The 144179-nt window shown below is 43.9% G+C and overlaps 4 protein-coding genes and 1 pseudogene across 4 annotated transcripts; 2 read left to right on the top strand and 3 right to left on the bottom strand.

Moving 5' to 3' along the window:
- The first annotated feature begins 41417 nt into the window (after positions 1-41417).
- On the top strand, positions 41418-56222 carry ism2a (isthmin 2a). Its single transcript, XM_069662168.1, has 6 exons — positions 41418-41610; positions 48334-48570; positions 52572-52866; positions 54232-54366; positions 54493-54561; positions 55123-56222. Exons 1-6 carry the CDS (start codon positions 41485-41487, stop codon positions 55638-55640), a joined length of 1380 nt encoding a protein of 459 aa, XP_069518269.1. The 5' UTR covers positions 41418-41484; the 3' UTR covers positions 55641-56222.
- A 23538-nt stretch (positions 56223-79760) lies between these two features.
- Positions 79761-85755, bottom strand: LOC138590784 (uncharacterized; annotated as a pseudogene).
- Positions 85756-86171: 416 nt separating this feature from the next.
- hhipl1 (HHIP-like 1) lies at positions 86172-99860 on the bottom strand. Its single transcript, XM_069661291.1, has 9 exons — positions 99405-99860; positions 97899-98545; positions 97614-97757; positions 96341-96669; positions 95657-95783; positions 87929-88071; positions 87754-87835; positions 87491-87573; positions 86172-87283 (listed from the first exon to the last, which is right to left on the bottom strand). The coding sequence occupies exons 1-9, from the start codon at positions 99699-99701 to the stop codon at positions 86721-86723; spliced, it is 2415 nt and encodes an 804-aa protein (XP_069517392.1). The 5' UTR covers positions 99702-99860; the 3' UTR covers positions 86172-86720.
- Positions 99861-103794: 3934 nt separating this feature from the next.
- On the bottom strand, positions 103795-109508 carry LOC138590783 (cyclin-K-like). The gene is made up of 10 exons (XM_069661140.1): positions 109028-109508; positions 108513-108594; positions 107958-108089; positions 107417-107522; positions 106954-107011; positions 105506-105675; positions 105231-105403; positions 104579-104609; positions 104423-104476; positions 103795-103964 (listed from the first exon to the last, which is right to left on the bottom strand). Exons 1-10 carry the CDS (start codon positions 109312-109314, stop codon positions 103795-103797), a joined length of 1263 nt encoding a protein of 420 aa, XP_069517241.1. The 5' UTR covers positions 109315-109508.
- A 310-nt stretch (positions 109509-109818) lies between these two features.
- setd3 (SET domain containing 3, actin histidine methyltransferase) lies at positions 109819-131442 on the top strand. The gene is made up of 13 exons (XM_069661963.1): positions 109819-109866; positions 113459-113583; positions 113876-113968; positions 114080-114228; positions 115018-115090; positions 115214-115470; positions 118830-118888; positions 119244-119358; positions 119651-119725; positions 119814-119980; positions 124889-124974; positions 125184-125344; positions 125575-131442. The coding sequence occupies exons 2-13, from the start codon at positions 113478-113480 to the stop codon at positions 126025-126027; spliced, it is 1794 nt and encodes a 597-aa protein (XP_069518064.1). The 5' UTR covers positions 109819-109866; positions 113459-113477; the 3' UTR covers positions 126028-131442.
- The last annotated feature ends 12737 nt before the right edge of the window (positions 131443-144179 follow it).

The following is a 144179-nucleotide window of genomic DNA, read 5'->3' as shown; positions in this document are numbered from 1 at the left end:
CCACCACATACAAAGGCCCTGATTTTAACCGCACTAACACATTAGACACAAAGGTTTATTTCAAAGATACTGACACACATTCATTACTACACAAAAACAGCTTCCACCCAAAACACACATTCAGAGGACTTGTTAAATCCCAACTCTTAAGATTCCACAGAATCTGCAGCCAGTCCACGGAATTTGAAAAGGCCACTCAGACTCTATATGGGTCGTTGAGGAAAAGAGGCTACGCCCGGAGCTTCCTGAGGAAAATCCGAAAGTCGTTTCTGGAAACAAAGGAGAAGAACCTCAAAACTCCCATCCCCCTGATAACAACTTACTCGAGCCTAAGTATCCACATTAACAACAGAATCAAAAGGAACTTTGAAGACACTCAAAGGAACAATTCTGTGATGCAGGAATTTAGGATCATATCAGCATATAGGAAAAACAAAAACTTACAGGACATCTTAGTCAAAAGTAAACTAAAACCAAAACCGGGACAACCACACAAAAACAAACCGCAGTTCTTTAAAGAGAAAAAATCTGTAAAGAACAGGGGAACCAAACAGGTATTTCCCATCCTCCAGAAAATCAATCTGGACACAAGAAACTGCGTGTACATCATCACATGCAACAAATGCGGGAGCCAGTACATAGGAGAAACAGGGAATTCCATCCGAATCCGACTGGCACAACACAGATATAACATTAAGAACCAGAAAGAAATGCACACTAAATTAGTCCCACATTTTCTGGAACACGGCCTTCAATCACTAGAAGTGAGCGGACTCGAACACAACATTAATTGGACAGCTGCACAACGGCAGCAGACAGAGAGATACTGGATTCGTCAACTCGACACCAGATATCCCACTGGACTGAACATTAAATAAATTTGACATGCTTTCTCAGCCCGACCTGCCAAGTATCAGAGTGAGGTTTGAATCAGGGAATCCACAGATGGCCTATGCATTCCCTGTCTTTTTTAGAAGCACAAGTCAGTTAAAACTGACAGCTCTAGAAAGCAGGATCCGTTGTCCCGAACCTAACCCTAACCCTAACCCTCTCCTAAATCCTAATCTTAACCTTCCCCCTTCCTTAACCCTAACCTTAACCTTCCCCCCCCCTTTTTTTTGGCCCCAATCTGAGTGGAAAATCCCCCCTGGGCCCTAACCTGAACTACAGTCAGCCATGGCCTGGCTCCTCTCTGCTCTCCTCAAACAACTACAAGAACATTATGGTCATCAGCTTTGCCACCATCTGCTGGACAAAGCAGCACCCTACAACCAGCACAACCTCCCTACTCCTCAGCCACAGCTCCACCAATGAGCCCTCAGGAGGACATCCCCCTCTTTCCCTCTGAACCTTATCATAGGTCCCTCACCCCTCACCCCCCACCTGCCCCCACCTGTTATCCCTCACTCAGGATAGGCACATTTTTCTTTACAGGACCACACCCACTTTTCTGGACCAATCTGGGGGAGAGAGGCCTGAACTGGAGGGAAAATCTACCATTTTAAGTGAGCCTCTCTCCTCCAGACTTCATCTCTCCTCGACTCCCCTCTGAGGAAGCAGCACCTGCTGCGAAACGTCAGGGACTCCTGTCTGCGCTGGAGCGAGACACCCTGTTTTTTCTTTCTTTCTAAGTTTTATTGTTAAAAAAATGAAAAAATACGGGCACTGTTTTTATCCCACACCATTGTTTTAATCTAAGATTATTAAAAGTTAAGTTTTAGAAACTACCAGAGTGGCACCCCCTGCGGACTCCTAACCTTCCCCCCAGCTGGGGGAGACCTAATCATCCTGAACCGTCCACAAAAAAGTGAACTTTATTCACCTGCCTGGAATCTCTAAGTCTCCTCAACAGGACCAAAATGGCCGCCATTCAGCATGGGAAGAGGACAGCCAGAGACTACAGGCCTCAACATCGGCTCCACACTCAAGACCAGTCGACGCAGGATACTCAGGTGGGTGCACGCAATGGTTTTATGGTGACAGGGACAGGGCACCAGCGCAGTCAGGGGCAGAGGAGGGATGAAGGGTCCAGAATACACCACACAACAGACATTAGCACCCAACACCACACTACAAGGCATATACATGCACCCATCAGACAGAAACACAGAGACAGGCACCTTTACAGTCACTCACTCTCACCACCCAGACAGCCACTTGATGAGTACACACACACAACAGCTAAAGAATATTTTAAGCTCATTCAGGCAGTACACCATTCCCACATCATCAAAGATGCAATAGCTACAGGTCATTTTCCCACAGGCATGATGAGACAGGTCACCAAAGTCAGTCAGTTCATTAAACCATCATCACCAAACTCAACAATCAGAGATTTTATTTATGGAAACACACTGAAATGGATGAACACTAACCTACATTTATTACTGGACCATTATAAAAACGTCATTCCCACTTACACTGAGGTCTGGGGGGAAAGCCTAGCCCTGGAGGTAGCAAAAGGTTGGGCTAACCGACGCTACGGGGCTAGGCTACACCCTCAGGCCTTCACCACCGCACATGAACATATATTTTATGACTCAGAACAGGATTCACTTTCACCCCCTCCTTCACCCCCTCCCTCTCCCTCCCCTCCCCCCTCCCCCCCTCTCCATGTCTCTCCCCAGCACTTTTCTCTCCCCCCTTGTCCCCAACTCCCTCAACCCACAGAGCGTGGAGAACTGGACAATCCCCCAGAGGAGCAGTATTGGGAGGAGTCGGACCCGAGTGAGGGGGAACAGCCTCTCGCCCTGCCCGAAGCCGGGGGGAACCCAGGTAACTCCCAGTATTTGGAACCCACAATAACAGTACAAAAAATAATAACCTCTGCTACTCCTAGTCCGGAGCCCTCAGTGAGGCCTAAAATGGTCCACCGAGCTACAGAGTCATCAGATCTACACCCCCAAAAAAGCATCCCACCATCAACCCCCCGGACAGCTCGGGCAGAGGCGGAGAAACGACAGCTTCGATCGCCAGCACCTCCTCCTCACTCTTCTCCTGGCTCCTCCCTACAGAAAAATCCATTCATTCAACCTCTCCATCCCATCTCTCACCTCCCTCTTACCTGCAGGTCCCCCACACAGAAAATATGGGAAACAACACCATCCACCGGGAGCTGTCGGCCTGAAAAGAACAACAAAACACCGAAACAGGCCCAATCTCACCGTCAACAGCCACGAACATCAGTTTTTGACACCCCGGTTTCCCCGATTCAGTCCTCAGGGGGTCCCCATGAGCCCACCTCACCTGAAAACCTTCACAACCATAAAGTTAACCAAACAGGCACTGTGAGTAGGGTGATGATGAGTGGGCTCCCACAGAAAGTCAAAGTGACGTACTCTGGAACCTCCACTGAACCCCTCACAAACAAAAATTTAAAACACAGTTGGAGGGACGGAGGTCGGCAGCTCCCCCTGGAGACCACAAGGAGGAGAGCAGAGAGGTACTGGTTACAAAATTGACTTTTGAATTCGAAAAGAAACTAATATAAACAATAACTTTACCTTCCTTTTTTCCTTCACAAGCCCAGGGGGGTCTGCAAAAAAACAACATTGGTTGACAATCTGTACATTCTGCAATAATAAAACTTCAATCTCCATATTTGACTCCGTCTCCATGTACACTCTGACAATATTAAACATTATACTTATGCAATTACGGATCATACTCAAACCATAAAGTCTAAAAATGATATTACTCACCTCCATTTCAGCATCCAGGTGGGGGGATCGACCTTCGGCACACCCCCAGGCCAGTGCACCTGAATCCCACAGAGGAAAAATAAGCCTTAATCCATCCCAGAACCTAACCTAGCCAGAGCCGGGTGTGTGCTGATCTCGGCCCCCCCACCTGTAACACACCGGAAAAAGATCAATCATTCTGTTTAAAGTGTTCACACGATCAGGATTATTATCATCAGTAGGTTATTATTTTCTCTCCCCATTATTATTATGTTCAGGATTAGCATTATCACTCTTCTTTTTTAGCATCACTATTCACGGATATCCATTTAATGTTTGACTCCTAACCTTAACCTTTCCCTCTCCTAAATCCTAATCTTAACCTTCCCCCTTCCTTAACCCTAACCTTAACCTTCCCCCCCCCCTTTTTTTTGGCCCCAATCTGAGTGGAAAATCCCCCCTGGGCCCTAACCTGAACTACAGTCAGCCATGGCCTGGCTCCTCTCTGCTCTCCTCAAACAACTACAAGAACATTATGGTCATCAGCTTTGCCACCATCTGCTGGACAAAGCAGCACCCTACAACCAGCACAACCTCCCTACTCCTCAGCCACAGCTCCACCAATGAGCCCTCAGGAGGACATCCCCCTCTTTCCCTCTGAACCTTATCATAGGTCCCTCACCCCTCACCCCCCACCTGCCCCCACCTGTTATCCCTCACTCAGGATAGGCACATTTTTCTTTACAGGACCACACCCACTTTTCTGGACCAATCTGGGGGAGAGAGGCCTGAACTGGAGGGAAAATCTACCATTTTAAGTGAGCCTCTCTCCTCCAGACTTCATCTCTCCTCGACTCCCCTCTGAGGAAGCAGCACCTGCTGCGAAACGTCAGGGACTCCTGTCTGCGCTGGAGCGAGACACCCTGTTTTTTCTTTCTTTCTAAGTTTTATTGTTAAAAAAATGAAAAAATACGGGCACTGTTTTTATCCCACACCATTGTTTTAATCTAAGATTATTAAAAGTTAAGTTTTAGAAACTACCAGAGCGGCACCCCCTGCGGACTCCTAACCTTCCCCCCAGCTGGGGGAGACCTAATCATCCTGAACCGTCCACAAAAAAGTGAACTTTATTCACCTGCCTGGAATCTCTAAGTCTCCTCAACAGGACCAAAATGGCCGCCATTCAGCATGGGAAGAGGACAGCCAGAGACTACAGGCCTCAACATCGGCTCCACACTCAAGACCAGTCGACGCAGGATACTCAGGTGGGTGCACGCAATGGTTTTATGGTGACAGGGACAGGGCACCAGCGCAGTCAGGGGCAGAGGAGGGATGAAGGGTCCAGAATACACCACACAACAGACATTAGCACCCAACACCACACTACAAGGCATATACATGCACCCATCAGACAGAAACACAGAGACAGGCACCTTTACAGTCACTCACTCTCACCACCCAGACAGCCACTTGATGAGTACACACACACAACAGCTAAAGAATATTTTAAGCTCATTCAGGCAGTACACCATTCCCACATCATCAAAGATGCAATAGCTACAGGTCATTTTCCCACAGGCATGATGAGACAGGTCACCAAAGTCAGTCAGTTCATTAAACCATCATCACCAAACTCAACAATCAGAGATTTTATTTATGGAAACACACTGAAATGGATGAACACTAACCTACATTTATTACTGGACCATTATAAAAACGTCATTCCCACTTACACTGAGGTCTGGGGGGAAAGCCTAGCCCTGGAGGTAGCAAAAGGTTGGGCTAACCGACGCTACGGGGCTAGGCTACACCCTCAGGCCTTCACCACCGCACATGAACATATATTTTATGACTCAGAACAGGATTCACTTTCACCCCCTCCTTCACCCCCTCCCTCTCCCTCCCCTCCCCCCTCCCCCCCTCTCCATGTCTCTCCCCAGCACTTTTCTCTCCCCCCTTGTCCCCAACTCCCTCAACCCACAGAGCGTGGAGAACTGGACAATCCCCCAGAGGAGCAGTATTGGGAGGAGTCGGACCCGAGTGAGGGGGAACAGCCTCTCGCCCTGCCCGAAGCCGGGGGGAACCCAGGTAACTCCCAGTATTTGGAACCCACAATAACAGTACAAAAAATAATAACCTCTGCTACTCCTAGTCCGGAGCCCTCAGTGAGGCCTAAAATGGTCCACCGAGCTACAGAGTCATCAGATCTACACCCCCAAAAAAGCATCCCACCATCAACCCCCCGGACAGCTCGGGCAGAGGCGGAGAAACGACAGCTTCGATCGCCAGCACCTCCTCCTCACTCTTCTCCTGGCTCCTCCCTACAGAAAAATCCATTCATTCAACCTCTCCATCCCATCTCTCACCTCCCTCTTACCTGCAGGTCCCCCACACAGAAAATATGGGAAACAACACCATCCACCGGGAGCTGTCGGCCTGAAAAGAACAACAAAACACCGAAACAGGCCCAATCTCACCGTCAACAGCCACGAACATCAGTTTTTGACACCCCGGTTTCCCCGATTCAGTCCTCAGGGGGTCCCCATGAGCCCACCTCACCTGAAAACCTTCACAACCATAAAGTTAACCAAACAGGCACTGTGAGTAGGGTGATGATGAGTGGGCTCCCACAGAAAGTCAAAGTGACGTACTCTGGAACCTCCACTGAACCCCTCACAAACAAAAATTTAAAACACAGTTGGAGGGACGGAGGTCGGCAGCTCCCCCTGGAGACCACAAGGAGGAGAGCAGAGAGGTACTGGTTACAAAATTGACTTTTGAATTCGAAAAGAAACTAATATAAACAATAACTTTACCTTCCTTTTTTCCTTCACAAGCCCAGGGGGGTCTGCAAAAAAACAACATTGGTTGACAATCTGTACATTCTGCAATAATAAAACTTCAATCTCCATATTTGACTCCGTCTCCATGTACACTCTGACAATATTAAACATTATACTTATGCAATTACGGATCATACTCAAACCATAAAGTCTAAAAATGATATTACTCACCTCCATTTCAGCATCCAGGTGGGGGGATCGACCTTCGGCACACCCCCAGGCCAGTGCACCTGAATCCCACAGAGGAAAAATAAGCCTTAATCCATCCCAGAACCTAACCTAGCCAGAGCCGGGTGTGTGCTGATCTCGGCCCCCCCACCTGTAACACACCGGAAAAAGATCAATCATTCTGTTTAAAGTGTTCACACGATCAGGATTATTATCATCAGTAGGTTATTATTTTCTCTCCCCATTATTATTATGTTCAGGATTAGCATTATCACTCTTCTTTTTTAGCATCACTATTCACGGATATCCATTTAATGTTTGACTCCTAACCTTAACCTTTCCCTCTCCTAAATCCTAATCTTAACCTTCCCCCTTCCTTAACCCTAACCTTAACCTTCCCCCCCCCCTTTTTTTTGGCCCCAATCTGAGTGGAAAATCCCCCCTGGGCCCTAACCTGAACTACAGTCAGCCATGGCCTGGCTCCTCTCTGCTCTCCTCAAACAACTACAAGAACATTATGGTCATCAGCTTTGCCACCATCTGCTGGACAAAGCAGCACCCTACAACCAGCACAACCTCCCTACTCCTCAGCCACAGCTCCACCAATGAGCCCTCAGGAGGACATCCCCCTCTTTCCCTCTGAACCTTATCATAGGTCCCTCACCCCTCACCCCCCACCTGCCCCCACCTGTTATCCCTCACTCAGGATAGGCACATTTTTCTTTACAGGACCACACCCACTTTTCTGGACCAATCTGGGGGAGAGAGGCCTGAACTGGAGGGAAAATCTACCATTTTAAGTGAGCCTCTCTCCTCCAGACTTCATCTCTCCTCGACTCCCCTCTGAGGAAGCAGCACCTGCTGCGAAACGTCAGGGACTCCTGTCTGCGCTGGAGCGAGACACCCTGTTTTTTCTTTCTTTCTAAGTTTTATTGTTAAAAAAATGAAAAAATACGGGCACTGTTTTTATCCCACACCATTGTTTTAATCTAAGATTATTAAAAGTTAAGTTTTAGAAACTACCAGAGCGGCCCCCCTGCGGACTCCTAACCTTCCCCCCAGCTGGGGGAGACCTAATCATCCTGAACCGTCCACAAAAAAGTGAACTTTATTCACCTGCCTGGAATCTCTAAGTCTCCTCAACAGGACCAAAATGGCCGCCATTCAGCATGGGAAGAGGACAGCCAGAGACTACAGGCCTCAACATCGGCTCCACACTCAAGACCAGTCGACGCAGGATACTCAGGTGGGTGCACGCAATGGTTTTATGGTGACAGGGACAGGGCACCAGCGCAGTCAGGGGCAGAGGAGGGATGAAGGGTCCAGAATACACCACACAACAGACATTAGCACCCAACACCACACTACAAGGCATATACATGCACCCATCAGACAGAAACACAGAGACAGGCACCTTTACAGTCACTCACTCTCACCACCCAGACAGCCACTTGATGAGTACACACACACAACAGCTAAAGAATATTTTAAGCTCATTCAGGCAGTACACCATTCCCACATCATCAAAGATGCAATAGCTACAGGTCATTTTCCCACAGGCATGATGAGACAGGTCACCAAAGTCAGTCAGTTCATTAAACCATCATCACCAAACTCAACAATCAGAGATTTTATTTATGGAAACACACTGAAATGGATGAACACTAACCTACATTTATTACTGGACCATTATAAAAACGTCATTCCCACTTACACTGAGGTCTGGGGGGAAAGCCTAGCCCTGGAGGTAGCAAAAGGTTGGGCTAACCGACGCTACGGGGCTAGGCTACACCCTCAGGCCTTCACCACCGCACATGAACATATATTTTATGACTCAGAACAGGATTCACTTTCACCCCCTCCTTCACCCCCTCCCTCTCCCTCCCCTCCCCCCTCCCCCCCTCTCCATGTCTCTCCCCAGCACTTTTCTCTCCCCCCTTGTCCCCAACTCCCTCAACCCACAGAGCGTGGAGAACTGGACAATCCCCCAGAGGAGCAGTATTGGGAGGAGTCGGACCCGAGTGAGGGGGAACAGCCTCTCGCCCTGCCCGAAGCCGGGGGGAACCCAGGTAACTCCCAGTATTTGGAACCCACAATAACAGTACAAAAAATAATAACCTCTGCTACTCCTAGTCCGGAGCCCTCAGTGAGGCCTAAAATGGTCCACCGAGCTACAGAGTCATCAGATCTACACCCCCAAAAAAGCATCCCACCATCAACCCCCCGGACAGCTCGGGCAGAGGCGGAGAAACGACAGCTTCGATCGCCAGCACCTCCTCCTCACTCTTCTCCTGGCTCCTCCCTACAGAAAAATCCATTCATTCAACCTCTCCATCCCATCTCTCACCTCCCTCTTACCTGCAGGTCCCCCACACAGAAAATATGGGAAACAACACCATCCACCGGGAGCTGTCGGCCTGAAAAGAACAACAAAACACCGAAACAGGCCCAATCTCACCGTCAACAGCCACGAACATCAGTTTTTGACACCCCGGTTTCCCCGATTCAGTCCTCAGGGGGTCCCCATGAGCCCACCTCACCTGAAAACCTTCACAACCATAAAGTTAACCAAACAGGCACTGTGAGTAGGGTGATGATGAGTGGGCTCCCACAGAAAGTCAAAGTGACGTACTCTGGAACCTCCACTGAACCCCTCACAAACAAAAATTTAAAACACAGTTGGAGGGACGGAGGTCGGCAGCTCCCCCTGGAGACCACAAGGAGGAGAGCAGAGAGGTACTGGTTACAAAATTGACTTTTGAATTCGAAAAGAAACTAATATAAACAATAACTTTACCTTCCTTTTTTCCTTCACAAGCCCAGGGGGGTCTGCAAAAAAACAACATTGGTTGACAATCTGTACATTCTGCAATAATAAAACTTCAATCTCCATATTTGACTCCGTCTCCATGTACACTCTGACAATATTAAACATTATACTTATGCAATTACGGATCATACTCAAACCATAAAGTCTAAAAATGATATTACTCACCTCCATTTCAGCATCCAGGTGGGGGGATCGACCTTCGGCACACCCCCAGGCCAGTGCACCTGAATCCCACAGAGGAAAAATAAGCCTTAATCCATCCCAGAACCTAACCTAGCCAGAGCCGGGTGTGTGCTGATCTCGGCCCCCCCACCTGTAACACACCGGAAAAAGATCAATCATTCTGTTTAAAGTGTTCACACGATCAGGATTATTATCATCAGTAGGTTATTATTTTCTCTCCCCATTATTATTATGTTCAGGATTAGCATTATCACTCTTCTTTTTTAGCATCACTATTCACGGATATCCATTTAATGTTTGACTCCTAACCTTAACCTTTCCCTCTCCTAAATCCTAATCTTAACCTTCCCCCTTCCTTAACCCTAACCTTAACCTTCCCCCCCCCCTTTTTTTTGGCCCCAATCTGAGTGGAAAATCCCCCCTGGGCCCTAACCTGAACTACAGTCAGCCATGGCCTGGCTCCTCTCTGCTCTCCTCAAACAACTACAAGAACATTATGGTCATCAGCTTTGCCACCATCTGCTGGACAAAGCAGCACCCTACAACCAGCACAACCTCCCTACTCCTCAGCCACAGCTCCACCAATGAGCCCTCAGGAGGACATCCCCCTCTTTCCCTCTGAACCTTATCATAGGTCCCTCACCCCTCACCCCCCACCTGCCCCCACCTGTTATCCCTCACTCAGGATAGGCACATTTTTCTTTACAGGACCACACCCACTTTTCTGGACCAATCTGGGGGAGAGAGGCCTGAACTGGAGGGAAAATCTACCATTTTAAGTGAGCCTCTCTCCTCCAGACTTCATCTCTCCTCGACTCCCCTCTGAGGAAGCAGCACCTGCTGCGAAACGTCAGGGACTCCTGTCTGCGCTGGAGCGAGACACCCTGTTTTTTCTTTCTTTCTAAGTTTTATTGTTAAAAAAATGAAAAAATACGGGCACTGTTTTTATCCCACACCATTGTTTTAATCTAAGATTATTAAAAGTTAAGTTTTAGAAACTACCAGAGCGGCACCCCCTGCGGACTCCTAACCTTCCCCCCAGCTGGGGGAGACCTAATCATCCTGAACCGTCCACAAAAAAGTGAACTTTATTCACCTGCCTGGAATCTCTAAGTCTCCTCAACAGGACCAAAATGGCCGCCATTCAGCATGGGAAGAGGACAGCCAGAGACTACAGGCCTCAACATCGGCTCCACACTCAAGACCAGTCGACGCAGGATACTCAGGTGGGTGCACGCAATGGTTTTATGGTGACAGGGACAGGGCACCAGCGCAGTCAGGGGCAGAGGAGGGATGAAGGGTCCAGAATACACCACACAACAGACATTAGCACCCAACACCACACTACAAGGCATATACATGCACCCATCAGACAGAAACACAGAGACAGGCACCTTTACAGTCACTCACTCTCACCACCCAGACAGCCACTTGATGAGTACACACACACAACAGCTAAAGAATATTTTAAGCTCATTCAGGCAGTACACCATTCCCACATCATCAAAGATGCAATAGCTACAGGTCATTTTCCCACAGGCATGATGAGACAGGTCACCAAAGTCAGTCAGTTCATTAAACCATCATCACCAAACTCAACAATCAGAGATTTTATTTATGGAAACACACTGAAATGGATGAACACTAACCTACATTTATTACTGGACCATTATAAAAACGTCATTCCCACTTACACTGAGGTCTGGGGGGAAAGCCTAGCCCTGGAGGTAGCAAAAGGTTGGGCTAACCGACGCTACGGGGCTAGGCTACACCCTCAGGCCTTCACCACCGCACATGAACATATATTTTATGACTCAGAACAGGATTCACTTTCACCCCCTCCTTCACCCCCTCCCTCTCCCTCCCCTCCCCCCTCCCCCCCTCTCCATGTCTCTCCCCAGCACTTTTCTCTCCCCCCTTGTCCCCAACTCCCTCAACCCACAGAGCGTGGAGAACTGGACAATCCCCCAGAGGAGCAGTATTGGGAGGAGTCGGACCCGAGTGAGGGGGAACAGCCTCTCGCCCTGCCCGAAGCCGGGGGGAACCCAGGTAACTCCCAGTATTTGGAACCCACAATAACAGTACAAAAAATAATAACCTCTGCTACTCCTAGTCCGGAGCCCTCAGTGAGGCCTAAAATGGTCCACCGAGCTACAGAGTCATCAGATCTACACCCCCAAAAAAGCATCCCACCATCAACCCCCCGGACAGCTCGGGCAGAGGCGGAGAAACGACAGCTTCGATCGCCAGCACCTCCTCCTCACTCTTCTCCTGGCTCCTCCCTACAGAAAAATCCATTCATTCAACCTCTCCATCCCATCTCTCACCTCCCTCTTACCTGCAGGTCCCCCACACAGAAAATATGGGAAACAACACCATCCACCGGGAGCTGTCGGCCTGAAAAGAACAACAAAACACCGAAACAGGCCCAATCTCACCGTCAACAGCCACGAACATCAGTTTTTGACACCCCGGTTTCCCCGATTCAGTCCTCAGGGGGTCCCCATGAGCCCACCTCACCTGAAAACCTTCACAACCATAAAGTTAACCAAACAGGCACTGTGAGTAGGGTGATGATGAGTGGGCTCCCACAGAAAGTCAAAGTGACGTACTCTGGAACCTCCACTGAACCCCTCACAAACAAAAATTTAAAACACAGTTGGAGGGACGGAGGCCGGCAGCTCCCCCTGGAGACCACAAGGAGGAGAGCAGAGAGGTACTGGTTACAAAATTGACTTTTGAATTCGAAAAGAAACTAATATAAACAATAACTTTACCTTCCTTTTTTCCTTCACAAGCCCAGGGGGGTCTGCAAAAAAACAACATTGGTTGACAATCTGTACATTCTGCAATAATAAAACTTCAATCTCCATATTTGACTCCGTCTCCATGTACACTCTGACAATATTAAACATTATACTTATGCAATTACGGATCATACTCAAACCATAAAGTCTAAAAATGATATTACTCACCTCCATTTCAGCATCCAGGTGGGGGGATCGACCTTCGGGACACCCCCAGGCCAGTGCACCTGAATCCCACAGAGGAAAAATAAGCCTTAATCCATCCCAGAACCTAACCTAGCCAGAGCCGGGTGTGTGCTGATCTCGGCCCCCCCACCTGTAACACACCGGAAAAAGATCAATCATTCTGTTTAAAGTGTTCACACGATCAGGATTATTATCATCAGTAGGTTATTATTTTCTCTCCCCATTATTATTATGTTCAGGATTAGCATTATCACTCTTCTTTTTTAGCATCACTATTCACGGATATCCATTTAATGTTTGACTCCTAACCTTAACCTTTCCCTCTCCTAAATCCTAATCTTAACCTTCCCCCTTCCTTAACCCTAACCTTAACCTCCCCCCCCCCCCTTTTTTTTGGCCCCAATCTGAGTGGAAAATCCCCCCTGGGCCCTAACCTGAACTACAGTCAGCCATGGCCTGGCTCCTCTCTGCTCTCCTCAAACAACTACAAGAACATTATGGTCATCAGCTTTGCCACCATCTGCTGGACAAAGCAGCACCCTACAACCAGCACAACCTCCCTACTCCTCAGCCACAGCTCCACCAATGAGCCCTCAGGAGGACATCCCCCTCTTTCCCTCTGAACCTTATCATAGGTCCCTCACCCCTCACCCCCCACCTGCCCCCACCTGTTACCCCTCACTTAGGATAGGCACATTTCTTTTACAGGACCACACCCACTCTTCTGGACCAATCTGGAGGGGGGAGGCCTGAACTGGAGGGAAAATCTACCATTTTAAGTGAGCCTCTCTCCTCCAGACTTCATCTCTCCTCGACTCCCCTCTGAGGAAGCAGCACCGGCTGCGAAACGTCAGGGACTCCTGTCTGCGCTGGAGCGAGACACCCTGTCTTTTCTTTTGAAATTTTATTGTTAAACATTGAAAAAATACGGGCACTGTTTTTATCCCACACCATTGGTTTTAATCTAAGACTATTAAAAGTTAAGTTTTAATATAACCAGAGCGGCACCCCCTGAGGACTCCTAACCTTCCCCCCAGCTGGGGGCAACCTAACCATCCTGAACCGTCCACAAAAAAGTGAACTTTATTCACCTGCCTGGAATCTCTAAGTCTCCTCAACAGGACCAAAATGGCCGCCATACAACATGGGAAGAGGACAGCCAGAGATTACAGGCCTCAACATCGGCTCTACATCCAAGACCAGTCGACGCAGGACACTCAGGTGGGTGCACAAAATGGTTTTATGGTGTCAGGGACAGGGCACCAGCGCAGCCAGGGGCAGAGGAGGGATGAAGGGTCCAGAATACACCACACAACAGACATTAGCACCCAACACCACACTACTAGGCATATACATGCACCCACCAGACAGAAACACAGAGACAGGCACTTTTACAGTCACTCACTTTCACCACCTAGACAGCCACTGGACGAATATACACGCACAACAGCTAAGCAGTACTTCAAGGTCATTCAGGCAGTTCACCATTCCCACATCATGAAAGATGCAATAGCTACAGGTCATTTTCCCACAGGCATGATGAGACAGGTCACTAAAGTCAGTCAGCTCATAAAACCGTCATCACCAAATTCAACAATCAGCGCTTTTATTCAAGAAAACACACGTGAATGGATGGACTCTAACCTACACTTACTACTGGACCACTATCAAAACATCATTCCCACCCTCACAGAGGTCTGGGGGGAAAGCCTAGCCCTGGAGGTAGCAAAAGGTTGGGCTAACCGACGCTACGGGGCTAGGCTACACCCTCAGGCCTTCACCACTGCACATTCACATATATTTTATCCCACAGAGCAGGATTCACTTTCACCCCCTCCTTCACCCCCTCCCTCTCCCTCCCCTCCCCCCTCCCCCCCTCTCCATGTCTCTCCCCAGCACTTTTCTCTCCCCCCTGGTCCCCATCTCCCCCAATCCACAGAGCATGGAGAATTGGACAATCCCCCAGAGGAGCAGTATTGGGAGGAGTCGGACTCGAGCGAGGGGGGACAACCGCCCGCCCTGCCCGAAGCGGGGGGTGATGCAGGTAACCCCCAGTATCCGGGACCAACAATATCATTACAAACATCAATAACCTCTAACATTACTCCTAGCCCGGAGTCCTCAGTGAAGCCTAAACGGGCCCACAGAGCCACTCAAACATCAAACCCACCCATGCAAAGAAGCATCTCACCCCCCCAGACAGCTCGGGCAGAGGCGGAGAAACGACACCCTCGACCAACATCGTCTCCCCCCAGCTCGTTTTCTGGCTCCTCCCTACAGGAAAGTTCATTTATTCAACCCTTCCATCCCATCTCTCACCTCCCTTGTACCTGCAGGTCCCCCCCACAGAACGTAACCACACCCACCGGGAGCTGTCGGCCTACAGGAAACAACCAAACACCGAAACAGGCCCAATTTCACCATCAGCAACGACGAACATCAGTGTTTGATACCCCGGTTTCCCCAATTCAGTCCCCAGGGGGTCCTCATGAGCCCACCTCACCTGAATACCTTCACAAACAGAAGATCAACCAATCACACACTGTGAGTAAGGTAATGATGAGTGGGCTCTCACAGAAAGTCAAAGTGACGTACTCTGGAACCTCCACTGAACCCCTCACAAACAAAAATATAAAACACAGTCGGAGGGACGGAGGCCGGCAGCTCCCCCTGGAGACCACAAGGAGGAGAGCAGAGAGGTACGGGTTACAAAATTGACTTTTGAACTCCAAAAGAAACCAATATAAACAATAACCTCACCTTTTCTTTTTCCCTCACGAAGCCCAGGGGGGTCTGCAAAAAAACAACATTGGTTGATAATCTGTACATCCTTCTACAATAAAACTTCAATCACCATATCTGACTCCGTTTTCATGTACACTCTTACAATATTAAACATATACTTATGCAAATTACGGGTCATATTCCAATTATAAAAGTCTAAAAATTATTCCACTTACCTTCATTTCAGCATCCAGGTGGGGGGGTCGACCTTTGGCACACCCCCAGGCCAGTGCACCTGAATCCCACAGAGGAAAAACAAGCATGAATCCAACACAGAACCTAACCCTAACCCTAACCCCTAACCCTAACCCTAACCCTAATGCCACACCCTAACCAAGGGGCAGAGGGCCTTAAAACACCCAATGCCTATCCTTAACCAGGGGACAGAGGGCTTTAAAACACCCAATGCCACACCCTGACTAAGGGGCAGAGAGCATTAAAACACCCAATGCCTAACCTTAATTAGGGGACAGAGGGCCTTTAAAAACACCCAATGCCACACCCTAATCAAGGGGCAGAGAGCATTAAAACACCCAATGCCTAACCTTAATTAGGGGACAGAGGGGCCCAAAACAACCAATGCCACACCCTAACCAAGGGGCAGAGAGCATAAAAACACCCAATGCCTAACCTTAATCAGGGGACAGAGGGCTTTAAAACACCCAATGCCACACCCTGACCAAGGGGCAGAGAGCATTAAAACACCCAATGCCACACCCTGACCAAGGGGCAGAGAGCATTAAAACACCCAATGCCTAACCTTAATTAGGGGACAGAGGGCCTTAAAACACCCAATGCCACACCCTAATTAAGGGGCAGAGAGCATTAAGACATGATTAAAAAATCAAAGGCATGACTGTAAATATTAAAGACATGATCAATAAACATGATTGGAAGACATTAACCTTAATTAGGGGACAGAGGGCCTTAAAACACCCAATGCCACACCCTAATTAAGGGACAGAGAGCATTAAGACATGATTAAAACATCAAAGACATGACTGTAAATATTAAAGACATGATTAATAAACATGATTGAAAGATATTGACCTTAATTAGGGGACAGAGGGCTTTAAAACACCCAATGCCACACCCTGACCAAGGGGCAGAGAGCATTAAAACACCCAATGCCACACCCTGACCAAGGGGCAGAGAGCATTAAAACACCCAATGCCACACCCTGACCAAGGGGCAGAGAGCATTAAAACACCCAATGCCTAACCTTAATTAGGGGACAGAGGGCCTTAAAACACCCAATGCCACACCCTAATTAAGGGGCAGAGAGCATTAAGACATGATTAAAAAATCAAAGGCATGACTGTAAATATTAAAGACATGATCAATAAACATGATTGGAAGACATTAACCTTAATTAGGGGACAGAGGGCCTTAAAACACCCAATGCCACACCCTAATTAAGGGACAGAGAGCATTAAGACATGATTAAAACATCAAAGACATGACTGTAAATATTAAAGACATGATTAATAAACATGATTGAAAGATATTGACCTTAATTAGGGGACAGAGGGCCTTAAAACACCCAATGCCACACCCTGACCAAGGGGCAGAGAGCATTAAAACACCCAATGCCACACCCTGACCAAGGGGCAGAGAGCATTAAAACACCCAATGCCTAACCTTAATTAGGGGACAGAGGGCCTTAAAACACCCAATGCCACACCCTAATTAAGGGGCAGAGAGCATTAAGACATGATTAAAACATCAAAGGCATGACTGTAAATATTAAAGACATGATTAATAAACATGATTGAAAGATATTGACCTTAATTAGGGGACAGAGGGCCTTAAAACACCCAATGCCACACCCTAATTAAGGGACAGAGAGCATTAAGACATGATTAAAACATCAAAGGCATGACTGTAAATATTAAAGACATGATCAATAAACATGATTGAAAGACATTAAAGGAATGATGTAAAGGAATTAAAGGCATGATTTAAAGGTATTAAAGACATGATTTAAAGGCCTTAAAGACATGATTAAAAGGCATTAAAGGCATGATTTAAAGGCCCATGGGGCACAATTGGAGATATTAAAGGGAAGTTTTTGAAGAACATGATTTGGAGAATTTAAAGACATGATTAGAGACATTAAAAATATGTTTCATAAACATGATTTATTGTAATAATAAACATGATTGAAGACTTTTGGACATGATTGTAAAGCATTGAAGACATGATTTGGAGACCCCATTGGAATGTGACATGACAACTTCTGCAGCATAGAGCACAGGGAGGAGGAGCCTCGTGCCTGAGAGCATAAGAGGGGACACACAGCTCCCCCTCACTCACTCTAGCTCAAGACCCTCAACAGAGACATAGCTCAGAGCAGCAGACTGCAGAGAAAAAAACTCTCTTTCTACAAAAAAAACACACACCTCAAAGCTTGTGAAGCTTCTTTGGTCACGGATTGTGACAATATTCAGTACTCCATATTCAGGTCTTGCCTGAAGAAGGTACCACTAGTACCGAAACGTTGCAACGAGACTTGAATAAATGGATGACACAGACAATGACTGGGTCCCAGTACACTACAAGAGGCGCCGCTTCGGCCCACGTAGGCGACTGGAGACACACAGAATCAACCGAACTGGTGTAGACTATTCACACGGATATGACAACCGTTCACATGGACATGACAACTATCAGTCTGAATCAAGACACAGACCCACATATGCGGAGGTGGTTCGTAGACCCCGTTTTCAGCGGGACTTCGGACACCAAAGCAGATCTATGTATGTCAAACATGAGCATGACCTCGGTCACCAGAACAGACACACATACGATAGAACAGAACGTGACTTTAATCACCAAAACAAACCCACGTATGTCAAACCTGATGCCACGTTTAGCAAAATGACGCGGGAAATGTACAGGCTGATTCGCATGGTTCACCACGTGAGCAACATTTCTACCACTGTTGAACCTCCCACGCTGAAACGCCTGACACAGTACCTGTCTGACATTATCTCCCCAGCGATACCCACAGCACAAACTAAACTATTGCTAGAGGGAAACGCAAAAAATTGGGGGTACACGACACAAATAATCTTGGAGGACCACTATCAGAGTGGTATTGAACAAAGCATGGAGGAGCTCACAACCTTCATCAACGACGACTGGCCCAAAGCATTGGCAGTAGCCAAGAAATGGGCCCAGAAAAATCTGGGCTCAAAACTCAAAGCTCAAACTTTGGAGCATGCAGACGACCTGGTAGCGGTGGTGGCTCAGAGCTCAACAGAGCTAAAGGAGGAAAAAGCGGCCTCCTCCTCGGCCACTAACGCAAACAACCAGGAATGTGACACAAAGCACTCATCAACGGTAAAACCGGACAGTGGCATAAAGCACTCATCAACGGTAAAACCGGACAGTGGCATAAAGCACTCATCAACGGTAAAACCAGACACACAGAGAGAGTCTCCTCAACCTCGGCTGAGGGGGGAGACTCCTCTAAAAATGTCGCCTCTTCCCCAACGACAACCCAGAACAGTCTTTGGACGCACACGAAATTCTTGTGTCGTTGACGAACACATTCTAGACTGGGGAATAGCAGGCTCAACCGACCCAACTGAGAAAGAACAAAATGGGAAAAGATCGGAACCTCAACGGGACCGAATCACTCCCAGAAAGACACCAGAAAGACTGGTATTAGTCCATGACTCTACTCCGAGCTTACTTCCCACTCCAACGGAAAGAGAAGTCAGACTCACACGAAAAAAACAGACTCCCTCACCTCAAAAACGAGGAGAGGACACAACACAGACTCAGTCTCACAAAATCACAGAACATACTGAGGGAACAACAGAAATAAACACGGCCCAAACAAAGATGGCAGAAATATTTGAAGCAAAAAAAGCAGCTACAAATACACGAAGGCCGACAAGGCACATTAACACGACACGAAAAATGACGGATTGGACCCTATGTGCCCGAAAAAAGTGGGTCATCATAGGGGACTCCAATGTAGCCCGTATACCAGACATAAAAACGCAGGACCTACAGATCGACAGCTTTCCAGGGGCCAACTTTAGGCATGCTGAGGCTATCCTGGCTAAAACCACGGTCACTACGGATGTGGAAAAAGTAATACTATGCTTCGGCATTTGTAACAGAAAACAAATGGTCAAACAGACTACACAAAAACAACTATAAAGAGCACTCAAGGAGGCCCAACGGAGGTTTCCCTCAGCAGAGATTCGGATCCCGGTGATCAATTTTTCGTTGTCTCTCCCTCACAGAGACATAACAACTCTTAAAAGCATAAATGACTATATCCAAAAAAACACAGACTCGGTGCCACCCCTGGCCCAGACGTTGTTCAAAACGGAAGCGGACCTAATCCACTGGACAGGGGACACAGGTAGAGCGATGCTTGATCATTGGATCCATCATTTAAACTTGTAAACCCCTCAAGTTCTAAAGGTCAGGAGGGGACAAAAAATGTAATTCTACTCTGTAAAAAATTCACTCCCACAGAGGAGCAGAGTTCACTACTGGACAAGGGACTTACATTTATCCCCACATTACTACAAATCCAAAAACATAAAAAACAAATGCAGTTAGATCTGCAGAATTATCACAGAAAATTGAAGTTGACTGTGTACTTTCAAAGTCGAAAAAAGACGGAGAGAATACCGTTTCTCCCGAAGTCTGACTGGACTCCATCTCCAGGCAAATTGCCTACATTAATTAATAAAATGATGTCTGCAGACAATTATGCATACAGAAAGCTCGATTGGACACCAAGGATGGAGCACAATCTCACTCCGGGTGAAGTCAAAGCACTACGACAACTCCAAAATAATAAACGTATTGTTATTAAACCTGCTGACAAAGGCAGTGCCATTGTAATTATGGACAGAGACCAGTATATCTGGGAAGGAATGAGACAACTTAATAACCCAGATCATTACATAAAATTACAGAAACCCATGTACCTGGATACGGCCAAACAGGTTGAACAAATACTAAAACGAATGGTTCAGGATAGACATATCAACAGAAAACAATTCAACTATTTGAGAGGGAGCTCCTCTCCAAGGTCAAGGAGGTTCTACCTGCTACCAAAAATACACAAGGAACCCAAAAGTTGGAGCAAACCTTACAAGATCCCCCCAGGAAGACCTATTGTGTCCGACTGTGAAAGTGAAACATACAATATTGCACAATACATAGAACATTTTCTCAATCCCATATCCAATAAGCACCCCAGCTATCTCAGGGATACCTATGATTTTTTAGCCAAGATTAAAAATATCTCAATTCCAAAAAATTCAATTTTATTTACCATAGACATAGACAGTCTATATACCAACATCGAAACCAAAGCCGGACTGGAGGCGGTTAAAAAATACCTCGCCAAATATCCAAATCCGAAAAGGCCGGATGAATACATTTTGGAGCTGCTAAAAATTAGCCTCACCAAAAATGATTTTGAGTTCAATTCTGAGTTTTTCTTGCAGATTAAAGGGACTGCTATGGGCAAAAAGTTTGCGCCCTCATACGCCAACATTTATATGGCAAATTGGGAAGAGTCGGCCCTGGCAGGGTCCCCACTTAAACCGCTGCACTACTACAGGTTCCTGGATGATATCTGGGGTGTATGGACACACTCACAAGAACAATTTTTTGAGTTCACAAAGCACCTAAATTCACATCACAGTTCAATAAAAATTAAATATACCATGGATGAAAAAGAGGTGAATTTTTTGGACACCCTCACCTTTAAGGGACCACAATTTAATACAACAGGCAAATTGGATGTAAAAGTCTACTTTAAGGACACAGATACACATGCCCTCTTGTTCAAAACAAGCTTTCACCCCAAGCACACATATAAGGGGATCCTTAAGTCTCAATTATTACGCTTCAATAAAATATGTACAAGAGACGAGGACTTTAAACAAGCCACAAAAACATTATTTACAGCCCTGAAACAGAGGGGATATTCCAGGAGTTTCCTGAGGAAATCATTTAAAACATTTTTACAGACAAAAACAGAAAAACAGGATTCTGAAAAAATAATCCCATTCATCTCAACATTTTCACCAATGAGTATACAATTAAATTCACTTGTGAAAACAAATTTTGAACATTTCTCCAGGGGGACTGATTTTCTACAGAAACACACAGTGATTTGGGCATACAGAAGAAACAAGAATCTGCAGGACTACTTAGTCTGCAGTACATTACCTGTCCTGAACCCAGTACAGTCTAAAAGCAAACTTACAGACTTCAAATCGACCTCGTGGGTAAAAAGTCACTCCACTAAGGAAATCCATAAAATTCGGCCTATTAAGAGCGCAAATGTAAATAACTGTATATATTTGATTACATGCAAACAGTGTGGCATACAATATGTTGGGGAGACCAGGAACACAATTCGAACAAGATCATATCAACACAGATACAACATAAAAAAACAGAAAGAAACACAGACACATGTGGTCCAACATTTTCTGCAGCATGGCCTCTCTGAAGTCCAAATCACAGGCCTGCAGGAGAATGGTCTATGGTCCACATGGGAACGGAAAACAACTGAGAGACAATGGATAACTAAATTAAACACAAAATACCCTGCAGGGTTAAATGAATAGCGGAGTCCACATCCATGGGGGGGTCAATGGACAGTGCACAACTGGGATCGGGGGCTCCTTTGGGACTCCTGATTCCTGATCCCACAGGTTCCTAACCTAACCCTAACCCTAACCCTAACCCTAACCAACCCTAACCCTAACCCTAACCGTTGGCATTTTTACATCTTGTCCGACTCCCCATCCCTAACCTTAACCTTACCTCTAATCTGTATCTTTAAGTTTATTAATTTCTGTTTTTTCTTTATAATCAAATACATTTTTCTGTATATTAACCCTCTTTTTTACTGTTTGTCTCCGTTCTCTCAAGGGAACCGGCCTCCACCGGGGCCTCTTCGAAACCTTACTTACCATTCATCCGATTGCCTGCCTGCCTAAAAATAATCACAATTAACCTATCTATTATTTATTTCATCATACAAGGGTACTTCTAATTTTATAGGGAGTTGGTGTTCTTTTTACTTCCTGTTTTATTCATTTAAATTATTTTTTAATTATCCAAAACAATATTTTTTAAATTCATTTTAGACTTAAAAGACAAAGGGACACAGGGCATTTAAATATTAGAATGAAAAAGTACAAAAAGGAACAACTTGAGCCCGTGCATTTGATGTTTTATAACATTAAAACCTTGGTCCCAAACCTAACCCCCTAACCCTACCCCTAACCCTAACCCTAACCCTAAACATCCTGAATCGTCCACAAAAAAGTGAACTTTATTCACCTGCCTGGAATCTCCAAGTCTCCTCAACAGGACCAAAATGGCCGCCATTCAGCATGGAAAGAGGACAGCCAGAGACTACAGGCCTCAACATCGGCTCCACATTCAAGACCAGTCGACGCAGGATACTCAGGTGGGTGCACACAATGGTTTTATGGTGACAGGGACAGGGCACCAGCGCAGTCAGGGGCAGAGGAGGGATGAAGGGTCCAGAATACACCACACAACAGACATTAGCACCCAACACCACACTACAAGGCATATACATGCACCCATCAGACAGAAACACAGAGACAGGCACCTTTACAGTCACTCACTCTCACCACCCAGACAGCCACTTGATGAGTACACACACACAACAGCTAAGGAATATTTTAAGCTCATTCAGGCAGTTCACCATTCCCACATCATCAAAGATGCAATAGCTACAGGTCATTTTCCCACAGGCATGATGAGACAGGTCACCAAAGTCAGTCAGTTCATTAAACCATCATCACCAAACTCAAAAATCAGAGATCTTATTCATGGAAACACACTGGAATGGATGAACACTAACCTACATTTATTACTGGACCATTATAAAAACGTCATTCCCACTTACACTGAGGTCTGGGGGGAAAGCCTAGCCCTGGAGGTAGCAAAAGGTTGGGCTAACCGACGCTACGGGGCTAGGCTACACCCTCAGGCCTTCACCACCGCACATGAACATATATTTTTTGACTCAGAACAGGATTCACTTTCACCCCCTCCTTCACCCCCTCCCTCTCCCTCCCCTCCCCCCTCCCCCCCTCTCCATGTCCCTCCCCAGCACTTTTCTCTCCCCCCTGGTCCCCATCTCCCCCAATCCACAGAGCATGGAGAATTGAACAATCCCCCAGAGGAGCAGTATTGGGAGGAGTCGGACTCGAGCGAGGGGGGACAACCGCCCGCCCTGCCCGAAGCAGGGGGTGATGCAGCTAACCCCCAGTATCCGGGACCAACAATATCATTTCAAACACCAATAACCTCTAACATTACTCCTAGCCCGGAGTCCTCAGTGAAGCCTAAACGGGCCCACAGAGCCACTCAAACATCAAACCCACCCATGCAAAGAAGCATCTCACCCCCCCAGACAGCTCGGGCAGAGGCGGAGAAACGACACCCTCGACCAACATCGTCTCCCCCCAGCTCGTTTTCTGGCTCCTCCCCACAGAAAGGTGCATTTATTCAACCCTTCCATTCCATCTCTCACGTCCCCTGTGTCTGCAGGTCCCCCCCACAGAACATAACAACATCCACCGGGAGCTGTCGGCCTACAGGAAACGAGAAAACACCGAAAGAGGCCCAGTTTCACCACCGACAACCACGAACATCAGTATTTGACACCCCGGTCTCCCCGATTCAGTCCCTAGGGGGTCCTTATTTTTTGAGCCCACCTCACCTGTAAACCTTCACAAACAGAAGATCAACCAATCACACACTGTGAGTAAGGTAATGATGAGTGGGCTCTCACAGAAAGTCAAAGTGACGTACTCTGGAACCTCCACTGAACCCCTCACTAACAAATATCAGAAATACAGTTAGTAGGACGGAGGCCGGCAGCTCCCCCTGGAGACCACAAGGAGGAGAGCAGAGAGGTACTGGTTACAGATTCGACATTTAAATTTCACTTGAAAAAAACAATAACTTGATTTCTCCCTCCTTCTCTCCCCTCGCCCAGGGGGGTCTACGAAAACAAAACTGTTAAACATCTGCAATAAAATTTAAACCACAACACTGGACTCTGGTTTCATGTACATCTTTTACAGCCATTAATGTATAATTATTCACTTACCTGCCATAACCTACCTGTAAAGTCTAACATCAGATCTCACCTACCTGCATTTCAGTTTCCAGGTGGGGGGGCTCGACCGTCGGCACACCCCCAGGCCCGCGCACCTAAGACCGAAAGGGTAAAATAAGAATAAGTCCAACACTGAACCTAACCCTAACCACAACCCTAGCCCTAACCCTAACCACAATTTTGGCCCTAACCATGACTCTAAGTTTTAAGTTCATGTGTTATAGAGTAGATTATAAATAATTTAATAATTCAATTTTAATAAATAAATAAATTAATTAATTAATAAACTATTATAAATATTATCATAAAAATATAACTTCATTAAAAATAACATTAATATAATCATAAGTATATAACTTCATTAAAAACAACATAAATACAATCATCAATATATAACTTTATTAAAAATAACAAAAATACAATCATAAATATATAACTTCATTAAAATACATTAATAAATAAATATATAATATCTCATTATAATATAATTCATATGTACAGGGTTAAAATAGTTGGTAAAAGTGGTTAAGGTGTACCTAAATGCATTAACAAGGGGTTAAAAAACAAGTGAACACTAACATAAGGATAAAAATTAAGCCAAAACGCAAGTTAAAAACAGAGGGTATAAAAGGGAGGGAAGCACCGACAGAGCTCATTCACAACTTGACCAGCATCGGAATAGGAGCTCTCTACAGCCAGTCTTTGCTAGCCAGTGTGTTTTTTGTGTGTGCCAACACCTGAAGAAGGTCCGGAAAGGACCGAAACGTCGTTTTATTTGAATTTAATTTGGCACACTTGTCTTTTATTTCTTTTTTATTTCTTTTTCATTTAAAAACAATTATCCTTTCCCACTTTTGGGAAAGCGCTTTTGGTTTTTCTTTTTATAACAAACAAAAAGTTTTTTTAAAAACTAATATATACAAAAACAAAATAAATATGAGTGACTGGACGGTGGTGCGCTACGGCAACAGGCGCCGTCGCGACCGCCAAGTCCGTTGGGACCGGGGAGTCGGGCGTTCGGACGGGTGGATGGACCGTGCACCCACCTTCTCCTCACGGAGGGGGTATCCGGACCCCTATCCTAAACCCTAACCCTAACCCTAACCTAACCCTAACCCCAGGGCTCAGCCCAATACAACGGCTGTGGAGGCTCTTTTTTCCTGTTCTTCGTTTGAAATAGGCTCGCTGGATGACTCGGTATCTGAGACACATGTTGAGGCTAACCAAGATGTTGTACACGATAGAGCGGCTCCATCCAATGCGGTGGTTTTTATGTCCGATTCCATCTCTTCCTCTCTGGGGGACGGCCCCGAACAAATTACAACATTAACAGGGGGTGGCCCGGGGGCGGTGGACAGGGTAGAGAGTGCCTCTTATATAGAGAGCAGCACCCCCCCTGGTCCACCAGACACCCGGAGCCATCTCTCTGTTGGGGCAGTCTCTCAGGACCCGAGGAAGCCGACCCGCCACCCGATGACCGCCCAAAAAATCCGGCGTTGGTCGCTGGAGGTGAGGGAGCCGGTCTTGGTATTGGGGGACTCTAACTTGTCCAGAATCCCCCCGCATAACTATCCAGCGGTTCAGATTGATAGCTATCCTGGAGCCCAGATACATCATCTGAAGGGGATTCTGGACAAACTGAGCCCCCATGCCTCCACCCATAAGATTGTGCTCTCGGTGGGATTAAACAACTGCCTGAGAGAAAATCTGTTTGAGACAATTAAAAAACAATTCCAACAGCTGGTAGCATAGACGCAAAGGGTTTTCCCCACCGCACAGGTCTTTGTGCCGCTGATCCAGCACTCAACCAGGCTCCCACCGAGAGCACAATCTTTGATCGAACAGACCAACCTCTTTTTAGTGGAACAGTTTAGAACATTGCATCTGGTGGACGATCACCTCTTCAGTGTCAACACTAACGACCCAGTACACTGGACAGCTAAGACAGCCTCAACTATTTTGGACTCATGGATGAAACAATTAAACTAAAGGCGGGGGGACCGACACCCTTCACCCCCAACCACTCTAATATACTCAATTTATAGCTCACTTACGAGCTAAATGAGGCCGAACAATCGCTCCTGGAAAAGGGCCTGTTCTTTATCCCAAGGCCAACTAAAGTGGATAAAAATGAAATGAAAAGAGACCTACACGAGTATCACCGACGTCTTAAATTGTTGAACCATTTTGATTACACTGTGGATAATGTTCGTGAACCTTTTGTCGGGCCCTCGAGATGGGAACCCCAATGGGAATCGGTCCCTGGATCGATCCAGAAATTGATCAGGTCTGACCAGCGAGAGCTCGACAAAATTCAGAACAGTAACACAGAAATGGACAATTTGTCGGCCGAACAGAGAGCAGCCCTTCAGAGGCTCAAACAAAACCAGGATCTGGTTATAAAACCTGCGGACAAGGGTTCGAAAATAGTCATTTTTGATAGAGCACAGTATCTCATAGAGGCCTATAGACAGCTAAACAACGCTTCACACTATAGACCTCTGACACACTCACTACAAACGGAGACGCAAAAGGAGATCCGAAAGATAGTGGCTGGAATGTATGAAAGAAAGTGCATCTCAGCCAAACAGAAATATTATTTGTTTGGTCCGGATCCTCCTCGGCCCCGTAAATTTTATCTCCTCCCCAAGATCCACAAGGATCCAAGCACTTGGACGGTCCCACACGAGGTTCCCTCAGGTCGACCGATTGTGTCTGATTGCGGGAGTGAGTCGTATAGAGTGGCTGAGTACATTGACTATTTTTTGAATCCCTTGTCCCAAAAACACCCGAGCTATGTAAAAGATACATATGAATTTGTGAGCAAAATCAAAACAATACATATGCTGCCTGGAGCAATGCTTTTCTCTGTTGATATAGACTCTCTTTACACCAATATAAATACTCGTTTAGGCCTCAAAGCAGTTAAACAGATTTTTGATAAGTACCCAGATCCAACCAGACCGCATGCGGACCTTCTCTCGCTCCTGGAGCTAAGTTTAACAAAAAATGATTTTGAATTTGATTCAAAACATTTTCTCCAGGTACACGGGACGGCTATGGGAAAGAAGTTTGCCCCAGCGTATGCCAATATTTATATGGCCGATTGGGAGCAGACTGTCCTTCCCAAATGCCCGAAGCTCCCATCCTTGTACGTCCGATATCTGGATGACATTTTTGGAGTTTGGTCTCACTCGGAGTCAGATTTTAAACATTTTATTAGCATTCTGAATGGACACCATGATTCGATCACTGTTAAATATAATTTACAACTGGAACAAATCGAATTTTTGGATACACAAGTTTTTATCATGAAAGACAACGAAGAGAAAGGGAAACTGGGAACCAGAGTGTACTTTAAGCCGACTGACACCCACGCTTTGTTGCACAAAAACAGCTATCATCCTAAGCACACCTTCAGAGGGATTATTAAATCACAGCTCATAAGGTTCAACAGGATATGCACAAAGCGTGAGGATGTTCAGTTGGCTACAGGTACACTCTTCAAAGCTCTTAGGGGAAGAGGTTACAGCAGAACTTTCCTTCGTTTAATTAAAGCTGAAGTGGAGCACATTTTTTCGGACAGGCGGGAGAGTGAGAACAGGGTGGACGAAAATAAAAATAAAAATATTGTCCCCCTGATAACTACCTTCTCCTCAGCCTCAGTCACATTAAATTCAATCGCAAAAACCCACTTCAAAAGCTTACAGGATGCTACAGAACCTCTGACAGAATTTCGAGTTATATCAGCTTTTAAATGAAACAAAAATCTGGGCGATTTACTGGTACATGCCTCTTTGAAAACAATAAAACAACAACCAAAAAATGCACACTTTCGATCAATAAAGTACATAAACAATAGGCACATGGACTCGGGGGCTCCAGTTTGGCAAACTTTCCAACTGGAATCGTCAAACCTGGTTTATGTGATTGAGTGTAATCTTTGTAAAAAACTGTATGTTGGACAGACAAAGAACCAATTACAACTCCGCCTGAAACAACATCTATACCACATTGATCGACAAAGTAAAACCACAGAACTGTATGTGCATTTTCATATACACGGGAAAGAAAATCTGGTGATTGCAGGCCTCGAGTCTGGAACAGTTTGGTCAACAGCTCAGAGACTAGTAACAGAAAGACGTTGGATTAAAAAATTGAAAACTCAAGTACCCAACGGTCTAAATGAAGTCGAATAAAATAAATGTACAAATTTTTAAAGGATAAAAAAAGAAAAATAGGAAGCCCTGGGAAAAGGTGAATAGACGACACACACCAATGCTGCTTAATATTTTGTTGTGAGTTTGTTTTGTTCTTTTAGCGTTAGAGCACTTATTTTGACGCAGCTTGGTTGTGTTCGGTTTTTTACGCCCCCCCCAGGGCCCCTGTTTTTGTTTAATCCTCTTTTGTAACTGAAAATGTTCTGACTTTTGTGCTGTAAATGACCGTGGAGAGTTGACCCAGGCTACTAGCGATGGTATCCTGAGCCCCAACTTTTATTGTTATTTTTCCTCTTAACAGAAAAACGTTGTATATTTATAAATTGAAAACTCAAGTAACCAATGGTCCAAACAAAGTTGAATAAAACAAAACGTACAAATTTTAAAGGATAAAAAGAAAGGAATAGGAAACCCTGAGAAAAGGTGGATAGACGATACACACCAATGCTGTTCAATACTGTTTTGTGTGTTTTTGTTTCTTGTTTTTTGTTGCATTTTATTGCGTTTGAGCACTTATTTTGAAGCACTTATTTTTTGACACAGCTTGGTTGTTCGTTTTTTCCAGCCCCCCCCAGGGACCCTGTTTTTTGTTTAATCCTCTTTTGGGACGGAAATGTTTTTACTTTGTGTGATGTATGACCGTGGAGAGTTGACCCAGACTACCAGCAATGGTATCCTGGGCTCCGACGTTTTATTTTATTTTAATCATGGCTTTTTGTGAGTGGGAGGGCGTAAAACCCCAAATATTGTGAGCCTGTGCCTTTGTTATGTCCATATGGACAACAAAAATTGAAATTAAATTCTTTCCCAAACCTAACCCTAGACCGGCAGGGGAGGGTGCTAACCTTAGTCGAGGTACCCCTCTCTATATCTGTTTCTATAACACTTTCTCTCCCTCCTTCAAGATGAAGGAGCCTCACCACTCTTCTGTTCTCCCCTATCCCTCCTTCAGCCAGAGGAGTTCACCACTTTTCTCATATTTACCACCGGGTCCAAGAGCATACCGCTAGGAGGTTCACTGAGTGAGATGCGTCGGCCCGTGCATTGCCTTCGGCCTCTGTACAACTGCGTTGCCGTCGGGCAGCGTGGGGAGGTCGTCGGGAGACGAGATACCCTAACCCTAACCCCTAACCCTAACCCTAAACCCTAACCCTAAGCCCCAATTTGAACGGGAAATATCCCCCCTGGGCTCTCATCTGAACCACAGTTATGCCACAGTTTGGCTCCTCTCTGCTCTCCTCAGACCACAAACAATAAATCTATGGTCTTCAACTTTGTCTCCATCTGCTGGACAAAACAGCACCCTACAACCTGGACAACTTCCCAGCCCTTCAACCACAGCTCCACCAATGAGCCTCCAGAAGAATAATATTCTCCCTCCCTCTGGCTCACATCATAGGTTCCCCACCACCCTCCCCCGCCCTCACTTGTTACCCCTCACTTAGGATAGGCACATTTCTTTTACAGGACCACACCCACACTTCTGGACCAATCTGGAGGGGAGAGGCCTAAACTGGAGGGAAAATCTACCATTTTAAGTGAGCCTCTCTCTTCCAGACTTCATCTCTCCTCGACTCCCCTCTGAGGAAGCAGCACCTGCTGCGAAACGTCAGGGACTCCTGTCTGCGCTGGAGCGAGACACCCTGTCTTTTCTTTTTAAATTATATTGTTAAAAATTGAAAGAAAAAAATACGGGCACTGTTTTTATCCCTCACCATTTCTTTTAATCTAAGAATATTAAATGTTAAGTTTTATCATCACCAGAGTGGCACCCCCTGTGGACTTCTAACCTTCCCCCCAGCCGGGGGACACCGAACTATCCTGAACTATTGGTAAAAGTGAACTTTAATTATCTGTCTGGGATCTCCAAGCCTTCTCAACAGGACTAAAATGGCCGCCACACACAGCCGGAACAGGACAACCAGAAACCACAGGCCTCAACGTCGTCTTCACTTCCAAGACCAGCAAATCCAGGATATTCAGGTGGGTGCTCACAATGGTGTTTTGGTGACAGGGATAGGGCACCAACGCAGTCAGGGGCAGAGGAGGGATGAAGGGTCCAGAACACACCACACAACAGACATTAGCACCCAACACTACACTACTAGGCATACACCTGCACCCACCAGACAGAAAAACAGAGACAGACACACTTATAGTCACTCACTCTCACCACCTAGACAGCCACTTGATCATTTTACACGCACAACAGCCAAGCAATACTTTAAGCTCATTCAGGCAGTTCACCACTCTCATATCATCAAAGATGCAATAGATACAGGTCAGTTTCCTACAGGCATGATGCGACAGGTCATAAAAATAAGTCAGTCCATAAAACCATCATCACCCAACACAACAATCCAAAGCTTTATTCAAGAGAACACACAGGAATGGATGGAATCAAACTTGCACTTATTACTGGACCATTATGAAAATATCATTCCAATGTACACAGAGGTCTGGGGGGAGAGCCTAGCCCTGGAGGTAGCAAAAGGTTGGGCTAACCGACGCTACGGGGCTAGGCTACACCCTCAGGCCTTCACCACTGCACATTCACATATATTTTATCACATAGAGCAGGATTCACTTTCACTCCCTCCCTCTCCCTCACTAACCCCTCACTAACAAACTTAAAAAATACAGTTAGTAGGACGGAGGCCGGCAGCTCCCCCTGGAGACCACAAGGAGGAGAGCAGAGAGGTACTGGTTACAGACTTTGACATTTAAATTCAACCTGAACCCATAAAACAATAACCTGATCTCCCCCTCTTTCTCTCCCCTCGCCCAGGGGGGTCTACAAAAACAAAACTGTTGACAATCTGCAATAAAATTTGAACCATAACACTGGACTCCGACTTCATGTACATCCTTTACAGTAAAAAATGTATAACCATTCACTCACCTGCAAACCTACCTGTAAAATCTAATTCAGACCTCACTCACCTGCATTTTCAGTTTCCAGGGGGGGGGGGGCTCGACCTTTGGCACACACCCAGGCCCTCCTCTAGAATCCAAACCGCTCACTTCTTTCTCATCTCCACTCTTCTATCGCTCTCTCACTTTCTCCCTCACACGGAATTAGTGAGTAGGGCAACAGATAAGCCTAGACCGGCAGGGGAGGCTGCTAACCTTAGACGAGGGGGAGGTTGTTTATGTTTAGTGGGGGACTGGACCATAGATAAACATCAACATATAATTATATATAATATATATTATATGTGATATAATGAATATTTATTTAATAGTTTCTTATATATGTATATATATATATATTTATATATATGTGCACTGAACAAAAATATAAACGCAACACTTTTGTTTTTGCTCCCATTTTTCATGAGCTGAACTCAAAGATCGAAGACTTTTTACACAAATGGCCTATTTCTCTCAAATATTGTTCACAAATTGTCTAAATCTGTGTTAGTGAGCACTTCTCCTTTGCCGAGATAATCCATCCACCTCACAGGTGTGGCATATCAAGATGCTGATTAGACAGCATGATTATTGCACAGGTGTGCATTAGGCTGGCCACAATAAAAGGCCACTCTAAAATGTGCAGTTTTACTGTATTGGGGGAAAACCAGTCAGTATCTGGTGTGACCACCATTTGCCTCACGCAGTGCAACACATCTCCTTCACATAGAGTTGATCAGGTTGTTGATTGTGGCCTGTGGGATGTTGGTCCACTCCTCTTCACTGGCTGCCAAGCTGCTGGATGTTGGCAGGAACTGTCGTATACGCCGATCCAGAGCATCCCAAACATGCTCAATGGGTGACATGTCCGGTGAGTATGCTGGCCATGCAAGAACTGGGATGTTTTCAGCTTCCAGGAATTGTGTACAGATCCTTGCAACATGGGGCCGTGCATTATCATGCTGCAACATGAGGTGATGGTCGTGGATGAATGGCACAACAATGGGCCTCAGGATCTCGTCACGGTATCTCTGTGCGTTCAAAATGCCATCAATAAAATGCACCTGTGTTCGTTGTCCATAACATACGCCTGCCCATACCATAACCCCACCGCCACCATGGGCAACTCGATTCACAACGCTGACATCAGCAAACCGCTCACCCACACAACACCATACACGCTGTCTGCCATCTGCCCTGTACAGTGAAACCCGGGATTCATCCTTGAAGAGAACACCTCTCCAAAGTGCCAGACGCCATCGAATGTGAGCATTCGCCCACTCAAGTCTGTTACGAGGACGAACTGCAGTCAGGTCGAGACCCCGATGAGGACGACGAGCATGCAGATGAGCTTCCCTGAGACGGTTTCTGACAGTTTGTGCAGAAATTCTTTGGTTATGCAAACTGATTGTTGCAGCAGCTGTCTGGGTGGCTGGTCTCAGACGATCTTGGAGGTGAAGATGCTGGATGTGGAGGTCCTGGGCTGGTGTGGTTACACGTGGTCTGCGGTTGTGAGGCCGGTTGGATGTACTGCCAAATTCTCTGAAACGCCTTTGGAGACAGCTTATGGTAGAGAAATGAACATTCAGTTCACGGGCAACAGCTCTGGTGGACATTCCTGCAGTCAGCATGCCGACTGCACGATCCCTCAAAACTCTGTGGCATTGTGCTGTGTGATAAAACTGCACATTTTAGAGTGGCCTTTTATTGTGGCCAGCCTAAGGCACACCCGTGCAATAATCATGCTGTCTAATCAGCATCTTGATATGCCACACCTGTGAGGTGGATGGATTATCTCGGCAAAGGAGAAGCGCTCACTAACACAGATTTAGACAAATTTGTGAACAATATTTGAGAGAAATAGGTCTTTTGTATACATAGAAAAAGTCTTAGATCTTTGAGTTCAGCTCATGAAAAATGGGAGCAAAAACAAAAGTGTTGCATTTATATTTTTGTTCAGTGTATGTGTATGTATACTTATATAGTCATACATATATATACACATTAAAAATATAGGTAAGAGTAAAACATCGTTTCACCTGTGAAACGTTACTCCCAGTTGCTTAGTTACGGCATTTCTTTCACCTACACATGCAAGCTTTGCAGCCTCAACTGTGTTCCAGACCTGAAAGGTACACTGGTAGGAGCTAGATTTTGTAGACAGCAGGGGGAGCAATGGAGGGACAACCATGGGGGCCTTCATACCAAGGCAGTTCCTGTGTAATCCACAGGGGGGAGCAAGTACTCCAATTATGGAGGGATGAACCCTCCAGAGCCAGGACTTAGTCCACTGTACAGTATGTCAGTCTGGCTTTATGTGGGAGAGACAGGTCAGACACTGATAGCAAGGCTCAAGCAGCATCTTTTACTGGGGAGGGCAGATGGATCCGTTTGGTCACTTCAAGATTCATTGTGTTCTTCACCTTTCCATCACAGGCCTGCAGGTGTGTGCAGCATGGACAGCGGGCCAGGGAAGAAGAAAGGAGGGTTTGAGGATAGAAAAGTAAGCCTGAAACACACAAGGCTCACTTTGGTTTTGGTTTGGGTAAAGCAGAAGACATGCATGTGCAATCTTTTATTGTACTTCTCTTCCCACACGAAATAAATGTAGTAGTTACTAATCTACTTGCCAATAATTGCCTGCTGTGAAGTTCAACCTCCATCTGAGATTCCAGTCAATCCTATTGAGAGTCTTTGTTGATCTTTGACCTCACGCCCATCAGTTTAATAATACCAGGAAATAAAACACATTACCTCCTCTGTTCCTGTTCTAATTTCTTTATCATGAATTATTTACTCATTTAATAACAAGTATTCCACCCGATGCCTCTGGAGCCACCTCAGCACTTCATGTGAACACATGACATTTTCTAACTGTGCAGTTGTTTTGCTCCCCATCTGTGTGCATAGAGGAGGTGTATAGCACTTACTATTTATTATTTAATCATTAGTATTTAAAGTACCCCTTCTTTCTGTATATGAGTAAATGATGCTGTGTTAGAGTGTGTAGTTATATAAAGATCAGACTTACAGTACATCAGCATGTTGAATGGCTCTTATTGGCTCCCTCGCAGGCTGAAGGGTGGGTGTGGTTCAGGCCAGCATGGGGAAAAGTAAGAGATGTGTTTTGTAACCTTCTCATAATATAGAATAGATTATGTTGTGGAGTGTGTGAGTTGACAACAATGCTCAGACCAGTGCCCTCCAACTATCCACTGGCAAATTCATGGTAACTTCCAACAAAGGAAGGCCCGAGCTAAACTGACCAGCTATCTGCTTCCTGATATGGAGGGATCATCCTAATCACCACTAATCATTCCCCAGCGCCCCGTTCAAACTCTGACGTATTTCTTCGAATACTGATGATACTGGTCATGCTCATAGGAGGTTATGTTTATGTTTCTATTCATTTTGAGACGTGCCATCATGTTAGTTTTGTCACATTTCCGTTGTCATTGTTACCTTAGTCTTCACATAGAGTTTCATGGAGCTGCCTGGCACTAGAATTCCGTCAGGATTAATAAAGTTCGATCTTATCTTATCACATCTGATCGTTGCTAGGGTTAGGGACATTTTTATTTGTATACATAATGTAACTTGTTTTAGCATCATCAGTGAGTCAATCATCATCATTTTTAAACTGTCTCCCTCAGCTTCATTGTAAAGGTGAAAAATTTTATAGCTAAAACCTGTTCTTCTCAACAAATGTTATTCTAGTTGGCGAGCAATGCTGACTCAAACTTGTTAGCTAATCCCAAAGACTGTAGATATAGATGGAAACCATGACAGCTCCCTAAAAGTGAAGGCAAACCCTCTCTGTCGCCCCCTGCTGACTGGCTGCAGTAGCTCATAAAGCCCGCCTCCTCCAAGTTAACAGATGGGACATGAGTCAAACTATAAAATCAAAATACACGCTAAATACATTTTTCTCAAACATGGTTTCTGTCATTATAGTTAGTTCTTATCATGCTGATTTACGTTTATTTAAGTTTATTTTTAATTATCTATTTGATGCTGTTGAAATGATGATTGGCAGCTCTGTTGACAAATTCGGCTCCTGCAGCCGATCAGTTCCGGCGAGAGGCAACATAACTAAAACAATCACTACAGTCACTGAACCTGTGAACTTTAACCTCAGACCAACACAAGAAGCTGTTCTGCTGTTAAACACGCCGGCGTGCGGGATCCTTGCTGTTTTTTTCGGTAAGTTAAGTGTGCATTTTGGTTAGCGGAAGTGGCTATGCTGGCGCCACCCACCGGATTGCAAGATGGCAGCGCCTATCACAGGGCTGTTTTGGCATCACTTTCGTACAATGGGAGCAGATGGAGACGCATCGTCCATCTATATATACAGTTATTGGCTAATCTGGTTACTGCACACTATTAGCCATCGGCTAAAGTATTTCCCATTGCAAACATAATATTTCTGTCCTCCAGACATTGCTGGCTAGGCTCTTCAGGTCACAGCTAATAATTAGCCATTGCTGGCTTGAGCATTTCATAGTGCAAGCAGGACATTGGATAAGCTTTTCAGGTAACAGCTTCCTAACGCCTACAAAAAACTCCCCAGCTAAGCGCCCACTCATCTAAGGTTGTTTTTGTGTCTGTCTTGGCCTGCGCCCTTTTTCTTTTGGTGGATGATTCTTGCTGCTGCTCAGGGCAGACATATCTCCCTGTAGAGTCCAACTGCCAAAGACTTTCCAACAACACCTAATTACCACATCAATATTCATTTTTTTACATTTTGTCTCCTGGTTGAAATCTAATTGTTGGTGCAATAAAATTCAACACAGTTCATCATTAGAGAAGAGTGATGCTTTCACGGACGCAGGCACGTGTGTCACACACACACACACACACACACACACACACACACACCAGGTACAGAAGTTAACTACGACCACAAACCTGGCAAATAAGGAAGCAATTACGTGGAGGCCACAGGGATCGAGTCTGTGGTGAGGAGCTCTGAACGGACAAACTGTAGGTACACACACACACACACACACACACCACACATACACACACACACACACACACACATAAACTCACAGGTACAAACATACAGACCTACTGCTGTAGCACACATATTGACACTGTGCTCATATTTAAAGCACTGCTGCTGTATCCTCACCTTTTCCAAATGTTTCTCATCCTCGTCTCTGGACTCAAACTCATCATAGACCAGCTACACTACAAAGGAGCTGCAGTGAAAGAGATGCTACAGTAAAGAAGAACTGTATGAAGGAGAAGCTGAAGTAAAAGAAAAGCTGCAGTAACAGAGATGCTGTCCTCAAAAAGAAGCTGTATAAAAGAGATGCTACATTAAAAGAGAAGCTGTAGTAAAGATTAATGAGTCTGACGATAATGATGCTTGGACGCGGAGAGGCCAAAGTTCTGGCAGTCAGCGTTTTGGGGAAGCTTCACTGGGGATCCGCCGTAGCACCTGGACGTTACGACCCCCCCAAAAGCTTCAGTTTCCAAAGGCAATGCTGAGAAGATCTAAGATCTTTTTAGAACAGAAGGAATGTAGCTATGGTGTGTTTGGGAAGACAAATGGCCCATGATTGTATTAGATGATCTGGTATACTGTTGCAGAAGGCCGAGGTAGCGCATGAGTTTTGAACTGGTTCTTGTATGTATATGTGTGTTGGAGTTCCAAGTGACGTCACATAAAGGGCATGATGGATGGGGCAATGGATCGCCTTTGTTCATTATGTTTACAGCTGCGAGGTGGTCTGAGTATATGAGGACGGATTTGTGAGACCATTTATGGCGCCATGGAATGGCAGTGGCTACTATGGGGTCAATTTTGAGGAGAGCGGAGGAACCATTTTGGCATTCACTTGAAAGGTCGTGGGCCACTGCGAACTCCCAGAACCCCCAAAACTGACAGGAGGGGCTCTGCTGGTGTACAGATGCACATCATGTGCGTGAGTCCGGTGTTCTTCATAAACGAAGGCGAGCCCGTTCATTTGGCAAGAAGGGGCAAAAAACAAGTTTGGCAGAGCTTGCTGTGTCCATGGAAATGGAATTACAGAGTGATGACATGTAGGAGGCGATCGACACAGGTAGAGTTGAGGGAGCTCAGGAGTGGAAGGACGGGGTGTTTAAGTAAGGCCAGGGGCGGACAGAGATCAGTGGGCTACTTCTGTGTGTGTGTGTGTGTGTGTGTGTGTGAGTATGTGTGTGCGTGTGTGTGTGTTTGTGTGTTTGCATGAGTGTGTGTGTGTGTACATGTGTGCGTGTGTGTGTGTGTTTGTGTGTGTGTGTACGTGTGTGTGTGTGTACGTGTGTGTGTGTTTGTGTGTGTGTTTGTGTGTGTGTGTTTGTGTGTGTGTGTACGTGTGTGTGTGTGTACGTGTGTGTGTGTTTGTGTGTGTGTTTGCGTGAGTGTGTGTGTGTGTACATGTGTGCGTGTGTTTGTGTGTATGTGTGTGTGCGTGTGTGTGTATGTGTGTGTGCATGTGTGTGTATGTGTGCGTGTGAGTGTGTTTTTGTGTGTGCGTGTGTGTGTGTTTGTGTGTCTGTGTGCGTGTGTTTGTGTGTATGTGTGCGTGTGAGTGTGTTTTTGTGTGTGTGTGTGTGTGTGTGTGCGTGTGTTTGTGAGTATGTGTGTGTGCGTGTGTATTGTTGAATGCAGTGTGAAGAGCTGTATGTCAGAAACACACATGTGTTCTGAGTCATCGAGAGGAAGTGAGGAGGAACTTCCATTTGAAAAAGAAACAGACTCAACATCTGGAAGCTCTTTCACCCTTTGACCCCTCCCCCTCCACACACACACACACACACACACCTCCCTGCTCCATTCCTTCTCCAGGCCTCCTCTACCTTCGTCTGGAAGGAGTTAAATGAATACACCTACACACAGACGTGTGTGTGTGTGTGTGTGTGTGTGTGTGTGTAACCCTAGCCCCACACACAGGAAGAAGCTTGCGACCTTCAAACACAGAGTAAGTGGACAGAAGTGATTCTGTAGTTTAAATATCATATCGGGTCGTTCACTGAAACCCAGCGCTTGTTTCTGACCGACGCAGTGCCCACATTGTTTAACCAGCAGATGCACCTGTGCCCACCTGTGTGCCCTGGTGCATGTTGGTCTTAAAATGAGGTATGGTCAGGCGCACAAGTTGCTATCTTCAGGATTCATTTGCTGGTAAGATGGGCACACACACACACACACACACACACACACACACACACACACACAGGTGTTCCTCTGATGGTTACAGACACACTAATCTCTATTTACAGATTCTACATCGTAGAATTCTGTGTAGAATCTGTAGGCAGGGACGTGGATTTCCGGGAAGGCAAGTGTTCTGGTTTCCGTTTGAACTACACAAGTAGTGTTGACCAATCACGTATCAGCAGGCTGCGGCGTATACAAGAAAAACAGTCTGTGAGGAGAGCAAAAGCAGGTGGAACATCAGCCACCATAATGCCATCCCAGCTCCCATCAGCTTGATCTGAAGACGATTTATCTTCCTATTAATCTCTATAAACAGACATCTGCATGCTAACAGCTAACAGCTAACAATCTGGTTTGGATCTCAAATTTAACTTCAGATGAATTCCTTTGACGCTGTGTCATGAAAGACGTTCAGCGTTCAGATTTCCCGACTTCCTCGAATGCATCAGATCGATCTGACCTCCTTTCAACAAATGAGCATTTTAAAAGTTTTCTTCTCCTCTTGAGCACAGACATGACAAAGGTCCAAGTCTTTGTTCCTGTGACCTGACGGCAGAGCCTCACTCTCAGTGAGCAGCAGTTTGAGGATCACGCTGAAGTTGCTTCATTAAAGAGGGAACTTTTTAAAAATGTAAATGTGAGCCTTTATGACAACAGTTATTATCAGTCTGCAGACTTTGAAAATAATTGCTCTAAAGATCAATCAGACAGTTTGATAGATTCTCAGAAAAAGTCTTAAACTTGATGTGTCATTTTTCAAGTATCTGCCAGTTTGTTCAGTTTGAGGTGAGAAATGAAAAATGAATGACAGATGTTGGATGTGAACGTTTGTGATTTAATTCCTTTTTGTGTTTAGAAGAAATTCAGTCTGTCAGGCGTGTAAAGAACTTTGTAACAAGTGCTTCATAAATATATTATTACAATCACAATAAAAAACAGCTCAAGAGTTCACTGTGTGTCAGTGTCACTTCACTGTGTGTGAAAAGTATCTCAGGTGTGTTGTATAATATTCAGGTGTTTGTGAGTGACTGCGTCCTTCATCGTTCACGTTCATATGTGATTCTTCTTTTTCTTTAATGTCCACTCATCTTTTTCTGCAGTGAAGTTAAAAAGTTCTCTGAAACGACAGAAGCTGAAGTTCTGACTGTAAAACATGAAACTGGTTCCCTCAGAGTCATCCTAATGTGACCAATGCTCAGTAAATCCTGCACACTTAAAACGTGCAACAACGTGCAACTTTTACATTTATCTTCATGTCCTCGTCAGTGACGTCCAATAAAAACAACAACTGTGTCTCAGGATGTGAATTGGTCATTTGAAATAATGTGACTATTGAATTAAATTAATGACTTTTCTGTAAAGCAAAATAAACTTGTGATTGGATCACCCTGGACACATACTATGATGTGGATAACACCAGGTCTGAACTGGGCCTTTGTCTCAACAGTGAATCGGAAGATGAACCTTTAAAGGGTCTCCTCAGAGAAACAGTCAGTTTAAAGCTTTTGGTTTGATGACTCACATTTTTACAGCTTCACCTTCATCCCCCTCTTCACCAGCAGACGTCTGTTAGCAGTGAGAACTCATTTTGTCCACAGAGCAGACAGACAAACTCAGTCACAGTGGAGCATTTCGGTCTGATAACATAATCAGACGTATTCAGTGGACCTTAAATGTCTTTTAAATGGATATTCTCATATTTTGCATGGGGTTCATTTTTTTGGGTGTTTATTTTTCTCAGTGAAACAGTGAAGTGAAGGCTCCAAAAAATAATCACATGAAAATATGTCTACAATTTTTAAAATGAAACAAAGTTTACCAACATGATTCAAAAACACATCAGAATAATCTAAAACTGATGGCACAGCTGCAATATGTCCCCTTTAATGTGCTGCATCGTCTGATCATGGTGTTTCTGTGTCTGATTAAAGTGTAAAATCAAACAGTTGGTTGTGAAATAGAATCTGGTTTTATTCTGTTGCAGTTTCTCTCCTGTTCATTTCAAACTGTACCCCCCCCCCCCCCCCCCCCCCGTGACGTCATACAGGGCGGGGGAGAGGGGGCCTTCAGCCAATCAGGTTCTACAAACTTGCAAACAGAGGACGCGGTGACTGACTCGATGTCACTCTATAAGATGACCGAGGAGCTGAGGACGTTTCTTCTTCCTTGAGCGTAGATGTCGTAGATGTTCACAAAGTGATCAAATAGACATCAGGGATCAATTCTATTATCATTAATATTATCTAGAGCTAAGGGACTCCGCGGGAAGCTGCAGCGCTGAAGAAGCAACACGAAGACGCAGATTTGTGTTTGATGTCGGTCTCTTCTCGCTGACATGTTTAAACACTCCAACTTCTGAGGACTGCGGGAGTGTGCGGAGTGTAAAGGAGTCTGCAGGATTTAAAGAAGTCTGCGGGAGTTTAAATAAGTGTGCATGAACTGCGGGATTGTGCAGGATTGCGAGGACCTGCAGGACTGTTGTCGCGCTGAGGAAAGATCCGCGCGGTGTTTGGGACCGATGGAGCGGAGAAAAGCGTCTCCTCTGCGGCTGCTGATCCTCGCGGTGGTCTCGGTGTCCGTCTGCGCGTTTCCGGCCAACATTCAGAGAACTTCAGACAGAAACAGCACAGAGTCCATTCCTCAGGTAAATCTGCCTCCTTAGTCCTCATAGCATCAGTCTGCTAACCCAGCTCAGAGCGTTTCCATCTGTAGAGTAACTTTTCATACCAAGGGGTGAAGTTTGTGTGACGTCAGATTCAGCCTGATGTGAGAGCGGTTTCCTACGCAGACATCAAACTGTTCAACTGATCGAACATCCCATCAGATTCAAACTGTCCTCTGTTTGTCTTTCAGCCAATGAAGAATAAATCAGACTTTATCGCTATGAAACAGTTTCACTACAAATATCCATTATCTGGTATAATATCAACAATGGGGACGAATTCAAAATTTAGCGCGTTCAATTATTTAAAATTAGAACTGATCATGTTTGTAAAAATCTAAATAAACACAAACTACATATTCACAGGCAGTAAACAGGTGAAATGTTACACACATACTCACTGTATAAATAACTCGTTATTTTACTTTGTTTAGTCGTGTTCAAACTGCAGATGATCTGACACATGGTGCTCCATTTGTGTGAATCATTCTTCTGAATTCAGTCCTCAGGTGAATTGACCTTCACACCTGCTCAGACTCTCACTGAGTCTCATGAAGGGACACTGTCTGCAGAGATCAAGACTTCAAAACTCATACAAATATGTTTGGAGTCCTTCAGTTTAGTATTATGGGATGTAGTAACACAAACTATGTTCATTTTGATTTCAGCATGTAACTGTCAGACTTGTTGCTCTCATTGTCGCTTCTTCAGTGTCTGCAGAGATAAAACTATGGCTGCACTGGCCCGAGCAGTTTTCAGAAGAGGAAATGGGCTGCAAATGAAAGAAAGTTCTAAGAAGGCTGAAACAAACGCATTTACATCAGACATGCTGCAAACACAGAAACAAAAAAGTTAAATCACCCCAGAAAACACATGCAAAAAAATGTGCAAATCTAGTCAACACAATGGAAGTGCTCCATGCCTGTAGGGGGCGCTCGGTGTAACAGCTAAGAGCAAGAGTTAAGCGTTGCTTCTCATTGCTACTGATCTAAGTTAGCAGTCTAGCTAGCGGTACTGTCAGCTGACTGTACCTGGTGTCAGGGCCCAGAGCACAGGGGTGTGTTAGTGTTCAGTCCCCAAACTAGCACCAGGTTTTACAGACCGCTGGGAGACCTGAGTGGGGGTTCGGTGGGGGAAACCCCAGGATGCCAGCGGTCCACCTGGCAAGGAAACCACCGTGCTTCTGTCCTTCCTGTCCTCAAACTGAGCTCTGTTGATCTCTGACTGTATGGTAGTGGCCCGGCCTTGTCTTCCCCCTTGTGTTTTTGCTCTACAGTCAGTGTCACATGAACAACAGAGACACTCCGCTCCAGCAGCGTCTAAAGTTACAAAGTCTGATAATTAATAAATTCACTGTCCCATCTCCCTGTCTCTCTCTCCAATCAATAATAGACCTGTTATACTGAGCGCCCCCTACAGGCCTGGAGCACTTCCATATTTGAAGCGCATTTGATGTTAATGCATTTGTTTCAGCCTTTTGCAGCACGTTTTGTTTTTATTTCTGTCGGTTGCCATTTGTTTTGGACATTTGCATGTGCCTTGTCAGACACCGTAGAAAACCTCTCTAATATGATATTAGTAAAAGTAAAACGGACAAAAAATGAACAAGTAAAAGCATAAATGCACCTCGAACCCTGTTAGAGACACATCGTGTTTATATTTTTCCTTTCTCACTCTTTTATCCAACATTCACTCTCACTCTTTTATCCCCACAATCCCTCACTCTCTCTCACTATTTTATCCCAACACTCTCTCTCACTCTTTCATCCCAACACTCTCTTTCACTCTTTTATCCCGACATTCTCTCTCACTCTTTTATCCCGACAATCTCTCACTCTCTTTCACTCTTTTATCCCAACACTCTCTTTCACTCTTTTATCCCGACATTCTCTCTCACTCTTTTATCCCGACAATCTCTCACTCTCTTTCACTCTTTTATCCCAACACTCTCTTTCACTCTTTTATCCCGACATTCTCTCTCACTCTTTTATCCCAACAATCTCTCACTCTTTCACTCTTTTATCCCAACACTCTCTCACTCTCTTTCACTCTTTTATCCCAACACTCTCTTTCACTCTTTTATCCCGACGTTCTCTCTCACTCTTTTATCCCGACACTCTCTTTCACTCTTTTATCCTGACACTCTCTCTCACTCTTTTATCCCAACACTCTCTCTCACTCTTTTATCCCAACACTCTCTCTCACTCTTTTATCCCGACAATCTCTCACTCTCTTTCACTCTTTTATCCCAACACTCTCTTTCACTCTTTTATCCCGACATTCTCTCTCACTCTTTTATCCCGACAATCTCTCACTCTCTCTCACTCTTTTATCCCGACAATCTCTCACTCTCTCTCACTCTTTTATCCCGACACTCTCTTTCACTCTTTTATCCTGACACTGTCTCTAACTCTTTGTTCGGACACTCTCAAGCTTTTATCCTGACACGCTCTCACTCTTATCCCCACACTCTCCTTCACTCTTATATCCCGACACTCTCTCACTCTTTCATCCCAACACTCTCTCTCACTATTTTATCCCCACACACTCTCTCGCTCTTTTATCCCAACACGCTCTCGCTCTTTTATCCCAACACGCTCTCGCTCTTTTATCTCAACACTCTCTTTCACTCTTTTATCCCAACACTCTCTTTCACTCTTTTATCCCAACACTCTCTTTCACTCTTTTATCCTGACATTCTCTCTCACTCTTTTATCCCGACAATCTCTCACTCTCTTTCACTCTTTTATCCCAACACTCTCTTTCACTCTTTTATCCCGACATTCTCTCTCACTCTTTTATCCCGACACTCTCTTTCACTCTTTTATCCTGACACGCTCTCACTCTTTTATCCCCACACTCTCCTTCACTCTTATATCCTGACACTCTCTCACTCTTTCATCCCAACACTCTCCCCACTATTTTATCCCCACACACTCTCTCGCTCTTTTATCCCAACACGCTCTCGCTCTTTTATCTCAACACTCTCTCTCACTATTTTTTCTGACACTCTCTCTCACTCTTTTAGCCCAACACTGTCTCTCACTCTTTGTTCTGACACTCTCACTCTTTTATCCCCACACTCTCTCTCATTCTTTGTGCTGACATTCTCACTCTTTTATCTTGACACTCACATTTTTTTATCTTGACACTTTCTCACTCTTTTATCCTGACACTGTCTCTCATTCTTTGTTCTGACACTCTCTCTCTCACTCTTTTATCCTTTCTCACTGTGTTTTTATTAAACTGAGAGTTTGGTCTCATGTTGCTATGGCAGTCTTGCAGCCTGACTCGGTCCAGGTTAATATTTGAAAACACAAACGTCTCTTTACTTCTGTAAACTGTGCAGCAGGAACATGAACAGGGAGACATTGAGTTTGGTTCGGAGGGAACATTCATGAAGAATCTCAGGGGAGCTAAAGGAGGAGTTACTGCTGCTTTAAGAGTCATCTGGATGGACAGTCCTCTCTCCCTCCTCATGCTGAAGCAGAAGCCACAGTTGGCAGAGGGCGTCAAATTCTTCAGCCAGTTCAAGTTTAAGTTGTGTGCTTTTATTGTGGAAGAGTCTGTGTGAGATGGACTCCTCTCAAATGTCCTGCGCTCTCCACGAGGTAAAGAGGAAACTGAATATTTTAATCTATGTATCTCAGTGTGTGTGTGTGTGTTATGTGATGATCCTGTGTACGCGCCGGATTCTTTTCCTCTGAGGGTTTTTAATGAAGAGACATGAGCCGGCTCTGCTAAATGTAAGGTCTCATACACACAGCTCTCTATACACACACAGCTCTCTTTAAAGACAGCTCTATACACACACAACTCTATATACAGCTCTATATACAAACAGCTCTATATGCACACTACTCTATTCATGAATAAACATGCCCTCATGATGGACTGTACATGACATAACTGGGAGTGATTTATCAAACCCAAATTATTTAACGACCATTGTTTTATGTTGCCTTTTCCCCACTGAGTAGTTGACGGGCTGTAGTGATGAAGACCGGTTCTTTAGAGTCACCCTGAATGTTTTGTTTACCTTCCACCCTCTCTTACCTGAGAGGCAGGCGAGCGAACGGTAGGTCCGCTTTGTTCCACTCGAGCTCTCTAGGCTTCTTTAGTCTGTTAGATAAATTAGGTCAGCTACCACCAGAAATACAATATTATTCTGTGCAAAATAAAATGGTTAGTTAACTCATCCGAAGCTAATGAATGAGCCACGGGCACAGACCGATCAGCTTTGATAACTCAGCGTTTGCTAACCCCACTCTCATCTCAGGCTCCACCCTCTTTTCCAAATATGGTCACTTCAACAACCAAGAAAAACAACCTGGGAGAGCACAGTGAAGTCGACAAACCAATGAGTGATGTCATGCAGTCGTAGTTAGACTGCTGAAACACACAGGCATTCAGGGTTAGTGTTCCATGTAACAAGCCAATCAAAGAGACTCTGTACAAACTCTATGTGACTTGTGTCAGCATTTCTATTGAATTTTCATGTTGCTTACTGCCACTTTAACAGGCAGAAACCTCGAGCAGGACCAGACTCATATTGAACAGACATCTGAGTGTTTCACAGTCTGACTCAGAGTACAGTCATTCAGTGTGTTTCAGTCTGACTCAGAGTACAGTCATTCAGTGTGTTTCAGTCTGACTCAGAGTACAGTCATTCAGAGTGTTTCAGTCTGACTCAGAGTACAGTCATTCAGAGTGTTTCAGTCTGACTCAGAGTACAGTCATTCAGAGTGTTTCAGTCTGACTCAGAGTACAGTCATTCAGAGTGTTTCAGTCTGACTCAGAGTACAGTCATTCAGAGTGTTTCAGTCTGACTCAGAGTACAGTCATTCAGAGTGTTTCACAGTCTGACTCAGAGTACAGTCATTCAGAGTGTTTCACAGTCTGACTCAGAGTACAGTCGTTCAGTGTGTTTCAGTCTGACTCAGAGTACAGTCATTCAGAGTGTTTCAGCCTGACACAGAGTACAGTCATTCAGAGTGTTTCACAGCCTGACTCAGAGTACAGTCATTCAGAGTGTTTCAGTCTGACTCAGAGTACAGTCATTCAGAGTGTTTCAGCCTGACTCAGAGTACAGTCATTCAGAGTGTTTCACAGTCTGACTCAGAGTACAGTCATTCAGAGTGTTTAAGCCTGACTCAGAGTACAGTCATTCAGAGTGTTTCAGTCTGACTCAGAGTACAGTCATTCAGAGTGTTTCACAGTCTGACTCAGAGTACAGTCATTCAGTGTGTTTCAGTCTGACTCAGAGTACAGTCATTCAGAGTGTTTTAGCCTGACTCAGAGTACAGTCATTCAGAGTGTTTCAGTCTGACTCAGAGTACAGTCATTCAGAGTGTTTCACAGTCCGACTCAGAGTACAGTCATTCAGAGTGTTTCACAGCCTGACTCAGAGTACAGTCGTTCAGTGTGTTTCAGTCTGACTCAGAGTACAGTCATTCAGAGTGTTTCAGTCTGACTCAGAGTACAGTCATTCAGAGTGTTTCACAGTCTGACTCAGAGTACAGTCATTCAGAGTGTTTCACAGTCTGACTCAGAGTACAGTCATTCAGTGTGTTTCACAGCATGACTCAGAGTACAGTCATTCAGAGTGTTTCAGTCTGACTCAGAGTACAGTTATTCAGAGTGTTTCAGCCTGACTCAGAGTACAGTCGTTCAGTGTGTTTCAGTCTGACTCAGAGTACAGTCGTTCAGTGTGTTTCACAGTCTGACTCAGAGTACAGTCATTCAGAGTGTTTCAGTCTGACTCAGAGTACAGTCATTCAGAGTGTTTCACAGCATGACTCAGAGTACAGTCATTCAGAGTGTTTCACAGTCTGACTCAGAGTACAGTCATTCAGTGTGTTTCAGTCTGACTCAGAGTACAGTCATTCAGAGTGTTTCACAGCCTGACTCAGAGTACAGTCATTCAGAGTGTTTCACAGTCTGACTCAGAGTACAGTCATTCAGAGTGTTTCACAGTCTGACTCAGAGTACAGTCATTCAGAGTGTTTCACAGTCTGACTCAGAGTACAGTCATTCAGAGTGTTTCAGCCTGACTCAGAGTACAGTCATTCAGTGTGTTTCACAGTCTGACTCAGAGTACAGTCATTCAGAGTGTTTCACAGTCTGACTCAGGGTGAGCTGACGTAATTAAGTCAAAAATGGATGAAAAAGATGTCTCTATGTCCTCCATATCACTGAATGTCTCGGTAAGATTAAATCATGGCCGTCACACCTAATGTTCCACTCTTAACCTTCAAATTGATCCAAACTCAACACTCCACATTCCCTGGATGACACAGATTCACTCGGGGTCATAAGAAGGGTGATAATTCTCTTCTTGGATAATGGCTGTAGCACCGTGTGGCTGTTTAACAAAAGTCATTCAGCTGTAATCGTTCAATATATTTTCTTTCCTTTTGGCTGAAATAATCACATCACTTATTGTCAGAAGTCAGTTCATGAATGAACATAGTTTGCTGTTTTCATCTTATTCTTTTTTGTAGCCACATTATGACACATTATGTGGAAGTATCATGTATGTGACTGTATGTGACACTGTGTTGGCTGTTTTAACAAGAAAAGGCTCATTGTGACTTTTTTCTATCGCATTTCTCATGGTCAAAAAATGTTAAACTCCTTTTTTCAAACCTCTAGTTTTATGTCTGACAACAGTCTCTGTCTTCCCCGTCTCAGGTGATAGCAGAGCCTAGTCATGGCAACGATCTGCAGACTCTCCAGAAGCTCCAACAGGAGAATCTGCTGCAGACTCTGCCTTCTGGTTCGTCTTCTCCCAGGTCCAGACACCGCGGGTCTCAGCTCCATCAGCAGGGTGTCCTCCCCCCGCCTGAACCTGAGGAAGACCCTGAACTCTTTATCCTGGACCTGAGGAACTTTCCAGAGCTGGCAAATGCAGATGTGGGCTCCCAGAACCCCAACATTCAGGTAGACAATAATATTAGGGGTAAAAGTCGATATGTTCTGATTGTATCACTGGAAATGTGTTCAGGTCTCTTCTCAAAGCTTGAAGGGTTCATATCTTCCATGCAGGTGTTTTAGTTTAAACTATTGATAACAGAAGGGGGGGGTTACAGAGTCCTCTTCCATTGCTCTCTGTCCTCACCATCATGTCTCTCTTTCTTCATGCTTCCCCTCTTGCTGCACAGCTGGTTTGAGTCAGAGCAGTGTCTAAAGTTTCCACATGCTGGACCTTTAACAGCAGGGCACTCCAACGAGTCCTTGAACTTCAAACATCTCCACAGCCCTCAGAGAAATAAAAGAAAAAGAGAAAAGTGAAAATGAAACACATATGAGAGTGGAATATAAAAGGTCAACGGGTCCTTTTTTTGTGCGCCTGTGAAGCTGAATCCTGGTGGAGTTTATGAAAAGTGTTTTGACTTGTGGAGTGAATTTAAACAGAAATTAAGTTTGACTCTTTGGCTCGGATATTTACTACCTGGTCAACACAGTGAGATGTTCATATTATCATGAGTTCAGCAGAGAATCAACATGCCCTGTTTTGCGTCATATCAACTACTGTATGTTTCCAAGTAACTTACCAAGGGCCAGTCAAACGAAGCTTTCCAGTAGCAGAAAGTTCAGCATTGACTGTTGATTTGAGGATAAACCCTAACCCTGTTTCTTTTAAAGAGGGTCCTGTGAAACAAAGTTATCCAACTCAACGTTGTCATAGTCTCAATATTGTATAAATAATTTTCATATTAGATCATTGAATGTGTATTTTTAAACAAAAATAAAAGCAAATGGCAAATAACTAAATTAAATTGGTTACAGGAACATTTGCATAATATCCTATAAAACATTCAGCAATATTATACAAGTTAACTGATGAACAATTGACTACAATAATCCTTGAACAATAACCATCCAACCAAATGACCTATAACTTTGGAACATTGGGAAAGTCAAGTGTACAACCACACACAACAAGAACATCACATTTACACAGATCATGAAAGTTCCAGATGGATTTGAAATGAGATAATAGGCTCATCTGAAGGACTGTTGCAAAGAATGGGAGAGGTGAATACCAAAGGGATAGTTTGGTTTGTTTGAAGTGGGGTTGTATGAGGAACTTATCAATAGTAAGTGTACTACGTATATCACAGTCAACACAGCCTGTTAGGAGAAGCTGGCTGGAGTTTCTATACAGAAGCTAAGCTAAGCACAGCTGCACTTTAGCCACTTTAAGAAGTCCTACATTTAAAACAGCATTTCAGTTTAAGTGCACACTATGTTTTTATATTTTCGTCACCACTTCACACTGACGTCAGACAGCCCCTTCCCTCGGCACTATATCTCACTGTGCACAACAGCCCTGTATACCTACACATGCAGCGCATGGTATCACAACAGCTGTGTGGGTCAGCGGTTTGCAGAAGGGACAACAAATAAAAGATGATGACAGACTAGAGGATAATTTTATGAACCAGAGAACACAGAGGAGGTACTTTTACAGATGAGACTGGTCAACAGAGAGAAGGGGAAACTTCTGCGGTTGTTTGAGTCCAGCCGGATCCTTCGGCGTTAGTTTTGCATAATCCTCTTTAGAAAAATGATTGGTGCAGACATGGAGCTGTCTCAGTGTGGAGTGTTGATGTTTACAGTGGAGCTAGCCACCGCTATCTAACACCACTCGATAGAACTCGGTGTAATCTCTAAGTTAATCAGGATCCTCTTTGTTTGAACAGTCTGGAAAAAAACAAGCAAGCACCAACGGTGGCATCTTCAAAAAAGTGAAGTTTGATTTCAGTTGGTGCTAGCCGCTGCACTTTCTGACACAAACGGCTGACATACATCAAAAAACACTTCACAGCATGAAGATAAACAATGTGCTCGGGTCCCCACCGTGAACGGCACTTTGGCGTTTCCATAATATTGTTTTTATTGTTTTATTTTATTTACTTCTACAAACTGCTAACCCAAACAGCTGATCTGATAATGTGCGCCGCATGCGTAGGTATCAATGACTATATATAGATGGACGATGCCTCTGCTCTCATTGTACGATATTGATACCCAAATAGCCCCTGTGATAGGCGCTGCCATTTTGCGATGGTAAACGTAGTTTGGAGCCCGAGCTGCGCAGTAGAGATCGGCAGGTGGAGCTGCCGTAGCCACTTCTGCTAATAAAAACACACACACTTAACTTACCGAAAAATACAGCAAGGATCTGGCATGCTGGCGTGTTTAACAGCAGAACAGCTTCTTGTGTCGGTCTGAAGCAGATATTCACGCTGATGGAAAGTTCAGTGACTGTAGTGTTAGTGTTAGTTACGTCTCCTCTTGCCGTTCCTCCTCTACTCTGCTACCAAGCTGTCAATCATGAGGTCACACCCCCTTTGCTGACTGTTATGAACTGCACGTAGTACACTTAGTATTGATAAGTACCTCATACAACCCCATTTCAAAAAACCTAAACTACTGCTTTAAAGTGAGAGGTACTAGGCCTTTACCTATTTGTGCAAAGTATAAGTATTTGTTAACACAGCAGTGGTTCCAGGTGGATCTGTGTTCATGTTTGGTTCAGTCCCATCAGAACGTCTCCTCTTCTGCTTTCTAACTAATACAAAATGAAAGGCTGCATCTCCAGATTCCATAACTGAACAAAAAGGAAGTCCCTCTCTGACCCTGAAGAAATTAGTTTTCATTAGTATTTTTCCCTGGCTGTTCTTCCTGGGACATGATGTTTTTTTAACTTTGTGCTGCCTTTCAAGTATTTGTTTTTCCAGTTATCAGTTTCTACATCTCTTTCATTCCTTTTTTCAGTATCTCCTCACTGCTTTTGTTAACACTCCTCTGTGTCCTGTGTCTGGTTCCCTGTATTCCCTGTGTTATATTCCATATTTGAATATGGCTCTGATTGTGTTTCAGGAATGATTTTCTTTAGTCATGATCAGAGTATAGAGAGTAGTGTTTGTTGGATCACTCGAGTTACAGTCAGACACTTTATCCTCTATTATATTCAGCTTAATGTTGGAGCCTCTGTCCTTCGCTGCTGCTTCGTCTTTATAAACTGTTGCTGTTGTAATCAGGAAATCTGGGTTTTGTCTTGACAGGTTTGTTGATGTGTGTTTAAGTGTGCTTATTTGGTGTGTGTTTGTGTATACGTGTGTTTGCCTGTGTGAAGGATAGAGTCAGAAGCAGCTATCAGTTCATCTTTCCATCCCACTATCATCTCTGATTCCTCCCTGCTGCACAATAAACCTCTTTCATAAAAACAGAGTTCACCTTTAATCTGATCTTCAGATAAACTGACAGCAGTGACATCATCATGTCTGAGCGCTCGTATCAACATATGAAGTTAGTCATGATAGCAAAACATCTCTATATATACATATATTTTTATGATTGTAGAAATACTATAAAACATTTTAGATGAATTCTATGGTGAGAGGGTGAATTTAGTGTTTTTTTGGAGTGTGTCCCCTGGCGGTGGGAAATGATTGAGACAAGCACAGGACCTGTTTTTTGTCATAAATCATGTTTTATCTCTTTCCTTGTGCTGCACTGACGTCTTCCTTCTGTCTCTATGAACAAACAGGAACCCTCAGTACCAGCTGAACGCTTCCTTCTCAGGAATCATGAGGGCTATAATCAGACCGAGCACATGTTTAAACTTTATCTTTATAAAATCATCTCATATCAGTGATGCACGATTACACGGAGCCACACATCGGTTATCTGACAGTCTGAAGAAACAAAACACAATAAAACAGCAAAAAAATCTAAAGAATTTGGAGAGAAATCCTTCATATCAATAAAAGTGCTGATTAGAAATGTCCAATCTGAGTGAGAGTGAACGTCTGTGCTGACAGTTCTGAGCGTAAGGAGAGACAGGCGATCCAGGCTGGAGGAGGCTGTCACTGATTGTTAAAGGTGTTGCTCCGCCCACATTCATAGAGATAACTGTGTGTTTTTGTCAGGTGACCATCGAGGTGGTGGACGACACTCAGACCGAGGTGGAGATGGACCTGGCCAAAGAAAACCAGCGTAACGACTGGTCAGTGACATCATCAGAGTGGGCCAACAGCCACAGGAAGCTGTTCTGGCCTCTGTTCTGGGAGTACCCAGATCAGATGGAGAACGGGCTGGGAAGAGCCAGTCTGGAGGAGCAGCCTGAGGACTACAACTACGACCCTGAAGAGCCCGTCCTGAGCGGAGTGGGGGGAGACTGGGGGGGTCAGTGGAGCAAAGACTGGGATACAAAAGATAACTATGGTAAGAGGATCTCTACAAAACAACTTCAATTCATATATTAGCTTTAATATCATAAATCATAAAATATTATTATATATTATCAGGTTCTTCCATACATACATCCATTATCTATGGGGGGGGGGGGGGGGGAGAGGCGAGCTTACACCCAATATCAGGTTTAACTAAACAGATAGAAGTTAACTGAATGCTGCTTTCACCCGTCAATATGACAGATGTCACAGTGTGTTAAACTTTTGTTTTAACTCAGTTGCTTGAACCATTGACTGTTTATCAAGATGGCCGACGCGTCTCCTCCTCCTCTCATTGTACATAAATGAAGCCTAAACCCCCCCAGAGCGGGCGCTGCCATCGTCTGTATCCAGGGCGTGTGCAGTAGAGATCAGCTGGTGGAGCCGCAGTCTTGACTCCCCGTCCCTTCCTCTATCCCGACACACACCTTTACCTTGTGTCCTTGCCGTGTCGGAGCCCTCAGGTGTCCTTGGCGTGTTGGAGCCCTCAGGTGTCCTTGGCGTGTTGGAGCCCTCAGGTGTCCTTGGCATGTTGGAGCCCTCAGGTGTCCTTGCCGTGTTGGAGCCCTCAGGTGTCCTTGGCGTGTTGGAGCCCTCAGGTGGGCTCAGTCTGCAGCAGAACAGCTTCTCGTGTCGGTCTGAAGCAGATATTCACGCTGATGGAAAGTTCAATGACTGTAGTGTTAGTGTTAGTTACGTCTCCTCTCGCCGTTCCTCCTCTACTCTGCTACTCGCTGGCCGGACTTCTGATCATCAGATAGATCATGACTCTTGACTCTGATTTTCACAGAGCCTCATTAAGAACTTTAACACAAACTAAAGTTACTGCAGAGTAAAGATCAGGAAACAGACAGCAGTAACCCTTCACACCTTTTTACACTGCACTGAAACATTCCCGTGTGTGTGATTTAATAAACTGTGTAAACTGAAGAGCATTCATGTATCTAATGACGCCTTCTTCTCTTCACTCTGTTTGTCCTGTGTGAAAGCTGAGTTTTACTCTCAAACAGCCTTCATCACTCTCACTGAGAGAAGACTTTATGTCCTACTGGCCCCTGCCCCTGCTCCTCCTCCTCCCCCTCCTCCTCTCAGTCTTTTGAAGTCCCCCTCCCCCTCCTGTTAGTGTAGTTTAAACACAGAGCAGCATGTCTCAGAGGTCCCACGCTGTCGTTACTCGGCTCTTTAATTGTATAACTCACAAACACCAGCTGTGTGAGGAATTCACCGCCGTCTTCAAAGCTCCTCATATTTTACTCTACAGTTTAACGACAGTCTGCACTGCCGTCCATCTTTCCTCTGTGTCTAACCCTAACCCTAACCTTCTCCTCTTCATCACTTGTTTCTCTTTGTTTTTTAGAGTACGAGGAGGACTGGAGTGACTGGGCCCCCTGCAGCGCTACCTGTGGACACGGCACTCAGAAACGCACTCGCTCCTGCGGCTACGCGTGCACTGCCACAGAGTCCCGTTCATGTGACCTGGAGGTCTGCAGAGGTAAGAAGCAGAATGTCTGTGATGTGTGAGACTGTGAAAATCAGCTATAAGTTTTTATTAAAGACTTTTTTAAAGAAAAAGGAGCCATTATATGTTGATGTAATAAATACAGCCTCTCTCATGCAGACTCCCCGCTCTCAGTGACTAAACTGCCAAACGTCCAGATGACCAACAGCTCAGACTCTCTGCAAACGAGTACGTATAGAAACTCTGTACCGTACGTTGTTTCCTGTTGTGTTCATTCACACAATAATCTACAGGTTTCCCTTTATACCTGAAACACGATGATCTATTCGCACTGCATCTGTTTTAGATATTAACAGAGTCTGAATGGAGGCTGTGCTGTTCCATTCACACATTAAAACTCAGAGTTTAAGAGTCTGTTTCATACATTAACACACTCAGCATGCAGAGGTCTGCTCCTCTGAAACGTCCACTCTTCCACAAACATTTGACTTTCTGTAGTTTTTGTCGGATGTGTCTGCTCAGCAGAAATCTGAAGGTTCTCCTCACGCTGAAAACAGACCAAAGTTAAGCAGGAGATCACAATCCAGTTGAAGACGTGTGAGCAGAGCGACATGAACAGAGAAGAGTTTTAATGCAACATTTAAAGCTTTCTTTGTGAGCAGTCGTCAGTAAATCAAAGCAAGACTTATGATCTTTTATTTACTGACAAACAACCAGCTTCAGCCTTCATCTTCCCTATGCATGAAGAATGTTAAGGCCCTTTTCATTTTACCCCCCCTCATGTTGCAGATGTGGACAGCTGTGAGAAGTGGCTGAGCTGTAAGAACGACTTCCTGCAGAAGTACCTGCACCAGGTGCTCACAGAGTTACCCAGCTGCCCGTGCTCTTACCCCTCTGAGGCCGTCTACAGTGCCGTCAACATCGCGGACACCAAGCTGAGGAAGACATACCGCTGGAGGGACGCCAGCGGACCCAAAGAACGTCTGGACATCTACAATCCTTCAGCCAGGTTCTGCATCCGCTCCATGCTGTCCTACGATAGCACTACGTTAGCCGCGCAGCACTGTTGCTATGACGACCAGCTGAAACTGATCACACGGGGAAAAGGAGCCGGAGCCCCAAACCTGATCAGCACCGAGTTCTCACCTGAGCTGCACTACAAGGTAGACGTGCTGCCCTGGATCCTCTGCAAGGGCGACTGGACCCAGTTCCACTCCGTCAGACCCCCCAACAACGGGCTGCACTGTGACGAGAACCCCCCCGAGGAAGAGTTTCAGACAGAACGAAGACAGGCCAGAGAGTACTGATGATCGGGGGGGCAACAATGACGGAGGGGGGACAACAAGGGCGACTGGACCCTGCTCCACTTCATCAGACCCCCAGCAATGGGCTACACTGTGATGAGAACCCCCCCGAGGAAGAGTTTCAGACAGAAATAAGAGAGGCCAGAGAGTACTGATGATTGGGGGGCAACTGGACCCTGTTCCACTCCATCCCCAACAATGGGCTGCACTGTCTCTAACCCAAATGTTATCACTGTTTTAAAATGTATGACTGGTTTTACAGTGATGGAGTCGGTACGAGTTTCAGTTGTTTAAACAAAGAATGAAAAAATGTGAAGTTATGAATGAAACATGAAAACTGCTGAAGACTTTTGTTCTTTAAACATACGAGAAAATACGAGATGGACAGTCCGAGGACGATCAGCTGACCCCTGTTTATGTTGCTGCTACTCTGATGGACGTGTGTGTGTGTGTGTGTGAGTGAGTTTATTTATTGGCCAGTGAACCATTTTAATCACATCCTTTGATTGAAACAGGAATTAAGTCAAACAGATTGTGTGTAAACTGCCGCCGTGTTTGTCTTTAATAAAATCAGAATATTCAGAACGTTTCTGGAACTTTGTCTCAGACTTTACAGATCATTTGAAACTAACCCTAACCCAAACAGCTCGTTAAGACTGTCTGCTGCCTGTTGTCCTCACAAACATAGGTAAACTGTGTTTGTGAGGACAACAGGCAGCAGACAGCAAGAATCACAGATACAGAGCTGAAGATGAAGAAGCGCTCTGTCCTCTGAGGAAGGTCACGTTCAAGGTCACTGTTGGTTTGTGCTCAGGTGTTTAGATGTTTTCTTTGGTTCTGTATTCCTTCAAACAGGAAGCTGAGCCTCTCTCTGAAACACTGTGTGTGTCTCTGTGTGTTACAGAGAGTGATGAACTCTCTCTGCTTCATGTTTAATTTGACAGAAAAACAAACTTGAGTGAAACAGAAGAATGTGAGGAGGAGGAGGAACAGGAAGTTAACACACCTCCTTGATAGATGGACCCTAACCTCCTCTGCTCCCTGTGTGTGTGTGTGTGTGTGTGTGTGTGTGTGTGTGTGTGTGTGTGTGTGTGTGTTTGTGTGTGTGTCTTTGAAGTGTGTTCCTGCTGATCAGAGGTCTGCTCAGGCCACCTCTGTTGTTTTAAGGTGTAATCTTGCTGCAGGTTTTCAGACGCCTGTTAGAGAAACATGACCTCGCGGAGGACGCTCTTCAGTTGTGGAAACATGTTGGGCTCTCATCAGGGACACGAGGACTCACCTCTTACCTTTGATCGTCGGATTTCCATGAATCTGAAAGAGTTTTGTCAATGTTCAAAGTTTTACTGAAACTTAACTCTTTAGAGAGTCCATGTTTCACAGTTTAACTGTGGTTACACGCAGCGAGGATTTGTATGAACACGTCTGAGCAGCAGTGAAACATGAGACTTTATGATGTCATCACTATGTGATCACACACCTTATGACATCATGATCTATAATCAGAGCCAGTTTACTGAAGAGGGATGTTCACGTATGTAATCGGCATTCTCTGAGGGAGCTGCTGAGTGGAGAGTGTTTCTGAAAGAAGCTCTGAAGAAACTCACAAACATCTGAACAAGAGGACAGACTAATGAGGACTCTGTGGACCTGAACCGACTCATGAGGACTCTGTGGACCTGAACAGACTAATGAGGACTCTGTGGACCTGAACAGACTCATGAGGACTCTGTGGACCTGTGCAGACTCATGAGGACCTGTATAGACTCATACGGACTCTGTGGACCTGTGCGGACTCATACTGACTCTGTGGACCTGTGCGGACTCATACTGACTCTGTGGACCTGTATAGACTCATACGGACTCTGTGGACCTGTGCAGACTCATGAGGACCTGTATAGACTCATACGGACTCTGTGGACCTGTGCAGACTCATGAGGACCTGTATAGACTCATACGGACTCTGTGGACCTGTGCAGACTCATGAGGACCTGTACAGACTCATACGGACTCTGTGGACCTGTGCGGACTCATACTGACTCTGTGGACCTGTACAGACTCATGAGGACCTGTACAGACTCATACGGACTCTGTGGACCTGTGCAGACTCATGAGGACCTGTACAGACTCATACGGACTCTGTGGACCTGTACAGACTCATGAGGACCTGTACAGACTCATACGGACTCTGTGGACCTGTGCGGACTCATACTGACTCTCTGGACCTGTACAGACTCATGAAGACCTGTACAGACTCATACGGACTCTGTGGACCTGTACAGACTCATGAAGACCTGTACAGACTCATACGGACTGTGTGGACCTGTACAGACTCATGAAGACCTGTACAGACTCATACGGACTGTGTGGACCTGTACAGACTCATGAAGACCTGTACAGACTCATACGGACTCTGTGGACCTGTACGGACTCATATGGACTCTGTGGACCTGTACGGACTCATGAGGACTCTGTGGACCTGTACGGACTCATGAGGACTCTGTGGACCTGTACAGACTCATACAGACTCTGTGGACCTGAACAGACTCATGAGGACTCTGTGGACCTGAACAGACTCATGAGGACTCTGTGGTACTGAACAGACTCATACAGACTCTGTGGACCTGTACAGACTCATGAGGACTCTGTAGACCTGTACAGACTCATGAGGACTCTGTGGACCTGTACAGACTCATACAGACTCTGTGGACCTGAACAGACTCATACAGACTCTGTGGACCTGTACAGACTCATACAGACTCTGTGGACCTGTACAGACTCATGAGGACTCTGTGGACCTGTACAGACTCATGAGGACTATGTAGACCTGTACAGACTCATGAGGACTATGTAGACCTGTACAGACTCATGAGGACTCTAAGGACCTGTATATTCTCATGAGGACTCTGAGGACCTGTACAGACTCATGAGGACTCTGTGGTACTGTACAGACTCATACAGACTCTGTGGACCTGTACAGACTCATGAGGACTCTGTGGACCTGTACAGACTCATACAGACTCTGTGGACCTGTACAGACTCATGAGGACTCTGTAGACCTGTACAGACTCATGAGGACTATGTAGACCTGTATAGACTCATGAGGACTCTGTGGACCTGTACAGACTCATGAGGACTCTGTGGTACTGAACAGACTCATACAGACTCTGTGGACCTGTACAGACTCATGAGGACTCTGTGGACCTGTACAGACTCATGAGGACTATGTAGACCTGTATAGACTCATGAGGACTCTGAGGACCTGTGCAGACTCATGAGGACTCTGAGGACCTGTGCAGACTCATGAGGACTATGTAGACCTGTACAGACTCATGAGGACTCTCAGGACCTGATCAGAGAGGGCTGCAGGTTTTCTCTCAGTAGTGAGTGTGAGTTATACAATTTGTCCTGAGAAAGATGTAAAAACAGAAAACTTAGAGAAACATTTGAATGAGAAAACAAAAGTTTTTGTTCCTGTGGTACCAGAGTCCCATTAAAAAACGTCTGTTTAAGAGTTCACTTGTTTGCATGAGAAGCTGTTGTTCATTACACTGCTGGCTCTGTTATTCATGATAACTCAGCCTTGGCTTTAACTTCAGTGCTGTTTCTCTGTTACAAGCTGTGAATGTTCACATTCAAACCTTCAGGTACACAGCATTCTGTTTTCTACTGAATGTTAGTGTTTTTACAGTGAAGCATATCAAATGCTGTTGGAATGAAATAAAATGTGATCTGTAGAAAAAATGTGTAACAGCCATTGTTTGGTTTGGTATCAGGAGGCATTATTGCACCTTTCTTATTCTATATGATCAGACATAAAGACAGCAAAAACATTTCTAAAGAAATGTGTCTGAACTGTCCGAAGGTCAGAACAGCAGCAAGATTTTAGAGGAAATTAGGTAAAAATAGAGAATTTTCTGTGGCTGTGAACATTTTACAGTTTGTAAAGAATGAGATTCTACAGATCAATCCCATGTAATGCACATGCAATATCTAACAGAGAGGAGGAATACATCATCATTAGATCCTCACAGGACCACGCAGTTCATTATAGCTACGACCCGATGTGAGACCTGATCCAGACTTCATTCAGTGTCAGGTCAGCTCCAGTTGCAGCAGGTCTCAGGTGTGTCAGTAAATGTCATATTGAAGCGGGCCTTCATCAGGTCTGGATTATAAAAGCTGCCTCATCACAACAGGAGAAACTTTGGAGCTCACTAAGGTCCTGCTGCTCACAGAGCAGATGTTCTCTGTTCAGTCTGTTCAGAGATCACACTCTGACTCTGTTCTTATTAACTTATTATAACCGTATTATTCTCTTATCTTATTATTACCATGTTATTATTATCTTATTACCTTATTATTACCATATTATCGAATTACCTTATTATTATTATTATTATCTTATTACCTTATTTTTACCATATTATTATTGTATTACCTTGTTATCTTTTTACTTTATTATTATCTATATTAGCGCGCGCACACACACACACACACCGACACAGACACACAGCAGAGGTGTGTTAACAGAGGAGACGTCCTCCTCTGGGTTCACAGAGTTTCTCACCTCTAAATCAGACTTCAAAGTGTACAGCAGGAGGACGAGGTTTCTGTTCAATGATACCAAGACAGCATCTGTTTGCTCTGAAAACAAGGCATTGTGGGAACACGGTGGCCGTGGTGTTTGCTTTACTACCTGCAGAGAGATAAAAGAAGAGAGTGTCGGTCAGAGGGGTTAATGTCCTCATAAAAACAGGAAAACAGAGCTGCTTCATGTCTGTGTGTTCTGGTGATTCACATGTTTGATCAGAAAGAGTTTGAGTCATAAATAATAATAATAATAATAATAATAATAATAATAATGCACTGTTGCACAGTTTTTCTATTTATCCATGTTTAATTAATTAACTAATTATGTCTGTGCAATTACTTCTCATGTGCAATTATTATTTATTATGCAATATTTCACTTAAAGCTACTGTGAGGAACTTTAGATTTGTGTTGATTTTGGTGCCCCCTGTGGACACAGGATTTTATCCTGTACATGCTTAAGTGGTGGTTTTTAACAAAAAATATCATCCTGCTTTCTTTAACTGTCCTATGTATCACCCATGTTTGCCCTGGAAACTGTACACAAAGGCAACGTGCAGCTGATCGATTTGTCTGACACCTACCCCCCTGCCAGCTCTTTTAGGCATCAACAATAACTATATAGAAATAACCAATCTTGTCGCTGATGGTCTGGTTTGCTTTTGCAGGTCATATAGAGTAATCAGAATAATTTCACATGTTTTATATATCTGTTTCATAACCAGCAAAAAAATCAGTCAGAGAGGTCCTAACTTTGCTTAAAAATTTCTAGCAAGGAGTCCTAGCCTAGAAGTGATTGAGGAACACTCTCAGAGCAACTCTGAGAAAGGAAGGGACAGAAACCTTTATCTTAGTGAGGAGGCGCGGTTGACCCCATTGCTAGGTATGACACATTCTTTCAGAAGCTGTGATTGGCAGATCCAAAAAAAAGTTATTTCATTGATGATGGGCAGAGAAGGACAGTGACATCTATCGGCCTAATCACAGAATTTACTCAGACATTGTGTCATCATGAACACTATTTTATGTACTGAACATCTCTGTTGATAAATTGTAAGCCACACTTTGAAGTATAAAGCCTACAGAATGTTTGAAACACATGCTCATCTTCACATGCAGTTATATTTACTTGATCACTTTTATTACCATGCTGCTAATTTTAGTACTTAATCTAACTGATATTAACGAGGGAAAATGGCTCATCTTCGCAATTTGTGTGAATGCTGGCCAGCCTATATAAAGCTTATAAGAAGCTGCCTTTGCTGCATTTAACAAGAAGAAGAAGAAAATCCAACTGGATGGAGGGACAGTGTTTACTTTTGTTTTTTTTTAATTATATATTTTTGCAATTGGACATCAGTTTTTTATACAGAGTAATGAGATATAAAAGAAAGAGTTGTGGACTTTTTTTTCACTATGTCATTTTCGAAGTGCATTTGCCTCATCTGCCAGTCTACCATCGCTATACTGAAGAAGGGAAATGTGGAGCGGCATTTTCGGACTGTTCATAAAAACTATGACACCGACTTCCCTCCTTAAAGCGAGCTGAGAAGGAGAAAGATGAAGGAACTAAAATCCCAGTTGTCTGGACAGCAGTCATTTTTCTCACAGCTAACTTCAAAAGCGAAGGCAGCCACCGAAGCATCGTTCCGGGTGAGTCACTTCATCATTAAGAACAAGAAGTCCTTCCAAGATGGAGAGATGATAAAAGAGGCATTTGTTAAAGAAGCTGACTCGTTGTTCCGAGACTTTAAAAACAAACCAGAAATACTGTCTTCAATCAAAGCTCTCCTGCTGTCAAGAAGTACAGTTACACGGCGAAGTGAAGCCTTGGCCGAGGATTTGACCCAGCAACTTTGGAAGGACATTGCAGATTGCGAGTATTTCCCACTGCAGTTGGACAAGTCTACAGACGTGAGTGACACAGCCCAGTTGTGCATTTTTATTCGGATGGTGTTTACTGATGTGACTGCAAAAGAGGAGCTGTTAACAGTGAGCGGACATATTTCAGTCTTTCAAAAACTTTATGGAGAAAACCCAGCTCCCAGTGTGCAAATTGGTGTCCATCACCACGGACGAAGCACCCGCGATGGTTGGCCGCTCAAATGGATTTATTGCCAAGTGCAGGGAGGACGATGCTTTCCCGGACTTCCTCAATTACCGCTGCATAATACACCAACAAGCGTTATGTGCAAAAATGCTCAACATGAAAGGGATAATGGATGTGGCAACGAAGATCGCCTGTTCTATTCGCACCAGATCTCTTCAAAGACGGCTGTTCCGTGCGCATCTGGAGAAGGCTGACTGCGACCACTCTGAGTTGTTGTTGCACACTGACGTGAGATGGCTTAGTCGAGGGAAATTCCTGCAAAGATTTCGAGAGCTCTGTCCGGAGATTAAGGAGTTTTTCCGTGTAGCTAACTAGCTTGACAATTGTCTATCAGAGTTTGACAGACGCTTTCAAGAGACTTTGCATTACTCGAGCCAATCGCTACATTCATTCAACACTGTTTCACCTGAACTCTTCTGGAGTGGAGGATGAGATTTTTACACTACAGGCTGACATTCAGCTGAAGTCCAGGGCTCATGGACAGTTCTGGAACTTACTCACAGAGGAAAAGTGCCCCAACATGAGGAAATGTGCCTCCTTGACTGCGTTATTCGGCTCCACTTATTTATGTGAGTCAGCCTTTTCCCACATGAAGATCGTTAAGTCCAAGTACCGTTCCACCATGACTGATGATCATTTGGAAGTGTGCTTAAGGCTGGCTATCAGCAGCTACTGTCCGGACTATGCATCCCTGGCTGATTCCATTCAGTGCAAGTCATCAGAGTGAGGTAATGACAAAAAATTTATAGAGTTGTATTGTGCAATATGGGTTCATGCAGTTAGGCAAGGTACACCAACATATATTGTACATATATAGAATTCTCAATAAATAAATATATGTTTTGCATTTTTATAGTAGGTAGATCATTTTGACTTGGTCATTTTATAAGTGGCTCGCATGCTGAAAAAGTGTGTGCACCCCTGCTGTAGTTTAAAACTGTTTCTGTTTTTAAGAGTAAAATAGTAAAAATAAAGTTATATGAAGTCTTTTGTAGTAACACGTTTGTGTTAAGAAAAGTGCTGTGTTCTAAATGCCATACTACACTAGCAGTACGTCCTGATGTGGCCTAAATGTAATATGTAGTATGCAAACAAAAGCTAAATGTGCAGTATGCCAAAAATACCCGGATGTTGTACTGATTCGGAGAAAATCTCCAGTATGTATCGGTATAGTATGTAGTATATAGTATTTAGTATGTAGTATATAGTATGTAGTATGTATGTAGTATGTATATAGTATAGAGTATGTAGTATATAGTATGTATGTAGTATGTATATAGTATAGAGTATGTAGTATGTATATAGTATGTAGTATGTAGTATGTATGTAGTATGTATATAGTATAGAGTATGTAGTATATAGTATGTATGTAGTATGTATATAGTATAGAGTATGTAGTATGTATATAGTATGTAGTATGTATAGAGTATGTAGTATGTATATAGTATAGAGTATGTAGAATATAGTATATAGTATGTAGTATATAGTATTTAGTATGTAGTATATAGTATGTAGTATGTATATAGTATGTAGTATATAGTATTTAGTATTTAGTATATAGTATGTAGTATATAGTACTAATAAACTTCAGGTATTTCTTCTTCATATGTTGTGAACTAAGAATAAGAAAACAGCAAACTAAATGTTGAAGTGTAAAATGTAAGCTAACTCGATGACTTCATCACTTATTAATGTGTGGCGAGGTCTGAGGGTCACAGACCGTCTGACATCGTCTGACCATCTGTCCTCCTCTGTGCCTCTCATGGTGAACACGTTATTAATTTATAATGATTCTGTCCTCATGAAACATGGACAACACATGTACACTCATCTGATCCTCTGTGTGTGTGTGTGTGTGTGCAGGCCGAAGTGGGACATAGAGTGTTCAGATTTAAAGATTGGCTGTCAGGCCGAGAGGGTGAACCTCAGAGGCTCCCGTCCAGGGGCGCAGCTCACCGCTGTTTGTTTGTGTGATTTTAAAGCTTGTTTTAATGCTTTTTTCAACAGTCCTAACTGCCTGATGTGGATTTTGATTGCTTGAAATATCGCTGCACCTTGCACTTTTTCATCACAATGAATCTCGGAGCATTGTGAATACTTTTTTGCCTTGCGGCGTTCGCACCTGGGAGCTGCTTTACAGGCCGACAAGATGCCCTCAAATACTGTCACTCCACCAAACTGGTGGGGCATCATCAGTCAAATCACCAGCGGATTGTACTGAAAATCAATGCCCGGGAAGATGGGTGGAAAGGCACAAGAAAGTGAGGAAGAGGTAGGGATCGAGAGGGGGTGTGAGATATCGCCTCTGAGCTCACAGTAAGAGCTGAACATGACTGTGAATTCAGACAAAGCAACCCTAATCTGTTTTACAGAAACGTGGCTCAAAGATCAGGTGACCCTGAGTCTCGTAGGTTACACCACAATAAGAGCTGACAGAGTCGAGCTCAGTTCCTTTAAATCCATTGGGAGAGGACTGTGTATGTTTGTTGACAACAACTGGGCGACACAGTACTGTGTGTGAGAGCAGGTGTGTACACCAGACTTGGAGATCTTAAATGTTTCTTTTAGACCTTTTCATCTCCCGCGGGAGTTTGGTCAGCTCACCGTCAGTCTTACTTATGTACCAGGACCGAATGATGCAGCAGTGGTGGAGAGGACAGAGGAGTGTTACAATAATGCAGTCACACGCTCTGCGGACCAGCCCGGTTTAATCCCATTTTATCTGAACATTTGCCTTCCCTTCAGCAATATGTGGACTGTCCAACTCGTCTGACCGGGACCCTCAGGTGTTGCTATGGGAACATACCCGACGCTTACAAAGCGGTAACCCTCGGGAAATCTGATCACAACGTCATTCATCTCCTGCTGAAACATAAGGCTGTCGTGAAGAGAGTGAAACCTGTCACGAAGCAGGTGCAGGTGTGGTCGGACACAGGTAAAGAACAGCTCAGGGACTGTCTTGAGGAAACAAACTGGGACATTTTCTTTCAATCCTGTCCTGATGCTGATGAACTCACAGATACTATAACATCATATATTAAATTCCGTGAAGACACTGTGTCTGACAAAAAAAAGTGTGAAAATACTCCCAAATAATAAATCCTGGGTGTCAAAACAGTTGAAACACTGTCTTAATGAAAGAAAGGTCGCTTTCTGGTCATGTTTGCAATTGCTGTGTGAAAGGAGACAGCTAAGGGGGGAGATCTCTGAGGCAAAAATCAATTACAAAAACAAGGAGAAGACAGATTTTTGACAGGTAATGTAAGACAGGTATGGGAGGGTTTAAACACATTGATGGGCAGAGCCAGTAAAAAGGCCAACACTCCTGTAAATAGCAGTGAATCTTTTTTAAATGAATTAAATCATTCTTATTGTAGATTTGATGGCTGGGAGCATATATGTCAAATGATTTTCGGCCCATTGCTATAGCCTCCATACTGTGTAGCTGCTATTGTTGGGTTCTGTGCTTTGCCTGTTTCTGTGATCTGCTGGTTTTATGATTTGCTTGTTTTCCTGTTTTGCTTTGCTTTGTTGTCAAAGCATTTTGTAAACTCTTGTTTTTAAAGGTGCTATATAAATATACACGCTGCTGTACACAGGAAATAATAATATAATACTATATATATAATATAAAAATAATATGATAATATGATATATTGTAATATATTAGGATAGACAGACAGACAGACAGACAGACAGACACCGGTCGCAGGTGTGGCCTGTTCCTTCAGAAGTCCACCACCATCTCCTTGGTCTTTGAGGTGTTCAGCTGCAGATGGTTGGAATTGGACCAACTCACAAAGTCCTCCAACAGTATTTCTGCATGTGGCAGAGCTCAGAGCTGTGTCAGAGAGGGTGAATAAGAGTCAGATGTAGAGGAAACAACAGGTCTGCAGTCAGAGACAGAAACCTGTAAACTGAACAGAGATAAAAACCCTGACGTTTACATTTTTAACTTTCCTTCAGTAACAGCACCTGTCCTCAGATAGCAGACGAACCTGCAGAGGATTCAAACACACACACATCCTTTAACTGTCCTAAATATTTATTTGTATTTCCTGTTTAAACTTCAGCAAAACTTTGGAGCTCAGATCCTCCTGGTTTATACGACCCTGAATCTGCCGTTTGAACCTTCAGAGGAATCTGACCTTTAACCTCGTCACCCAACGATCTCACTGTCCAGACGACTGTTCACACCATAAAGCCTGATTTTACAGCAGGTTATCAGGGAGAGAGAGCACACACACACACACGCACACGCACACACACGCACACGCACACACACACACACACACACACACACACTGTGTTTATCCTCATTATCTGAGTTGTGTGTTTACACAGCTTTTACAGCATTCAGAGGTCAAAGGTCAAAGAGGAACAAAGTGATGAAGAGGAGCTGAGAAGGTTTCAATGAAGAACTAAACAGAGGAAAGACAGAGAGAGGAGGAGCAGGAGGAGCAGGAGGAGCAGGATGATCTTAAAGTACCACAGGAACAAATATGTAAAAGTTGATCAAACAGGAAACAAACTTTTTCTTCTTTTAACTTCATGACAATAATCTAATCAAAAATGTCTGATCAGCTCTCCGGCCTGCACATTGTCCATCATCTGATAACAAGAATATTCCACCCTCAGTTGAGCTTTTAGCAGACCCTGCAGAACCTTCACCGGGTCCACACTACCGGGGCTCTGAGCCATGTTCCTGTGGGTTAGCCAGATCGCTAGCTTAGCAGAACCACACAGAAAGTTCAACACTGTGTGTACACTTTTCTGTCTTGCAGAGTATTTTGGACCTCGACTCCTTCATCCCTGACAGAGACTAGACATTCAGGACCTTCACACAGAGCTGGTAAACAGCCTTTTTCTCCACATCCTAAAACTTGTCCAGGTGAGAGCTTGTGAGGGTTTGTGAGCAGCTGGCCTCCCCCCTCTTGCCACCCCCCCACTACAGGGGTAACGGACAGAGAAGGAAAGCTGTACTTACACCCCTCAGCTCACTGGTCACACAGAGTCCAGTTCTTTGCAAAGGCCCTTAGATGGTGGTGGCAGAGCAGCACCGACCTCCTCGAACCACTCTTGATCAGCCGGGTGGAGGTGATGTTGCTCCTCTCTCTCAGGACGTCCACAGAGGTAGCCGTTAGCCTCATTGGATGACCCAATTTGTTGCAGCCGGCCTCTCTCAGACTGACCTGCAGGATGACAGACAGCAGGGTTAGAGTCCTGTTGAAGCTGTTGAAAAATAAAGGCTCCTCAAACACCCACATGTCTGGAGTCTCCTCTGTGGCACCTGTGGTCTTTAAAACCTGCCACGCCTGCAGTACTGAGCTGTAGAAAGGGATCAGTCCAGTGAGACCCACATCCTCAGGTTTCAACAGGAAAGGGTGCTTGTCATAGCGCCAGCGCCCAGCTCTCCTCAGCAGCAGTCCAGCTGTGTGCAGCCAGCTTGGGCCACAGTAATAAAGCCACTGGCAGATAGAAGGCTTCTGCCTGGACCTAGTGCTTACTGGACCAAAAGTCCAGGATGGCCCTCTGTATGTCCTCTACCAGGCCTCTAGGTGGAGTCAGAGTGACAAGTCTGTGCCAAAGAGTCGAGGCGACCAAGTTATTAGCAACCAGAACTCTCCCCCTTCCCATTTAGACAACAGAGCACACACTCTCTCACCTTAACTCCCTCCCAGTTCTTTTTTTGAAAGACCCAGTGCCCAAAAGAAAAACCCCAACACCTTCAGCCCCTTCCTCCCCCACTCAAGTCCTCCAGGCAGACTGGGCACTGCCTTATCCCTCCATTGTCCCACCAGCAGAGCCTCATTCTTTGCCCAGTTCACCCCTCAACCTGCACAGCAAGGGCTCAATAGCTAAACTGTATAACTGTCCTGAGATAGGACAATCCTGTCGACTCAGCCCTGCCCCCAACTTCACCACACACTGTGTGTTTAAGTATAACATACGAACCAATCCTTCAGTGCAGAAAACAAGTACGAGTGATCCAACCTGTCAAACGCCTTCTCCTGATCCAGAGACACAACACCACAATCAACATTATATAACTTACACAAGTCAATGACATCTCTCATGAGGAAAATATTGTCCATTATTGTCCTGTCAGGTACACAATAACTCTGGTCGGTATGTATGATACTCCCCAGGAAGTCCTTCAGTCTGTTCGATAAAGTTCTGGAGAGTATTTTACAATCCTTGCAGAGGAGGGCGACCGGCCTCCAGTTCTTTAACAAGGCCAGGTCTCCTTTCTTTGGCAGCAGGGAGAGTACTGCCCTCTGACAAGACACCGGGAGAGAACCTGTTCTCAAACACTCCAACAAAACACTGTGAAGATCAGATCCAAGAATTTTCCAGAACCTTTTAAAAAAGTCAGCAGGTAACCCGTCTATCCCAGGGGCTCGACCTGAAGCCATCTGATTCACAGCAACAGTTAGCTCCTCCAGAGTCAGCTCACAGTCCAGAGCAGCAGAGGAGTTTCCTCCTTGCTGAGCTGAGGAAGACCCTCCAGGAGCTCCTCATGGCACTCCAAGCTACAGTTCTCAGCTCCAAAGAGATCCGCGTAGAAACCCATGGCATGGCTCCTCATCTCAGCTGGATTGGTTGTAACTCTGCCCCCTGGAAGCTTAAGGCAGGACATCAGCTTCCTCTGTGCCGCCGATCTCTCCAAGTTTAAAAAAGAAAGAGCTTGGGGCATCCATGTCCTTAAGATGAAGGAAGCGAGACCGGACCAGGGCTCCCTTTACCCTCTCCTGCAGGAGGGAGCTCAACTCCATCCTCTTCTCCTGTAGCAGAGGGCCCATGGTGGCACCTGGGCTCCGATGTAAGCCCTCCTCAATGTCTTGATTTTGGTCTCAAGGTCTTTAACTGCTGCTTTTAACCGAGCAGAAGAGTGAGAGGTGTATTGTTGACAGAACACACGGATCTGGGCTTTACCAACCTCCCACCACAACTTCAGGAAACCAAAGTCTGCTTTTTTTATTTGCCACTGTTTCCAGAAAACCTCAAAGCTTTGGCAGAAAATACTGTCATGTAGGAGTTTGTTGTTGAAATGCCAGGAGGAATTAACCCTTTCACCTGGTGAGGTTATTAATTCTACGCAGACAAAATGGTGGTCTGTGAAACCGACCGGACTGATGTTACAGTGAAGCAATTTAGGGCTGAGAGTTTTTGAAATGCAGATCTGATCCAGTCTGGCTGCACACACCCTGTTGTTGCTGACCCTGACCCATGTGTAGTTTGACTCTGAAGGTGTCTAACAGATCTGAATGAGAGATGACAGAACGAAGAGCCTGGGAGGATGGTGGGTGGGGTTCCTCACCTCTTCTGTCTACAGGAAAATCTAAGGTACAGTTAAAATCCCCCCCGACGATGATCTGGTCCTGATCGTAGGACATCAGCTCATTTTGTAGCAGGTTGTAAAAAGCTACTCTTTCTGCTCCAACATTAGGAGCATAAATGTTGACAAAGCAGAACACAGAGCCGCCTATCTCTGCCCTGACCACCAGCAGCCGGCCCTGTACCACTTCAGCACATGACAACACATTAGCATTAGCAGAGGCTCCAAACAGAGCAGCCACACCTGCATTAAAGTTTGTTCCATGGCTAAGGTTACAGGAACCCTCCCACCATAAAGCCCAGTCCGTCTCATCAGAAGGATTACTGTGTGTTTCCTGTAAAAACAACACATCAATCCTTTTGTGATTAGAGACTTCAGATATGAGTGCTCTCTTGTGTCTGTCTCTCCCACCATTGATATTCAAAGACCCTATTTTAAGGCTACGCACAGAGAAGTGAGACAGGAGAAGCAGACCGACAGAAAACAGCAAAGAACAGTGGAAAGAGGAGGACACCTTGTGATGCATGATCATTTTTACTTCTTATTTTTTCTGACTGTTTTACTGCTTACTTTTCTCAAAGTGTTTCTTTTCATCCAGGAGGTCAAAACCTGTTCATAGGTCTTTTTAGAGTGCTGACTGATCTGATGAACTTGTCTGTGTCTGTGAAATAGTCGCTTACTTTCACTGAGTTTTTGAATGTTTCATCCATAAACTGGTTTATTTCTTCTAAAGAAAATAAGTTAGTGCTCCTGTTGGATGTTTCGGTATTGTCTGAGTCATAATCCTACCCCAGAGGCTCATCTTTTAGAAACCCAACCACACCTTTATTCATTCTGGATGCAAAACACAGCTTATCATGAACCTACCTGCTCACCAACAGCCAACAACACCTCCTCCATGGTCATATTACCGTCCTGCGGGACTATCTGCACTCCCTGCCGGACAGTTGAAAAACAGGGACTAAAACCAATTCCAACTCCGCGCCACTCGCACGTCCACCACCGCCACTCACAATCACTGGAAATGGGAAGGAGAGAAGAGGAGTGTGAGAGGAGAGGAGTGGAGAGGAGCTGAGAGACTCTACACACAGACAGTAAATGTTGTAAATAGTCAGCACGTTTTATACTCACAGTAAACACATTTAAATGAACCTGTAGTTAAATGAAGGTGTGTGTCTGCAGAAGACGTCTCATAGGTGAAGAGTTGGTCTGAAGAATAGAAACTCTTTAAGGATCCTCTTTCATTACTTAATGAAATGAAATTAATCTGTGTTAATCTATGTGTTAATCTATGTTAATCTGTGTTAATCTATGTGTTAATTTATCTGTGTTAATTAATCTGCATGTTAATCTATGTGTTAATCTGTGTTAATTAATCTGCGTGTTAATCTATGTGTTAATCTATGTGTTAATCTATGTGTTAATCTGTGTTAATCTGTGTGTTAATCTATATGTTAATCTGTGTGTTAATCTGTGTGTTAATCTGTGTGTTAATCTGTGTTAATCTGTGTGTTAATCTGTGTTTTAATCTATGTGTTAATCTGTGTGTTAATCTATGTTAATTAATCTGTGTTAATCTATGTGTTAATCTATGTTAATCTATGTTAATCTATGTGTTAATCTGTGTTAATCTGTGTTAATTTATCTGTGTTAATTAATCTGCATGTTAATCTATGTGTTAATCTGTGTTAATTAATCTATGTGTTAATCTATGTGTTAATCTGTGTGTTAATCTGTGTGTTAATCTGTGTGTTAATCTGTGTTAATCTGTGTTTTAATCTATGTGTTAATCTTTGTGTTAATCTGTGTGTTAATCTGTGTTAATCTGTGTTAATTAATCTGTGTTAATGAATCTGCGTGTTAATCTATGTGTTAATCTGTGTTAATTAATCTGCGTGTTAATCTATGTGTTAATCTGTGTGTTAATCTGTGTGTTAATCCATGTGTTCATTTTAGTGTTCATCTGTGTGTTAATGTATGTGTTCATTTTAGTGTTCATCTGTGTGTTAATGTATGTGTTCATTTGTGTGTTCATCTGTGTGTTCATCTGTGTTTTAATCTGTGTGTTAATCTGTGTGTTAATGTATGTGTTAATCTGTTTGTTAATGTATGTGTTAATCTGTTTGTTAATGTATGTGTTAATCTGTGTGTTAATCTGTTTGTTAATGTATGTGTTAATCTGTTTGTTAATGTATGTGTTAATCTGTGTGTTAATGTGTGTGTTAATGTGTGTGTTAATCTGTGTGTTAATGTGTGTGTTAATGTGTGTGTTAATCTGTGTGTTAATCCATGTGTTCATTTTAGTGTTCATCTGTGTGTTAATGTATGTGTTCATTTGTGTGTTCATCTGTGTGTTCATCTGTGTGTTCATCTGTGTTTTAATCTGTGTGTTCATTTTAGTGTTCATCTGTGTGTTAATCTGTGTGTTAATCTGTGTGTTAATCTGTGTGTTCATCTGTGTGTTAATCCATGTGTTCATTTTAGTGTTCATCTGTGTGTTAATGTATGTGTTCATTTGTGTGTTCATCTGTGTGTTCATCTGTGTGTTAATCTGTGTGTTCATCTGTGTGTTAATCTGCGTGTTCATCTGTGTGTTAATCTGTGTGTTCATTTTAGTGTTCATCTGTGTGTTAATCTGTGTGTTAATCTGTGTGTTCATCTGTGTGTTAATCCATGTGTTCATTTTAGTGTTCATCTGTGTGTTAATGTATGTGTTCATTTGTGTGTTCATCTGTGTGTTCATCTGTGTGTTCATTTTAGTGTTCATCTGTGTGTTAATCTGTGTGTTAATCTGTGTGTTAATGTGTGTGTTAATCTGTGTGTTAATGTGTGTGTTAATCTGTGTGTTAATCTGTGTGTTAATGTGTGTGTTAATCTGTGTGTTAATGTGTGTGTTCATCTGTGTGTTAATCTGTGTGTTCATTTTAGTGTTCATCTGTGTGTTAATCTGTGTGTTAATCTGTGTGTTCATCTGTGTGTTAATCCATGTGTTCATTTTAGTGTTCATCTGTGTGTTAATGTATGTGTTCATTTGTGTGTTCATCTGTGTGTTCATCTGTGTGTTCATCTGTGTGTTCATCTGTGTGTTAATCTGTGTGTTCATTTTAGTGTTCATCTGTGTGTTAATCTGTGTGTTAATCTGTGTGTTAATGTGTGTGTTAATCTGTGTGTTAATGTGTGTGTTAATCTGTGTGTTAATGTGTGTGTTAATCTGTGTGTTAATCTGTGTGTTAATGTGTGTGTTCATCTGTGTGTTAATCTGTGTTTTAATCTGTGTGTTCATCTGTGTGTTCATTTGTGTGTTAATCTGTGTTTTAATCTGTGTGTTCATCTGTGTATTCATCTGTGTGTTCATCTGTGTGTTCATCTGTGTGTTCATCTGTGTGTTCATTTGTGTGTTAATCTGTGTGTTCATCTGTGTGTTCATCTGTGTGTTCATCTGTGTGTTCATGTGTGTGTTCATCTGTGTGTTCATCTGTGTGTTCATGTGTGTGTTCATCTGTGTGTTCATTTGTGTGTTCATCTGTGTTTTACTGTAACTACAGGATTTGCAGCTCTTTAGGTTAAAAGATGTGAAACTGCTCAAACAGCAGCTGAAGAGAAAGACCTTCACACGAGTGTCTGCAGAGTTTATGTAACGGAGTAAAGTATTCATGGTTAAATTATTGCCAAAGTAGTGCCACAGCGCCATCTATCGGCACAGTGCCAGTGCAAGACTTTGTGGGGTGGCGAGGTTCAGTGGTAGGTTGCGTTCTATGTGTGGTCTGGGATAATTAATAACTTTGTCCTGTTTTGGATGTTTATATTTCATATTTTACTGTGTATTTAACTCAAAATTGCCTGAGGTAACATTCCGATTTTAGTTCATGATTTATCCAGTATTTAAAACGATTTTCTGGACAAATATTCAACATGCATCAATGCTAAACTAGCATAAATATCTGTACTTGTTACTTTTGTTATCCAGACTGTTCTGACCTGAGACTGCTGTGATTTCCACTCGTCATTCCGCTGTGTTGCAGAGCAATAAATACCATCAGTAATCCACCTGGATGTCTGTGATGTGTAGAGGCAAGTAGAGCAGAGCTGCATCTGATCACATCTGGTTGTGACCCGTCACATTTAAACCTCAGAGTTTCTGTGACTGATTTATTTCATTAAAACACAACAAATTAAATGAAATGAAAGTTTCATGTGAACAGTGGAGCAGGTGCTGACTTTAATTATTCACACGGACACAATGAAAGCATCTGTTCCCTCCTCTGTGCTCTGGGTGCAGATGGAACAATGCTGCCTCCTGCTGGTACATCACTGCGCCTGCATCAGACTGCAGATGATATCTCGGTGTCGTCCTGGTGTTCTCTGTTCTCTGTTCTATGTTAATATAACTGCATGTTGGCTTTCACCTCTTTCTGTTTGGTTTCATTCACTTTTCTACAGAACAGACAGATTTTATCACTTTTAGTGCTCACATTAAACAAACTCAATTATCTGTCTATTAATGTGATGACACCCCAGAGAGACAGATTTCAGTCACCTGTCATGCAGCAGCATTTTATATGAAAAAAATTGGTGGGGCACCAGCTACTTCAGTAAAAAAGCTACATACCAGGAAAACATCAGTACTCTCTCTGGCTACTGATGTGTGTTTTTTAACACGTCAACAAACAGTGCTGTCATTTGTTCTGATATAACAGCTAAGTGCAGGGCTGCCAACTCTCACGCACTGACCGTGAGACTCACACTACTGACACTGTTCACATGCTCTCATGCGACAAGTCCAAAAACAAACTCATAACGTGGATAATGTGGCGCGACAAAACAGCACATAGAACTGAGCTATTAAATGATAAAATTATAACAAACTATATATAAAAAAAACATGACAGGCTCTTTCAATGGTGATGAATTTACTACATTGAATCCTTGGAATGTGCCATTAGACAGCGAGCAGACCTTACACTGTTATATCGTGATAAATCATAGGAAACAACCAGTGTGGATAACATTTGCTAAATGTAACATATTTGTAGATCGAAGCACAATATCACGCACTCAATCTTTCAGTTTCAGTTTGTCCACAGACAGAATATCTCACGCTCAGGAGCTCTGTCTCATCACGTTGTTCCAGAGGTTATAATCATGACTGAGGAGTGACTCGCAGTGTGTCTGAGGTTAAACCAGTTGCTGTTCTGACAACAGCTGTGGAGAAAATCGATCATAGTTTACGTTGTCTGTGAAGCGCTACCATGCTCTCACTTTGGCAGGCGATCATTTAAGTTGTGCCTATATATCAATATATGCCATTCTAGTCCACTGTATAATTGAATGTGCCTGTGCCACACCTGGGGGCACCTAACCACCATCCCGTACCCAGGCCTTTTAGTGATCGACAGACACATATTTATTTCAGCCTGGGACAATGTTTGAAAATGTGACAACATAGAGCGCAAAAGATTTCATCGGTCAAGTGCATATTTTCAGACGGATTGCTGCAGAAGACGTAGCACACACACAAGTTTCATTACCGCTGTCACAAGCCTCAATTAAAAATGCAATGTTTAAGCCGACTAAACCAAGTTGATGAAATTAGCCTACAGGGCCATGAGCGAACAGCAAAGAGCTCAACACACTGAAGGCCACTACGAAGCTGCAGGCAACTTTTCAGGGATACAGTGCAGTACCGTGACACCAACATGGCAACCAGCTGACAGAAAAGTATGGACACACTGACACTCGTCACCATCTATATAAATCGATCCAGCACAACAAAATGGCCAATGCACGAACCATCAGCACAAAAGCAGGATGATATAATATGCTTTCACTCACCAAAGGCTCACTTGAAGAGAAAGGCGGCTGTGCTCGAGTATTAAATCCACTTTGTTCATTTCTCAGGCTAGCTGCTGCGGTGAAGCTAAAAATGTTTTCCCTCTTCTTTCTGACAAACGTTCGCACCACGACAGACAGACAGCCAATCAACTCTGAGATATGAAATTACCGTAGTGGGGCTACACTGTCAGCCCCACTTTTCATCAAATTTGTGTGATCTACATTGAATACAGTAACACTCCGAGCATGTGTAGTCATGTTTTCCCACGTACAATACACACTGCATTGGGAGAGAGGGGCGAGCCCTTTCACGCCACCCGGGGCCGACTGCCGACATGAATCAGGAGAACGAAGTCTGAAGGAGCACGGCAGGGACCAATAAACATGAACTAAAATCCTTACACAAATCATATGCAATAAAGGAAGATGCTTTATTCATAGATTATACATCATAGCAGATAATAACCTTTTAGAATGAATAATAACACAATTTCACAACAGGTGGGGCACCCCTAATGTCCACTCGCCACTGCATACAGTGCCGTTATTTTACATGGAGGACCACAACTACATAAAGTCTGTTTTTACATGTGACTGATTTAATGTCTCCTTCTTGTATAATCAGGAGAGAAAGGTCAAATGTCACCCACATTCAGGCTGTCACATTTAGGATAAAGTATAAATGTAATGGACCGAGCAGCAGGCTGTGTGCAGACAATCAGACTGTTTTCAGGATGTGTGGTCTCTGGCTCCGGCTGATCAGAATATTAATGACGTTCACCACAGAGAGAGACAGAGAGAGACAGAGAGGTTTGAGGTTTAAAAAGTTCCTTTATTTACCGTTAGCAGGAGAAAACATATCCCTGTCACATTGTCACATGCTTAGAATGCAACAAAACATTTTCCTCAAATCAAATATTCACTGTCAGCTCTCCGTCCCCTCCCACAGAGCACAACCCCCCCCACAGCCCGCACACGAGTGAAAGCCTGCACATCGTCCATCATAGAGCCATAGGCATGTTCAACCCTCAGTCTGGCCTTTAAAAGTCCCTCCAGAACCGGTACCGGCTCCACACTACCGGCACCCTGAGCTCGGTTCCTGCGGGTCAGCCAAATGGCCAACTTGGCAGAAGCAGATAAATAGTTCATCATTGTGTGTGCAGTTTTTCAACGGGCAGCATGTACAGGGACCGCCAGCTGCCTTTCGGGGAAACGTCTGGGCCAAAGAACTCAGTCCACCTCGACTCCTTCATCCCTGACAGAGACTGCAAGTGGAGGACTTTGACACAGGTCTGATAAAGTTCCTTTTTGCCTGCATCCTGTGACAGAGCCACATTAAAGTGTCAAATCAATTGTAAAAGGGAGTGCATTAGAAGGTTTTAAAACTAGCAGACTAAGGTTGTGAATGTCTGTTTTGCCTTTGATGCTGTGAAACTTAAATTTCCCCTATAAAATAAAAGGATGTGGGTATGTGCCAGTTAAGGCTGGTTAGTATGTCTGTGCCGAGGTCATATAGGCAGGATGTGGCGTAGATGCAGGAGGAGGATTCATGTGCGCGCGGCTGAGTTGAATTGGGTAGCGACAGACGAGAGTACTGCAGCTGCTAAACCATTGACTGTTCAAATGTGAAAGAAAACGTAAGGAGAAACGAGACCTTTGAATAAACTGTTGAATTAAAAGAATCTAAAAGAAGATTATTGGGACTCTCCGTGCTGGCATCTCCCGCGGCTGAACACGCAGGAGGGGAATCAAGAACAAAGACGGGATCTAACCGATGGATTATTCCTCCTCTTGAAACTGGGTGAGACCTGTACCTTAATCGTACCTTAACCTGATCGATTGCCTTTTTAGTGGATTATTTTCTGTTTTCGGTACGAACGGACGGCAGCATCAGCGGATTAATTGTTTGCTTTCGGGGTGAAAAAGGACTAAAAGAGACTATTCGAGTGAACTTTCTTTTATTTAAGTTCATATTTCGTTAGATTTGGACTTTTAGTTGGTTTTGAAGGCATATGGGACTGATTTAAATTTTCATTTGTCGTATTGAGCTGAGGGAAGTTGAGGTCCTTGATCACCTAAGCAGCCTAACAGTACAAAGTGGCTATAAAGATTAAAATGTAAAATTGCTGTAAAGAGGGTTATTTCATTTTAAAGACAGATTCCCTCTGTTCCCTGTTTCTGTTTAAAAGTGTTATAGGTTTTCTTTTTTCTTAAAGAACCCCTTGAGCGTTAAACGTTTTATCGTCAAGATAAAAAGGTCGAGTGTTATACTTGTCCAGGTGAGGTGTTGTAAAGGACAGCAGCTGGCCTCCTCCTTCCTGCCATTCCAGAGAGTGGCAGGAACAGACAGAGTTTGGTCTCCTACAAAGGCCCTCAGATGTTGGGGTAGAGCAGCACAGACCTCCTCCACCACTCTGTTGACCAACCTGATGGAGGTGATGTTGCTCCTCTCTGTCAGGACGTCCACAGAGGTAGCCGTCAGCCTCATTAGGTGGCCCAGTTTTGTACAGCCGGCCTCTCTGAGACCGGACCTCAAACTGGCAGACTGCAGGGTTTGAGTCCTGATGAGGTTATTATAAAATAGAGGCTCCTCAAACATCCACATGCCCGGAGTCTCATTTACTGCACGTGAGATTTTAAAAGTCTGCCAGGCCTGCAGCACAGAGCCGTAAAATGGAGTCAGGCCAGTGATGTCCATATCCTCAGTTCTTAAAAGGAAAAGCTGCTTGTCGTAGCCCAGGCGTCCAGCTCTCCTCAGCAGCAGACGAGCAGTGTCCAGCCAGCTTGGACCACAGTTGTAGAGCAGCCTCTGTGCAGTCTGGAGTCTGAAAGAGGCGACTTCGGACCGGATGTTGATAAGTCCCTGCCCTCCTTCAGCCACGGGCAGATAGAGGGCTGCTGCCCTGACCCAATGATTGCCAGACCAAAAGAAGTCCAGGATGACCCTCTGTATGTCCTCCATCAGGCCTCCAGGTGGAGTCAGAGCGACGAGTCTGTGCCAAAGAGTCGAGGCGACCAAGTTATTGAAGACCAGGACTCTTCCCCTATACGACAACTGTAGCAGCAACCATTTCCATTTAGACCACCGAGCACACACACCTTCTCCTTAACTCCCTCCCAGTTCTTTGTTTTGTAACCCTCTGTGCCCAAAAAACCCCCCAACACCTTCAGCCCCTCCCTCCCCCACTCAAGTCCTCCAGGCAGACTTGGCACCGCCTGATCCCTCCACTGTCCCACCAGCAGAGCCTCGCTCTTTGCCCAGTTCACCTGTGTAGATGTTGCTTTTTCAGACAGGGACAGGGTGTCCTGCAGACACCGAACATCCCCCTGGCTGGAAACAAAAATATTCACATCATCCGCATAAGCAGAGAGTGTTGGGGGACGCTCAATGCCACAGGACCAGGGCAAAGGCAGTCCGCTGAGCCGGTCCCTCAACCTGCACAGCAAGGGCTCAATAGCTAAGCTTTACAACTGGCTTAACCCTGATCTCCAGTAGAATCTACCAGACTCTGGAGCTCTACCACCTCAGTCTCCAGGTCACTCAGACAGCGGGCCATGTGCTTGGTGACGTTGCGAGTATACTGTTGACAAAACTGTCTGACCTGGACTTTTCCAAAGTCCCACCAGCGCTGCACTGAGGAAAAAGCAGCCTTGCAGTTTCTGTGCGTCTTCCATAAATAAGTAAAAGCTTCTCTAAAACAATGATCCTTTAAAAGCCCAGTGTTAAAATGCCAGTATGCACTGGTCACCTTCACATTCTGGATAAAAAAGGAGCAGTGAACGAGACAGTGATCAGTAAAACCCACAGGAGAGATAAGACAGGACTTAAAGATGCTAAAATGATGTTTAAAACAGTAAAAGCGATCGAGTCTGGCCAGAGACAGCAGATTATCTCTGCAGTGGCTCCAGCTGTACTGCCTGCTGTTTCTGTTCACACCTCTCCACACATCTTTTAACTCATACGCCTCCACCAGACGCCTGAGCCTGGCCGCTGAGGCTGGGTGAGGCTCCAGGTGATTCCTATCTAAAAGTGCATATTCAGTGCAATTAAAATCCCCCCCCAGGAATAAAAACTCGTCAGCACAACTGTTAAGAACATCACCTAAAACATCTAAAAAACCCATCCTCTCAGAAGCTAAAACCGGAGCATAAACATTCACTAAAACCAGCTTCACATTTTCATATTGCACTTTAACCTTTAGGATATGGCCACACATGATCTCACACCAGCACGAGGAGACAGATTCTGGGTTTAGTCATCATCTTCAGTCAGCTGGGCTTTGACTTTGGTCACCATTTTCTTGAGTCTGTACACCTCCTGCTCACTGAAAGCATCTTCTTCCTTTCTCAGACGCACAACAGATTTAACAAACCCTCTGAGATCAGGGAAAAACTGATCTATTTTCACCCTCTGACCTTTAGTTTCCAGGAGAAACTTTTTAATCTTCTCCAGAGAGTAGCACACAATGGACTCCTCCTGTGAAGGAGTCCACTCACACTCCTCATCAGACAGATCCTCCTGCACCTTTTTAGCCTGAGAGCTGCTCTGCTCCTGGGCTGAGCGAGCCCGACCCGACCACGGGCCGGCAGCTCGGTTGAAAGACCGGCGCAGCTGCGCCATTGGAGGATGGTGCCAATGCACCCAATGACGGCACAGCTGCGCCACTGGAGGCCAATGTCGCTCCACCGGAGGACGGCGCCGATCCGCCTGAGGACGTTAAAAACCGTTTGAATTCAGAAAAATGTTCATCTATTGTGACCATCCTCTGCCCTTTCGTCTGTTTTAAAAACATTTTGATATTGATCACTCATCTTGTCCTCACCCAAAGTCTCTCACACCGACATGATATCATCTACATTCTCTATTGTTTTATCATCACTGCCGCAGCCTGACTCGCTTTGAGTTTCTGTTTCTGAGTGCTATCGGTCACTTTCAACTCTGAACATGGGGGGGGGGGGGGTCCTCCCTCACGACTCCAACCTCCTCCGGAGACCTAAGACCTTCTAATGTGTGAAAGAAGCTGTCCATACCGGGACAACTCTTTCATCAGCATGTCACTTTTAATGAACAGAGGGGCATTAGAAACGATAACTTTGGTGGCTGGGCTAACGAGGGGGAGAACAGGAGTGAAGGTGCCCTGTATAACCACACCTCTCTCCACCACCTCGCTAACCTTCGCCGTAGCATCCAGAAACATTACAATGGCCCCGTTCATCCTGGAGGCCGTCTTCACAGACTCATACCCGACCACTTTGCCCACAGCCAGCCCGGCCTCCTCCACACTGCACTGCACTGAGGGCACCACTTTGATGGCATGTCGGCGAGACAGCTGCTCAAACTCAGCAGCAGCAGCCTGCCGGCATGGTAGCAAGTTAGTACACACGCACACACACACGCACCACACACTCTCTCACATGCACACCACTAAACTACACTGCCCTGACAAGCAACAACTAAAGACAAAACAAGTAAACACAAAGTAAGCTAAAGTAAAGTTCGCCAAAAAACTCACTCACGCAAACAATCTAAACCAATGGGGTAGCTCCTGTAAAGGAAGTTAGAGCTTTTCTCTCTACATCCTCCATGTAGAGATTAGCCACTATTGGAGACACTGGTGAGCCCATGGCACAGCCATGCTTCTGTCTGTAGAAACCTTCATTGTACTGAAAGGTCCAATGTGAGAGTGGTTCTGTGAGGTAGGGTTGTGTACTGTAGCAGACGCTCCTTGATTGTCTTGACTGCCTCCATGAAGGGAATGCATATGAAAAGGGAGGTCACATCATATATCTACTGTTAAGTTCCTTACCTTGTTGGTAAAATCCTGGGAGTTCTTCACATGGTGTGGAGTGTTACCAACCATGGCGGCTAGGACTGTAGATAGGTGTTTGGATATGTTGTAGGTGACTGAGTTGACGCTGCCGATGATGGGTCTGAGTGGAGCTCCTTCCTTGTGAATTTTTGTGAGTCCATAAATACAGGAAATCGCTTCTCCTGGATACAGATGGTAGTAAAATGTTCTGTCGATTATATTGTCCTTTTCAAGAAGTTGTAGGAAATTGATAACCTTTTTATTATAGCCAATAGTTGGATCTTATCTGAGGGTTTCATAGGTGGCTGTGTCACTAAGAAGCTCTGTTACCTTAGAATGGTAGGCTTCTGTGTTAAGCACCACTGTGCATCTTCCTTTGTCCGCTGGCAAGATAGTGATGTTCTTGTCTCTTTGTAGAGATGCCAATGCCCCCCTTTCCTGGATGGAAAGGTTGGTTGTGGGGGGCTCTAGCACTTGCGAGGGCAGCTGTTTCCTTTAACCTCAGTTGTTCTGCTTCTGTATCCGATCATTTATTGCTTCTTATAGCTTTTAGACCTTTGGCTAAGACATTCTTCTCCGGGTGGGTGAGTTCCCTGTTGGACAGATTTTTCACCCACTTCTCATGTTTTGCTGGCTTTGCTGAAATGTCTTCCTTGAGTTGATTGTTGTTTTCTGTGGGAATTGCTGTGTCTTGCATGTAAAGAAAGGAATTTGCTTGTCTGTTGTTCCTTTACCTTATTGTGTTGTGTAGTCTGTATCCTTGAGACAAACTTGGAAACTTCCTCCATAACTTCACAAGGTAGGTACGAGGACAAATCCTCATTGCCAATATAACATTGCTATATTAAAATTGTTTAACCTCATTCTGAGTATTGAACATTTCCCTGACCTCTGGAGCGAAGCAATTATCACACCAGTCTTTAAAAAGTGGAAATGAATTTGACCCAAACAATTACAGAGGCATATGTGTCAGCAACAATCTGGGAAAATTATTCTGCTGCATCCTCAACAGCTGACTGCAAGACTTCCTCAGTGAGCCAGTGTCCTGAGCAAGAGCCAGATTGGATTTACACCAACACATGGAACTACAGACCACATGTATCCTCCACACTCTCATTAACAAACACCTCCAACCAGCACATGGAACTACAGACCACATGTATCCTCCAACCAGCACATGGAACTACAGACCACATGTATCCTCCAACCAGCACATGGAACTACAGACCACATGTATCCTCCACACTCTCATTAACAAACACCTCCAACCAGCACATGGAACTACAGACCACATGTATCCTCCACACTCTCATTAACAAACACCTCCACCAACACATGGAACTACAGACCACATGTATCCTCCACGCCCTCATTAACAAACACCTCCACCAGCACATGGAACTACAGACCACATGTATCCTCCACGCCCTCATTAACAAACACCTCCACCAACACATGGAACTACAGACCACATGTATCCTCCACGCCCTCATTAACAAACACCTCCACCAGCACATGGAACTACAGACCACATGTATCCTCCACACTCTCATTAACAAACACCTCCAACCAGCACATGGAACTACAGACCACATGTATCCTCCACACTCTCATTAACAAACACCTCCACCAACACATGGAACTACAGACCACATGTATCCTCCACGCCCTCATTAACAAACACCTCCACCAGCACATGGAACTACAGACCACATGTATCCTCCACGCCCTCATTAACAAACACCTCCACCAACACATGGAACTACAGACCACATGTATCCTCCACGCCCTCATTAACAAACACCTCCACCAGCACATGGAACTACAGACCACATGTATCCTCCACACTCTCATTAACAAACACCTCCACCAGCACATGGAACTACAGACCACATGTATCCTCCACGCCCTCATTAACAAACACCTCCACCAACACATGGAACTACAGACCACATGTATCCTCCACGCCCTCATTAACAAACACCTCCACCAGCACATGGAACTACAGACCACATGTATCCTCCATGCCCTCATTAACAAACACCTCCACCAACACATGGAACTACAGACCACATGTATCCTCCACGCCCTCATTAACAAACACCTCCACCAGCACATGGAACTACAGACCACATGTATCCTCCACACTCTCATTAACAAACACCTCCAACCAGCACATGGAACTACAGACCACATGTATCCTCCACACTCTCATTAACAAACACCTCCAACCAGCACATGGAACTACAGACCACATGTATCCTCCACACTCTCATTAACAAACACCTCCACCAACACATGGAACTACAGACCACATGTATCCTCCACGCCCTCATTAACAAACACCTCCACCAGCACATGGAACTACAGACCACATGTATCCTCCACGCCCTCATTAACAAACACCTCCACCAACACATGGAACTACAGACCACATGTATCCTCCACGCCCTCATTAACAAACACCTCCACCAACACATGGAACTACAGACCACATGTATCCTCCACGCCCTCATTAACAAACACCTCCACCAGCACATGGAACTACAGACCACATGTATCCTCCATGCCCTCATTAACAAACACCTCCACCAGCACATGGAACTACAGACCACATGTATCCTCCACACTCTCATTAACAAACACCTCCACCAGCACATGGAACTACAGTCCACATGTATCCTCCACGCCCTCATTAACAAACACCTCCACCAGCACATGGAACTACAGACCACATGTATCCTCCAACCAGCACATGGAACTACAGACCAGATGTATCCTCCACACTCTCATTAACAAACACCTCCAACCAGCACATGGAACTACAGACCACATGTATCCTCCACACTCTCATTAACAAACACCTCCACCAGCACATGGAACTACAGTCCACATGTATCCTCCACACTCTCATTAACAAACACCTCCACCAGCACATGGAACTACAGACCACATGTATCCTCCACGCCCTCATTAACAAACACCTCCACCAGCACATGGAACTACAGACCACATGTATCCTCCAACCAGCACATGGAACTACAGACCAGATGTATCCTCCACACTCTCATTAACAAACACCTCCAACCAGCACATGGAACTACAGACCACATGTATCCTCCACGCCCTCATTAACAAACACCTCCACCAGCACATGGAACTACAGACCACATGTATCCTCCACGCCCTCATTAACAAACACCTCCACCAGCACATGGAACTACAGACCACATGTATCCTCCACGCCCTCATTAACAAACACCTCCACCAGGATTCTATTACAGAACCCATCTCCCTTTATGGGTGCTAGGGCTGGGGTCCACTCGGCAACCAAGACCATGACTTTACAAATTGGGACAAACACCAAACTGAGACTCTGCATGAAGAATTCTGTGAATCCATTCTCCGCATCCAACGAAAACACCAAACAAGGCATGCAGAGCACAATTAGGACGATATCCACTACTTATCAAAATCCAAAAGAGAGCATTTCAATTTTATAACCATCTAAAAGAAAGTGACCCCGACACGCTCCATAACAGAGCCCTCACCTCTACAGAGACTGGACAGAGCTGCCCCCTCAGCCAGCTGGTCCTGGGACTCCGTTCACAAGCAGAGCCCCCAGACAGAAACCCACGTATCACGTGGTTCACGTCATATCGTCTGCTTGTTTGGGTCACTCAGATAAAGGTTCAGTTAGGGTTGACATCATGGAGGTTCTTTAATTTTGGTTCTTTTGGAACTCGAACCCCCAGTCCTAACTGTCCCATCTTTACTCAGTGACAGTCCTGAGCCGATCACACCATGCATGGTTTTCATGAACTTAGAGATAATCTTCTTAACAATAACAATAACTTTATTGATCCCCAAAGGGAAATTCACTTGTCTTTATTGAAGAATTAAAAAGTCTGATGGCTGTGGATACAAAAGATCTTCTACATCTCTCCGTCCTGCAACGAAGAGAGACGAGCCGTCCCCCACCGTTGTTTCTTTGGTCCATCAAGGTGTGATGAAGTGGATGATCCGTGTTGATTAGAATGGCCTCAACCTTAGTCTGTATCCTGGCAACTATTTCATGGGGAACTTCACGTGGAACTTCAGCAGCTGCCTTGGGTGGGATGTACACCAGTATTGTTATATGACTGAATTCTCTTGGTACAAAGTATGGGCGCATATCAACTGCCAGTCATTCAGTATCTGGACAACACATCATCTCCTTGACAGCAACATGAGCAGGATTACACCATCTCTGGTGCACAAATAAAGCCAGGCCCCCTCCTTTTTTTTTATGTCACTAGATTTAGCGTCTCTGTCTGACTGTAAGAGAGTGAAGCCGGGTCGATCCACGCTGGAGTCTGAGATGTTTTCATTCAACCAGGTTTCAGTAAGACACAGAAAACTGCACTCACAGTATACTTTCTGAGTCTTCACCAACATCTCTAACTCATCACCTTTGTTGGGCAGAGAGTTGACACCTCCCACGATGACTGATGGCAGACATCTGCTTACATCTCCATTTCCAAGCCTTCACCTTTGCACCAGCACGGCAACCATGAAAACACCTCTCCATCTCAGCTCCAGACTTACTCCGTTTCAATAAAATAAGCTCTCCTCTTGAACAAACTCTTCTCCCCACAGAAATATCCATCAGTAGTTGACAAAACATGATAAAAATACAACAAAAATAAAGATTCTGAGAAATTGAGAGCTACCAGACTTTGCTGCTACCAGTTGAAGCACATGTTCTAGATATGTGTGGTATAGGTTCAGCCAAGTTGTTAATATATATTAACACTTGAAACCTGTTACCTTCTCTTCCTTTCCATCAGCTGATCAGAGGTCTCTCAGGGGGGAAACTTTTATTAAAATCATCTATCAGAGAGATCATGACACAATCAAACAATCATTCAGTGGCTATTTAACATTCATCATATGAGGAAATATTACATTTACATGTGTTATAGTAACAAATCACTGAGAAGACTTCATGCAAAGTGCACAAATATACATTCAATTAAACATTCAAGTCTGCAGTGAGCAATTAAAAATATACTTTTATATAAACATTCTTTTAAAAACATTGATTGAGAGAAAATTAGCTTTACACGACACATAACTGCAGCACGAGCCCTGATGTGTTAGAGGTCATCAATACTTACATCAGTATCTGATCCTGGTTTTAAGTTCACCTGTGCGTTCATGTCTGTTATCATGAGGACAAAGTATGATCATTTTTAGCTTCATATTATTTAACTGTGGAGCATCCTGCTGGTCATGTGATCCATTCGATATGATCATAAACAGAAAATCTCCACTGTGTTTATATCAAACTATCTGTTTTATCAGAGTTAGATTTAGGTTTGATTTTAAGACAACAGGTGTATGATAATTACTTAGGACATTCAGACGTGTATCACATAGTTTCCGCAGATCACTCCAGCGTCTTCGTAGTGGGCGCAGTTGTGCGTGGCCACGCCGGCGTGTTTGCAGTCGAGCAGGCTGGACTCAGTCCCGTCACACTGAACGTCGTCTAGAAGGATCCGCAGCTCCTTTCCCTCCCCGAACTCTGAGTTTTTAGCTGCTTTTAGAGCGAACCTAAAGCCGAGCTGCCGGCAGACCACTGCGGCGTTGTTGGTCGTCCACAGGTCGTCACACACAGTACCCCACTCCCCGCCCACGAACACCTCCACCCGTCCTCGATCACTCCGGCCCTGGTCGTCCCCCATCAGCCTCACTGCTCCGTCCTGGACCTCCAGTGGCCTCTCCGCTCGGGGTTTGCCCTTCCTGCGGCGGCCTTTCCTCCTTGTATGTCGGGGGGCTTTGGTGGTGCTTGTGGAGGGCGGAGACGTGGTCCAGTCTGGTCCTAACTCACCCAGACGGTCTATGAGCTCCTGGATCCAATCATAAGACTCTGTAGGCGGAGCCTCAGTCTGGTGTCTATTGGGAGGTTCCACGCCAATCAGTGCTAACGAACAAAAGTACAAAAACTAGTTTATTAAAGGCTAAATGACTAGCTAATGATAAACTAACTAGCTTAATAAATGCTAACAATAAAACTAGTTTAATAAATACTGACGATAAAAAACTGGTGCTAATGTTAATGTGAAACAGACATGAATTAAAGAGCAGATTGATCAGGGTTAGGGTTAACTCAGATCAGGGTTTGACTCACTCTCCTGAGGAACAAACTTGATAAGGTTACTCTTCACTCTGACTGGCTGAGGCTCGTAGTGACAGTGTCGCGGTGGAGCTCGTCTGAAACATGAAGAATAAAAACAGGATTAGAGAAGACACAATAAGCAGCACAAAGCAGCTGGAGGGATTTAACATGAATACAATTACATGTCACTGTACATGTCAGAGTAAATAAGAAAGCTGGACTAAAAAGACTCAGATTTATGATTTATTTTATTTAAATGTTTGTCTCTTTTTTACCTCGATGGATCGATCACTTTATAAACGACTCCTGAAGGCGACGTTGCACTCGGGACTCCAGTGGACATGAAGTAGAGCTCACCTGATGGACAGGATGACATCACAGATAGAAGAGGGACTGAGTATACCTGTATTTATATACTGTATATGTATATATAGAGAGAGTTTGAGTTACCGGCCTCGTCCTCGGCGAAGGAGATGATGTACTGCTGGTAGTTGTTGATGAGTTGTGGGAAGGTGCAGGTGAGACCCTTCCCCATACAGATCTCATGATATCTCCACTCACCTGAGCGATCCTCCTGCAGACTCATCAGACGCCTCAAACAAAAACACAAACAACGTCTAAATTACATGATGTGTTTTCATTCTTACCAACCTCTACGGTGTGTATACTTTTTTACTGTTGTACTGGTACAGTACTTTACAGTACTTAGAGAGTATACTACAGAGTACAATGAAGAGTATACTACAGAGAGCAATAAAGAGTATACTACAGAGTATAATAGGGAGTATACTACAGAGTACAATAAAGAGTATACTACAGAGTATAATAGGGAGTATACTACAGAGTACAATAGGGAGTATACTACAGAGTATAATAGGGAGTATACTACAGAGCACAATAAAGAGTATACTACAGAGTATAATAGGGAGTATACTACAGAGTACAATAGGGAGTATACTACAGAGCACAATAAAGAGTATACTACAGAGTACAATAGGGAGTATACTACAGAGCACAATAAAGAGTATACTACAGAGAGCAATAAAGAGTATACTACAGAGAGCAATAAAGGGTATACTACAGAGAGCAATAAAGGGTATACTACAGAGTATAATAGGGAGTATACTACAGAGAGCAATAAAGAGTATACTACAGAGTATAATAGGGAGTATACTACAGAGCACAATAAAGAGTATACTACAGAGAGCAATAAAGAGTATACCACAGAGTATAATAGGGAGTATACTACAGAGAGCAATAAAGAGTATACTACAGAGTACAATAGGGAGTATACTACAGAGCACAATAAAGAGTATACTACAGAGAGCAATAAAGGGTATACTACAGAGTATAATAGGGAGTATACTACAGAGAGCAATAAAGAGTATACTACAGAGAGCAATAAAGAGTATACTACAGAGTACAATAGGGAGTATACTACAGAGAGCAATAAAGAGTATACTACAGAGTATAATAGGGAATATACTACAGAGAGCAATAAAGAGTATACTACAGAGTATAATAGGGAGTATACTACAGAGTACAATAGGGAGTATACTACAGAGTATAATAGGGAGTATACTACAGAGAGCAATAAAGAGTATACTACAGAGTATAATAGGGAGTATACTACAGAGAGCAATAAAGAGTATACTACAGAGTATAATAGGGAGTATACTACAGAGTACAATAGGGAGTATACTACAGAGAGCAATAAAGAGTATACTACAGAGTATAATAAAGTGTAGGGCTGCTTTTTCCTTTACCAAAAGGGTCTTTCGCGGTGTCTTTTCTTGAACGATCCTCACTGCTCTGTCAATTATAAACTAAGAACTGGTCATAGGCCACGTCTGTGGGAACTTGCGGTGTGAAGTTTGCTGTCTGTTGAAGTGTAAAATGTTTTAAATCGGTATGAGCTGCTGTTAATACGAATTCACTGAGAATGATTTGTATAGTATATATAATAGCACCATGAATTGCGCATCAGTTGCTCCGCTATCTGCTCTGTCTCAAGGTTCGATTCTCAAATCATATTGTATTAATGATTATCAAGGGCAAACACGTCCATAAACTGTTTCTACTCCTTACAATTTGCTCTTGTTTTGTGTCTGATTGCACCTCCAACCTCTGCCGCGCAGAGCTGCACAGAGCTGCACTCTCATTAATTCTGTCACATAGTCTACAGATGATGAGCTGGATGGGGAGGGGGCACGTCCCACCAGTTTATTGTGAAGGTGAGGCTTGACAGATGTGATATACGTTTAACCATTTATAACAAAGCTTCCTCCCTGGAGTAAGCCAGCAAGAGCAGCTCGTCACAAACACTCTCACTACGTAACAGCTCAGATCATCTTGTGGTGAAAGTGTGGCCGTTATGTGCCGGGGTTAAGCCTCAGACGGCCCCGTACTGATTTAACCCCGGGTTATAACAATAATAGTCGCCTAAGTCAAAGTAATATTTACAGACAGTATTAATGAAAAAAATTAATTGTGGAATTGTTGCGGATGTTTGTTGTTGTCAGTACGTGGCTGTCTGACTATCTGGTGGCCATTATTTTTCCTCAGATGTCACCAGAGGGGCTCCATACTTTACTTTTCTCTGTGTTTCGCTCCTTTATTGTTTGGTCATATAGCAACTCGGGGATTGAATTTCAGGTGATTAAACAAACTGATCGTGTTCCTCTGTGATGCAGACACCACCATGTAACAAATCTTGCACAGTATTTGTTGCTGCTCCTCCTCAGACTCTTTGAAATGTGTTTCCAAACAACTTAATTACTTTGACCTTTGTTGTTGACCAAAGGCGCTCTCTCCGTCAACTTGGCTCAGACTGAACTACATGCCACTACAGCCTGGCAGGTGAGTGTGGGCGGGGAAAATGTCACTGCTGAGGGAAAGGGGTGCACTGGATTTATGTCAAAGGACAAAACGAGAGAGTATACTAAAGAGTATAATAGGGGGCGCTGGTTCAGCTCAATCGGTAGAGCAGGCGCCCCGTTTACAGAGGATACAGTCCTCGTCGCACTGATTGCAGTTTCGCCTCCCGGTCCTCCTCACTCTCTACTCCCAACATTTCCTGTCTCTCTTCAGCTGTCCTATCGAATAAAGGCAAAAAGCCAAAAAAAATAAGGACTCTGAATACTACAGAGTATAATAGAGAGTATACTAAAGAGTATAATATAGTGTATAATAGAGAGTATACTAAAGAGTATACTACAGAGTATAATATAGTGTATAATAGAGAGTATACTACAGAGTATGATAGAAAGTATACTAGAGTATACCACAGCAAATACTAAAGAGTATAAAAACACCTCTGGGGTTGTTCCGGGTGGCAGCCTGCTAAAATCGCCCCTCATCATCTTGGTGTCTTTTCTTTATTGTATTTGATATCTTTTACCTTTATCGATTTTCTTTTTATTCAAGTAGTTTGTTAACTTTTCTTGCTTTAAAGAAGATGGAGCACCGAACTTTCTTACTTGTTTTTCTCGTGTTCGGAGTACTTTTATTGGGCCCAATCCCCGTCCTAGCAGAGTCGTGCCAGGGCTCTATTGTTTACACCAGGGACCAGCTGATGGGACTCCAACACAGCAGCGTAGCCGGCAAAAGACCGAAATCACCAAGAAGCTAAGGAGGAAGTACCGGGCTGCAGAGCTGGGAGGAGACGATAGCTACGGAAGAGGAGATACCGACCGTACCTTCCCTCTATCGTTATGGGAAAGATCACGTTTGAATAAGATGGACGAGCTAACATCACTCAAAAGGAGTGAGAGTGTGTTTCAGGAAGGATCTGTTCTGTGCTCCACGGAAACATGGCTGCATGAAAACATACTGGACTCTATGGTGAGTTTAGCCGGCTTCCAGTTGGTGCAGGGGGGACAGGAGTTGCAGTGAGAGCGGCAAGAAGAGGGGAGGAGAAGTCGCTCTCTATGTGAACAACAAGAGTGCAAACGTGGACACATCACTGTTAGAGAACGTGAGTGCAGCCTGGACATCGAACTGTTAGCTGTGAGTCTCTGTCCATATTATTTGCCCAGAGAGTTTTCCCAGGCCATCGTCTTTGTTGTTTACATTCCTCCCGCGGCTGATGCGTCGCTGGCTGCTGACGTCATCAACTCGGCACACAAGATTACAGGCCCTGCACCCTAACGCCTTCATAGCAATCTCTGGGGATTTTAACCACGTAACATTGACATCGACCCCGCCCACTTTCAAACAGTTTGTGGACTGTAAGACCAGAGACTGGACCTGCTGTATGCTAATGTCAAAGAAGCATACAGCTCCACTGCTCTCCCTCCCCTGGGCGGATTGGATCACAACCCAGTACACTTTAAGACCCTTTACATCCAGCGTCCAGCGTCAGCCTGTGACCACCAGAACTGGACGAAGGGGGGGTCAAAGGAAGCTGAAGAGACTCTTCAGGGCTGTTTAGAGGCAACTGACTGGGATGTTTTCTGTGATGCTCATGTGGAGGACAAAAATTGACTCACAGACACCATAACTGATGTCAATTTCTGTACGGACAATCTCATCCCCACAAAAACTGTGCGCTGTTTTGCAAATAATAAACCTTGGGTGAGTAAGGACATTAAAACAACACTCAACAGGAAGAAGGGAGACACCATCTCTCCTCAACGACTCTCTTTGCTACTGTCGATTCATCTCAGTCTTCTTTCACCCCTCTCCCGTCTGGACTCTGTAACACCCCCCTTCACTAACCATCACCGCCGAGGATGTAAGAAGAGAGTTCAGCTGGCTTTACCAAGGAAGGGCAGCAGGCCCGGACAGCCTCAGTCCCAGAGTGCTTAAAGGATGTGCTACTCAGCTGTGTGGTATCTTTCAGCACATGTTCAACCTGAGCCTGAGCATGATGACTGTCCCTGACCGGTGGAAAACATCACACCTGGAAAAAACATCCAAACACCCACAGTGACTACAGACCAGTAGCTTTGACTTCAGACGTCATGAAGACGGTCCTGTCACCTGCAGAAGCTTTTGTCATGAACTGGGGACCAAGAAGAAGGACTCAAATGCAAACACACAGACCGGTGATCAAAATTCAGAAACGGTTTAGGCGGTGTTCGGTACACAGATGAGCAGTCAGATCAGGCAGAGGTATCAAAAACGTGAGGCAGTAAAAGGCAAGGTAACTAAGACAAAACAGGGTTAGATCAGTAGTCAAAAACGAGAGCTAGGAAACAGAATGCTGGAACGCAACACAGAGGTACAAACGAACTGGCAACGAGACAGGGGAAGACAGGGTAAAATACATGAGGTAATGGGGCTGATGAGACACAGCTGGGGAGAGCACAATCAGGAGCAGGTGAGCACAGGACAGGGGAGGGGCAGGACACAGACCTGGAACAGAGACAGGGGTGAGTGATTTCAAAATAAAACAGGATATACCAGACGTGAAACAGGAAGAAAAATAAAATATAACTTAACCTAGCGGGCGGACATGACAGTTTTCGGATGACTCTGCCATCGTGGGCTGTATCAGCAGGGATCAGGAGGCCGAGTACAGGAGTGTGCTGTACAGGTCGTGGAGTGCTGTGGACTAAACCACCTACAACTCAACGTCACAAAGACAAAGGAGCTGGTGGTGGACTTTAGGAGACGAAGGACCGGTCCAAATCCAGTCATTATCAACGGAGCAGAGGTGGACATTGTGAATGAATACAAGTACCTGGACGTCCACATCGACAATAAACTGGACTACAAACACAGATGCAGTTTACAAGAAAGGTCAGAGCCGCCTGTATTTCCTCAGGAGACTCAGATCTTTCAGCGTCTGCAGAACCATGCTGCAGATGTTCTATCACTCGGTGGTGGCCAGCGTCATCTTCTACGCAGCAGTGTGCTGGGGCAGCAGGCTGAAGACACAGGACGCTAACAGACTGGGAGTGGAGCTAGAGTCTCTGGTGGAAGTGTCTGAGAGGAGGATGCTGAGGAAACTCCTCAGTATCAGGGACAACACCGCTCACCGCCTGCACGCCACACTGGAGTCCTACCAGAGCACCTTCAGTGGCAGACTGAGACCACCGAGGAGCAGCACAGAGCGCCACAGGAAGTCTGTTCTACCTGTGGCCATCAGACTGTATAACTCCTCCCCATTCAGCAGGAGGAAAAATGGAGCATGAAGAGACTTAAGCGTCTGTACTCTGATAAACTACAACAGCAGTTTTCAGGGGGAGATGCTGGCTAAGTCTGGAAGGGTCTCAGACAGCTCACCAGCTACGAGCCGAAAACCCCCCCACTCTGTTAATGACCTGCACCTTGCCAATGACCTCAATGAGTTTTGCTGTCGCTTTGATAGACAATGGGACAGTCCTGACACCATCCCCCGTGACTCCACTCAACAACTACAGCTTATCACCTCAACCCTCCCCTTAACCACAGCAACAACCCTCTCTATCTTGGAGAGAGATGTTAATAGGATTTTTAAGAGACAGAACCCCCGCAAAGTAGCCGGACCGGTCCCCCCTCCACCCTGAAGCCCTGTGCCGATCAGCTGTCTCCGGTGTTCACAGACGTCTTCAACACCTCATTAGAGACCTGCCACATGCCAGCCTGCTTCAAGGCCTCCACCATCACTCCTGTCCCCAAAAAGCCAAGGACCACAGGACTTAATGACTACAGACCCGTCGCCCTGACCTCTGTGGTTATGAAGTCCTTTGAGCGCCTGGTGCTCTCACACCTCAAGGACATCACTGAGCCTCTCCTGGACCCCCTGCAGTTCGCCTACAGAGCCAACAGGTCCGTAGATGACGCAGTCAACATGGCCCTCCACTTCATCCTCCAGCATCTGGACTCAGCAGGAACCTATGCCAGGATCCTGTTTGTGGATTTCAGCTCTGCCTTCAACATGATCATCCCGGCTCTGCTTCAGGACAAGCTCTCCCAGCTGAACGTGCCCAACTCCACCTGCAGGTGGATCACTGACTTCCTGTCCGACAGGAGGCAGCAGGTGAAGCTGGGGAAACACGTCTCTGACTCCAGGACCATCAGCACCGGCTCCCCTCAAGGCTGCGTTCTTTCCCCTCTGCTCTTCTCCCTGTACACCAACAGCTGCACCTCCAGTCATCAGTCCATCAAGCTCCTGAAGCTCGCGGACGACACCACCCTCTTTGGACTCATCTCCGGTGGGGACAAGTCTACTTACAGGTGGGAAATTGACCATCTGGTGAGCAACATCTGCCGTCATCACCATCAGCGACTCCACTGTTTCCACTGTGGAGTTTTTCCACTTCCTGGGGACCATCATCAGCCAGGACCTCAGGTGGGAGCTGAACATCGGGGTGAGAGGGTGACTGGCTTCAATCTGGCATCTCTCCAGGACCTGTACACCTCCAGGACCCTGAGGCGTGCAGGTAAGATCGAGGCCGACCCCTCTCACCCCGGCCACAGTCTCTTTGAGACCCTCCCCTCTGGCAAGAGGCTGCGCTCCATCAGGACCAAAACCTCCCGACACAGGAACAGTTTCTTCCCCTCTGCTGCCAGCCTCGTCACCAAGGCCCCGACAACACTCCACCCCCCCGCTTGACATAGACTGTCATCCAGCCCCTCAGTCACTCAACAGTTCACAAATGTTAAGAATCTAAATCAGACTATGTGTTACATTAACGCATAGTGAACTTTTATATTGTCTGTACACTGCACTATTTTTAACTTGATACTGTAAGCTTTTTGCACTCACCAATATCCTGCGCTGTTGTACATATTTTGTATTATACGTATTGCTTTTTATATTTCATAACTAAACACCTGCAGTCAGTCACCGTCACAAACAGAATCTCCTCCTGGCAGAGTTAAACTAGCTTATTCATTATTTATACAGTCTATGGATAATAACCGCTAGCTGCACTGAGGAGCATATAGCCTAGCTTCATAGCCGTAGCTGGCGTATTCATGCGGCCCGCCCATAGAGCTCAGCCATTGGCTTCAGCTCGTTCGTGCTCCGCCTCTTTGCCTGCCTCTGGATTAGGCAGCGCCGGCGCAATTTGGGCTTCAAATTGCTTCTTCAGAAACCAATGGGTGGCGTCACTGAGACTACGTCCATAATTTATACAGTCTATGGTCTGATCTGATGAACATCCTGACAATGTGAGCTGTGAGCAACTCAATGTGAGCGCGTGATTTTACATGAACAATTGCAATATTGTACCTCAGTGAACTCACCCGCTCATGAAGTCTCCGAAGATGTACATGCCTTTCAGGTTGGGATATTCACAGCCTCGGTACACGTAGCCTCCAGTCACAGACTTCCCCATCTTATGAGGGTAGGCGTAGATGGGCAGGACGTCGTCTGAGGACACAGCAGAGTCAGTCATGTGATAAAAGAGTTTCTATTTTAAAATATTATTCATAATGTATTTATGAAAGAAGTGTGTCTGGGTGTATGAGTATAAATAGACTGAATTTAAATGAGACTTACCTTGAAAACATGCAAACACTAAAAAAACATGTTTAAATGATGCACAGCAGAGATTTGCAGAGTGAACCGAGGGGAGCATCTCACTTCACACTAACAAGCTGTTAGATTTAAATTATTTATTAAACCTGTGAACAATGTGATCAATTCAATAAATTAATTTCTGATTCAACAGCATGCTCTTTGTGGATGATGCAGCAGGATCATTGATAATCATCAGTTGATGTGTTTCAACATCAGCGATCTGCAGCTTCTCATTATAAACCTTCAGAAAGTGTTAAATCAGTGCGTGCAGAGACACCTGAGTTTATGTAAAGAAAAGAGTCCCAGCCTTCATCACACAAACAAACACCGAGACCAGTTTTGGCATCTGTTTCGGGAGAATAACAGGTAACACAGGTCTGTTTCTGACCTCGTCACATCACACGTACCCAGCGAACTGTTGGCGCACAGCTTCTTGTCGTAGCAGGAGAATCCCTCTTTGGCTCTCCAGCCGTAGTTTCGACCTTTCTCGATGATGTCGATCTCTTCAAACTTGTTCTGACCCACATCTCCGCAGAAGATCCGACCTTTGCCCTGTTTGGTCTGCGGGTCGCCCCGGTCCACCGAACACCTCCACATGTTCCGGACGCCGTACGCATAAACTTCAGGACGAGCTCCTCGCTCGTGTATAAAGGGATTATCAGGAGGAATTCTGTACAGCGGACCTTTTTCGTTGTCGTCCACGTCGATACGTAGAACTTTACCGAGCAGAGCCGATCTGAGAAGGACAAGTAGGTAAGAACAGAGTTACTCTTTAAAACACACTTTAGATTAATATGTTAATGTCAGGTTTAGCTAACTGCAGCTGGTTTGAAGACGAGAGTTTTTGGCCCCAGTGGCATTTGAAAATTTGATATAAGTTTCGCTTTAACATCCACTGAATGCACAGCTGGTAAGTTGGATTGTTTTGCCGTGCTTCTTCCTTCAAACAGACGTGACATCGTAGCTAACTGGTTTATGCATCCTTCAGACAGATCGAGATTGAGGCCGAGTAATGCTAATGTTAGAGAAAGAACCCCTTCGTCAATAACAATACGACTGTATAATGAGTAAACCCGTGATCTGTCTGAATGGATAATGGACTGTAGGTTATGATGTTTTCCTGACACAAACCTCTGAGCTGCTCCACCGAGGGTGAATCAATGAAAGGCGCCCGGTGCTTAGGGCCCCAAGTCTCTTACTAGACTCTTCTCCTCTGTGGCCCCCCGGTGGTGGAACGAGCTACCAAACTCCATTCGGTCCGCAGAGTCCCTTTCACCTTTAAGAAGAAGCTACAGACCCAGCTCTTTATGACCTCTGACCTTAATGATGATGATGTTATTGATGAGGATGACATTGAGGATGTTGGTGATGTTGATTAGAATATTCATTATGATGATGATGACTATAGTGACCTCGTTGATGCTGCTGCTGATTATTATTATAGTCCTCTTCCTGTCAGCACCTGTGTCCGATCACACCTGAAGCTATGTGTTGGCTCTTACTGACTTCGTTCCCTCCTTGTGTTGTATTAACTCTCAGATGTACGTCGCTTTGGACAAAAGCTAAATGAAAGCTAAATGAAATTTTAACATTGTAATACATGTAACTGCTGACTTACTAAAGGTTCTTCCCTAAAGTTAAGTATATCCTTGCTTCCTCTACTTTTAGAGGATGTCTCACTTGTTCTGGGCATTTCCATATTTTCCAAACGGGTCTCCGGCCATCCCCCCGTCCCCGGTGAAAATGTACAAGAAGCCATCGTCTGCAAAGAGAAGCTGCCCTCCGTTGTGGTTCGAGGCTGGTTCATCGATCTCCAGGATGACCCTGAACACAACGTGGACACATAGAAACATACATAATATATAAAGAACATATGTAACTGAAGTTCTTCAGGTTAGAGATGTTTCTGAGATACAAAAACCCAGATTTTCTGTTTTCTAACCCCGGTGTTTGGTGGGTTCGTACCTCTCGGAAGTGTGATCCACCAGGTTCATGTCATTGACGGACACGTGGAACTCGCTGATCCGGATGCGTTCATCGAAGCCAACCTCCACAGAGTAGTACACGTACAGCTTCCTGTTGTACTTGTACTTTGGGTGGAAGGTGAGTCCCAGGAATCCCCTCTCGTCTCCCTCCCAGGACGACGTGAGGACGGCCTTCGTGATGTTCAGAAACGGCTTCTCCAGTCTGGACCGGTCCGGCAGGTACGTCCACACCAGGCCCACTTGCTCGGCCACAAAAAAGCGGTGCGTGCCGTCGTTGGCGTGCACCATGGCTAGTGGGTTCCTCAGCCCATTGGCGACTTCCTCCAGGCAGAGCTGCAGACAGCCGTCAGAGTCAGACTGGACCCGGCCCAGGTTGTGGGTCAGCTTGTGGTTGCTGAGCAGGTGAGGGTAGCAGTAGTCTGGGTCATCCAGCTGCAGGTACCGACAGAGACGCGATTCGTTGTCTTTCAGTTGGGCGACGGTCAGGTCGTCTGAGAGAAGGGGGAGGGTGGAGCTGCACTTCCTCCAGAACATGGAGCAGTAGTCCGGACAAAGGCCAGGGATGGTCCTGATCGGGGTGCTCGGGTCCTCTGTGTCAAACAGGTGAGCTGCAAACGGAGAACACTCCTGCAGAGAGGAAGAAGAGGAGCAGGAGTAAGAAAGAACAAGAAGAACAAGAAGACGAGGAGGAGTGAAGAAGAAGAAGAAGAGGATGAGGAGTGAGGAAGAAGAAAAAGAGGAGGAGTGAGTGAGGAAGAAAAAGAAGAGGAGGAGAAGGAGTGGGGAAAAAGAACAATAGGAGGAGGAGTGAGTGAGGAAGAAGAACATGAGGAGAATGAAGAAGAAGAAGAATAGGAGGAAGAAGAAGAAGAAGAGGAGGAGTGAAGAAGAAGAAGAGGAGGAGGAGGAGTAGTGAAGAAGAAGTAGAGATGGAACACAGAGGGAAAATGAGCAGGTGTAATAGGGAGATATTTATTGATTGTTGATAAATATATCATATATATATATATATATAAATATACATACATATATAAATAATAATAATAATATTATTATTAATAAAACTCGTTCAGCAGCTGTTTGATCAGTGATGGTGAGAGCTGATGGAGGAAACTCTCAGGTCAGGTGATGATCGTTGATTAATCAATAAGAGGATATTGATTAAAGCAGAAAAAGTATCTGAGCAGCCAAACAAAGGACGTGTGTGTAAGAATAAAATACTTTTTCTCTGCTGTATTGTTCAAACACCTGTGTGTGCTCCTACCTGTGAGCTGCACAGTCACAGTTTACCTGCACAGATAATATACAGCAGAATATATACAGCATATCAAGAGTAACACAGAACACACACCGAGTCAGAGCAATGTTTCAACATGTACTGTTGGCTCTATTGATCTGAAATCAGAAACATGCGTGTCTGTCTGTCCCCCGGTGCATGCTGGGTCCTGGTGTGATTCAGGTATCGACCTTTGAGCCTCCTGCCTACCTGACAGAGGAGCTCCTGGACGAAGCTCGCGCAGGTGGCGTAGCCGTGGTAATCAAACTGGTCCATGATGGAGTAGTATTTGTCCATGAGCTGCTGGTCCCGGTTTGAGTCACAGCAGCCGAACTCTTTGTACGACACGCAGAACTGCAGCTCTCTGAGCGGCCGGAACGGAGGCTTAAAGTCTAAACACTGCGGGTGAGCAAGCACCGGACCCGAACACGAAACCAGGACACACAAGATCCAGATCAGACCCGGGACTGAACCGGAACTTGCAGCAGAACCAGAACTCCGCTCCATGATGGCGCTGATCCTGGAGCATAGAGCGGAGCAGCCGCTTCCTGTCTGCACTTTGACTCCGATCACCACTGTGGACTCTGACGTGGGATCCGCTCTGCCCCCTGCACCGCGTCCTCAGTGCACCGCGTCCTCGCTGTACCGCGTCCCCCGTGCACCTGGACAGCCTGCGTCAGGTCTCAGACCGGGACCATCTGTCCTGGAACAGCTGCTGACCCGGTTTAGCAGCAGAGAGGTAGAGAGAGAGAGAGAGACAGAGAGAGAGAGAGAGAGAGAGAGAGAGAGAGGAGGACTCGGGCACACTGCTGCATGTCTGTGTCTGTGTGTGTGTGTTACACTGATTTTATATGATCACCTCCAGCAGTGACGTTATTGTCTGCATCATCAGCTCCTTTATGAACTCTCTTATTTCAACAAAACGTTACTTGTTGTGTCACGTCCAGTCTGCTGGATCTCCATCAGACCGCGCGTTGCATTGTGGGTCTGTGGGATCTTCTGTTATTGTAGTTTTTGTGGTAAACTGACAATTTTTGAAACAAATTTATATTGAATAAGCGTGTTAACACATGTTAGCCAGCAGGTAGCGCCATGAACCAAACTACGGTCTGAACCAGTTTAGTGCTGTAATAATACATATAATATATGAATATCAATCATAATTATATAATAACGATCCTAATAATAATTTGTGTCGCTGGCTCTCTGAATTAAGAGAAACTGTGTTGTGTGTCTGCAGAGACTCTGAGGTGTCCCTCAGTGCAGCTCACTCTCCACATTTACACTTGTATCTGTTCACACACTGAGTGAAGCACGCTGTGCGTGTCAGACATTAAACATAACTTCACTCTGTAGGACCAGTGACCCTCTAACTCATGCTGCTTACAGGGAATTGAATGAAGAAATGTCCAAAGTGCCAAAGACTCAGTTAGCAAAAAGACATATTTAATTAATATAATAAAAATACATAATTAAGCAGAATAATAATAATACATTTTATTTGAAGGCGCCTTCAGAATGAAAGATGAAATTACAGAGAAAGTGTTGGAAATGAAACGTTATTGATCAAGACGTAAATATTCAGAAATGGTTCTTGACAATAAAAACACGATCCAGTCACCCTGCGAAAGCTGCACCTCTGCAGGTATGTCAGGTACAGTAGGGATAAAGGTTTGTTTAAAGTTCAACAGTAGTTTTCATTCATGTGTATATATTGTTTTTTCATAAAGTAATGACCAAGAGTTTTACAAAGTCAGTGGGTCAGAATCAATCTGCAGCACAGGAAGAGGAACTCTGGAGTTTCAAAATAAGATACTTTTAGTAGAACTTCATCCATGCAATTAAACAAATTCCGGAGAAGTTAACTTAAAAAAATCGAAACGTGCTGGAACCAGTCATGTGATTCTGGGTATACTGGGTCTGATGGTGTCCCAGTATCCGACCATTATCACCTGCTGGTCTGTGTGTTAGTTATTTCTATTTACAGATTCTACATAGAAATGTAGAATCTGTAGGCAGGGACGTGGATTTCCAGGACAGCAAGTTTCTGGTTTCTGTTTGTAGTACGCTTGTAGTCCTAGTAAAGTTGACCAATCACGTATCCGTAGGCTGCGGCGTATGCAGAGAAAAACAGTCCGTTAGGAGAACAAAAGAGGAGGAACATAATCCGCGTAATGACATCCCGGCTCCCATCAGCGTCATCTGACGACAAGTCAGCTTCTTATTAATCTCTATAATCAGACACCTGCATGCTAACAGCTAACAGTCTGTTCTAGAGCTAAAATTCTACTTTAGAGAAGATGACGCTGTCATGAAAGCCGTTCAGATTTCCAGACTTCCTTGAATGCATCAGAAATGATGGCTCCGCCCTCCGTCTCATGTTACAGTAGTGTTCTTCTCCTCCTGAGGACAGACCTGACAAAGCTTCATGTTGACTTGTTCCTAATCTGCATCATAATGTTGTTATTTCAGGAAACTGAAGAGCCGTTAATTAAAGTCACTCACAAGAAAAACGTGTTGTTTTTCTGTAAACAATGCAGCACGTGGAAAAGGAAGTCGTTTATTGCTGTCTGCTGGCTACACGCCCCGGCATGTTCACAGGTGTCCCCAGAGGCTGAATCATTGTCAGACTACAACCGATGGGATCCGAGGTTGGTGTTGTTAGTGAACTCTGCTGGTGTAAGGAGCTCTGCTGCCTGTAGACCATCCATGGTCTTAGTCTGTCAGAAGAACAAACAGAGACCAGAGAGACTGAATCAGACAGTCTGACCCGGATCAGACCCGGTCTCTGTAGTCTGGTATTACATCTATCATGGGAACTTAGCCCGTCGCAGCTCGGTTTGTGTTTCCCTCCTGCTATCAGAATCATGGATGGAATGGAAGTGGGTCTGCTGTCGGACACGTACCTGCTGAGGCTGGAGAAGGAGGACCTGATCCGGATCCTTCCATGTAGCAGCATGTGTTTATATTTCAACACGCCGTATGTAGCTTATATTAACAGATGAACACAGTCTGTTCTGATCTCAGGTCAGTTTAAACCAGGGGTCTCCAGCAGGTAGCTCCTGAGCCTCTTACCTGCGGCAAGAGGTTCACAGACACTGTACAAAAATCTGACGACAATAAAAGCTCCTTGAAAGCCTCCTCTCACTTCAGTTCAATCAAATACACAGATGTCCCGCCCCCTACAATACAAAATAATAGGATAGGCCAATCAGCTGTCAATACCAAACGGTGATGCTCCTGGCATGTTTGTCAACATCTGAATCTAACCAATCACAGCAATGTTGCAGCAACCTCCATCGACAGGTGGGGTCAGTTATGCTGTACGCTAGTTGAGCTAAAGCGAGGAGTTCGGTGCTGTTAGCCTGTTAGCCACATTTATGATGGTTATGAAGGTGGCCACGCCCAGAAAAAGCAGGAAACATACTATTTCCACGGGGAGTGGGAATCAAGTTTTTATTCACGCATGTGAAGAACGAGCGTGTGCGCCTCATCAGTGGGTCCAACGCATAGACTGTATAAAAAGATGGCTGACATGACAGCTCCCTAAAAGTGAAGCCAAAACATTTCGGCCGCCCCCTGCTGACTGGCTGCAGTATAGCTCATAAAGCCCGCCTCCTCCATGTTAACAGATGGGACATGAGTCAAACTATAAGATCAAAATACACACCCGATAAATTTTTCTCAAACATGGTTTCTGTCATTATAGTTAGTTCTTATCCTGTTGATTTATGTCCAAGTGTTCATTTTTCTGACAAGTTTACTTTTAATTAGTTATTTGATGCTGTCAAAATGATGATTGACAGCTCTGTTGACAAATTCGGCTCCTGCAGCCAATCAGTTCCGGGTGAGCAGAGCGGAGTACAATCCGCGAGTGGAAACGTAACTAAAACAATCACTACAGTCATTGAAGTTTCCATACCTGTGAACTTTAACCTCAGACCAACACAAGAAGCTGTTCTGCTGTTAAACACGCCGGCGTGCGGGATCCTTGCTGTTGTTTCGGTAAGTTAAGTGTGTGTTTGGGTTAGCGGAAGTGGCTACGGCCGCTTCACTCGCCGATCTCTACTGCGCAGACTCTGGCTCCGTATGACGTAACCATCGCAAGATGGCAGTGCCTATCACAGGGGCTATTTTGGCATCAATTTCGTACAATGGGAGCAGATGGAGACGCTTCGTCCATCTTTATATACAGTTATTGGACCAACATTTCAGGCGAACAAAGAATCAACAGGGGGCGCCAGCAGCAGTTACAGCGATGTGATGCAGGTAGCTCTCAGATGAAAGAAGGTGGGAGACCCCTGGTTTAAACATATTAAAACATTGTGTCTTCATGGTTCTCATCTCATCCAGGTGCCTCGGGTCAGTCCAGGGAGGGGGGGCATCCCGGGCGGTAGAGGTGGGGGCAGCTGGTTGTGTCCTGCATTAGAAGGAGGGGGATACGCTCCACTCAGACTTGGTGCAATCCCCATGACGGAGGGGGGCGGAGCCAGCAGGTAGCTGTAGGCTGACAGAGGGGGTGTGTGGTAGGAGGTTGCTCCGGGGGGGTAGAGGTGGTAGCTGAGGGGGGGGGCACAGGTCTGAGGTACTGAGGTGTTCATCATGGACTGGATCTTCTGGTAACCCTCACTGGACAGCAGCGAGCTGGAGGGGGGGGGGCAGGTCTTTGGGAGGGGGAGGGGGAGGAGGGGGGCAGTGGGGGAGAGGAGGGGGGGGGGGGTTTAGAGGGGGGTTCAGGGGCTGGCGGGTAGGAGGAGGGGGGTTTAAGGTCTGTGGGAAAAAAAAGAAGCAGTGAGGGGGGGTGCATGTCACGCCAGCTGTGTAAACGTAGTTAATGCATGAGAGCGGAGTGTGCACGGGAACACAGACTGATCGTGTCTGTGTTCATTCAGTGAGAGAGACTGCGTTTATTTATTCATACAGGACGATCCCGAACCGATGATGGGCAGAGACGGCGTGGGTCAGAGACATGATCCACGAGCAATTATCAGTTTAATCATGCAGCGCGGGGAGGACAGTGCTCTGCTCCTGACTCAGTCGGGTCACAGTCTGTTGGGTCACAGTCTGTCCTGTATTTCCAAGAACAACCTTTATAAAGCATAAACAACATCTTCACATGCTGTGAATGAGATGAGCCAGAGGTGATAACTCTGAACAGACAGGTGATGGAGACGTGAAGGTGTGATGGATTCATTACGGACACACAGCATTGAAGCTGAGACACTCACCTGTGTTCATGGAGACTGGAGGAGGAGGAGGAGGAGGCTCCAGACTAGTGAGCTCTGAAACACAAAAACCTGTTTATAAAGAGCAGAATGGTTAAACATCAATGATTCTGAGCTCGACTCAGTGTGTCTGAAAGCTCTGTAGAATGTTTTACTCACTGACAGGCTTGTTGTCTTCTTTAGGAGACGGCTGAAAATAAAGATTAAAAAGTATACTAGTCAGAATAAACACAGCCCAACACATAATGGGATCAGACCATGTACTGTTCATCAGATATATGATAAACATAGACTCTATATAACACATATAATAGACATAGACTGCATGTAAGAAGTGGGCGTGGCTACAGTGACATCACCCACTGGTTTGAAGCCTGTAGTTTGGCATTGGAGCAGTAGCCATCATGATTTTGAATCCAGAAGTTGACCATGTTTGGCCAGCAGGGTTTAAATGTCACACTCTGATTGACAGGTCGCCATGGTAGCGACCTGTCAATCAGAGTTAGCCCCGCCCTAACCCCTCCCCCTCTTCCTGGTCTGTGTGACTCTCAATGGGAGCATCAGTGACTAAATGAACATCATGCTGTGTTGAAGAAGACTTGAAACTAGAGACTGAGACCATAAAGTCATTAGGAACATGTTTACTGAGGGACACATCAGGAGAGGAGGAGGAGCATGTTCTCATAGACTTCTATAGAACCACACATCTTTTACAGCCAATGGAGTCGCCTACTTCTGAACATGCATGAGAAAATGCAGGTGTAAGACACTTCTAATACACAATCTGTGGATCAATTAGTGGTCCTCTGACCTGTGCAGGTCGGGGGGGTCGGGGACTGGTCTGGGGGGAGGTCTTCTTGGTGGGGGGAGGGGCTGAGGGGGACAGGATGGAGGGTGGAGGGGGCGTTTCTCCAGTACCCATTCCTCCATCAGGGATCTGCTGTTTGGCCTGGGAGTACAGGTCCAGGATCTGATGGCAGATATCTGAGTGATGGAGGAGAGCAGGTTAGACGAAGTATGTAAATAATTATACGATCTTATAATGTACAGTGTGATCAGTGTGTGTGTGTGGAGCGGTCACTTTACCTTCCAGGACCTCCACCGGCACGTCGTGGACAAACTGCTCCCACCAGCGGCGGCTTGAATGTTTGTATGTCCATTCCTGAACATCAAACTTGCAGAGACGCCCGGCTAGGTACATGACGGCTACAGCAATGATCTGAGGCTCCCACTGCAGGGCCACCATGGTGCACAGACTGTAACACATGATTATTATTGTTATTCTTTATCCATCCTTATCGTCCTCTTATCCGGGGTCGGTCGCAGTGGCAGCGGGCTAAGCAAGTTAGCCCAGATGTCCAGCTCCCAAGCAGTGTTTTCCAGCTCATCCTGGAGGATCACAAGGTGTTCTCAGGACTGTGGGGTATATGATCCCTCCAGAGAGCTCTGGGTCAGAAAACCTCCTCAGGTAAGTGCCCTGAAGATCCTGAGCCAAACCACTTAAATGGGCTCCTTTGGTGTGGAGGAGTGGCAGCTCTACTCTGAGCTCCCTCCGGTTGTCTGGGCCCATCTTACTTTCTGTAAGCATAAGCTCAGACATCCTGAAAGGAAAATCATTTCAGCTGCTTGTATCCACAATCTCATTCTTTTAGTCACTGCCCAGAGCTCATGTCCATAGGCGAGGGCTGGAACGTATATAAACTGATAAATTGAGAGTTACGTGTCAGCTCCCTCTTCATCAGGATGGTCCGGTACAATGCCTGCATTACCGCTGACAATGCACCAACCCATATGTCAATCTCATGATCCATTTTACCGACCCCTCACTGTGAACAAGACCCAGAGATACTTCAACCCTAGAGCAATCTATTGTTTTCTGGCTTCAAACTGCTGCAAATCGCCCCAATGCCTGCTGGAGGCCACTGAGGGGCTTCTTAACTACCTCAGAGACCTCTGCCAAGGATATAGGTAAGGCTTCCCCTGGATCATTGAACTCTGCTTCAACATCCGAGGACATGTTGGTTGGGTTCAGGAGTTCCTCAAAGTGTTCTGCTCTTCCACTGCATAACGATATCCCCAGTCAGGGTCAGCAGTTCTCCTCCCCTGCTGAATACAGCACTCAGTCGTCTGAAGATTTACCAAAACTTCCTTAAGGCCAACTGAAAGTCCTTCTCCATAGCCTCCCTGAGCTCCTCCCACACCTGAGTTTTGCTTCTGTGACCATAGAAGCCGCAGCTCACCAAGCCAACCTAGCCACAAGCGGGTTGCCGCCACAACAGACAACTTCCAGCAGCAGATTCCACAACGGAGGCTTTGAACTTGGCCTATTCTGATTCCATGTCCCCGACCTCTGTGTGAAGCTGTGTGTGGACGTGAGCCCAACTATATCCTTTCCTGCCAGAGAGGTGATGTTCTACGTTCCAAGAGCCAGTCTGTGCAGCCAGGGATCAGCACACCTAGGTCCAGCCTTTGCCTGCGACCCGGCAATATATTACTATGTTTATTGAGGCACAAGCACAGGTATCTGAGCTCACCTGTCATTGACGAAGGTCCAGGCCATCTGAACCAGCTTCTGCACCTTGTTTTTGTCACCTGAAGATAGAAGAACATTTTTTAGTCTGTTAATGTACCTGAGGGAAGTTTTTCCTTACAACCATCCTGACACACAATAATAATGCATTAAGTTATTACATATGATTAATGAACAGGAACTAATACAGATTAATAATATATTTATTATCTATATATGACTTTATATGGATTCATAATATCAATAATGTATAACTCTTTTAGCGGCTTAGCGTAGCGCAGCAGGAACTTTTACTGATGAATGATGTTAATTATGTATTAATTATTTATATGAGTTTGTATGGATTGATGGTGTTAATAATGTAATAACTTTGTAAACATGGGAACCTTTTAGCTGTTAAACGTGGTGCAGCAGAAACAGGTACTCATTAATAATGTTAATAATGTATTAATTGACTACAAAGGAACCTTTTAGCTGCTTAGCGTAGCGCAGGAGGAACTGGTACGGATGCTCCACCTGCAGGTCAAACTTGATGGTCTGCAGCAGAATGCGTTCCAGCACCATCACCTCCTCCTGCGAGGACAAAGAATACTTAATGGCCACATAAGGACAGCATCCAGCATCACACAGAGAGCCTTTACTGTAGGCAATGATGCAGCACACAGTTAGAAAGATTTTATTGCTTGCACTTTTCATGTTTTTACACTTTGGAAGACAGAGAGGAGTAATGAGTAGCAGAACAACATCTGGCCCTCCAGCTCATCTTTGAGTTATGAAACACGATAAACAAACTGACAAACTGATTGAACACGACCAAGGTAACAGACGTGTGCTCTGATCAGTATGGTTTAATACTCTAATGGCAGTTTTACTGAGCACCATGGACACAACTTTAATCACTACTGACTGCTGTACGGAGTGTTTGGGTTTGTACAAATCCTCCTGAAGTCAATAATTAAAATAATTATATATTAATAATTTGAGCACTAGTCGAGTTCTGATACTGACCTTTGGATCGTCTCCAAATTGAGCGAACTGGACATCGTTGAGCAGACTGCGAGCTGTCTTTATGATGTCTTTGCACTTCTTTGGCGTCTCCTCCACTTTACCTGCCAGGAAGAGGCAGCATCCTCCTGTCACCTGCAGACACAGCTCAATGTTAAAACACACCGTCTCCTTCAGACTGACAGTAGATTATGTTTGTGTAAGTTTATCAATGCTACTGAGGAGGATTTAATAACATAGGATAGAATAATATAAGATTAGAGGAGTCAGAGGAGGTGCTCTTGTTTCTACTCAGTGTAAAGTCGACGTGTTCAGGCTGACTTGTGTCCGCAGATCTTTTTAAACATAGTCGTCGGTTTATTATCACATCTCTGAATATCTTCTTCTAAAAAATCCACAAAACATTCAAAGTTATACAGTTTAAATCTATGAGGTGAAAACATGATCCTGACACTGGTGGCTCTGTAGACATCTTATTGTAGCTATACATCAGACAGGAGTCAGTTGAAACACACAGATGTTCAAGTCTGACACAGACAAACAGCTCTTAACACTCACATATCTGGGGAACTGTTTGAAGGAGTGAAACATGTAGAAACGATGGAAGTAAACGATCCCTGTGGCCAGAGTGTCGTAGTGTCTGCAGCAGCTCAGGTTAAGAACAATGACAGAAGGAAAATCAACATCTATCACAATCGGTTTAAATTTATATATCACCACAACCAAAGTTATCTGAGGACACAAGCAGAGTAGGTCAAGAGCGTCCTCTGTGTTACATTATTAACAGAGACCCACCGTGAGCAAACACACAGCTGTTATTATATTGTCTGTACAGTCTGTTATTACTGCTGATGAAGGTTATCTGATGAATAACTTGAATACATGGGACTGGTCTCATGAGTTTATACTCTTTCTCCGTTTCATTTGTATGTGTATATAACCATGTAGTCTACAGCCTGCAGCCTGACGCACGTCACATGAAGCATCCCCGCACACCTGTGTTTGTTTCTGCTGTCAGCTCTAATAAATCAGTATCTCTATATTTTAACAGTTACATTTCCCATAAAGGATACAGGCCGAGCCTCGTGCCCACATCGAAGATGAACCTGGCCCCCTCTCTGCGGTACCGGGCCTCGGTGGCCGGGTCCAGCCCCTCTGCCTGGGACGGAGTGTGGACCAGGTCATTCTTGTCCCAGTACCAGCATGGTTTGATGTGGTCCAGGCCGGCCGGGTCCTTCCGGTCCCAGTACAGGAGGGGTCTGATGAGGTCCAGGGTGTTCGGGTCCGGGCCTTCCCGCGGGGGCAGGACTGGAGGCTGGAGGAAGTTTCTGTTTTTGTTCTGACTTAAATAAACCTGCATTTACTCTGCAAGCGACCAGAGATGCTACTAGCTTACGTTACTATAATCACTGCTCCACAATTGTAGGGAGTAAAATAAGCACCATTTTTAAAAATAGCAGCTTGACGCAGGGCTGACAGTAATTAACATTATTTAAAATATCTTCCACATTTATCTCTCCGTACAATAAACAGTTACACACCCGGAGCTGCTGTAGTAACGCTGGAAACTGAATACTCTCCATCCATCCAAACAAAGAGCATCGGACACCGCCGGGGACACTTCATGATTGACATACAGTTCAACCAATCAGTGAAGCTCAAACATGGCCATATAAGGTAGTTTTAATCGTTCAAAAAGTATGTGTCCAATCACAAGCAGCGCTGGGAGGGCGGGCCGTTTCCACCAGTCGCTGTTATGCGCCACATGCGTACTGCTCAACAGCCAATCAGAACGCCATAATCTAGTGCTGTTTTTGTGGGTGTATCTCGATAGTCGTCCAATCAGAGGCGGCGCTGAGTCACGGTAGGTTTCAGTTCAGGAACTGAGGAACTGCTGCTGTCACTTATAAAGGTATGTCTGAAACCGAAAAAAACGTTTTTATAGTTCACTTTAAAAGTCCTGACCTGCCGTTCACAGTTATTCAATGTTAATGTGCGCATGTGCTGTACACGCGACTCTGTGTTAGCAGCCAAGGCTAGCTAGCCAGCCAATCCAGCAGATTAGCTCCCTGAAAACTCAGGCTGATCCTTTACCACTTGACAGCTTAGCAGCTAGCAGTTAGCTGCTAACTGCTAGCATGGTGGCGTTCAGTGGAGATGAATGAGCTGCTCTGGTCCAATAACGTCTCTGCTCGGATGGGCGTGTGTCCTCAGTGCTTGTAAGCTAATGCTAGCTGCTGGCCTACTGGGACCAGGACAGTGTGCTAATAACCCGGGGGGCTAACTGGTGGAACTGGTAGTTTGGTGTGCGCCCGTAGCTACAATGCCTTAATCAATGTCAACATTAAACCCGGAACACACTTGGCATAGGAAACATATAGAAACTGATTGTTTGTATGGTTCAGTGTGCTAACATGTGGCTACATGACAGAATGAAACAGAGGAACATCTGTGAAAAACAATGCTAACTGTCATTCCCCTGTGAACAGGTGGCGATTTGTGTCGGATGTTTGTGCTGCCCTGAAGATTCACCTGTCTTATTTTAGGCTAACTGTGCTCACTCAGGTCTGAACAGGAGCACACAGATGTGTGTAGATAAGCATGTTATAGGTTATTATGTTTTACACCTCACAATGAAAGCAGAGAAGGTTTAGAGTCACTGATTGAAAGCAAAATCTCAGCTAGACTGTACTGTGTTTAATCTGCACTGATATTTGTTATAAGAAATAATGACAGACTTGCTCATTGAGCAGGTTTTCATCCCCTTTCAGCTCATTGTTTCTGTTGCTCCTTTCCATCTCATGTCCACCAGCTGTTTTCATTGAAAGGTCTCATAAAGCAGTGTTACATGACCTGCTCAGCATCACAGCCACAGTTAGAGCCCAGCTGGTGAACTTAGAGGGTGAATATTGGATGATATTCACAAAGAGAGTGAATATTGGATGATATTCATCATGTGTTCACAAACAGGACTCTAAATGAATGTTAATGTTGCTGTGTGTCTGCTGATTCATGTATTGGACCAGTTGTTGTTTAATGTCTGGTTTTGGAGCACAGCTGCTGCTGGACGTCACTGAGCTGCCGCGAGACTGTCCAACACAACTCAATCAGAGATGTATGCACCCTCCTCTGTGTCTTCCTTTGCTCTGGTATACCGTGTCTGTGCGTGTGTGCGCGCATGTGTGTGTGTGTGTGTGTGTGTGTGTGTGTGTGTGTGTGTGAGTGAAGCAGCTGCAGAGGAAGCAGGGATCCACATTATCTGTGTTAAGGCCTGAAGGAGATTGAATTGTTGGTGTAAACTGGACGTTGACACTTGGTCTATTTAAAGGAGTGTGTGTGTGTGTGTGTGTGTGTGTGTGTGCTGGTGTGAAGCCTCAGGCCTAACACTCAGACTTACTGTGCATAATGAACCATCAGGCAGGCTCTGAGCTGTGTGTGATATCAGACAAGATATGATCCTGGTGATTATCCTGAGAACAGAACACACGGCCGGCTGAAGCTCTCAGGGACACACACTCTCAGGTGAGCTGTGTGAAAACATTATCAGAATATACTTTAGAAATACTTTATTTATCCCCGGGGGGATAAGTTATAAGTTTGGAGTCTCTTTTATTTCATGTCAGTGTATTTTTATGAACATTTCGTTGCCAGTTTCAGGTCTCGATCTTGGCCAAAATAAGCAGTTGCAGTCTCAGATAGTTGTGTAACAGTTATTTTTAGATGATTACTTCAGCCAAGTCAGTAAAACATCTCTGCTTCTTACTTCAGTGCTATCCAACCAGGTGAGCGATATTCCCTTCTAATGTCCAGATGTACAGGTTTGTGGTGCTCACAGTATGTTTTGTTTGAGAGTGACACATGCAGACTATAAGGAGTAATCAGGATGCTGTTTATGGGAGAAATTGTTGTTTAGTTCTGTTTCACCGCTGTGAGGATCACAGACGAAGCTCAATCAGCTCCGCTGTGGTCATCTACAATCTCAGAGACATCAGCTATAATGGTCCGGGTCGGTGGGTCGTGGTTAACTGGTGAGAGCGTACGATTTTATAAGGGTTAGGGTTAGAGTTAGGGTTAACCCTAACCCTAACCCTTTATATGAATCTGTTAATGTGACTTTACTGTGCTCATTCTGTACGCCACATCTACTTCCTGTCTGTCCTGCAGACACAGACGTGTCCTGTTTCTCCTGAGTGAAGGGTGTAATGATAGAGTGTCTATGCTGTTCAGACTGTGTTTGATTTTGGCTGTTGACTTTGACTTCAAACATGTGAACCTGATGAAAACGAGTTCACACATTATTTTTTGCATGCAAACACTGGGCTGTTCTTTCAAATGTCAATATGTTCACTGCCTGGCCCCAAAAAAGTCATCACATGGATTTAACTAAGCAAATAGTTTAGAGCCTTCCATTGGATAAATACTGCTGTGATTAACATGTTTCAGCTGGCAACAAGTTATCTAACCTGAACTGATGCAGCGAGGAGCTTCTCATTTCTTAAACAATCATGTCAGAAGACATATCCTGTGGTCGTGGAACGGATGTGACTCTGTCTCAGAGGGTGAAATTGTTGTCCTGCATCAAGCAAAGAAAACAACTGAGGAGATGCTGAAACTAAAACTGGGTTGAGAACTGTCTGGACAGAGGTGAACCATCACCTTCAAGGAAGTAATCTGGTCGGACAAAAACCTTGACTGATCGCGATTGGAGGTCACTTTAACGTTTGGTAAAATCAAACGATAAACAATCAACAGTAGAACTCACGGCCATGTTTAAGAGTGAAGGTAAGAGCACTGGAGGGATTGGGACTAAACAGTCGTGTAGCATTAAGAAAACCTCTCATCAGTGAGGCTTATCAGAAGAAAAGCTTCACTTTGCTCGGGAGCATAAAGATTGGACGCTGGACGGATGGGAAAAGGTCATGTGGTCTGATGAGTCCAGATTGACCCTGTTCCAGAGTGATGGGCGCAGCAGGGTAAGAAGAGAGGCGGATGAAGCACCCATCATGCCTAGTGCCTACCGAACAACCCTGTGGGGGCAGTGTTATGATTTGGGGTTGCTTCAGTTGGTCAGGTCGAGGTTCAGCAATGTTACGTGCCCAAAAACTGAGGTTGGCTGACTACCTGAATCACCAGGTTTTTCCATCAGTGGATTTTTCACAGAGTACAGACCTTCACCCCACTGAGCATCTTTGGGATGTGCTGGAGAAGACTTTACGCAGCGGCCTGACTCTCCCGTCATCAATACAAGATCTTGGCGAAAAATTAATGCAACTCTGGACAGAAATAAATGTTGTAACATTGCATAAACTTATCAAAACGATGCCACGGCGAATACATGCTGTAATCAAAGCTAAAGACGGTCCAACGAAATATAAGAGTGTGTGACCTTTTTTATGGCCAGGCAGTGTATATAAGTGTTACATCCCATTCGCACTGATGTAGATGATGTATATGTGATATATTCCAGTATGAGTCTCTAACAGTGTACTGGTGTGTCCTCTCAGCCAGTCGACCATCAGCATCATGGGAAAAAAGAGTCGAGTTAAGACTCAGAAGTCGAGTTCAGGAGGAGCGAGCGCCGTCGTTTCTCCCAAAGAGATGATGAACCTGATCTCTGAGCTGCTGCAGAGTATGTACACCTTTACACCTTCGCCTGCTTATTTAAGAGATACATATTTATCATCTAAATATAAGACCGTGGTTTATTCTAGAGACATAATGAACCTGATCTGGTACATGCTCTGGGTCTGACACTGTGTGTTATTGTACATCTAACATGTGATCTGACAGCGCACAGTCAGTCTGCTAAAACAAACCATTAAGCATTATAGAACATGTAATACTGATCATCTTCTCATAGGTTCGTATAGCTTTGTATATTGAAGTATTTGAGGTGCTTATGGTCATCATGTGTTTCCCAGAATGTAGCAGTGCAGCGCCCTCTGGTGGTAAAGAGTGGGAGGAGTATGTGCAGATCAGAGGCCTGGTGGAGAAGATCCGCAAGAAACAGAAGGGTGAGACTGTGAAGCCTGCAGAGATATGAGACATGCGATTTAATGTGAGAAACACTGATGATGATGATTATCACTGTGTGTGTGTGTGTGTGTGTGTGTGTGTGTGTGCAGGTCTATCGGTGGTGTTTGAGGGCAGCAGGGAGGATCAATTCTCTGAGCTGATGTCATGGGCTCAGGAGAACGGAGCGTCCTGTGACGGATTCTCAGTGTCAGACTTTGGATCAGAGGGATATGGACTGAAGGCCACCAGAGACATCAAGGTGTGATTACAATAACAGGACTATGTACCTCTATATGTGTTAGGGATGGGCATTTCCAGTAATTTCAATATTCGAGTAATCTAATAACGTCATGAACGAGTAATCGAGTACTCGTGAATTCATATATTTTTTTAACCGTTAAAAAAAATTCCATCGGACACGGACCTCATGGCCCAGAAATAGTCGGCTATATGCCTGTAAGAAAACTTTAACTAACACTTTAAAAGTAATGTAAATAAATAGCCAACAATGGAAAGCAAGTACAATTTCAAATGCATTTATTGAATAACCTTAACAGGCCCTTCAATTAATGTTGTTGTAATATTCTGTCACAGCGAAGCGGACTGTATGGACTTCTGTTCTGTGTTGCTTCACACGTAACTAAATCAACAGCCGAGTCATACATTCCAAGTTAAAATAAATATTTAATTTACTTAATGATGATGATAATAATAAAAATAGGCTTACCGAGCAAATCAATGCTTTCCTCATACATGTTTTCCACTCTCGTAGCTGTTGTCCGGCGTGATAGTGGCTTGTACTCCGGATCAACAAACGGCATCAGCTCACAGACGCCTTCTCCTTCCACAGCACTTAATGGGAGCTCTTGACCCCATCCCTAACATGTATGACTCTACCTCAGGACAGAGACTCCTGGTTCAGAGTCAGAGTGTTTCTTAATGTTTGAAACAGATTGACTCTGTAGGACACACCGTGTCAGGAGCTCCTGCTGCAGCTGGCTGATTTATATCACTGGTTTAATGATACTGTTTTTCTGTGTGTGTTTAGGCAGAGGAGCTGTTCCTGTGGATCCCCAGGAAGATGCTGATGACGGTAGAGTCAGCTCAGAGCTCAGTGCTGGGTAAGACCATGTGATCAGTATCAAACACAGGGTCAGAGAGGGAGCATGTAGAGCAGAGGACAAACAGGACCAGTCATTTAATGTAATATATGAGCACACAAAGTTCCTCCTCCTCCTCCTCAGGTCCTCTGTACAGTCAGGACAGGATCCTCCAGGCGATGGGGAATGTGACCCTGGCCTTCCACCTGCTGTGTGAGCGGTGTGACCCATCTTCATCATGGCTGCCGTACATCCGCAGTCTTCCCCAGGAGTACGACACTCCTCTGTACTTCCAGCAGGAGGAGGTGCAGCTGCTGCTGGGGACTCAGGCTGTACAGGACGTCCTGAGCCAGTACAAGAACACCGCACGGCAGTATGCATACTTCTACAAACTACTGCAGGTAGATACACACTGTACTCACACACACACACACACACACACACACACACACACACGTACTACACATGTACGTGCTGTAAATCCAGTCATTATTATCAATGAGCCAGTAAAAGAACACTTGTACGCCAGTACGCTGACTTCTATAAGCTACTGTAGGTACTGACATGCTGTACACACACTATACACACACTGTACACACACTGTACACACACATATAATACTCATAAAGATTAGTATAAATCAGATGTCAGATGATGGACCATCAGTCCTGTGAAAGAAAACGAGATGATTCCTGTTGAGATTATTTCCCATCATGCTCCTGGTGTACCTTTAAAAGAAGAAAAGTAAACCGCGGATCAGGAGCCGCTGTTGTCCCTGTGTGTGCACTGGATTCAGTTTACTGCTGTGACTCCTGTGAAGTCCTAATGTTAGCTGGGTTAGCATTACGAGCTAGGAGTCCCCTCCATATGTATCCTTTCGGTTAACTGCTTCCTGTTTGGTGCAGAGAGCGCTCCCATTGTTTATTTTCAGCCAATGGGAGCCAAGACTAAAGACTCCTGAAATATAAAACATGTTCAGTTCAGTCATGCATCTGAAACCCTGCACCATGACCAGCAGGGGGAGACATTGGGTCAGATATAGATATAAGTACAGAGTGTTTGATATGTATTTGAACTATGGATGATGGTCACTGATATCATATAAACTTGTCATCATGAAGTGTCTCTCAGTGATTTGCATTTATATCAGCTGTGTGTTAATTTATGGACAGATTCAGTTTGTCTTTAAATGATCACAGACGTGTTACAGAGACAGATAATGATGAAAATGTTATTTAACAGCTTGAACTGTAGATAGAGGGATTATAATCAATCAATATGATAATGAGTCATTATTAATGTGCAGCTGGCAGCAGAGATGCATCGCTTTGATCTCAGAGTCTTTATCAGAGACGCTCTGACAGGAAGTAGCTCTGTTAGTCTGAAGGAGGTCATGGACCACAGGCAGGAGCTGTACACTACTATACTGGAGGGAGATGTACAGTAGATGAGATGTAGGTGAGATGTAGGTGAGATGTGTGCAGAGCTACAGTAGAGACACTGCACAAAGCTGCAGTAGAGACACTGCGCAGAGCTACAGTAGAGACACTGCGCAGAACTACAGTAGAGAGAGACTGCGCAGAGCTACAGTAGAGAGAGACTGCGCAGAGCTACAGTAGAGACACTGTGCAGAGCTGCAGTAGAGAGAGACTGCACAGAGCTACAGTAGAGACACTGCGCAGAGCTGCAGTAGAGAGAGACTGCACAGAGCTACAGTAGAGACACTGCGCAGAACTACAGTAGAGAGAGACTGCGCAGAGCTACAGTAGAGACACTGCGCAGAGCTGCAGTAGAGAGAGACTGCGCAGAGCTACAGTAGAGACACTGTGCAGAGCTGCAGTAGAGACACTGCGCAGAGCTACAGTAGAGAGAGACTGCGCAGAGCTGCAGTAGAGACACTGCGCAGAGCTACAGTAGAGAGAGACTGCGCAGAGCTACAGTAGAGACACTGCGCAGAGCTGCAGTAGAGAGAGACTGCGCAGAGTTACAGTAGAGACACTGCGCAGAGCTGCAGTAGAGAGAGACTGCGCAGAGCTACAGTAGAGAGAGACTGCGCAGAGTTACAGTAGAGACACTGCGCAGAGCTACAGTAGAGAGACACTGCGCAGAGCTACAGTAGAGAGAGACTGCGCAGAGCTACAGTAGAGAGACACTGCGCAGAGCTACAGTAGAGAGACACTGCGCAGAGCTACAGTAGAGAGAGGGAGGGGATGTAGCGATCTCAGCAAATACAGCGGCTGCATGTAAAATCCAAACTGGACCAACTGGACTCTAGTCAGATGCGTGCACTTTACCAGTTTTGTCATAACCCTTTTCTGCATTGGATTGCAATATTGTTTTCTGTTGGAAATGAACTAAATTGAACTGAAAATGCAAAAGGTTGACTTGGATGAACCGCTTTAAGTTGTTGATTGTGGACTGGTTAAAAGGAATCCCGTACTGGACATTTGCACTTCCGGAAGGAACGTGTTCCTGTGGTCTTTGTTTTCCCTTTTGCAATGATAATACATTTAAATTGAAATTACTCTGTTGTGCTTAATTGTTTACTGAGTGTCTATTTTGCTGGTTGATTGTGTCGTGAATGAGCTTGTTTAACTTTCCCGTTTGTGGTGGTGACTGACTACAGGTGTTTATTGATCAGACTACAGAAATAGTGGACTCGCCGCTCGCTCGCTCGCCCAGTGAGGTAGTGGCGGGTAAACAACACGTAACACGTGACACTTCTCATCACTACGGTCCGCTGTAATCTCTCCGGGGAAAAGCCAACAACTTCTGACTCCTACTGACTGGCTGACGATTAAATAAATGTTTGCTAAACACTGAACAGGCTAACAAGCAGCTAAAGCAAGCACTGTATGCCTGCTACTTAGTGCTAAAAATATGTCAATACAATGATACTAGGATTTAACTCACCGAAAAGCTGGAGCTCAGACTTCTTTCACGGACAGAAAGTTCCATAAATCCCACAGAGAGATTATTTGTCCTCTAAAGGCTCCAACAACACAAACAGGTGAAGTTAAGCTCAGTGTCTGTGTTGACGTCTACAGACAGCCAGCAGGATCCACCTGTCACTCAAGTGACCCAGCCCCTATAATTTAAGGCTTAATATTATTATAACAGGGGTGTTATAAAAAAAATTAATCCCCCGTACAGTTATCTTGAACAATAAAATTAGCTATTTAGCTTAAAGTATTTTTTGTACCAGGCTGTAAACATGTTTATTTCTGTTGTAAAATTGGGACCATGGGGCACTGTTTAGCTCAGTTGGTAGAGCAGGCGCCCCATGTACAGAGGCTACAGTCCTCGTTGCACTTATTGCAGGTTCGACTCCCGATCTGCCGACCCATTTGATGCATGTCATCCCCCATTCTCTGCTCCCTACATTTCCTGTCTCACCTCGGTCCTATCTAATAAAGGCAAAAGGCCAAAAGAAAATGGGACCATGGAGACACACACACACACACACACACACACACACACACACACACTCACAGGGTTGCACGACTTCTGATTTTTTCAAGTGGACTCTTCCATCAATTTAGTCGACGTAACGTCGGCGCGTCATTGATGACGTGATCACATGCACACGCGTGCAAAAAAAACACAGGTCACTGTATGATACATGTCGAAGCACGGATTGATGTTAAAGCCACTGAAGCGATCCCACTGCCCGGAAGAAACCCACATGAATCAACAGATCAACATGCACACACACACATACTCATAATGAAACTCTCTCTGTGTTCCTCTTCTTCCTCAGACTAATCCTGCTGCCAGCAAACTGCCCCTAAAGGACAGTTTCACCTACGACGACTATAGGTCAGTCTGTGTGTGTGTGTGTTTAAATTGTTTATTGTTTATCCTCTACCTCAGTGGTTCCCAACCTTTTTTCCTTGGAGCCCCCCTTGTTTGTATCTAAGAAGACACACATACACCAAAACAATAAAGTGATTCATTCTAATTCTTTATTGGCACAAATTAACACCAATCAGCCTGTAGTTCTTTGTCGTTTTAGTTCATCAAAGTTACCTTTAGTTATATAATAAACCGACAGTTTACAAACCTGAATCCTGATGTAGTTATTTCAGCATCCTTTCAACCTGTCTATTGTCATTAAATCTCAGTGACATCTTTGGGTTGTGATTGGCTGTTTCTGATTGGTTGATGGTAACAGGTGGGCAGTGTCCTCGGTGATGACTCGTCAGAACCAGATCCCCACTGAGGATGGCAGCCGGATCACTCTGGCTCTCATCCCCCTGTGGGACATGTGCAACCACACTAACGGACTGGTGTGTGCTCAGTCACTCACTCACTCACAGAAACACGCACTCACACACACTCACACACACACACACACACACACACACACACACATTACGTAAATAGATGAATTCTGCCATCAATAGACGAAACAGGAATCAGGAATCACATTTGTTGTTAATTAATCTGAACATGATGGACTGTTGTTGGTCTGATGATGAAACAAACACACAGAGAGATATGAGTTAACATTAAAACACTAATTATAAAAAAAACATCAAAATAAGATAAAATGTGTATAAATGATGTGTCTTTGAACAGATCACCACAGGATATAACCTGGAGGATGATCGCTGTGAGTGTGTGGCTCTACAGGACTACAAGGAGAACGAACAGGTGAGGACACACACACACCTGTATACTGACTAGTTACAGATCAGGTGAGCAGGTGATGATGATGATGATGAATATATTTTTTCTGTAGATCTACATCTTCTACGGCACGAGATCGAACGCAGAGTTCGTGATCCACAGCGGCTTCTTCTTCCAGGAAAACGCTCACGACCGAGTAAAGATCAAACTGGGTGTCAGCAAGAGCGAGCGTCTGTACGCCATGAAGGCCGAGGTGCTCGCCCGTGCTGGGATACCTGCGTACGTACAAATATGCTTCTGTCATCACACCACCTATATCTCTTTACTGTACCTGCTTAGGTACAAATACACAACTGTTATCACACCTACTATATCTCTTTACTGTACCTGCGACGTACAAATATACAACTGTCATCACACCTCCTCTCTTTCTTTACTGTACCTGCTTACGTACAAATATACAACTGTCATCACACCTCCTATATCTCTTTACTGTACCTGCGTGATTACAAATATACAACTGTCATCACACCTCCTATATCTCTTTACTATACCTGCGTGATTACAAATATACAACTGTCATCACACCTCCTATATCTCTTTACTATACCTGCGTGATTACAAATATACAACTGTCATCACACCTCCTATATCTCTTTACTATACCTGCGTGATTACAAATATACAACTGTCATCACACCTCCTATATCTCTTTACTATACCTGCGTGATTACAAATATACAACTGTCATCACACCTCCTATATCTCTTTACTATACCTGCGTGATTACAAATATACTACTGTCATTACACCTCCTATCTCTCTTTACTGTACCTGCGTACGAGTCAGAGTGCCACAGTGTGGCTCTGATGTGGGTCACTGTGTGCCTTCAGGCTCACTCCCGCCCAGTATGATTTACCCCCCTCCCAGTACTTTCATCATTAACGTGTTTATCACTTTATCATTCGCCTCTTAATTGAACGCAGACTCTTTTAATCTCTTATTGATAACGCTCTGAATCTCTGCAGATAAATTAGATGAAGCAGTCGTGCATGTTTCTGTTACATAGACAGATCTGGTCAGTTCAAAGGAAACATGCTGACATGTTCAGCTCTCATCAGACTGTGAGGAAACCTCTGCTTTAACACAGAGCAGAGAGCAAACAGCACATTATACACAGTGTTTCTAGCAGACAGTATGTGCACAGAGAGATAATTGAATAAGAGCAGCAGGAGACTGATGTGTTTTTACAGTGTAATAATGTGACTGTGCTGCACATCATCACATCCATCAGTTCACTAAGAGAGGAGGAAGCAATCTCTCTGCTGAATGACCTCAGAGGGAGCTTACTATGTTATAGTGTTATGATGTTAGGATGTTATAATGTCTCTGTGATGTAATGTTATAGTGTTGGGATGTTACAATGTCTCTGTGATGTAATGTTATAGTCTTAGGATGTTAGAATGTTTCGGTAATGTAATGTTATAGTGTTAGGATGTTATGTCTCGGTGATGTAATTTTAGGATGTTGTAATGTCTCGGTGATGTAATGTCATAGTGTTATAATGTCTCGTGATGTAATGTTGTAGTGTAAGGATGTTATAATGTCTCGGTGATGTAATGTTAGGATGTTATAATGTCTCGGTGATGTAATGTTAGGATGTTAGAATGTCTCGGTGATGTAATGTTATAGTGTTAACATGTCTCGTGATGTAATGTTATAGTGTTAGGATGTTGTAATGTCTCGTGATGTAATGTTATAGTGTTAGAATGTCTCGGTGATGTAATGTTATAGTGTTAGGATGTTAGAATGTCTCGGTGATGTAATGTTATAGTGTTAACATGTCTCGTGATGTAATGTTATAGTGTTAGGATGTTATTATGTCTCTGTGATGTAATGTTATAGTGTTAGGATGTCTCTGTGATGTAATGTTATAGTGTTAGGATGTTAGAATGTCTCGTGATGTAATGTTATAGTGTTAGAATGTCTTGGTGATGTAATGTTATAGTGTTAGGATGTTATTATGTCTCTGTGATGTAATGTTATAGTGTTAGGATGTTATTATGTCTCTGTGATGTAATGTTATAGTGTTAGGATGTCTCGTTGATGTAATGTTATAGTGTTAGGATGTTATTATGTCTCTGTGATGTAATGTTATAGTGTTAGGATGTTATTATGTCTCTGTGATGTAATGTTATAGTGTTAGGATGTCTCGGTGATGTAATGTTATAGTGTTAGGATGTTATAATGTCTCTGTGATGTAATGTTATAGTGTTAGGATGTTATTATGTCTCTGTGATGTAATGTTATAGTGTTAGGATGTTATTATGTCTCTGTGATGTAATGTTATAGTGTTAGGATGTCTCGGTGATGTAATGTTATAGTGTTAGGATGTTATAATGTCTCTGTGATGTAATGTTATAGTGTTAGGATGTTATTATGTCTCTGTGATGTAATGTTATAGTGTTAGGATGTTATAATGTCTCTGTGATGTAATGTTATAGTGTTAGAATGTTATAATGTCTCGCTGATGTAATGTTATAGTGTTAGGATGTTATTATGTCTCGTGATGTAATGTTATAGTGTTAGAATGTTATAATGTCTCGCTGATGTAATGTTATAGTGTTAGGATGTTATTATGTCTCGTGATGTAATGTTATAGTGTTAGGATGTTAGAATGTCTCGCTGATGTAATGTTATAGTGTTAGAATGTCTCGTTGATGTAATGTTATAGTGTTAGGATGTTAGAATGTCTCGCTGATGTAATTTTATAGTGTTAGGATGTTATAATGTCTCGTTGATGTAATGTTATAGTGTTAGGATGTTATAATGTCTCTGTGATGTAATGTTATAGTGTTAGGATGTCTCGGTGATGTAATGTTATAGTGTTAGGATGTTATAATGTCTCTGTGATGTAATGTTATAGTGTTAGGATGTCTCGTGATGTAATGTTATAGTGTTAGGATGTTATAATGTCTCTGTGATGTAATGTTATAGTGTTAGAATGTCTCGGTGATGTAATTTTATAGTGTTAGGATGTTATAATGTCTCGTTGATGTAATGTTATAGTGTTAGGATGTTATTATGTCTCTGTGATGTAATGTTATAGTGTTAGGATGTCTCGTGATGTAATGTTATAGTGTTAGGATGTTATAATGTCTCTGTGATGTAATGTTATAGTGTTATGTCTCTGTGATGTAATGTTATAGTATTAGGATGTTATTATGTCTCTGTGATGTAATGTTATAGTGTTAGGATGTTATTATGTCTCTGTGATGTAATGTTATAGTGTTAGGATGTCTCGGTGATGTAATGTTATAGTGTTAGGATGTTATAATGTCTCTGTGATGTAATGTTATAGTGTTAGGATGTTATTATGTCTCTGTGATGTAATGTTATAGTGTTAGGATGTTATTATGTCTCTGTGATGTAATGTTATAGTGTTAGGATGTTATAATGTCTCTGTGATGTAATGTTATAGTGTTAGAATGTTATAATGTCTCGCTGATGTAATGTTATAGTGTTAGGATGTTATTATGTCTCGTGATGTAATGTTATAGTGTTAGAATGTTATAATGTCTCGCTGATGTAATGTTATAGTGTTAGGATGTTATTATGTCTCGTGATGTAATGTTATAGTGTTAGGATGTTAGAATGTCTCGCTGATGTAATGTTATAGTGTTAGAATGTTAGAATGTCTCGTTGATGTAATGTTATAGTGTTAGGATGTTAGAATGTCTCGCTGATGTAATTTTATAGTGTTAGGATGTTATAATGTCTCGTTGATGTAATGTTATAGTGTTAGGATGTTATTATGTCTCTGTGATGTAATGTTATAGTGTTAGGATGTCTCGGTGATGTAATGTTATAGTGTTAGGATGTTATAATGTCTCTGTGATGTAATGTTATAGTGTTAGGATGTCTCGTGATGTAATGTTATAGTGTTAGGATGTTATAATGTCTCTGTGATGTAATGTTATAGTGTTAGAATGTCTCGGTGATGTAATTTTATAGTGTTAGGATGTTATTATGTCTCGTGATGTAATGTTATAGTGTTAGAATGTTATAATGTCTCGCTGATGTAATGTTATAGTGTTAGGATGTTATTATGTCTCGTGATGTAATGTTATAGTGTTAGGATGTTAGAATGTCTCGCTGATGTAATGTTATAGTGTTAGAATGTTAGAATGTCTCGTTGATGTAATGTTATAGTGTTAGGATGTTAGAATGTCTCGCTGATGTAATTTTATAGTGTTAGGATGTTATAATGTCTCGTTGATGTAATGTTATAGTGTTAGGATGTTATTATGTCTCTGTGATGTAATGTTATAGTGTTAGGATGTCTCGGTGATGTAATGTTATAGTGTTAGGATGTTATAATGTCTCTGTGATGTAATGTTATAGTGTTAGGATGTCTCGTGATGTAATGTTATAGTGTTAGGATGTTATAATGTCTCTGTGATGTAATGTTATAGTGTTAGAATGTCTCGGTGATGTAATTTTATAGTGTTAGGATGTTATAATGTCTCGTTGATGTAATGTTATAGTGTTAGGATGTTATTATGTCTCTGTGATGTAATGTTATAGTGTTAGGATGTCTCGTGATGTAATGTTATAGTGTTAGGATGTTATAATGTCTCTGTGATGTAATGTTATAGTGTTATGTCTCTGTGATGTAATGTTATAGTATTAGGATGTCTCGGTGATGTAATGTTATAGTGTGAGGATGTTATTATGTCTCTGTGATGTAATGTTATAGTGTTAGGATGTCTCGGTGATGTAATGTTATAGTGTTAGGATGTTATTATGTCTCTGTGATGTATTGTTAGGATGTTAGGATGTTGTATGGTCATCATGTGGAGGATCTCAGAGTTTTATGCTCTCAGTCACTCAGCTGACTGTCAGACACACAGAGCAGTAGTACACCTGATAGATCCTCTCCACATGTTTCACCTGTTAAGAGTGAAAGTCAACAACATGTTAGTTTATAAACACACATGACGCATGTAAATATGAAAGTTAATATGTAATGAACATGAACACAGGTGAGTTTATCTCACTGTTCCTTTAACCTGTCTGAGGGGACCGCTCACACTGTTCACACATGCTCAGTGTGTTTCTTCATGTCACTGATATATTATTACTTATCGCCTGTGTGTGTGTGTGTGTGTGTGTGTGTGTTTTCAGGTCGTGTGTCTTTGCTCTGCACTGTAATGAACCTCCCATCTCTGCTCAGCTGCTTGCCTTCCTCAGAGTCTTCTGCATGACTGAGGGTGAGACACACACACACACACACAGTTCCAGGTCAGGTTATGTAGTAAACAAGTGTTTCTGACACTCTCTGACAGCATGAGACGCTCTAACACAGTCTAGTTTAACCCTCCTGTAGGTCCACATTATAACATCTCACCTCCTCATGGAGTGAGCCTCTCTCCCTGATGGTCCTCTGTGGTTTCTTTTGTAACTTTGTGTGTGGTTTCAGAGGAGCTGAAGGACTACCTTCTGGGAGACGGAGCCATCAATAAGATCTTCACTCTGGGAAACAGTGAGTTCCCCGTCAGCTGGGAGAACGAGATCAAGCTGTGGACGTTCCTGGAGAACCGAGCTGCTCTGCTGCTCAAGACCTACAAGACCACGTCAGAGGTTTGTCTCATGGACCCCGAGCTCTTGTTAAAGATGACAGAGGGGTTAAAAGTGTCTGTGGTTGCCATAGCAACTAGTTTTAGGACGGCTCGTCCTAACAAGTCTATAGTTTAAACCACCACCAAACAGCCTGATCGTTTATTTATTCAGACATCCAGAGGCATCCAGTTACATTCAGTATGTTCACCTCCGTCCCTCCTTCCCTCCTCCTCTCCCTCTCTGTTTTTCAGGAGGACCGCTCTCTGCTGGAGAAGCCCGACCTGTCCCTCCACTCCCGCGTGGCGATCCAGCTGCGCCTGGCGGAGAAGCAGATCCTGGAGAAGGCGTCGGGCAGTGGGCGAGCCAAACGGCTTCACTTTGAGAAGAAGCTGGAGGAGGACGCTCCGCTGCCTCGCTACGAGGAGAGTGACATCGCTCTGCTGGAGAACACTGATGCAGATTCAAAGCTCCCCATCATCCTGCGGAAGCTGGAGGAGGTGGAGGAGGGGCAAGAGATCCCTGAGGAGGAGCACGGCCTCCTGCTGAACGGTCAGGAAGCGTATGGGATGAAAGTGGAGGCTAACGGAGAGGCAGAGCAGGAGGAGGTCAGAGGAGACGTAGATCTGGACTCCATGGAGAAAGGCCAAAGGGAGGCGTCCGACCTGAGCGTCAGCCGGACTGAAGACAGAGAGAAGAGTGAATGATCGTCTCACTGCTGTTATTTATTTAGTCTCTGAAACACGTTTCTGACTCTTCATCAGCTTTACATGTCGTCGCTGCAGAACTGTTCAACACGCCGACCGTTAGAGCCTCCAACATGTGACATATATATGTATGTATATATATATATGTCTATATATATATTTATATATATAAATATATATATATAAATATATAAGCATCTATATTAAGTGATCTTCAGAATGGAAACATGTCAGGGTTACAGACAAGAGAGAGAGGGAGGGAGGTGTGAGGAGGCTACCTCCACAAACTGTCTCTGATGCAGTGTGTGTGTTAGTGTTTGTGTGTGAGCGTGTGCGTGTGCGCATGTGCGTGTGCGCATGTGCGTGTGCGTGCGTGTGCGTGCGTGTGCGTGCGCGTGCGCGTGCACGTGCACGTGCATGTGTGTGAGCTGACCCCGGACCAGCTCCTCTCTCTGTATGTTTAAAGCTTCATCAGGTGGTTCAGGCTGATGGAGCTGATGTGGTTCCCTGTGATGATGGAGACCGTCGCTCTGTATGAATGAGTTTATGTTCAGTGATGATCTCTGATGTTGAGAAGCCATATTCAGCATCGATGAATCATTTCTGTGTAAAATGAGGCTGATTAAACTTTTACTCCCTTTGTGTTAAACACACAGGAACAAACAGACTGACCGTGAACGCAGCACGGAGGGAAACATGGGACACTTCTTGACACTCTGGTGTAAAGAATGCAGCCATGAGTCTCCCCTGTTTAACCCCTGTCTCCCCTCATTACCTCACCCTTTATGTATTATAATGGACTCTAGAAACTCAGTGTTTCACTGAAAATATCTCAGCTGTATTCGGTCGTCCACATGTTCCAGTGTAACGCTCTGATGCTCAGTGAGAGAAGTAACCAGTCAGGTAACTTTAATCTGAAAATCTGCAGGAAGTCTGGTTGTGTTTGCAGCCAAGCAGCAGTAAAGTTGTGTGTGTCTTCATAAACAATGATCTGTGTGTGAAGTAACGGTCAGCCTGAGCTCTGATCAAAGATCAGGTTTAAGAGTTTGTACAGGAAGAGACGACAACATCAGACACACGACACTCTGTGACGGGGGACGTGAGGCTCCGCCCACACAGAAAGTACTGAGTTTAAAGGGTCCTGTATTATAGTGTGTGAGGTAAAGAGGTGAGGTGTGTGCGACAGCGGTGCAGGGACACACTTCTGTTTATGTTACTGTATGAGGATCATCCAAGTCCTATTCCCGGTCAGAGGTCAGTGGGGGCTGAAGAAAGGTTAAGTAGGACTCTCAAATCAGTCACCTCTCCTGTATAATTAAAGTGAATATTATAAAACCATTAAATTGCCACTGTGTTGGTATTCTGAACTGCTAGCAGTCACTCCTGCCTCTCGATGTAAAAGTACGGCAGCAGAAGAGGGACATTTATTCTGACCATGATCATGTTTACAACACATTATTAATGACATCACAACTGACAGAAGAATTGTCTCTTTGTTTAGCATTTATACACAGCAGAAGTCAGGAGGTGATTAGCCTAGCTGAGCATAAAGAACATGTAACCTGGTTGCTGAATCTATCAGTCTATCATCCATCCAGAGATCAGAAGTTATCATCAAAACATAAATCATCATCAAAACATAAAACATCATCACACAACACAAAACATCATCACAACATAAAACATCACGACATAAAGCATCATCACACGACATAAAACATCATCACGACATCATCACACGACATAAAACATCATCACAACATAAAACATCATCACGACATAAAACATCATCACAACATAAAACATCACACGACATAAAACATCATCACATGACATAAAACATCATCACGACATAAAATATCACAACATAAAACATCTTCACGACATAAAAAATCATCACAACATAAAACATCTTCACACGACATAAAACATCACACGACATAAAACATCTTCACGACATAAAACATCACACGACAAAACATCACAACATAAAACATCTTCACAACATAAAACATCATCACGACATAAAACATCACACGACATAAAACATCACAACATAAAACATCATCACGACATAAAACATCACAACATAAAACATCTTCACACGACATAAAACATCATCACGACATAAAACATCTTCACACGACATAAAACATCATCATGACATAAAACATCTTCACACGACATAAAACATCATCACAACATAAAACATCATCGCAACATAAAACATCATCACGACATAAAACATCACACGACATAAAACATCACAACATAAAACATCATCACGACATAAAACATCATCACAACATAAAACATCTTCACACGACATAAAACATCATCACGACATAAAACATCTTCACACGACATAAAACATCATCACAACATAAAACATCATCACACGACATAAAACATCATCACAACATAAAACATCATCACACGACATAAAACATCATCACACGACATAAAACATCATCACAACTAAAACATCACAACGTAAAACATCATCACACGACATAAAACATCATCACAACATAAAACATCATCACGACATAAAACATCATCACAACATAAAACATCTTCACACGACATAAAACATCATCACAACATAAAACATCTTCACACGACATAAAACATCATCACGACATAAATCATCTTCACACGACATAAAACATCATCACGACATAAATCATCACAACATAAAACATCATCACACGACATAAAACATCATCACAACATAAAACATCATCACACGACATAAAACATCATCACAACTAAAACATCATCACAACATAAAACATCATCACACGACATAAAACATCATCACACGACATAAAACATCATCACAACTAAAACATCACAACGTAAAACATCATCACACGACATAAAACATCATCACAACATAAAACATCATCACGACATAAAACATCATCACAACATAAAACATCTTCACACGACATAAAACATCATCACAACATAAAACATCTTCACACGACATAAAACATCATCACAACATAAAACATCTTCACACGACATAAAACATCATCACGACATAAATCATCACAACATAAAACATCATCACGACATAAATCATCACAACATAAAACATCATCACAACATAAAACATCATCACAACATAAAACATCTTCACACGACATAAAACATCATCACAACATAAAACATCTTCACACGACATAAAACATCACCACACAACATAAAACATTCATGTTTAATTCAACTTAAACTTAACTTCAACAGTGAACGTTTGACTTCATCACTCTTCGTAAACTTCACTGTTTCATGATCAGATGTAGTCTCATTCAGATACTCATGTTTTACAGTTACGTAGCTTAGCATAGTCTAACATAAAGCTAAGGAAGCATTATGCTAAACTAGGGTAATCCTAGCCTCCAGCTCTATACCGGACACAGAGACATGAGAGTGAAGGTTTAATGTTATATCTTGTTTAACCCGCGGACGAGTTTAAGATGTTAAAAACAAAATCTCTTAATGTCTGAAAAAAATTTCTCCTGATTAATTTTATCCTTTATCTGATTAATTGTATTCTTTATCTGATTAATTTTATCCTTTATGTGGCATTAACATTGAGAGTTTTATTTCAACATTAAGGGGGGAATTCACTAAGAATGAATTGGGGCCACTGATGATATTGAAGCGCAAACACGCCCATAAAGTTTTACAGATCTGTGCAGTTTGCTCTTGTTTTTTGTCTGATTGTGGAGAGAAGCTGTCTGCACCTCCATGCGGTGCTGCGCTCTCAGGCATTAACTGAGCTCCACACTGATGGAGCTCAACTCCATGCACAGATCGAAGATGAGCAGGGAGAGGAGGGGGCAACTCTTTGACAGTTTTTTGTAAAGTCCAGACTCAACCGGTGTTTACTAGTGTCGCTGTCTCCAATACAGCTTCTTTTTTAAAATGAGCTCACAACAGCAGCTCGCCCGTATAATCCCCATCCTGTGTAACGGCTCCATACGTGGAAAAAGTGTGCCCGTGTGTCGTGGTTGAGCCTCGCACAGTCCCGGACTGACTGATCTCCCAATTATAATAAGATGACAGAATATTATTAACAGAATGTTTTTACAGACAAATACATTTTTAATAACACAAAAGGTGAATTGTCATCATGATCACTGTAAACTCAGAGCGTGATAGCCCTTATAATAGGCTACTGCGCCGTTTGTAAATTAGGTGCTTTACAAACGAGGCTCATTTATGTAGAGAGGGGCCAAATTTGCCCCGAATGTCGTCATAACGACTCATTTAAATATGCGCAAACGGCACTGGAGCACAGACATGATGTGTGCTCTGCAGCGCACTTTGGGGTACATTCAACCCTCTGCATGTGTTTGGAGAATGAGGCGGAGTCTTTTTGTGTCATTTGACCAGGTCAAGCTGGTGCACAAGCTGAACAAGCCTTGAGTGAGTTTGGCCCTCAGACCTTACTGTCTAAATAAAATCTCCTGTCGTTGTCTTACAGGACTGATGCTCCTCCGTTTGATGAGTTTGATGTTTCCTGCTGTAGGAATGTGGGCTCACATCATCACAGCTTTAATTTCACATTTAAACAAAGTGTCCATCACCCGCACAGGAGGTGTAAGGAAGGAGGTGAAGGTGAACCCTGTCGTGTTGTCAGCTCACACCTGATGCAGGTGTGAAGGAAACATGGTCAGCGTGACCTTGAGGACATGACTAATTGCTGGATCGCTTTGTTTTTATCTCTCGTCTGTATGAGCGTAATCACAAATCTGTATTTTTATGCACCATGTGACGTTCAGTGTGTGTGCTGCTTTTCTACAGACACCTGTACCTGAGCGTGTGTGTGTGTGTGAGACCTCCGAGCTTGAACACATGTCCTGGTCCTCCTCGTCTCTGTATCTGCAGTCATTTGTGTTTCTGAGTGATGAAAAGGAAACTGATGACATTAAACTTCATCTCATTTCTCACCTTCTCTGTGTGTGTGTGTGTGTGTGTGTGTGTGTGTGTGTGTGTCCTGCAGAAACAGGAGGTCAGGCTGCTCCTGCTGCTCCTTTCTTTCCTGTCCACGGCCCTTTTACTGTAAAGCAGGAACATTTTGGTGAATCATTCATGTTGAAATTAAACACTTAAAAAACAGTTAAAATATACAGTACAATAAAATATTAAAAACAGAATATAATAAAACGAGACGCCGTTTTTGAAAGAAAAATATTTTGCTTTGCGTCGGCCGGGGTCCTGCTCACTTTTAGGGGTTCCATTCCGCAATGACAACCAGCTGACTATACACTATCCCGCTTATGACACTGCTTTTTACATATGAAATCAATAATTTGACACAATGTAATTATTTTGAAATTATTTCATTATCCTGTTCTTTTTTTTTTTTTCTCATTCTTCTTCCGTACATTTTTTTGACTGCTATACTACTTCTGCATACTTTGTGCTAGAGAAATTGTTCAACTATAAAAATGTTGTGCTTTTTAAGGACATAATGGGGTCTACTTTTCATATTTTTAGTTTGTATACTTTTTAAAATGTTCAGCTTTTTCTACTTTTTTTTTTTTTAACAAAGAAAACAGATGGGAAAAATCTTTAACTTCACTTCAACTCATTCAACTTTAAATTGCTACTGCTTCAGCATACTTTCACTCACAGACATTCATTCACAATTCTTTCGACTATTTAACTTGTATTCAACTTGTTGATATCTTTTACAGTTTTTGAATAATCACAGTTTACGTTTTAAGCAGTTTTTAGCCTTTTTCAGATTTTCACATTAGCGTGTATTGCGCTGAATGTTCGGGGCTAGAGTGAAGATTTAAAAATTAGAGTTTTTTTAATATTTCAAACTTCTTCCAAACAAATTGCTCCTCAGCCTACAATTTTCACTCCACACACATAATTTGAACCTCAAAATGAAGGAAATCTTCTCCTCTACAGCCGATAAAATTTGAAGCTAAACGGATTAACAGTTTTGGCGCTGAAAAACTCTCCATCTACGTAATGTTACATACATACAAATGCACACGGCGGAGGGTTAGCAAAACAGAGGAAGATTGACAGGACGCTAAATTTCTCAGCTTCGCGTCGCAGTTTATTTATTAATGTGGTTAAACATAAAACCTACCTTGAATGTTGCCAAAATCGCTATCTCTGCGTTTGAAAACAGTCCACCACAGTCCATGCCTTCTCTCCTTCATTTGATTGGCTGTGGGACAAAAGCCCCTCTCCTATGATTGGTTGTGGAATCAGTCGATCTCAGATCAGCACCCGCCTTTTTCACCAAATATCTCAGTGGAGGTGCGATTTGTGATTTGTAGTTGAAGGAAACAGAATCTGTGACTCGTGGGGAAGATTCGAGCAGTTGTAATTATCGATCTGTATTTGTGTTTTAAAGGAACACAAATCATTTCCTGAGAAATTATTTTACATACATTGAACATTCAGATTTGCAAATATTCAAATTTTGTCCACGACTTCACATTGTTTGATACAGGTGCACAAATATGTTTTGCACGAAGTATACTGCAACAATTGGAGCAAAAATGTGAGCGTGTCCGTTTTTTAATCTGTGACTTGTAAAATAGAATTTGTCCACTTGTAATTAAGAACTTGTGATTAACTTCATGTGGATCACTTCACTTCACTTCATCTCTCTGACCCGCGCCGTCTCTCTCCCTCGTCAGGTCGGGATCGTCCTGTATTAAAAAATTAAATTCTCTCTCTCAGTGAATAAACACAGACACGATCTGTCTGTGTTTCCGTGCACACTCCGCTCTCATGCATTAATCTACGTTTACACAGCCGGAGTGGCATGAGAAATAAATTAAAAAACGATTTTTAAGAGACACAGCGGAGAAATGTTAAATCAGACAGGAATGAAAGGTCTCCCCGTATCCACAGCAACAATCACGCGGATACGGGGAGAGGGGGCGGTGCTTGATGAGGCCCAGGACGCATGTGCGTTCACACTACCAGATGTTTGTGGATAAATGCATCCCAGACCACCTCCGTATGTGGCCTGAGCGATCGGATCTGAATGCGTCTTCAATCCGTCCTGGGTGTGTTCAGACCTGTAGTTAGGGCTGTCCACTTGTGATCCGATCACAAAAACCACACGTTCATACCAGGTCTGAACAGCCTCTGTGTGTCAGACACTCAGAGTCTGATGGCCACAGGCAGGAATGACGTCCTGTGGCGTTCTGTGGTGCATCTCGGGGGAATGAGTCTTCAACCTGCTCCTGTGCTTAACCGGCTCATCATGGAGTGGTTGGGAGACACTGTCCAAGATAACCCGTCATTTGGACAGCATCCTCCTGTCTGACACCACCATCCAGCTCCACTACCACAATGTCACTGGCCTTGCGAATCAGTTTCTTCAGTCAGTGTATTGACTGATATGTATTTTTGATACATCCAAATACAGCAGTCATCAACTTCTGAAGATGGCAGGTCTGTGTGTTGTAGTTGAAGTCTGTGGTGTAGAGGGTGAAGAGGAAGGGAGACAGGACTGCCCCCTGTGGAGCCCCAGTGTTGTAAGCACAAATACTGTGGTCTGCCAGTCAGGTAATCCACAATCCAGGACACGATGGTGCTGAAAGCACTGGAGAAGTCAAAAAACATGGTCGTCACAGTGCTCATCGGCTTGTCCAGGTGAGCGTAGACACGGTTGAGCAGGAAAGCGATGGCATCCTCAACTCAAGTCGGGGCTGGTAGGTGAACTGAAGGGGATCTAAGTGGGGTCTGACCCTGGGCCAGAGCTGCTCCAGGACAAGTCTCTCTTCATGATATGAGACGTCAATGCCCCCGGTCTGTAGTCCATGGAGCCACTGGGAAGCGGTGTCTTAGGTACAGGAACGAGGCAGTATGTCTTCCACAGCACAGGGACACTGTGAAGACTCAGGCTCATGTTGAAGACTCTGCAAAGCACTCCACAAAGCTGGAGGGCACAGGCTCTGAGCACCCTGGGGCCTGGACCATCAGGGCCTGCAGCCTTGCCTGCGTGGTGTCTCATTGGCTGTCTTCTAACATGGTCTGCTGTGAAGCACAGTGTAGAGGTGACAGGAGGGGGAGAGGTGGAGTTGTCAGCTATGAGAGGGTTGTTAGACTGGGAGCCAGAGGAGGGGGGTTGAGAAGGACCCTCACCTGAGGCTTGGGGGCTGTAATCAGGGGGAGGAGGGGGCAGTGGAGTAACTGATGGCTGCAGGCAGACAGCAGATGAGCCGGGGGAGATGGGTAGTGGTCGTGTCAAATCTGTTAAAGAACAGATTAAGTTCGTTGGCCCTGTCCAAGCTGCCTTTAACTCCTCTGCTGCAAGTGGTCCTGAAGCCGGTCAGCTTCTCTTCATTTACTTTCAGCTTCACATTAAAATGAGCTAACCTAGCTGTTGTTACTCACATTAAAATGAGCTAACCTAGCTGTTGTTACTCACATTAAAATGAGCTAACCTAACTGTTGTTCACATTAAAATGAGCTAACCTAACTGTTGTTACTCATATTAAAATGAGCTAACCTAACTGTTGTTCACATTAAAATGAGCTAACCTAACTGTTGTTCACATTAAAATGAGCTAACCTAACTGTTATTACTCACATTAAAATGAGCTAACCTAACTGTTGTTACTCATATTAAAATGAGCTAACCTAACTGTTGTTCACATTAAAATGAGCTAACCTAACTGTTGTTCATATTAAAATGAGCTAACCTAACTGTTGTTCACATTAAAATGAGCTAACCTAACTGTTGTTCATATTAAAATGAGCTAACCTAGCTGTTGTTCACATTAAAATGAGCTAACCTAACTGTTATTACTCACATTAAAATGAGCTAACCTAACTGTTGTTACTCATATTAAAATGAGCTAACCTAACTGTTGTTCACATTAAAATGAGCTAACCTAACTGTTGTTCATATTAAAATGAGCTAACCTAACTGTTGTTCACATTAAAATGAGCTAACCTAACTGTTGTTACTCATATTAAAATGAGCTAACCTAGCTGTTGTTACTCACATTAAAATGAGCTAACCTAGCTGTTGTTACTCACATTAAAACGAGCTAACCTAGCTGTTGTTCACATTAAAATGAGCTAACCTTACTGTTGTTCACATTAAAATGAGCTAACCTAACTGTTGTTACTCATATTAAAATGAGCTAACCTAACTGTTGTTACTCACATTAAAATGAGCTAACCTAGCTGTTGTTACTCACATTAAAATGAGCTAACCTAGCTGTTGTTCACATTAAAATGAGCTAACCTAACTGTTATTACTCACATTAAAATGAGCTAACCTAGTTGTTCTTCACATTAAAATGAGCTAACCTAGCTGTTGTTCACATTAAAATGAGCTAACCTAACTGTTGTTACTCACATTAAAATGAGCTAACCTAGCTGTTGTTACTCACATTAAAGTGAGCTAACCTTGTTGCTATTACTCACATTAAAGTGAGCTAACTTAGCTATTGTTCACATTAGAATGAGCTAACCTAGCTGTTGTTACTCACATTAAAATGAGCTAACCTAGCTGTTGTTCACATTCAAATGAGCTAACCCAACTGTTGTTCACATTAAAATGAGCTAACCTAACTGTTGTTCACATTAAAATGAGCTAACCTAACTGTTGTTACTCATATTAAAATGAGCTAACCTAGCTGTTGTTACTCACATTAAAACGAGCTAACCTAGCTGTTGTTCACATTAAATGAGCTAACCTAACTGTTGTTCACATTAAAATGAGCTAACCTAACTGTTGTTCACATTAAAATGAGCTAACCTAACTGTTGTTACTCATATAAAAATGAGCTAACCTAACTGTTGTTCACATTAAAATGAGCTAACCTAACTGTTGTTCACATTAAAATGAGCTAACCTAACTGTTGTTACTCATATTAAAATGAGCTAACCTAGCTGTTGTTACTCACATTAAAATGAGCTAACCTAGCTGTTGTTACTCACATTAAAACGAGCTAACCTAGCTGTTGTTCACATTAAAATGAGCTAACCTAACTGTTATTACTCACATTAAAATGAGCTAACCTAGTTGTTCTTCACATTAAAATGAGCTAACCTAACTGTTATTACTCACATTAAAATGAGCTAACCTAGCTGTTGTTCACATTAAAATGAGCTTACCTAGCTGTTGTTCACATTAAAATGAGCTAACCTAACTGTTGTTACTCACATTAAAATGAGCTAACCTAACTGTTGTTACTCACATTAAAGTGAGCTAACCTTGTTGCTATTACTCACATTAAAGTGAGCTAACTTAGCTATTGTTCACATTAGAATGAGCTAACCTAGCTGTTGTTACTCACATTAAAATGAGCTAACCTAGCTGTTGTTCACATTCAAATGAGCTAACCTAACTGTTGTTCACATTAAAATGAGCTAACCTAACTGTTGTTCACATTAAAATGAGCTAACCTAACTGTTGTTCACATTAAAATGAGCTAACCTAACTGTTATTACTCACATTAAAATGAGCTAACCTAACTGTTGTTACTCATATTAAAATGAGCTAACCTAGCTGTTGTTACTCATATTAAAATGAGCTAACCTAGCTGTTGTTCACATTAAAATGAGCTAACCTAACTGTTGTTCACATTAAAATGAGCTAACCTAACTGTTGTTACTCATATTAAAATGAGCTAACCTAGCTGTTGTTACTCACATTAAAATGAGCTAACCTAGCTGTTGTTACTCACATTAAAACGAGCTAACCTAGCTGTTGTTCACATTAAAATGAGCTAACCTAACTGTTGTTCACATTAAAATGAGCTAACCTAGCTGTTGTTCACATTAAAATGAGCTAACCTAACTGTTGTTACTCATATTAAAATGAGCTAACCTAGCTGTTGTTACTCACATTAAAATGAGCTAACCTAGCTGTTGTTACTCACATTAAAACGAGCTAACCTAGCTGTTGTTCACATTAAAATGAGCTAACCTAACTGTTATTACTCACATTAAAATGAGCTAACCTAGTTGTTCTTCACATTAAAATGAGCTAACCTAGCTGTTGTTCACATTAAAGTGAGCTAACCTAACTGTTGTTACTCACATTAAAATGAGCTAACCTAGCTGTTGTTACTCACATTAAAGTGAGCTAACCTTGTTGCTATTACTCACATTAAAGTGAGCTAACTTAGCTATTGTTCACATTAGAATGAGCTAACCTAGCTGTTGTTACTCACATTAAAATGAGCTAACCTAGCTGTTGTTCACATTCAAATGAGCTAACCTAGCTGTTGTTACTCATATTAAAATGAGCTAACCTAGCTGTTGTTACTCATATTAAAATGAGCTAACCTAACTGTTGTTACTCATATTAAAATGCGCTAACCTAGCTGTTGTTCACATTAAAATGAGCTAACCTTGTTATTACTCACATTAAAGTGAGCTAACCTAGCTGTTGTTCACATTAAAATGAGCTAACCTAGCTGTTGTTACTCACATTAAAACGAGCTAACCTAGCTGTTGTTCACATTAAAATGAGCTAACCTAACTGTTATTACTCACATTAAAATGAGCTAACCTAGTTGTTCTTCACATTAAAATGAGCTAACCTAGCTGTTGTTCACATTAAAATGAGCTAACCTAACTGTTGTTACTCACATTAAAATGAGCTAACCTAACTGTTGTTACTCACATTAAAGTGAGCTAACCTTGTTGCTATTACTCACATTAAAGTGAGCTAACTTAGCTATTGTTCACATTAGAATGAGCTAACCTAGCTGTTGTTACTCACATTAAAAGCTAACCTAGCTGTTGTTACTCACATTAAAAGCTAACCTAGCTGTTGTTACTCACATTAAAATGAGCTAACCTAGCTGTTGTTCACATTCAAATGAGCTAACCTAGCTGTTGTTACTCATATTAAAATGAGCTAACCTAGCTGTTGTTCACATTAAAATGAGCTAACCTTGTTATTACTCACATTAAAATGAGCTAACATAGCTGTTGTTCACATTAAAATGAGCTAACCTAGCTGTTGTTCACATTAAAGTGAGCTAACCTAGCTGTTGTTCACATTAAAATGAGCTAACCTAGCTGTTGTTCACATTAAAGTGAGCTAACCTAGCTGTTGTTACTCACATTAAAGTGAGCTAACCTAGCTGTTGTTACTCACATTAAAATGAGCTAACCTAGCTGTTGTTACTCATATTAAAATGCGCTAACCTAACTGTTGTTACTCATATTAAAATGCGCTAACCTAGCTGTTGTTACTCATATTAAAATGAGCTAACCTAACTGTTGTTACTCATATTAAAATGCGCTAACCTAGCTGTTGTTCACATTAAAATGAGCTAACCTTGTTATTACTCACATTAAAATGAGCTAACATAGCTGTTGTTCACATTAAAATGAGCTAACCTTGTTATTACTCACATTAAAATGAGCTAACCTAGCTGTTGTTCACATTAAAGTGAGCTAACCTAGCTGTTGTTCACATTAAAGTGAGCTAACCTAGCTGTTGTTACTCATATTAAAGTGAGCTCTAACCTAGCTGTTGTTCACATTAAAATGAGCTAACCTAACTGTTATTACTCACATTAAAATGAGCTAACCTAGTTGTTCTTCACATTAAAATGAGCTAACCTAGCTGTTGTTCACATTAAAATGAGCTAACCTAGCTGTTGTTCACATTAACATGAGCTAACCTAGCTGTTGTTCACATTAAAATGAGCTAACCTAACTGTTGTTACTCACATTAAAATGAGCTAACCTAGCTGTTGTTACTCATATTAAAATGAGCTAACCTAGTTGTTCTTCACATTAAAATGAGCTAACCTAGCTGTTGTTCACATTAACATGAGCTAACCTAGCTGTTGTTCACATTAAAATGAGCTAACCTAACTGTTGTTACTCACATTAAAATGAGCTAACCTAGCTGTTGTTACTCACATTGAAATGAGCTAACCTAGTTGTTCTTCACATTAAAATGAGCTAACCTAGCTGTTGTTCACATTAAAATGAGCTAACCTAGCTGTTATTACTCACATTAAAATGAGCTAACCTAGCTGTTGTTACTCGCATTAAAATGAGCTAACCTAGCTGTTGTTACTCACATTAAATGGAAAAGTTTCCACTGATGGTGAAGTAAGACATCGTGAATGAGACGCAGGAATCAGCCCAGTGCCTGATTGAGGTTTTCTGTCTCGTTACTGTCAGAATCTGTTGACATTTTCTCCATTCACCGTCTTTAAACACCACCGTATCCCATACTGTGTTCTGTTTGTTCACTTCATGTGTCGTCTTTAGTATTTCAGATCTGTCTTTCGTCAGTTTTAGCATTGTTTAACCTTTCTTGCTCTCCGCTGTTTTGTCTCTTTGCTCTTTCTCCCTAGCAGCGGTCTGTTCTTCATAACAGCAATCTGCTATCGAGAAATAGCAGACCTCGGAATGCCGTAATTAACCAATCAGAATCAAGTACTTAACACAGCCGAGTAAGAAAAAAGGTGAATGGTTAAATTATTAACTTTGAACTAAAACCAAAAAACGGTTTAATGTATAATTATGAGGTAAAAGTCACGTTACAAATATTGAAAGAGTTAAGTTTGCATTTTAAAGAGAAAATATATCATGATTGAAAGTCATTCTGAGGATAAAGTCTGAATATTTTGTGGTGTAAATATTTAAAGGATCATAATGTAAGAAAATGTGATGTGTTCAGGTCAGATTAAAGCATCAAACTGAGATCAGCTAAGGGCTGCTCAGTGTTCACAGACCGACTGCAGAGACACGAGAAGAAGACAAAAGACATCTATGACCGAACTGATACCTTCACTGGTACATAGAAGCCTGTTTATAGACAAATGACAGGTGAGTACAGGGAACACATCTTCACTCTGTGATAATGTAAATGAAGCCACATGTGGTGTTTGCTGGATCTCTTGGTCTCCATCAGTCTGACACTGATATCTTAAAGTGTCTCAATGTTTCTGATGCTTACAGCCTCCTCTCCTCTCTGCCTCCTGTAACTGAGTTATTGACGCAGTCTTCATTCATCTCCATCCGGTGTGTGTTCCACTTTGATTAAATCAAGAGTTATTGATGAACTGAAACGTGTGACTCACACAGAGCTTCATGAATTCTGCACACTGTAAAGTTAAAGTTAAAGTTAACTCTGTGTGCAGGTGAGTCACGCACACCTGTTCACTGAGTCTGATCTGTCACCTGTCCAGAGACACACACACACACACTACTTTAGTGACATCACATCGCTGTAGTTTAACACTCAGTGTGTGTCCACATGTAGAAGAGTTAACAGTTACAGTTGTGTAATGTAACAGTTACATTCAGTCTGCAGAGGTGTGTGTGGTTCAGACCTCAGCTGATTATAAACACACACACACTGAGGCTGCTTATAGGTCTGTGTATTTACACAACTGTCCTAAAAGATACACACACAAACACACACACACACACACATATATATCAGTCAGATCTAGCCTGAGACACTTAGCGACTCTCACGCATTCTCACACTCAACTGTCAAACAGTCGACACATGAGAACCACAGCACAGAACCATGGTACAGTATTATAGTGTTATATTTATGCCTGGTGCACCACACTGACACTGACACTGACTGGCTGATGGAGAAGAGGAGGAGGAGGAGGAGAGATGGCGATAAAGTGTGAGCTCTTCTCTAACAGGCCTGAAGCGTTCTCCTTCCTGCCTCTCAGAGTTAACAGACCGAGAACGATCAAACTTTGACTCTATAAAATTAAATATATTTAAACACTAAAACTCTTCTGGGCGTCACAGTGGTGCTGTGGTTAGCGCTGTTTCCTCACAGGTAGAAGGTCCCCGGTTTGAATCCAGGTTCTGTGGGCCTTTCTGTGTTAGTCCGCATGTTCTCCCCGTGCATGCGTGGGTTCCCTCCAGGTACTCCGGCTTCCTCCCACAGTCCAAAGACATGCTCGTTAGGTTCATCGGTGACTCTAAATTTCCCGTAGGTGTGAATGTGAGCGTGAAAGGTTGTCTGTCTCTATGTGACAGCGCTGTGATTGACAGGTGACCTGTCCAGGTGTAACCCAGCCTCTCACCCAGTGACAGCTGGGATAGGCTCCAGAACAGGATAAGATGGATGGATGGATGAAACTCTTCTTTTCCTGCTGTCGGCTGACAGGAATCAGACTGATCTGATCAGTGGTGCTGATGTGACCACTCCCACATCACAGTTCAATATAAACTAACACAAACAATAATGTCAGAAATATTCAAAACAATGTCTCTGAAAATGTTTGTTTTACTGTGTTTTGTGAATCAGCTAAAATAACTGTGACAGTGTGTGCAGGAGCAGCCGGTCCATTCTGTTCTGATCAGATTATTGAATCATTGAACCCTGAAAGTCACATATTATGGAAAACATGTTTTTCATTGCCCATACATTCATACTTTAGTCATCCTTAAGCCAAGCAAACCTCAGATTGTGGAAAGCGAAAGCCTCTGGGTTTTTCCACAGCCCACCTACCAGGAAAGCATGTCCTTAAACAAGCCGTTTTGATTCGTCTCCCCTTTCTACGTGGGAAGGGGAGTCATTTGTATAATTCCCACCTCCACGGTCAACAGCAATGCCCAATCCCCTCTGCTCTCTGTGCGCAACAGCCGCCATTTTACTACTGCAGACTCAGAGATGTCGGAGTTTAGAGCTAGACACGCTGTTCTGTTGTTGGCTGCAGGAACCAATATAAATGTCCATATGCCCTCCCAGCATCGGAGGATAAAAAGAAACAGTGGTTAGTTTTTATAATGTTCAAGCTGCAGCTGCTGCTAACCTGTTTGTTTGTGCTAACCACTTCACCTCAGACTGCTTCAACAAAGAGGGTCAACCTGACCCTTAAAGACGGATCCATACCAACTGTACATGACTCTGTGTACATGAAACGGTAAGTGTCGCCACTTTGTGATAATATTTACAGTTTATTCCAAGTAACTTAAAGTCAGCTCAGCTGTCTAACATGTCGCTCTTTGCCAACGTGTGTTAGCTTATTAGCTTGTAGTCTAAGGAGCTTTGTTGATGAATTAGCTGCCTTGTGTGGAGAGAAAGAGAAACTGATATTAACGAGTGTTTTATGGTGATTAACCGGTTAACCAGCGAGTGGGTCTGCGGGACATACAGTGATGTGTATGTGTTTTTGTTCAGAAGCCTGCCCGCCTGCACTTCACCCCGGCTCTGAAGCTGTGTGAGTGGTGGCGATGGCGCGGTGGTCCCTGGGACCTTATATTTAATTGTATTTTAGGCTCTTGAAATGTACCCATATTCACGAATATGCAGTAGATTACTACAGACCATCAATCAATCAAATTTTATTTGTATAGCACCAAATCATAAGCAGAGTTATCTCGAGACACTTTACAGAAAGAGCAGGTCTAGACCGACTCTTTGTTAAGTTATTTAAAGAGAGGCCCAACATGAATCCACCATGAGTAGCACTTAGCAACATTCGGCACATTGGCAGAAAAACTTCCTTTAACAGGCAGAAACCTCGAGCAGAACCAGACTCATGTTGAGAGAGGGAGGGAGAGAGGGAGGAGCAGGATAGAGACAGGCAAAGAGAGCAACGACAACATGTGTTCTTGTAACATCAACAACAGGTAATACATACTTATGGTTACAATGCCAATAATAGTGGTAGACTAGGGTGAAGATTAGCAAAAAATAAATTAGCAAGAGAAGCAGAGTAATGATAAAGGCTGAGGTAATCGTAATTGTAACAGTTGAAGTCAACAGGTCTACTATTAGCATTAGCAGTAACAATAATGATACTATGGGGAAGGCTGATGTTAGTAGTTGTTGCAGTCGAGCAGGTCCACAGCAGCAGGTGGTCTGCAGCAACGATCCTCAGGAACCTTCAAGACAAGGGAGCACAAGAACTCCCGGGAAGATATGTGGTTAGTAATGTTAATGGGACCAGAAGATACAGAGTTAATGAGCTGCATTAATAAGACAGAGAGAGAGAGAGAGAGTCAGAGAGAGAGGAAGAGAGAGAGAGAGAGAGAGAGAGAGAGAGAGAGGGGGGGGGGGGAGAGAGAGAGAGAGGGGGGGGGAGAGAGAGAGAGAGGGAGGGACAGAGAGGGAGAGAGAGAGAGATAGAGGGGGGGACAGATAGAGAGAGAGAGAGAGAGGGAGGGACAGAGAGGGAGGGACAGATAGAGAGAGAGAGAGAGAGAGAGGGAGGGACAGAGAGGGAGAGAGAGAGGGGGAGAGAGAGACACACACACACACACACACACAGAGGGGAGCTCGGTGTGAAACTAAAGTCTAAACCTATAGCAGCATAACTCTGGTCTGGTCCCAGCCTGAGCCAGCCCTAACTATAAGCTTTATCACAGAGGAAAGTTTGAACTCTTAAAAGAAGAGAGGGTGTCTACCTCATAGATAAGTATAATTGAGTATCATCTGCGTAACACTGAACATTAATGGAGTGTTTCCTCATGATATTACCCAGAGGAAGCATATATAAGGTAAAAAGAATCGGTCCGAGCACAGAACCTTGTGGAACTCCATGACTAACTTTGGTGTGCATAGAGGACACATCATGAACATTAACAAACTGAGATCGATCTGATAGATAAGATTTAAACCAACTTAGTGCAGATCCTGTAATGCCAATTAAATGTTCTAGTCTCTGTAACAGGATGTGATGGTCTATCGTGTCGAAAGCGGCACTAAGATCTAACAGGACGAGTACAGAGAGAAGTCCTCTGTCTGAAGCAGGAAGTAGATCATTTGAAACTCTCAGGGCTGTCTCAGTGCTGTGGTGGACTCTAAATCCTGACTGAAAGTCCTCAAATAAACTGTTGTTATGAAGAAAGTCACATAATTGATTAGCGACTGCTTTCTCAAGGATCTTTGAGGTAAAAGGAAGGTTAGATATAGGTCTATAGTTAGCTAAGGTGCCTGAATCATGGGTAGGCTTTTTAAGAAGTGGCTTAATTACAGCTAGTTTAAAAGGCTGGGGTACATAGCCCGTCGATAAAGACATATTGATCATATCTAGTAAAGAAGTTCTAGACATTCCTGTAATCTCATGTTGTGACGTCTGCTGTATTAACCACGTTTATGTGCATTGTCCCAGCTTGTCTCTGGCAGAGCTCTGCTTTGCGACACAGCTGCTGCTGTACGGGGAAACACTTTCTGTTTTGTAG

This window comes from Semicossyphus pulcher, unplaced genomic scaffold (genome assembly GCF_022749685.1).
Source record: "Semicossyphus pulcher isolate SPU_LCO1_2020_fin unplaced genomic scaffold, fSemPul1.0.p SCAF_14, whole genome shotgun sequence".
Taxonomy (NCBI): domain Eukaryota; kingdom Metazoa; phylum Chordata; class Actinopteri; order Labriformes; family Labridae; genus Semicossyphus; species Semicossyphus pulcher.
This window is presented reverse-complemented; position numbering and strand designations above follow the sequence as displayed.

What these genes read in the sequence shown, in the direction of transcription:
- setd3 (XM_069661963.1), top strand. Translation starts at nt 113,478, where the DNA reads ATGGGAAAAAAGAGTCGAGTTAAGACTCAGAAGTCGAGTTCAGGAGGA. An exon ending in AGCTCAGAGCTCAGTGCTGG is followed by an intron (nt 115,091 to 115,213) that starts GTAAGACCATGT and finishes CCTCCTCCTCAG; the next exon opens with GTCCTCTGTACAGTCAGGAC. An exon ending in GCCCGTGCTGGGATACCTGC is followed by an intron (nt 119,981 to 124,888) that starts GTACGTACAAAT and finishes GTGTGTTTTCAG; the next exon opens with GTCGTGTGTCTTTGCTCTGC.
- hhipl1 (XM_069661291.1), bottom strand. Translation starts at nt 99,701, where the DNA reads ATGGAGCGGAGTTCTGGTTCTGCTGCAAGTTCCGGTTCAGTCCCGGGT. An exon ending in GTGCGCCAACAGTTCGCTGG is followed by an intron (nt 95,784 to 96,340) that starts GTACGTGTGATG and finishes CTGTGTCCTCAG; the next exon opens with ACGACGTCCTGCCCATCTAC. An exon ending in AAAGTGATCGATCCATCGAG is followed by an intron (nt 87,574 to 87,753) that starts GTAAAAAAGAGA and finishes TTCATGTTTCAG; the next exon opens with ACGAGCTCCACCGCGACACT.
- ism2a (XM_069662168.1), top strand. Translation starts at nt 41,485, where the DNA reads ATGGAGCGGAGAAAAGCGTCTCCTCTGCGGCTGCTGATCCTCGCGGTG. An exon ending in GCACAGAGTCCATTCCTCAG is followed by an intron (nt 41,611 to 48,333) that starts GTAAATCTGCCT and finishes GTGATAGCAGAG; the next exon opens with CCTAGTCATGGCAACGATCT. An exon ending in CTCAGACTCTCTGCAAACGA is followed by an intron (nt 54,562 to 55,122) that starts GTACGTATAGAA and finishes CTCATGTTGCAG; the next exon opens with ATGTGGACAGCTGTGAGAAG.
- LOC138590783 (XM_069661140.1), bottom strand. Translation starts at nt 109,314, where the DNA reads ATGCAGGTTTATTTAAGTCAGAACAAAAACAGAAACTTCCTCCAGCCT. An exon ending in TCAAACAGTTCCCCAGATAT is followed by an intron (nt 108,090 to 108,512) that starts GTGAGTGTTAAG and finishes CTGTGTCTGCAG; the next exon opens with GTGACAGGAGGATGCTGCCT. An exon ending in AGAAGACAACAAGCCTGTCA is followed by an intron (nt 104,477 to 104,578) that starts GTGAGTAAAACA and finishes TTTGTGTTTCAG; the next exon opens with AGCTCACTAGTCTGGAGCCT.